The sequence below is a fragment of the Pyrus communis genome, chromosome 10 (assembly GCF_963583255.1).
Source record: "Pyrus communis chromosome 10, drPyrComm1.1, whole genome shotgun sequence".
Classification (NCBI taxonomy): Eukaryota; Viridiplantae; Streptophyta; class Magnoliopsida; order Rosales; family Rosaceae; genus Pyrus; species Pyrus communis.
Window position 1 is genome coordinate 10,239,624 of NC_084812.1, and position 125,987 is coordinate 10,365,610.

The following is a 125,987-nucleotide window of genomic DNA, read 5'->3' on the forward strand; positions in this document are numbered from 1 at the left end:
ATTAGAATCCTAGATATGCTTACTAAGTATGCATCCGTAGAAAACACAAAAAGAATTCATCAATGAGACAAGTAGTGAACCAATTTTCATCCATTCGTAAAAGTAATTCAAACGAAATGTCATAACAAACTTGCAATCATATTCGGGGCTTCAAAACAGCCCCTAACTACTAAAAATTAGTTACACATAATTCTCAAATTAAACCAAAAGAAAGACATGAGTTTGAGAAGATAAAACCGAGAGAAGAGAATGCCAAGATTTCCTCCTTCTTTTCCTTCCTTCCCTAACGCAGCAGCCTTGCCTTTTTCCCTTGATTAGCTTCTTTTCTTTCTCTCTTTTTTTTCACACTTTTTCTCCCTTTTTGTTGCTACAACCTGTAGGTCTTTTCTTCTTTTCTGCTGCCACAGTTTTTTCTCCATAACTCACCCCACCAACAGCCATTTAGTGATGACAATAAGTGGGAGGAAATGCTAAAACAATTGTAACTCTTTGGGCAGCCTTTATGCCCATTACTCTCACTTAATTTTTCATTTCCTCTTATATTTGAATAGGTGTTAGCTGGCTTGTTCTTGGCTGCATCAGTTTTGGCTGTTAGTTTTATGGGATTTATTACTTTCAATGCTTTCTTGTCAGTTACAAACTGCTCAGCCTCCTGGGAACCTTTCAGTGTTAGAACAACCATAACTTTTTCTAGAAAAATGATATTAACAATCCGCGAAATGTTCCAGAAAATAGACATCCGTAGCTTTCCAAGCATATAAGGATCATTCTCTAATTCATTCTGAGCTGTCCGTAACTTGCTTCCAAAGTCAGCTGACCTGCACAGGCAGTTTTGACGAATTTATTACTTAAAATTCCACTTGTGTTATTTTTCTTTTCTTTACTTGAAAAATCCTACAAAACACAAAAACAAAGTAAATAACTCAAAAATATAAGGAACTAACTAAGAAAAGACAAGTGAATTTGATATAAAATATATATAAATATAAGCTTATCACTTGCTTGCCTCCAGAGCAGCTTAGATGCCTTGGATAAAGAAAAGACTATGATCAAGGAGTGTTTCCTCGACCTAGGTTCATTTCCCGAGGACCAAAGAATCTCTGCTGCCACCCTCATTGACATGTGGGCGGAGTTATATGGTCTAGATGAAGAAATTCTGACCATTGCCAACCTTCACGGGCTCACCACCCGAAGTTTGGCGAATCTTGTTGTCACAAGGTATGCACGCTGCTCATAATTTTCTATTCCAAATGCATACCGAACAAATCATGAAAGAAATTAGTATTGATCATCCAGGCATGAGAAGGAGGTGGATGGCTATTACACCGAACACTTCGTCACCCAGCATGACATGCTTAGGGAGTTGGCGATCCATCAGGTGATTCAAGACCCAATAGAACAGAGGAAAAGGCTAGTTATAAACATATGTGGGGACAACCTTCCTAAGTGGTTGACAGAACAAAAGTATCAAGCGTCCAAGGCTCGACTATTATCTATCTCAACAGGTTCCATCAATCTCTATAGTAAATACGTCATCGTTATATATATAGTAAATACTTATACATGCACACAAGTATGTGCGCACGGACATGCTTGTGTGCACACACACTCGCTCATTCATATTAAGACCTCAGTAGGACTTCGGTACATTTAATTTCAACCCACACTAACATCTTAAAGCTTATGGTTTGCAGATGGAACCTTCTCAGCAAAATGGCCAAACATGCAAGTACCCGAAGCAGAGGTTCTAGTTCTGAATTTTCAAACAAAGAACTATGCCTTACCTCAGTTCGTGGAGAAAATGGATAAACTAAAGGTTCTAATAATAACAAATTACGGTCTGTCACCTGCTGGACTAGATAAATTTGAACTAATTGGTTCGTTATCAAATCTTAAAAGAATTAGATTAGAACGTATTTCAATTCCCTCCATAAGCAAGGTCCTCAAACCTTGGAAAAGTCTGCAAAAGATATCATTTTTCATGTGTGATATCGGTCAAGGTTTCAACGACTGTTCCATTTCAATCTCATCAGCATTCCCAAATCTAGAAGAAATGAACATCGACTATTGCAGTGATTTAATTGAATTGCCTGCCAGACTTTGTGATCTTAGTAAACTAAAGAAGCTCAGTATCACTAACTGTCATAAGCTATCTGCCTTGCCCGAAGGGATTGGAAAGTTGGAAAATTTAGAAATGCTGAGGCTAAGATCCTGCACAGAACTGTCGAAGCTTCCAACCTCAATGAAGAACCTTGGAAAGGTAAAATTTCTTGATATATCTGATTGCTTTGGCATAAAGGTGTTGCCCAAAGACATTGGTCAAATGAGTAGTTTAAGAAAGATCGATATGAGACAATGCTCAAGGTTGCAAGAGCTGCCTCCATCAGTCATGGATCTTGAGCAGTTAGAGGAAGTGGTCTGTGATGAACAGACAAAATATTTATGGGAATCTTTCTTGTCGTGTCTCAACAACGTAAGGATAATTGTGGCCAAAGAGAATATCAACCTAAATTGGCTCCAAAAGACTCAGTTCTGACACATGTTTCCTCAATGAACGTTGCTCTTAAACCTCTGTGTGGTTTGCGTTTTTTATGGGGCTTTTTAAACTATGATGTTTAGAGACCTTGGCTACTGTCCAGAAAAATGGTTTGGTAGGAAACAAAGAGAATGTTGTGATTCAAAATCAAGAAGGATTTCATGATTGGGGTCAGTTCCTGAACCTCCAATGTTACAGTTGGATTGGATGAGCCTTTGAGGGAGTTGAAGAAGACGGGAAAACCACATTGGCAATGAAATTATGTCAAGATGAGGAAGTCAAAGGTATGATAATACTTTCTAATTGCTTTTTATATTCTGAAATTCCTTATCCCCACTGAGGAAAGTGGCTAACCTAACCAGAAGAGTTATAGTAGAATTAATCTGCAATTTTGACATCTTTTACTCTCAATTAGTACTAGTAGTATGCTATAGATGTCGTTCATTGAGTTGAAGCCTTTTGTACACTTAACAGCTTAGGTTATATATAACATCAAAGTTAATCGACAAATGTAATATTTCAAAGGCTCAAAAATCTTCTGAGAAAGATTTATTTCTCACTATGCAATCCACAACATACATACTTATCAAGTCTTCACAACAAAGTGGGGAAAAGAAATTGTTTTGATCTTTTACAGTAAGTATGCACATACAGAAGTGAACACCCATTTTACCATAAGATTTTTCTTAAGAACTAAAACTGAAATAAGAATGAAGATGAGTAGGTAGTCATTAACCATTTTCACGAAACCCTTTAGATGTTAAAAGAAACTTGAAATTTCGGTATGCAACTCAGATGGTAAGCCTGCAGATACTAAACCTTTGTAAGGGAGTACGGCTTGCCATTACAGTGACTGGGAAATCACTTCGTGGACAAGCTGCAGAATTCTAGCGTTCAAGGCTAGCAGACTGTTGTAAAGGTTCTGTTGTTGGTTCTAAGACTGAGTTGCTTCTTTGACTTCAAAGTAGCATAGATGCCTTGGATGGCAAAGAGGCTATCATGAGGGAATGTTTCAGACCTTGTTTCATTTCCTGAAGATCAAAGAATCTCTGCTGCTGCTTTCACAGAGTGAACCTAGACTTGATAGAAGATAGAAAAAGACTGATTGTCGTAAGTGGACACAATCAACCCAAGTGGTTGATGGAGCAGAAGTCTCAACCCATCAATGCACGCCTATTATCTATCTCCTCTGGTTGTCCCATCTTTCTCTTTATAAAATGCATATAGGTGCACATATGCACATCTACCTATAACCAGCACACGTACACACACACACACGTAGATACGCATTCATGCGTGCTCACACACACACACACCTACACACAGACGCACGCTAAGATTTGAATAACACTCATTTATTTATTTTCTCCATACACTTGAACACATACACAAGCACATGTATATGTACCCACGCAAGTGCACAGACGCACACGCTAAGATTTGCACGTAAGTTTCATTTAATTTCTGTCCTACTCATATCTGGTAGCATATTGTTTGCAGATGGAATGTTCTCAACACAATGGCAGAGTGTTCATCTACCACAAGTTGAGGTTCTAGTTTTGAATTTTAAGACAAAGAACAATGCCTTACCTGAATTTGTGCAGAAAGTTGACAAACTGAAGGTTCTAATAGTCACAAACTATGGTTTAAATCGGATTAGAGCGCATTTCAATTCATTCCATAACCAAGAACTTCGTTGCATTGAAGAGTAAAGAAGATATCTTTATTCATGTGTAACATGGGTCAAGCTTTCCGCAATTGTTCCATCAAAATTTCAGATGCCTGGCCCGGTATAGAGGAAATGAATATAGACTATTGCCATGATTTGGTGGAACTGCCTGCCGAGCTCTATGATCTTGTTCATATGAAGATGCACAGTATCACCAACTGTCATAAGCTATCTGCCTTGCCTGAAGAGATCGGACAGCTGGAGAATTTTGAAGTATTGAGACTAAGGTCCTGTACAGACTTGGTAAGGCTTCTGGTCTCTATTGAGAACCTCACTAAGTTGTGCTGTCTTGACATGTATAATTTTTTCGGCATTAAGAAATTGACCGAAGGTATTGGTAATATGAGCGGTTTAAGAAAGATCAACATGGGACAATGCTCAAGATTGGAAGAGTTTCCTCTGTCAGTGTGGGATCTTCACGAGCAGTTAGAGGAAGTGATTTGTGATGAAGAGAAGAAACATTTGTGGGAATCCTTCTTAGCCAGAGACAAAATCAAGGTGGCAAAAGAAAAAACCAATCTGAATTGGCTCGAAAAGCCTTAGCTGTTAGACCTGTCTTTCCTCGATAAATGTTGGAGCAACGTTTTTCTGATTTGTGTTGCATTGTTTTCTTTAATTTGTATTTTCTTGTTGCATTTCGTTCTTAGTTCTGTCTAATTTCGAAGTTTCATCACATCAATTTGTAATACTGTTTATATCAAATTCTCTTGAGCCTTAAGAAATTATGCGTTATTTTTCCTGTGTAATTATGATGTTATGGTTTTACCCAATATAAATAATGTGTATTATATTTTCTTGGATTATACAAAAAATGTTTTTTTACTGCACCTAATATGTAAATTATGGATTTAGTTATATTGACAAGTTTTCCTTTGTTGCTCACATAGATGATTATATATTGAGATATTCTAAGTTGAGGTATATAATATTTTAATTTAATGACGTTGTTATTGTTGATATCGTCGTTAGACCATCTCCAATTCTTGGGTCAAAACTCAAAATTTTTAGCTCACAAAATTTAGGGTTTTATCCAAAAACAGTTTTTTTACTCCAACCCTTATGAGTTAAATTTTTAGCTTGAGATTAAGAATGAATTTTGGCTATTTTTTTAAAATAACTTTTGGAAAAAAAAATGAAGTAGACTATCCTAATTTAATTTTATGAACATTTTAACCTAAAAAGATTTAGATTTCGATAAGTATTAAAAAAATTACTAAATCAACACCATGAAACTCATAAATACTATCAAAGAATATGAAACACACATGATAGAGATGTATAAAACACGAAACAAATGAAACATATATAAAACACAGGAAATACATGAAACATATGAAACACATAAAACACATACAAAACACATGATAGAGATGTATGACACACGAAACACATACAAAATACATATGAAACACATGAAACACAAACCTACACACACCATATTCTTCAATCATCCTCTTTATAAGCATAGGTTGAATACCTAACCATCACATAACATATTCACCAATCATCCATCTTTCATAGTGTTTCTGTTTTCTCAAAATTATCCAACTTTCATAGTGTTTTTGTTTCTTCAAAAATATCAATGGATGATAGAATAAGGTGTAGCCTGTCATTGCAAATGGCAAGCAAATGTTGTGGTTGAGGAAGAAGAAACCAACAATGAAGAAATCAAATTTGCAAACTCACTTATGCAAAATGGGCAACATGCCGAATCTAGCTTTTATGGTTTTGTCACAGGCCATTCATTTGTGCAGCGTGACAGAGAAGAGTGCCATGATAGGATGATAAAAGACTACTTCATTAAACGTCCGAGATATCATCCTCATGATTTTTAGAGGCGATATCAGATGAGGAGAGAGTTTTTTAAAAACATTTTGAATGCAGTTGTCCACTATGACCACTACTTTGCAATGAAGATAGATGTTATAGGCCGACAGAGTCTCACCTTATCAGAAGCTCACATCTGCATTTCGAATGCTAGCCAATGGGTGCTTTGCAGACTCATTGACAAATATTGTTGATGTGTAGCGATCACTACTATTGAGAACATCAAGCACTTTTGTAAGGCAATTAAAGTCATATATGGATAGACATACCTCTGAAAGCTAAATCGTGAAGACTTGAATAGGCTTCTACGTAAGGCAGACAAAAGAGGCTTCTCTAGCATGATAGGAAGTCTCGATTGTATGCATTAGGAGTGGAAGAATTGTCAAATTTCTTGGGTAGGCCAATTTAAGGGCCGTCGCAACAAGACAACCATTGTGATCAAGGTTGTGACATCTTATGACACTTGGATTTGACATGCATTCTTCGACACCTTTGGATCAAACAACGATATCAATGTTATTTGGTTTTCTCCCTATTCGAAGATGTAGTCTATGGATGGCAACCAGAATGGAGGTACAAGGTAAATGGTAATAGACATGAGCTAGGTTGCTACTTAACTGATGATATTTATCCTAACTAGTCTACCTTTTGAAAAGTTATTATCATCCCGATGGTGCAAAGATGAAATTGTTTTCGTGGAAATAAGAGTCTTACAGGAAAGATGAGAGATCGTTTGGATCCTACAAACTCGATGGGTCATTGTTAGAGAGGTTGCAAGATTCTGGAGTATGGAAGACCTCCATTCAATCATGATGACATACATAATTTTGCATAACATGATTGTTGAAGATGAGTACGTAGAACTTGAAGAAGATTTTGATGAAGATGTGGATGGGGACCAACCAATATATACTAAAGGGGCAAGAGACACTGAATATCTTGTTGCAACCACATATGAGACTCGAAAGGATAGGGTCACACTGAGTGAGTACATGAGATGTCTTACTAGAATTCAAACTCCTCAAGTTCATGACACACTCGGAAAAGATTTGGTTGAGCATATATGGCATTGAGAAGGAGAACGGTGATTATAGACTAGCTTGTAATAAATTTAAGTATGCTAGTGTGGTTGTTTCCTTGTAATAAATTTAATTGTGCTAGTATGTTGGTATTTCCATATATTATCTTTCTTTGTTGCAAATAGATTTTTTTTTTTTAATTTCAACAATTAATAAACCATAAAATTAATAAATCTTCATAAGCTACATAAAATTAATACAATCAATAATTAATAAACTACATAAAATTAATTCAATCGATAATTAATAAACTACATATAAATTAATACAACAATTACTAATCACAATAATATTGACCATCTTGACTTGCTGGTGGATTTGGTGGTGGACTTTGGATATAGGCTTGAGATGAATTATCATCTTGAAAGATACTCGTTGTGGCATTCTTTCGCATAATTTCCTTTTGCTTATTACAGGAGAACTTCTTCATATTTGGAGTCTATCTGTTAAGGTTCTCCCTCATTATATCAAAATCGAATCTTTCTTGCTCCATTTCCGATTGCTTCTCAAAGGCCAAGCACATTTGTATCGCTTCCTCCTCCTGAAAGTCTTGGTGTCCAGACAATTTTACAACTTTGGAAGAAATCATTGCACCAATTGGATCTTGCATCTTCCCTTTTCTCTTTATTTCTTTTTGTTTATCTCTTCCCGGGAGCCTTGGAAAAGAAGAAGTTGGGATCCTTCATTGCCAACATTTGTGCTTGCGTCTTCACTAGAAAATAAATTTTCCCCTTGTTGGTCTGCATCGGTTCCTCATCTCGGACAACCCTTGAGGACGTCCCAAGCATGATGCTACTTAAAAGTTTTTGGATGAATTTTGACTCAAATATATATTTTTTAAAATTATTTTAGCTGTTGAATTTAAATTTGGACCGTTACATTTTTTTTTTTTTTTTTACTGTTGGATTTGATCATATTAAATCTTAGTTGTTGGAATCAATGAATTTATAAATATAAAACTAAAAAATAAAATAAATTTTAAACTTGGACCGCTTGATCAACCAACAATCCAATGAATCACTGTTGTTGGATGAAAGAAAGAGTCGTTGGGCTCTGCTGGGTGGACGACAGACCCACGTGCACATAATCACCTAATTGTCATTCTTTCGCGCGTCACGTCTCGCTCTACACACTCAGCCAATTTAGGGTACGTCCACGCACATATGTGGGATCCTTTAAGGGTTGAAATGAAATGAAGAGGGAAAATACAAGATAAATTTTGAGACTTACTTCAAAAATTAGAGTGAGTCTTGTTGCAAAATTAAAATTTTCAAAATATAATCGGTGATAACTTGTCAAATATAATCCTGATGGCCGACTGTAAGTGCAATTCTGCAAGTAGGAGGAATTGTTAGACATTAGTCATATGGAAAAGAATCCTCTCTGAATGCTTTCTTTCTAATCCATCAAGTTCGAAGATTCGAATCATTAAAATTTGATCTAATAGTTACAAACAAAAATTCATTTTAAAAGTTACAATAACTTTAACCATTAAATTAAAATTAAATAGTGTGAATCCCTGCATTTAATGGATTAATCCCTTTCCCATACTGCTCATCGGCTCTCTACGCTGTTGTCGCCTTTCGAAATTTGCCTTCACAATTTAATAGGATAAGAAGCAATATTTTCTGAGAAAAATACAATTCTGGTCGCCATCTACCTGCAGTATGGTTGTTGGATTCTCTCTTTCGCTCTCACCATGAAGCTTCCCAGACATGGTGATGCGGTTTCCTGGTTAATTCCCAAGTCTCCCTCCACACTCAATCAGCTATTGCCAAAGTCAACGCGCTCCAACTCCGAAATTTCTATCGAGCTTCAATGTAAGTATTTCTTTGCCAACTCCCAGATAGTTTGTTTATCCTATCTTGCTTGATCACCAACAACGCAAGAGAATATCGAACTCTGTATGGCTTGTTTTTTGAATCTCTTTATTTTGGAACCCAAGTTTAAAAGTGTCTCACTTTTCCACAGTTTCTAATCTGTTATTGTTTTGGGAAAGTGGCTCAAATGGTCCGAAATCAAATCTCAATTATCGAAGACATACTGAAAAACTGATCATTTCAGCAGCCAATTTCCCTGTTATTTTCTGTCGTCGTAAATTTTAGATTGAAACTTTTGTAAGTTTTTCTGATTTTGGTGTTGGTTTTTGTTGTTAAGAATCAAGGAATGAGTGGAGTAGGCGACCTATTCGGAGGGGCTGGTCTCGGAACACTATTGAATGTGCTGTATGATGTCCTCAAGGAGCTGATCACCAAGAATGTAATGTTTAAGCCCCTACTCAAAAACATCAAATTAAGGTTAGACTCTTTGGAACCATTGTTGAAAGATATAGAAAAATCCAACAAGAAATTGGACCTATCGGATAAGGAACTCAGAAAATTGAAAGTACATTTGGAGGAGGGCATAGATCTCGTCCAAAAGTGCAAAAAGATTCGATGGTGGAGCGTATTATTATACAAAAGGTACAAGTACGCCAACAAGCTGATTGAATGGGATGCATCTCTTCAACAACTTTTGGTCATACTAAAAGTTCAGGGAATAAGGGATGTGAAGGACAGTGCAGTTACGGTGAGGAATATAGAGAAGGCGGTCAGCAGAATTGAATCGAATATGGTGATACCAAAACAACCCGACAATGAAGCTTGGTGTGCAGTACCTGAACTTCCGCCGCTCGTGGTTGGATTGGATTTTCCTCTAAAGGAATTGAAGAGGAAGCTTCTAAAGGACGAAAATGTGTCAATGGTTGTGCTGACTGCCCCCGGAGGATGTGGAAAAACCACTTTGGCTACAAAGTTTTGTCAAGACAAGGATATCAAAGGTATCATATATTATAAGTTTGCACTCTGAATTGTATATGTTTTTTTACTTTGTACAACTATGGAAGATTTAAATGACGCCTCAATGACTGATTTGTTATGTTTTCTCTGGATAGATACATTCAAGGATAACATCTTCTTTGTCACGGTTTCGAAAAAGCCTAAATTAGAAAATATTGTTCAAGATCTATATCAACGCAAGGGTTTCCAAGTCCCTACTTTCCAAAACGAAGTTAGTACAGCGACGTGGCTGCAACGTTTTCTGAAGGAAGAAGGGCAGAATCCTTTACTGATTGTCCTGGATGATGTTTGGCCTGGATCAGAATCCCTTGTGGAGAAGTTTGATCAATTCAAAACGGAAAATTACAAGTTTTTGGTGACATCTAGGTCTGAATTTCGGGGATATGGTTCCCCTTATTATTTGCAATCATTGGATCATGACAATGCGATGAAACTTTTTAATCATTCAGCATCCCTCGGACATAAGAGCTCTCATATTCCAAAAGATCTTCCAGAAAAGGTACTTTTTAGTTGCAACGCACATGTATAGTAAAAAATTAGTTGATTTGGTTTTGGAAAATTATCAAGAAATTATGTTCACTTTGCGCAATGCATCCACAATTGAGTGAATGAACACATCCATTTACCGTATAAACCTGTGAGTAGTCATGCATCTAAGCATACTTGCTTGTGGACTAAAACTAAAATTAGAATACTGTATATCGTTATTTAGCCATTTTCTCATCTTAGTAACTTGAATTTTGGCTCTGCAAGTTAAAAGTTTGTTGATTTTGTTGTGGAAAATTATCCTGCAGATAGTTGAGCGTTGCAAGGGATTTCCGCTTGCCATTACAGTGGTGGGGAGATCGCTTTGCGGGGAGCCTATAGAGATATGGCAAAAAAGAGAACTTGAATTGTCCAAAGGTTTTTCTATTCTTGATTCAGAGACTGAATTGCTGCTCTGCCTTGAACGAAGCTTGGATGCCTTAGATAAAGAAATCATCAAGGAATGTTTCTTAGACTTAGGTTCATTTCCAGAAGACCAAAGAATCCCTGCGGCTGCCCTCATTGATATCTGGGCAGAGTTATATGATGTAGATACAGATATAGAGTGCATTGCAAACATCTACGAGCTCACCAAACGAAGTCTAGCTAATCTTGTTGTCACAAGGTGTGCATGCTTTATTTTCTCTTGTATGATATTTTCACTTGATTTTCCCCCTTATATTCATGACCGGTTGATGCTGATAACTTGTTATTGCAATATGTTGGTTGAAGAAATCTCTTCTAAGAAAATTAGTTTTGATCATCACCAGGAAGGACAAGATGGAGGGGGACGGGTATTATAGTGAGCACTTTGTTACCCAGCATGATGTTCTTAGGGAACTGGCTATCTATGACACAAAAAAAGGACCAGTAGAACATAGAAAAAGACTGATTATTGACATATGTGGAGACAAACTTCCAAAATGGTGGAGAGAACAGAAGCAGATGAAGGCCCGCTTATTGTCCATAACAACTGGTTGTTCTATCTCTCCCCTTCGCTTTAGGAATTACGTAGACATGCACAAATAAATATTCATTCCCCACGCACGTGTGTGCACATTAAGTCTTAATAATACTTTCATTTTAGTTTCTCCTCCCCACACTCACAATTGTTACTTTGCAGATGAAGGGTTTTCAACAAAATGGCACAACTTGCGAATGCCAGAAGTTGAGGTTTTAGTGTTGAATTTTCAGACAAAGAACTATGCTTTACCCGATTCTGTGGTGAACATGGGTGAATTGAAGGCTGTGATAGTCACAAATTATGGTTTCTTACCTGCTGAATTGAGTAACTTCCAACTTTTGAGTTCATTACCAAATCTTAAGAGAATAAGATTAGAACGCATCTCAATTCCTTCCATAACCAAGAATCCCATACAATTGGCGAGTCTGAAGAAGATATCCTTGTTCATGTGTAACATTGGTCAAGCTTTCAACAACTGTTCCATCTTATTCTCATCCGCATTCCCGAATCTAGAGGAAATGAACATCGACTATTGCAGTGATTTAATTGAATTGCCCGCTGAGGTTTGTGATCTGAGTAAACTCAAGAAGCTCAATGTTACTAACTGTCATAAGCTATCTGCCTTGCCTGAAGGGATTGGAAAGTTGGAAAATTTAGAACTGTTGAGGCTCAGATCCTGCACAGAACTGTCGAAGCTCCCAACCTCAATGAAGAACCTTGGAAAGGTAAATTTTCTTGACATATCTGATTGCTTCAGCATCAAGGTGTTGCCCGAAGACATTGGTGAAATGAGTAGTTTAAGAAAGATCAACATGAGACAATGCTCAAGGTTGCAAGAGCTGCCTCCATCAGTCATGGATCTTGAGCAGTTAGAGGAAGTGGTCTGTGATGAAGAGACAAAATATTTATGGGAAGCTTTCTCATCGTTTCTCAGCAACGTAAGGATAATCGTGGCCAAAGAGAATATCAACCTAAATTGGCTCCACAAGACTCGGTTCTGATACATGTGTTTCCTCAGTGAGCGCTGCTCTTCAAACTCTCTGGTGGTTTGTGTTTAAGTGTTGACTTTTTAAACTCGACTGTAACATAGTTTCAAATTCCCCCTGTACACAGTTTCTTTACTATTTAGTTTGAGAATTTGTTTGTGTTATACAACACGACAATCTGATTCATGCTTTCCCAAAATAAAAAGTTGAAAAAAAATGAACCAAAAAAAAAGGTTGAAGAATCTCCATAAGATAAGAACTTTCATGTCATGGAGTTGGGTGTTAATTTCGTTGTAAATTTCTCTGGTATCTATACTCACATCTACCGGTCAAGTTTTAAAAAATGTTCATATATAATCCAGATTGATTATATATTGCGATGAATCTGTCTCAAACTATGTTTTCCAGCAAATACAGCTCGATTAGTCTTGTTTAATGTTAATTGTTGAAACAAAGAAAGAAAGGTTCATATTTTCTCTTTTGGTTATAAGAACAAGGCCATATTTTCTCTCTTTTAAAAGTTGTTGTAATGATATATTTAAAAAAAAACAAAACAATAGGCTTTTGACATAGAAGTCGTCGAAAAAGTAGATTACGAATAACAGTATACTTTATAAGAAAATATACAAATTCAATACTTTAGAAAATGAATAACATCGATTATACTTTAAAGGAAAATACACAAATTTAGTACTTTAAATCTCAGTCATTGAATTTTTTTATAATTATTTTAACAGTTGGATTTAAATTTGGACTGTTACGGTTTATTTATTTATTTTTTACTGTTAGATTTGATCATATTAAATCTCAGTTGTTAGAATCAATGAATTTATAAACATAAAATTAAAAAATAAAATAAATTTTGAACTTGGGCCATTGGATCAGCCAACAATCCAATGAATCACTGGCTTGAATGAAAGAAAGAGTCGTTGGGCTCAGCTGGGTGGCTGACACACCCACGTGCACAGGATCCCCCGACTGTTAGTCTTTCGCGAGTTTCGTGCGTGCAGCACATCTTGCTCTACGCGCTCGGCCAATTTAGGGCACGTCCACGTGCATATGTGGGACCCTCCAAGGGTTGAAATAAAAAGGGAAAATGCAAGATAAATTTTGAGACTTACTTCAATGATTAGGGTGAGTCTTATTGCAAAATTAAAATTTTCAAAATATAATTCGTGGTGGCCGACCGTAAGTACAATTAGCTGCTAGTGGGAGGAATTGTTAAATATTAGTCATAGATGCTCTCTATGCTGTTGTCGCCTTTCGAAACTAGCCTCACACTTTAATAGGATAAGAAGCAGTACTTTCGGAGAAAACTACAATTCTGATCACCATTTACCTATGAAATTGGAATTCTATTGTAAAATCAATTGATTATATAGAGAATAGTCAAGATCATATAAGCACGTAACAAACTTGTGTCTCACAACGTGGGACAACTTTCAACACAATATGGTTGTTGGATTATCAACCATGAAGCTTCCCAGACATGGTAATGCAGTTTCCTGGTTAATTTCCAAGTCTCCCTCCACACTCAATCAGCTATTGCTTGAGTCAACGCGCTCCAACTCCGGAATTTCTATCGAGCTTCAAAGTAGGTATTTCTATGCCAACTCCCAGATGGTTTGTTTATCCTATCTTGCTTGATCACCAACAACGTAAGAGAATATCGAACTCTGTATTGCTTGTTTTCTGAATCTCCTTATTTTGGGTTCCAAGTTTAAAAGTGTCTCACTTTTCCACAGTTTCTAATCTGTTATTGTTTTGGGAAAGTGGCTCAAATGGTCCGAAATCAAATCTCAATTATCGAAGACATACTGAAAAACTGATCATTTCAGCAGCCAATTTCCCTGTTATTTTCTGTCGTCGTAAATTTTAGATTGAAACTTTTGTAAGTTTTTCTGATTTTGGTGTTGGTTTTTGTTGTTAAGAATCAAGGAATGAGTGGAGTAGGCGACCTATTCGGAGGGGCTGGTCTCGGAACACTATTCAATGCGCTGTATGATGTCCTCAAGGAGCTGATCACCAAGAATGTAATGTTTAAGCCCCTACTCAAAAACATCAAATTCAGGTTAGACTCTTTGGAACCATTGTTGAAAGATATAGAAGAATCCAACAAGAAATTGGGCCTATCGGATCAGGAACTGAGAAACTTGAAAGTACATTTGAAGGAGGGCATAGATCTCGTCCAAAGGTGCAGGAAGATTCGATGGTGGAACGTATTATTATACAAAAGGTACAAGTACGCCAACAGGCTGATTGAATGGGATGCATCTCTTCAACGACTTTTGGACATACTAAAAACTCAGGGAATAAGGGATGTGAAGGATAGCGCAGTTACGGTGAAGAATGTAGAGAAGGCGGTCAGCAGAATTGAATCGAATATGGTGATACCAAAACAACCCGACAGTGAAGCTTGGTGTGCAGTACCTGAACTTCCGCCGCTCGTGGTTGGATTGGATTTTCCTCTAAAGGAATTGAAGAGGATGCTTCTAAAGGACGAAAATGTGTCAATGGTTGTGCTGACTGCTCCTGGAGGATGTGGGAAAACCACTTTGGCTACAAAGTTTTGTCAAGACAAGGATATCAAAGGTATCATATATTATAAGTTAGCACTCTGAATTGTATATGTTTTTTCACATTGTACAACTATGGCAGATTTAAATGACGCCTCAATGACTGATTTATTATGTTTTCTCTGGATAGATACATTCAAGGATAACATCTTCTTTGTCACGGTTTCAAAGAAGCCTAAATTAGAAAATATTGTTCAAGATCTATATCAACGCAAGGGTTTCCAAGTACCTACTTTCCAAAACGAAGTTAGTACAGCAACGTGGCTGCAACGTTTTCTGAAGGAAGAAGGGCAGAATCCTTTACTGATTGTCCTGGATGATGTTTGGCCTGGATCAGAATCCCTTGTGGAGAAGTTTGATCAATTCAAAACGGAAAATTACAAGTTTTTGGTGACATCTAGGTCTGAATTTCGGGGACATGGTTCCCCTTATTATTTGCAATCATTGGATCGTGACAATGCGATGAGACTTTTTCATCATTCAGCATCCCTTGGACATAAGAGCTCTCATATTCCAAAAGATCTTCCAGAAAAGGTACTTTTTAGTTGCAACGCACATGTATAGTAAAAAATTAGTTGATTTGGTTTTGGAAAATTATCAAGAAATTATGTTCACTTTACTTAAAGCATCCACAATCGAGTGAATGAACACATCCATTTACCATATAAAACTGTGAGCAGTCATGCATCTAAGCATACTTACTTGTGGACTAAAACTAAAATTAGAATACTGTATGTAGTTATTTAGCCATTTTCTCATCTTAGTAACTTGAATTTTGGCTCTGCAAGTTAAAAGTTGGTTGATTTTGTCTTGGAAAATTATCCTGCAGATAGTTGAGCGTTGCAAGGGATTTCCACTTGCTATTAAAGTGGTGGGGAGATCGCTTAGCGGGGAGCCTATAGAGATATGGCAAAAAAGAGAACTTCAAATGTCCAAAGGTTTTTCTATTCTTGATTCAGAGACTGAATTGCTGCTCTGCCTTGAACGAAGCTTGGATGCCTTGGATAAAGAAATCATCAAGGAATGTTTCTTGGACTTAGGTTCATTTCCAGAAGACCAAAGAATCCCTGCGGCTGCCCTCATTGATATCTGGGCAGAGTTATATGATGTAGATACAGATATAGAGTGCATTGCAAACATCTACGAGCTCACCAAACGAAGTCTAGCTAATCTTGTTGTCACAAGGTGTGCATGCTTTATTTTCTCTTGTATGATATTTTCACTCGATTTTCCCCCTTATATTCATGACCGGTTGATGCTGATAACTTGTTATTGCAATATGTTGGTTGAAGAAATCTCTTCTAAGAAAATTAGTTTTGATCATCACCAGGAAGGACAAGATGGAGGGGGACGGATACTATAGTGAGCACTTTGTTACCCAGCATGATGTTCTTCGGGAGCTGGCTATCTACAACACAAAAAAAGGACCGGTAGAACATAGAAAAAGACTGATTATTGACATATGTGGAGACAAACTTCCAAAATGGTGGAGAGAACGGAAGCAGATGAAGGCCCGCTTATTGTCCATAACAACTGGTTGTTCTATCTCTCCCTTTCGCTTTAGCAATTACGTAGACATGCACAAATAAATATTCATTCCGCACGCACATGTGTGCACATTAAGTATCAATAATACTTTCATTTTAGTTTCTCCTCCCCACACTCACAGTTGTTACTTTGCAGATGAAGGGTTTTCAACAAATTGGCACAGCTTGCAAACGCCAGAAGTTGAGGTTTTCGTGTTGAATTTTCAGACAAAGAACTATGCTTTACCCGATTCCGTGGTGAACATGGGTGAATTGAAGGCTGTGATAGTCACAAATTATGGTTTCTTACCTGCTGAATTGAGTAACTTCCAACTTTTGAGTTCATTACCAAATCTTAAGAGAATCAGATTAGAACGCATCTCAATTCCTTCCATAACCAAGAATCCCATACAATTGGCGAGTCTGAAGAAGATATCCTTGTTCATGTGTAACATTGGTCAAGCTTTCAACAACTGTTCCATCTCAATCTCATCAGCATTCCCGAATCTAGAGGAAATGAACATCGACTATTGCAGTGATTTAATTGAATTGCCCGCTGAGGTTTGTGATCTTAGTAAACTCAAGAAGCTCAATGTTACTAACTGTCATAAACTATCTGCCTTGCCTGAAGGGATTGGAAAGTTGGAAAATTTAGAACTGTTGAGGCTAAGATTCTGCACAGAACTGTCGAAGCTTCCAACCTCAATGAAGAACCTTGGAAAGGTAAACTTTCTTGACATATCTGATTGCTTCAGCATCAAGGTGTTGCCCGAAGACATTGGTGAAATGCATAGTTTAAGAAAGATCAACATGAGACAATGCTCAAGGTTGCAAGAGCTGCCTCCATCAGTCAGGGATCTTGAGCTGTTAGAGGAAGTGGTCTGTGATGAAGAGACAAAATATTTATGGGAACCTTTCTCACCGTTTCTCAACAACGTAAGTATAATCGTGGCCAAAGAGAATATCAACCTAAATTGGCTCCACAAGTCTCGGTTCTGATACATGTGTTTCCTCAGTGAACGTAGTTCTGATACATGTGTTTCCTCAGTGAACGCTGCTCTTCAAACTCTGCGGTTTGTGTTTAAAGTGACTTTTTAAACTCGACTGTAACATTTTTATCTTTACCATCACAGAATGTGTTGGTTTTATATGTTTAAGATAAATAAGAAGGGTTTGGTTGGATTGGTTTACAAAAAGAGAGGGATTGTTTGTTGCGTAAAAGGAGAGCTTAACTCTTTCACTCAATTACTTGACATTAATTACACAAACCCAATTCCATATACATAGCCAGACAGAAGCTTTATCCTCGAGAGAAACCATGCCCAAATGATTATATAATCTCCAGACTGAATGTGTGTTCAGAGCATGAAGGGGAAGCGAGTTCCTTGGTTCCCACATTGGAGAGACTAGTTCTCAAAACTTTGCCAAGCATTACAGGTGGAGAGAGAAAAGCTTCTGCAAGTGAAAAAACGTATTTACATAAAACAGGCCTGTACCGTCTAAAAGAGCCTCTTGTATCCATTCCAATTATACTCATGCCTACCATATCCCTCTACAATTCCCCACCACCAATCAACCATAACTGATTTCAATATCCTTAGCTGCTTTAGTAGACCATCTAGTGACACCTAACTGCCACCAAAATAAAAGACATGATCAAGACCATACACATTACAGACTAAGATTAAAAACAAAATTATCTATTAAGCAAAACTTGAACTCCTTGACGTGGCAACCTCTCCAGGATGTAGAGTAGAAAAGCAAAATTATTGACAAACCGAAAAATAACAATTTAACTTGCATGGTAAACGAATCTTAGTAAAGTTACAGAACTCAATGGATTACATATACCAGTAAAAAAGCAAAACATCAGTGTTTGGGAAGTTACCTTATTTGAAATGTCAGGAGCATCTGGTGTACATACAGGGTTGACAGTCATTGCAAAATTCAGGGCTTCAAAATAAAATATAAAATAAATTAAAAAAAAATCAAAACTATTAATCCTAACAACAGTTTGGTAAAGGATAAAACAATCTTTCCATCAAACAAATTTGAGAAACAAAAGAAGGGAACTAAATTTTAGTTGATAGAGGTGGCAACTGCTTACCCAGAAATCCAAATGAAATACCCCAAAATTCACACCCCCAAAACCCTACAAATCACCAGAGTTGAAAACCAGCGCTACACTGGGATCATCCACACAGCAACGAACTCCGATCAATGTCACCGATCTCCATCTCCTTCCAGAGCCAAAACCCTTCTAAGAAAAAGAGGGTAATGAGTATGATAAAGCCAGTAATGAATGGAATAACCCAATTTCTATCGCCAATCACCCTTGCTGAGTGATGATTCACACACTTCCTCATACTTGTTTATGGGTTCCTATCCAACAAAATTTTGACTTAGTACCCAAAAACTGTATCAGCTCACGAACACAGAGAGGTTTATCAAATTCAAAGCAAAACCCACATATATACTGAAGATTCTAGAGTTAAAAGAGGAGCAAGGAGGTTCAGTTACGGAATCCAAAAAGTGATTTTAATGAGCAAATGAATACCTAAACTGGGGTTAACAATTTTCAGCAATAAAAAACATATCTTTCGATCAAAGTTGCATAAATTACAGAACTTTGGGATTAAGGAGGAACAAAGAGCCCAAATTCCAACCAAGAAAAATAAAATATATATATATGTAAATTTAAGCTTTACCCGTAGATTGGCAGCAGCAAAAGCATACAGCATCCAACGGGAGCCACGTGAGAGAACTGGATGCCCAACCCTTGACACGTTATCGAGTGAGTTTAGGGATCTGGGTTTTGTGTTTGCCATTGAATTTTGGATGATCTGGAGAAATTTGGGTTTTAGGGGTTGAGTGAACCGAAATTGATTTGGATGAGCAACTTTTGGTTTCAATTCACGGTGGAGCAAGGATGAAGAGGTGGAGGAGGTAGGAATGAAAGGGTGAGAAAATTTGGATAGGCAGTATTCAGTTTCGATTCGAAGTAGAGCAAGAATGAAGCTCTTGGAATTCTTTGAACCACTCTATGGGGATCCTCATGATCAAGGAGTTTGGGCCGTTGGATCATGATCAAGGAGTTTGGGCCGTTGGATAAAAATCCAACCGCTATAATTATTATAACTTTAAAAGGACCTCCTGTTTGTAGCCGTTGGATTTTTATCCAACGGCCCACACTCCTTGGTCATGAGGATCCCCATACAAGGATCAGGAGAGCATCCTAATCCGAATAGTAGGACATGTGAGTGATTGATGGTGTAACAAAAATTAGTAAAAGAGAGTGTAAGAGTATTATATATGAAACTATATCATTGGAACCATTTTATGGAAAGTTGTCGTACTATGGTATACTCACTTTGTCCTTTGGATGATTAAACTTGCATCTCATACAAATTTGCATCTTTGAGTCTTCATAAAGTACTGCAACATGCAAATGGAAAAGATCAATTAACAGTTCACGTGCTTAATGCATTATTTCTGCAAAAAGAAGAAAGAATAGGAGTGCTACTTGCAGGACAATCTGGTGCTCCAGATTTCTCGGGAAGGACTTCAGTTGAGCAAGGCCAAAGCACAAATTCAATGGAAAGAACCAATGCAATTTACTTGTGATGTTAAAGTTAAACATCCGATGCCCTGGAGAAATTATTGAGTATCATATGATAAAGCAATCAGATTATAGTAAATTACTAAATGATATTTACAAAAATAAAAAACATAAAGTTAAGAGAACAATGAAAAACTTAAGAATTTGCCTTAGCAAAGTTAAGATAACTTAATGCTTAAACAAAAAACTAGCACTTACTCAGTCGCATTACCTAGACGCTCTGCTAAAGGTACAGTGCCCACTAAACTGAAGAAGAAGACCCATCCCTAACGTATACAAAGTAACTGTCAATGGATTAGGGGTGAAGTCAATCTAAATTATTGAAAGGGTGAGCGAAAAAGAAACCATGTTGAACACATTCTTACACAGAACCAAAAAAAAAAAAAAAAAAAACACTTAAAAACATACACTTAAAAAAGTAAAAACATAAACAGGTATGAATATTAAGTGAACCAAAAGCAGAACAAACCCCTAAAAGTGCTTAAGTTCAGGTGGGTTTTCTAGTATTTTATCAATAATATCAGATCAACAAAACCCTTAATGCAAATCCAATCCGATATTGAAAACAGATGAATATAAGAGAGAAGGAAAAAAACACTTTTATTGGGCCTCATATTTACTGCACCACAGAATCCACTATTCTCCATAGCAAAAAGAAAATACCATATTCTCAGCTTCAATTTCTTGGAAATTAAATAAGGCATTCACCAGCATTCCCGCATAGAAATCACGTAAAGTGTATGACCGATTCACGAAATTTCGATTCAATCTAACTATCAATCTATATGTATGAAATGACCGATTCGTATACGTACATTATTCATTTAACCAAATCCAAATGGCTGTATTGTATATATGGCAGTTAACACACGTATACGAAAGTGAATGCGCAAACATACATAAATGAATACATTTGAACATTTGAGTAGGAGGGAATGTATATAATTTGATGCATATAAACGTATGTACCAAGTAACAAACCAATCCATAGTTCCCCTCTTCATAACAAAATCCACAGAAACCCAGCACTGAAAATTCATGGACACTCAAAAGAACTGTAAACGAAACCGAAAAGCCCAAATCTCACTGAAGAAAAAGGAAAGATTCCAAGATTACACAAAACCCAAAATAACACAAACAAATCTCAAAGCATTTCTCAAAAGGACATATTACAATCAAAGAAAGTGAAAACCCTAATAAATTACCTCGCAGAGAAGCCCCTTTTTTTGGGAGCAGTTTAGCCACATGCCTGTACCAACATTGAAAACAAACAAAAAGTTAATAAAAAAAATGAAGAAAAATCGAAAGAAAGCGAAGCAGAAAGGAGCATACCTGTACTCGTAGATATCATTGAAGTACTTCTCGGAATACTGGATGCGACCCTGCTATTTAATCCCAAACCACGATTTCAAGCAAAATCTCGAACAGAGTTTTTCAAATTTCTCAGTTCAATCTGCTAAATAAAGACAGTTTTCAAGAAATTGAACATATTATATGTGCACTGCACACACTTGTGAACCGGCTTACTTAACTAATATTTTTCTAGGTCAAATTTTAATTATTTGATTCCTTGTACCGTTAATATTAGATGTAAATACATGCATGTTTATGGAATTCGAAGAGAAAAACCATATACCTCAGTTTTTTCAGTTGATCAGTCACCCTCCCCCGAGTCCCTTGAACGTTAACAGTCTCATGAGCTTGCTTGTTCCATGTCGTGCCTTGCTCCCATTCGGATCCTTCTCTTTCTCCTACTTGGAGAGACTGATTCAAGCAAAATCAAACAATCAGACAACACATCTCTCACTTGATTGATTGGTACCAAATGAAGGCCATTGACACTTATTTGTAATTTAATTAATAAAAAAAAAAATTAAACGCTTCATAAAATTATACAAAAAATTCCAGAAATTTAACGAAAATAGAGAAAGAGGTTGTACAAATTTGAAAAAAGCTGAACTCAAAGTCTTCAACTTGAATACCTTCATCTCTAAATTTCTTCAAAAAAAAAAAAAAAATAGGACATAAGTAAATCAAAATCAAATATAAATTCAAGTTCGAAATCGAACTCAATTGGAATCAGATCGAAAGCAAAATCTAATAAACAATAGCGATTTGAGAAATCGAAATTCGAGAAATATACAGAGCACACACCTGAGAGCAACTCCACCCCTAAAGACTTTGCGCCAGCACCCAGCCCATTTATCCACTTACTTGAACAGTAATAGGCCAAAGCATCTCCACCCCAAAAAAAATGTGCTGGCACCCAGTCTAAAAATGCGCTGGCACAAACGATCTCCACCCCTACAAAATGCGCTGGCACCCAGTCCATTTAAAATATTAAATAATTTTTTTATAAAATAATAAATAAAAAAAAATAGTTTTAATTTCGGATAGGATTTTTAACCAATCTCGTCACGCCACGTGTCATTATCCGAACGTACTATTTTTTAAATAGATTTCCGCTAAGATTTTCAACCAATCCCGACAACCCACGTGTCACTTCCTGTTTACAATAATTTAGGCAAGATTTTGATAAGATTTTTAACCAATCTCATCACGCCATGTGTCATTATCCGAACGTACTATTTTCACTGAGCTTCCACGAAGTCATTTTTTTCTCTCAAAGTGTACAAAATATTCAAATGTAGAAAGTGTAGAAAGTGTAGAAAATATTGAAATGTGGTGTAAGGTGGAAGATGAAGGTTAGGTATTTATAGAAGAAAAAAAATTAAATTTTTAAAATTTTTCTGTATTTTTTTAAAATATTTCACAATTTTTAATTATTTTTTAATAAATTTTAATGTTGTAATTAATCTGGACCGTTGGATTTGAAAAATAATCAAATCCAACAGCCAATAAGCTGCCACGTGGCCAACGGTCAAAATTCTGACCGTTGGGCCTTTTTTTTTTTTTTTTTTTTTGTGAAAAAAATGTGGACCGTTGATCTGTAATCGGACGGTCCATTTTAAAAGTCAAATTTAAATTTTTTTTACCGTTGGAAATCCAACGGCCTACAAAAACTAGCCGTTGGAAATCAACGACTCTGAGCATGGCCACGTGGCTCTCACCGGATCAAACCCACTTGCGCTGACACGCGGGGCCCGCACGCTACAGTGCTGTCGGCTACTCGCGCCCAGAAGCGCGTGTTGTGCACGCGCCAGGGAAATGGACCGGCTTCTGGGTCTGTCCCAAATGGGCTGGGCTGCTGCCTGGCTTGGGCTGGGTGCCAGGCTGTTTCACGGGCTGGAGGGTGTGGACTGGGTGCCAGGCAATTTTTTTCACTTGGTGCCGGTCCATTCGGCGTGGGCTGAAACTGCTCTGAAGAAGTTATACCCTGTCTGAAAGTTCTTTCTGCAAATAGAAACCGGAAACTGCAAAGTAAAAAAAACTTACAGTACACTTGATCCTAAATTTATATTAAAAAAACTTACATCACTCAAAATTTATATTAAAAAAACTTAAACATATAAAAAGTTAAAAACTACATGTGGAGTTAGATAGAAATAGTGGCCTACCGATCCTAAAAAGCATCAACCTTTGTAAAATTCATCACCCTTTTCTCTGTTACAGAAGGTAATTTTGGAAGTGATAAAAAATTACAGTACACTTGAGTTGGGCACTATCTCAGCTCAAAGTTCTTACCTTTCTTCTTTCTCTTGTGTTATTCTTCTTTCTCTTGAACACTGTAACAAAAAATCCAATAATCAACAATTAGATATCTAACTGAACAAAGCTGCTACAGACATAGCAATTAAAAGAAGAACCGGAAGCAAAGATCGCACAGATCTCACCAAGCGGAATCAAAATCGCCGATCATGTTGCAGAGCACAGTTTTTTCCCTTTTGATTTCTGCGATTTCTGAGGAAGAAGTTCTGGGGAAAAAATGACATTTAACTGTATAAAACACAGAAAAACCTAAATTTACAGAGCAACTCGAGGGCAAAAAAGGCATAACACTGGCGAAGGAACAGTGTTTTAGGCTTTTTTCCTCTTTTATTGTATATATAATATAATTTGTTTGTGTAATCCAACACAACAATCTGATTCATGCTCTCCCAAAATAAAAAGTTGAAAAAAAATGAACCCAAAGAAAAAGGTTGAAGAGTCTTCGTGAGATAAGAACTTTTATGTCACAGAACTAGGTGTTAATTTTGCTGCTAGAACCTGGAGGGGTGCAAAAATAGAAAATGTGAGTGAGCGAAACAAAACTTTTCAAATCAACATACTAGCCAATAGCTCATCAACATACTAGCCAATAACTTAATAACATGCTAGCCAATAGCTCAATAACAGCCAATAGCTCATCAACCTACTAGCCAATAGCTCAATAACATGCTAGCCAATAGCTTATCAACATGCTAGCCAATAGCTCAATAACATGCTAGCCAATAGCTCAATAAGTATACATGCACACGAGTCGGAACCACCTTAAGTGGTCTGTACGACAAGAATGGGTGTAAATAAATACGCTCAAGTGCTACGATCACGTGAAGATTGTGCGAATAATCGCGGGTCACCTATGAGTCAGAACCACATATTGTGGTTTGTACGACAGAATTGTGCACCTACCTTGGATCCAAGGTGAGCGTAAGGTGCGGGAGGTGAACATCACGTGAAGGACTGTGCCCTGGCCATGGGCGGGAGCACTAACACCGAGGGTGCAAGTTTATGAACTCTTAATGCATCTCAACATAACATGTACAACTCATAGGCAACCTGTACGACAGTGTCGAAGTTGCCTACCATTGCAACATGTACGACAAGGTCGGAGTCGCCTAAAGTATAAATATAGTCATGCCATAACTCGATCATTTCAAATAACAACATAAATTTACCTGAACTTACTTGTGCGTCCTGCGTTCCTTTTCGCACTTCAAAGCATTCACAGTAATTCCTTACAGGTAGTATACATACGGATATGTCTTGAAGTAATCTAATACTCAACCATATCATATCATTTACCAGTATATACCTATAGCAATGTATTAAAAGCATGAGGTGTGGGCGAGGCGTCTGAGGCGAAGCCCGGCCTAGGTGTGAGGCATGAGACGTGAGGCGAAGCCTTACGAGATTTAATTTATATATATATATATATATGTTTTATATATTATACATATAATTGTATAAAAAATAATACTATGTAAAATAAACATCCATTCTCAATTTTTCATTCAAATTCATAGTCATTCAAAAGATAATATCATTTAAATTCATCATTCAAAGGTAATATCACCCAAATTCATCAATCAAAAGGTAATACAAACAAAGAAAACAATCATTCATCCAAATCATCTTCATATAAATCAAAATACAAACAAAAATATAAATCATTCATCTAAATCCTCTTCATCTAAATAAAAGGCAACATCATCCTCTTCATTGCCAACTCTAGATGAACTTGTCGGGTATGTCATCATTTCATCAAAAAAATCTTCCGAATCATATTCCACATTTCTTCTAGTTTTACTTGAGGATTCTTCATTACCCCGTTTTCTTTTGTATGTAATAGGACCCCGAGGTTGAGTAGGCTCGCGAGGAGGAGGAGAAGACTCTCTAGGCTCTCGAATGTATGAGCCACCTTCATAAACCGGGGGTGGCACATTCATTACGGCCTCAACATTATACAATAACTCATCCTCAAGCCATGTAAGATCTTCGGGAAGAACGGGATCTTCTATCTCTGTTATCCATTCATCATTGGAGGCAATTTCTTCCACAACAATAGGTTCATACTCCTCCATCCTTTTCTTACTTCTTTGTTGTAAAGCCAAATTGTACTTGACATAGGCTAAAGCATTAAGCCTTTTGTGTTCAAGCCTATTCCTTCTTTTTGTATGAATCTACAAATAAATCAATTATATTATTCAAGTCTTAACATCTTAAGCAAAAATGACACTTAAGATACTAATAATATATTTACCTACCATTGAAAATGTGCTCCAATTCCTCTGACATCCCGATGCACTACAAGTAAGTCTTAGAACTCGGATATCAAACTTCGTTAACTAGGGTGTTTTATGCCCAAAGCGCTCCCACCAAGCCGCTAAAAAAACAATATTAGTAAGGTAAGTAATTTAAAGGTTAATGATAAAAAGATATTAACAATTGACTAATTAAATCTTACTTGGTGTTCGCTTTTTCCTAGTTTGCATAGCCATAGAATCCGCAAATGGACCACGCTTATTAGTAAATAAATCCAATTGAACATTGGCCTCTTCACATTCTTTCCCTTTCCCAAGCATCCTATCCATGCAAGCAAACAACCCATTTCGCACTTCATCAGTATATGAGAAATTATCCTCGTATCGAAATTATGGGTTTAAGTAATAGCCCGCCGCATGTAGTGGTTGATGAAGTTGATCGTCCCTTCTACGATTTATCTTTCTCCAAACAGGCATATATTTTTTCTCAACTTTGTTAAGATTGCTTGCAATTTTCTCTTTTGCAGCATCCATCAACTCATATATAAAACCCATGGGGGGGTCTCTCTTCCGAATCAACCTCTCTCAAAACAAAAACAAGAGGAAGAACACCGTTAATGCAAAAGAAAACTCGACCCCAAAACTCACGATCATATAACACATGATGCTTAGCCAACTTTGCTTCACGGGATTTTGCATAGGTACTTTCCGACCATTCTTGAGAGGTAAACAAAGCAACAAGATTTTCCTTTTGCTTTTGTAAGCTTTGTAGTGTAAGGAAAGAAATGGCAAACCTAGTGACCGCCGAACGAAGAATTTCCGAATTGTTAGTGTACTTTCTCATCAAAGGTAGTACCCATTGATGCCCATATAGATACTTTGAAATACACCTAGCATGTTTGAGTGTGTCATCAAACCATGCCATCTTAGAAATATCTTCTAGCATCAAATCAATGCAACGAGCCGCACATGGAGTCCACCACACCTTCTCTTTCCTCTCCATAAGTTTTGCCCCGGCATTCTTGTAGTTCGAAGCATTATCAGATATAACTTGAACCACATTCTCCTCCCCAATTTCTTGAATAACGTCATCCAAATAGCCATACAACAAATCTCCATTCTTAATAGAGGCCGATGCATCAACCGATTTCAAGAACCAAGTACCTTGCGGGCTATTGACAAGAAAGTTGATTAAACATCTACTTTTGCCATCCGACCATCCATCTGACATAATAGTGCATCCATATCTCTTCCAAGTGTAGAACCATCGGGCAAGTGCTCGGGATGCTTGTCTTCTTTCCTCTTTTTTGAAAAATGTATTCAATGTGGTTTGATGAGCTTCCGATGTAACATACCTATCAAGTGGTCCCCTTGACCTAGGTGGTAGAAAAGAACCGATTTGTTGTGAATGTGTGGCACTCGCACTCCCACTCCCACTACTTAAATATGTTGTCCTTGTTGTGCCCATATCGACACTTTCACTTTCTTCTCCACCACCACGACACAACTCATGACTAGCTTTCCTCTTTTCTTTAGTTCCCATAACATTAGCAAAGCATTCTTCCTTCGCATTGGGTGGGACTTTTTTACAACTTATCATTCCTCCCGAACTTACACTACCCAAGTGATGTTTGAATCTAGAAATTAAACCCGTGCATTTGTGGTTACAAAAAACACAATAGAAGTGCTTAGTGACAGGATCCAAATCTTTTGTCCATTGCCAAGCAAAATCTTTCTTAGAAGAAGAAGCCATATTCTTCAATACCCTAAACAATAAACAATAGATGCATGCATACAATTAATGAACCAACAATTTATTAATTAATTTATATACCAACAATTTCCAACAATTTCCAACAATTTATTAATTAATTTATATACCTCTTTAGTCCCGACTAATTAGGCCTAGCATTTAGAAATGTTTGGGTTCAACCAATTGTATCTAAGTGCCAATTTATGGTACACGGTGTAGCAGTAGCATTAAATTGTTGATGTATAAGTGCCAGGCAGTACAAAACAGTTTATGGCACACATACACAGAAGAAAATCGTGGGTCTGTTACTCTGTTTTCTACTCTAATTCTTTCTTTCTCTCTCTCTCTCTCTCTCTCTCTCTCTCTCAATCGTAGAAAGCTTTTGACAAGCCTTCCCTAGAAAACTTCTTCACTACATGCAAATTTTCAGTCAATCTTAGTTAGGCAGCATGCAGAGGTAGATAAAACTTTTCTGTCTAACTATTAACCCCTCTATTATAGTAAAACCTTCCCCAGAAAACTAAATCCCTAATTTTAGAAACCCTAACCTTTGGGATCTTCTGACAGCGCTGGGGCTAGGTTGATGGTGATGAGGTGACGGCGGGGGGGGGGGGGGGGGGGGGGGGGGGGGGGTGATGGCGGCGCCACGCCGCCATGGCGACCAGACTGGTGTTTTGAGCTTCTGGGCTTCTAGCGCGAGGGAGAAGAAGAAGCAAGAAGGCAGAAGGCAAAAGGCAGAGGCAGAAAAACGGGATCGAATTCGAAGGTATGGTATGAAGACTGAAAATCCTTACCCAAACGACGTCGTTTTGGGTTTGGATGGTTTTTAAATAAAATTAAAAAGAAAAAAAAAAAAGGGTCTGACAAGGCGTCCAGACACCTTAAGGCGCTCATCCATCGCCTCAGCGTCTCCGGCGAAGCATTTAACCTACTCCAGCAAAACTGAGGCGTTTGCCTCTCCGCCCAGCCTCAAGGGTGCCCTAGGCGCCCCCCGAGGCGAGTTCTTTAAAACATTGACATATATATATAACATGGTGAAATATGCATAATCTGTAACACCCCACTCCCGAACTATTTATTTCGAGAATAATTATCAAGAACAAGTCCAACTAAATATTAGTTTAATTAACCATCATTATTTACGATTCTTTACTTCACTCTCTCAATGCCTCACACATTGATTTATGACCAACATTTAACCACAAAAATATAAGGTTAAATCTCACATTTCCACCAACTTCCTTCATATTGCTCAATTTCCCAAATAAGGCTTTTGCCTCAAATATATTATGGCTGCATCTAACGTCTCGTTAGACTGCCTACGTACCCTAAACAGGGATCAAGCCATTCGTAGTTCATATTAGTACTTCAAGCATTCACATTAATTATATGAATGTAATATACCTAAATCAATTTAAAAGTGTCGATGGAACTATCAATAATATGTATGATAAAAAAAAAAGATCCACTCACGTGGAGTCCACACTATGATTCTCTAGTGCACATATCGAGGCGTCCCGAATGATTAGTGCCTACCACAAAGTTCAAAAGTGGACGGAAGATGGTTGGTGACTAAAACTTCCCGGTGTCGATTCGTCTATGGTGGGCCAACGAGGTCAAGGTTGGTTGGGATTTGCTCCTGGGATGATGGGCTACAAAGCCCAAGTGGTGGCATTGGTCATCACTTTGCCGTTTTGCCGGAAAATCAAAAAGGGTGGCCGGGGCACCGTGAGAACCATCAACTTTCGTGGCCTCAAACCGCCACATACAAAGGTTAATCAAAGTGGTTCTTGGGTGGATTTTGTAGAGGGGAATGAGAGCTTCAAGATGGTGGTGGTGGCGTCGAAAAACTCCATTGGAGTTGGCCAGAATCGGCCTTGGAAGATGGGTGGTCGTGGAGGTGTACGGACGGAAAACCCACGGAAAAAGCTCTCAGCTTTTTCCCTTTTTTTTTCTTTTTTTCTTTCTAATTTCTGATTGGGTTGCTGCCCTTTTCTTCTTTTTCATCTAATTGGTCCTTCCTAATCTTTTAACTAACTCTCAATAACCAACTTCAAACGAGGATATGCTAAAATAATAAGTCATATGTCTCTGTAGACGATGGTCAACGTTAGTTGGAATCTTTGCCTCTAGGGTATTTTTGTAAATTCACACTTTTAAAATTAATAAAAACGTAAAATTTGAAATGGGTTGTCACATTAAGCCTATGAATTCACTCTCAATAAAATAGAAAACATTGTGTGATAAATGTAGACGTAGTCATATTAACTAGAACACATATACTTTTCCCTAACACCAATTTTTGTGCATATTCTACGCAAATATAAGAAAATTATATTTATCAATGAATGTATTGTACATATAAATAAGATCAATTCATAAGTTCATTGTACATGACAGCCTATATGAGTAGGGAAGCGTATAATTTTCTTATGTTTTCACAGCATGTGCACAAACAAATTTAATGTCGTTGAATAACTTTTTACTTGTATATAAAAGTATACTTTCTCATCTTCTAGTATACCAAAAGGAAACCATATAGCCAGGGGCATAAGTATTAGGATTAAGGTGGTCCCATGATTATTTGGAGTTCGAAAAATATGTGAATGTCTTATGAGGATCCTCCAAATGTTTGGTAAAGGTCTCTTTTGTGTCCACTAAGTGTTTGATATAATGTTTGCTAGCATATCTCGACATTGCATCGACATCACTCAATAGATTCTCTCAAAAAATATGTGAATGTCTTATGAGGATCCTCCAAATGTTTGGTAAGGGTCTCTTTTGTGTCCACTAAGTGTTTGATATAATGTTTGCTAGCATATCTCGACATTGCGTCGACATCACTCAACAGATTCTCTCAATATCACTCATCAGATTGCTTCAACATATATGAATATATGTTGACATCTGCTGTCACATCCCGACTCGGGCTCCACCACATCCTGGGTTCAACTCCTTCGTAGCACGATATTGTCTGTTTTGGACCCCGACCACGCCTTCACGGTTTTGTTTCTGAGAACTCACACAAGAACTTCCCAGTGGGTCACCCATCCTGGGATTGCTCTCGCACAAACTCGCTTAACTTCGGAGTTCCTATGAACTCCAAAGTCAGTGAGCTCCCAAAAGGCCTCGTGCTAGGTAGAGATGAGAATATACATATAAGGCTTAAAGGATGCACTCCCCTGGGTGATGTGGGATGTAACATTAGCGCAACACAGTCTGGCTGATAACAACCAACTCACCAAGTGTTCGACAAAATGCCTCAATGAATAAATTGAAAATTTCTTTTGCGTGCTTCCCACTCTGTTTATATCTAAACAACTTGAATTTTTAATACTGAGACTCTCCAAAGTTCAATCCTGGATTTGCCACTATATATAGTAGCATCTTCATAATAATTTCTCTAAATAACTTACACGTACTAGACCTATGAATCCACTCGCAACAAAATTTGAACTAAAAAAAAGTCATCTTGTACTACTGCTTAATAAAATAAACAAGGGACTCAGAAGGAGGGCAAAATGACTTTCTTTTAGCACTATAACAGTTCTTATAGAAGCAATATATTTGATTGTATGAACAATAAAGTCATTGCACAGTTTAAATTAAAACCTCATAAAAAAAACTGAAATATAATTTTAGCTCTTGAAACTCAAGTTTTTTTACATAAAACTGGACATAGTATTTTTACTTGAATAAAACCCAATGACTAGGCACCACATAAGCAAATTCATTAATTATGTTTGACTTTACACATTTTGCATTTTCCAGATGCCTAAAATACCCCTAATTACAATTTTAATGTATGCATTTAATTCTATGCAGATTTGAAGGGAATGATTAATGAAAAAAATGTATTAACGATTAAATTCATTGCATATTAATATATCATAACAAATTGTATGTTAACGCTTCTGGCAAAAAAAAAAATAAATAAATAAATAAACATTAATGTTATACTTTCCTTCAGATTTTGTAATTATTTTCCAAATTTGCATAAAATTAGACAATTTTAATTTAATCTTATCATTTTCTTATCAAATGGAAATTGAAAGGGGACTATGGAGTAATTTACATAAAATCATAGGTAAATTATTTGGACATATATGTTAGTAATAAAATATTCCTAGTATGCAAAATAATTTAACTACAAAATAAAAAATTGTTATTTGATTTAATATTAATTTATCTACATTTGATATAATAAAATATAATTGTACATGTATATTACTAAAATGTGCCCAATATATGTAATAATGCATGTAAAATTATTTACGTACAAAATAAAGGTATGTAAGTTGATTAAAAAATTAATATATTTACTACTTTTTGTTTATGAATTTTAATTTACCTATTCGTTTTTTTTTTTTTTTTGTACAAACATAATGTACCTACAATATATAATTCCTACTAAAACTAATATACATTTGCACATAGTAAAATGTGCCCGGTATACGTAATAATGCTTTAAAAAAAATTTACCTACAAAATAAAGGAATGTAATTTGATTGAAAAGATAATATATCTACTGCTTTTTGTTTATGAATTTCAACTTTCCTTTTTTTTTTTTTTTGAAACATAATGTACCCACAATATAATTTACCTATTGTTTAATTCTTATAAGTAAATAATGTACTTATAATTTATCTATTGTTTAATTCTTATAAAAAAATTATTTTACTTATTGTCACATCCCGGCTCGGGGGGACCACTTCCCCGGCCCGCTCCACCACCGTAGCACGATATTGTCCGCTTTGGGCCCCGACCACTCCTTCACGGTTTTGTTTTTGGGAACTCACACGAGAACTTCTCGATGGGTCACCCATCCTGGGAATGCTCTCGCACGCTACTCGCTTAACTTTGAAGTTCCTACGGAACCTAAAGCCAGTGAGCTCCCAAAAGGCCTCGTGCTAGGTAGGGATGGGAATATACATATAAGGATCACTCCCCTGGGCGATGTGGGATGTCACAATCCACTCCCCTTAGGGGCCCGACGTTCTCGTTGGCACACCACGGCCAGGGTTAGGCTCTGATACCAAATTGTCACATCCCGGCCTAGGGGGGACCACTTTCCGAGCCCACTCCACCACCGTAGCACGATATTGTCCGCTTTGGGCCCCGACCACGCCCTCACGGTTTTGTTTTTGGGAACTCACACGAGAACTTCCTGATGGGTCACCCATCCAAGGAATGATTTCGCGCGCTACTCGCTTAACTTCGGAGTTCCTACGGAACCCGAAGCCAGTGAGCTCCCAAAAGGCCTCGTGCTAGGTAGGAATGAGAATATACATATAAGGATCACTCCCCTGAGCGATGAGGGATGTCACACTTATACTTACATATAAATATAGTTAAATTATTTTCGACACACATATATAATAACAAATCAAAATGGCTAGTGTATGTAATAATCTGTGTAAAATAATTTGCCTACAAAATAAAAGAATATTAATTGATTCTTGTTTTTTTATCAATCAATATTATTTGATGCAAAATAACTGATTATACAAAGGATCCTTTTTTTCATATGAAAATTGTGCCTATAATTGTTTATGAATATGGGTAAATTAATATATATATATATATATATATATATTAATAATATTTATGAAACAAGAAAGGTAAAATTTCCATATGGGGTTAATTGCTAATCATAATTAGGGTGAGTAATAATATTTATTAATATAATTAGGGTTTTGTGGCATAAGTTGTAAATATGTTGTAATAATTGGTTATGTACTTATCTACATTGTAGTCTATTTGAAATTTGGGTTTTATTTGAATGTTTAATATTAGTTGGGTTTTTGTTTGAAAAATAGGAGTTTCAAGTGTGACATCCCACATCGCCCAGGGGAGTGATCTTTAAATGTATATTCTCATCCCTACCTAGCACGAGGCCTTTTGGGAGCTTACTGGTTTCGGGTTCCGTAGGAACTCCAAAGTTAAGTGAGAAGGGGGCTAGAGCAATCCCATGATGGGTGACCTATTGGGAAGTTGCTCGTGAGTTCCTAAAAACAAAACCGTGAAGGAATGGTAAGCCCAAAGCGGACAATATCGTGCTACGGTAAAGTCGGGCCCGGGAAGTGGTCCCGCCCGGGTCGGGATGTGACAATTTGGTATCAGAGCCTAACCCTGGTCGTGTGTGTGCCGACGAAGACGTCGGGCCCCTAAGGGGGGTGGATTGTGACATCCCACATCGCCCATGGGAGTGATCTTTAAATGTATATTCTTATCCCTACTTAGCACGAGGCTTTTTGGGAGCTCACTGGCTTCGGGTTCCGTAGGAACTCCGAAGTTAAGCGAGAAGGGGGTTAGAGCAATTCCATGATAGGTGACCCACTGGGAAGCTGCTCGTGAGTTCCCAAAAACAAAACCGTGAGGGAATGGTAAGCCCAAAGCGAACAATATCGTGCTACGGTGGTGGAGCGGGCCCGAGAAGTGATCCTTCCTGGGCCGGGATGTGACACAAAGGTCTTTCTCTAAAGAACCCTAAAATAAAAATTACACCTTTTAGGAAATAAAATTAAACTACAAGACCTACAAAATTTACTAATCAACATTGAAAACTGTTGTGCATATTCCATGAAAACATAAGGAAACAATACTATAGTTTCTCATAGAAATTCTCAACTTTGTCAATTTTTATGAAGTTGTGATACACGTTAAATGGGCGAATTCCTTTTTGTGGGCAAACTTCATGAAACAGTTCTTAGGTTTATTAAAACAATGAAGCTCATTTGAAAAGGCATGAGCATGTCAAAATAAAATTTCCTTATGTTTTCATACCATATGCACAAAAACTTTAATGTTGATAAATTTATATGTATATAAGTAGTATTTTCTCCCTTAAACATAGCACAATTTTGTCATTTATGAAAATTTAACCATAGAGCTTCTCCCATAATAATACAGACTAAGTTTTGTGCATATTTTACGAAACCAAAAAAGAATCAAAAGGTAATTTCGAAAATTTAACCATCCATATATAGACATATATATATATATATATATATATATATATATATATAGGGAATTGTTATTAGCACTTCAAAAATCTAATTAGACACTTTAAACTTTCTATAATTAAAAAGAAAAATACATTTGTGAGGAGTGTAGAATGAGATTTTTGGAATGCTAATAACAGTTCCATATATATATATATATATATATATATATATTTTTTTTTTTCCTCATATATACTTTCACCTAATACCCATATTTTCGGTTACAAAAAGTTTAGGGGGGACAAGGCTCCATTCGGGCAGGTATACCACAAGTTTCCTTTAGGACTTTTTAGTTATTATAGATTGTTCACCAAGAGGGATTACCAGTAACGCAGAATTTAAACTTAAATTTTAGTCTTAAAAAGAATGATCTTTATCAACTTTATAAAATTAAAACACCGCCTCTATAATAGTTAATTGAAACTTATTGAATTAGTTAAGGTAGTTGCATGAGGGTTCAACTTTTTCTTTTCTCTACCTTTGCTTCGAAGTTAGGAAACGGAATCATGAACAGAATAACATTTAGGACTTTTTAGTTATTATAGATTGTTCACCAAGAGGAATTATCAGTAACGCAGAATTTAAACTTAAATTTTAGTCTTAAAGAGAATGATCTTTATCAACTTTATAAAATTAGAACACCGCCTCTATAATAATTAATTGAAATTTATTGAATTAGTTAAGGTAGTTGCATGAGAGTTCCACTTTTTCTTTTCTCTACCTTTGCTTCGAAGTTAGGAAACGGAATCATAAACAGAATAAAGGCCAAGTCTTCTATAACTTTTGTTGAGGTCGCCCGCCACCCCTTTCAATGCGCCTTCATTATTATTATTATTTGTCCTCGTCGCCGTCGTGCTCGTTTGGTTACCGTTCAATACGCTTTCATTTATTTACTCCGCCGTGCGCGTAGGCTCAGACTGCTAGACGTTTCCAAGAAACGATGCTGTAGAATAATTGAACGGTAGGTTAGCGGTTTGCAACCATTTCACACAATTTACTCGAGTGCGATGCATCACCAGCTTTTTCAACGCATCATTTTTGAAAAATGCTACGAAGATTACATTTTTAGACTATAGTTTGTAGACCAAATAATGTAGCGGTTGATAGTTGAATATTTTTTTTGATGATTAACATAATATATTCAATCATCAACTGCTACATCATGTTGTCTACAAAATATTATTCAAAAAGTAATGTCCAATATCAGACTTTTAACAGAACTCATAAAATTTACCTTTTTTTTTAAACGAGCTACCATTTTTAAGAAAAGTATTTTTATTCACCATCAGGAAGCGGTGATAATCTATTAGGAAAGTTGGAATAAAAATGGTGTGTATGCCTGTCGGCTTTTCTTAAGGGACAAGGATCCTCTTAAAGGGAATCAGGGATTAATCAATCGTGTATGTTCATTGTACATCGTGCAGTCAGTTTTCATTAGATATTATTTATATTCAATTTTAAATTTTAAATTTAAATCATTTCTAACCGTACGATATATGATGAACGGACACGATTAATTGATCTCTCATACCGTCACAAAGAACATCTGGTGAGGATCTTATTCCTTTCTTATACATGCTGCATTAAACCCAAAGTCCTATCAAATGACACGATAACTTTAACAAACATGCAAAAGAAATATTAAAATACGTTTGATAACTTTTAATTTTTTAATTCTAGATTTTTATTTAATTTAAAAGGTAAAAAAATTATTTAATAACTAATTTTAATTCCCTCAAAATAAAAATTGATAAGTCAAAATTTTTAAAACTTAAAAACTAGCTTTAAGAAACTGTAAAAATTGAAAATAGGATAAATTAGATTCTCATTCTTCATTTTTTTTCTCACTAATTGAAACTTTATTTATTTTTCATTGTTGATCAATGTCTCTTAACTTGTTGGCGTGTTATTATTTGATTATTTAAATTATTTACAAGTCATTGTATGCCAATTTTAAAAATGAAAAACTTATAAACCATTTTCAAATATATATTTTTAATAATTTTTTCATATATTTCTATTTATAATTTGTACCTTTTTTCTAATTTATACAAATATTCTTTTTAGTTTTAATTTGTACCCGTAATTTTAAATTTTAATATGTACCCACATTTTTTATGAATGTAGCCATTCTAATTATATGTATTTATTTTATGTTTTAAAATATCAATAATTATTTCTTAGATAATTGTTATTAGGCACTCCAAAAATCTCATTTTGCACTCCAAACTTTCTATAATTAGAAAGAAAAAAAAACATTTATGAGGAGTGTAGATGAGATTTTTGGAGTGCTAATAACAGTTCTCATTAAACTATATTAATAATTACATGGTTACATTATTCTTTTGCTAAAACTATGTGAATAACAATATTTGTGACATCCCACATCGCCCAGGGGAGTGATCCTTATATGTATATTCTCATCCTTACCTAGCATGAGGCCTTTTGGGAGCTCACTGGCTTCGGGTTCCATCGGAACTCTGAAGTTAAGCGAGAAGGGGCTCGAGCAATCCCATGATGGGTGACCCACTGGGAAGTTGCTCGTGAGTTCCCAAAAACAAAACCGTGAGGGAATGGTAAGCCCAAAGCGGACAATATCGTGCTACGGTGGTGGAGTGGGCCCAGGAAGTGATCCGCCCCGGGTCGGGATGTGACAATTTGGTATCAGAGCCTAACCCTGGCAGTGTGTGTGTCGACGAGGACGTCGGGCCCCTAAGGGGGGTGGATTGTGACATCCCACATCGCTCAAGGGAGTGATCCTTATATGTATATTCTCATCCTTACCTAGCACGAGGCTTTTTGGGAGCTCACTGGCTTCGAGTTCCATCGGAACTCCGAAGTTAAGCGAGAAGGGGCTAGAGCAATCCTATGATGGGTGACCCACTGGGAAGTTGCTCGTGAGTTCCCAAAAACAAAACCGTGAGGGAATGGTAAGCCCAAAGCGGACAATATCGTGTTACGGTGGTGGAGCGGGCCCAAGAAGTGATCCGCTCCGGGTCAGGATGTGACAATATTACTCTATTATTGATTTTTAAATCATTGTTAATTGTAAAAATATATTTGAATTTGTTTAAATTTCATAATTTTTGGGATATTAAATTCAGAAATGCATGAGTTAAATCCCTTAAATGATGCTTGGGACCTCGATCAAACTATTTAAACAGATAAGGTTTCATTCTATCATTTTAAACTAAAAATAAAATGATAATCAATCGGCCTTGTAGCTTTCAGTTTTCATTTTTTTTTAAACAAAAAAACTAAAAGTAGTTACCAAATAATTTTCAGTTTTCAAAATAACTGCAAACAAAAACTGAAAATGAAATGAGTATAAAACAGTCCCTAAATTTTCTAAAAGCCAACTTAGCTAAACTAGTTGCCGCCATTGGTGGATTTGAGAGTGAAATAGGCATGAAAATAAGTAAAGGAATGCATCCAATTGTTAAAGTCATCCATTACGCAAATGGAATTACTCTCCAAAGCCAAAGAAACTTCATTCATGATGAAAAGGTCACACACTTTGCATATTATACACACAAAAATTGCAATATAACGAACATGAAGACACTATTTGACAACGAGTTGTGCCGACCTGAAGAGGAACTAACAATGAACCAATTACCTTACCAATAAGCATCTTATCGACGAAAATATTAAAACGAAAGATAAATTTATGACAATCCATGAGAAGAGAAAATACCAAGGCTAGGAGAAGGGAGAGAGGGGTTGTCACCAGCCACAAGCAAGAGCAAAGAGTCATTTAATTGGTAGGAGAAAGGAGAGAGAAGCTAGCAGTAGTTTCTAATATTAATATTCTATGAGTCCAAGCTCATTGTGAGGCTAAGCTCATCTTCTCTCCTCAGTGTAGATAATATTGTTTGTTCGAAGAAAAAAAAATATTCAAGAGTCCATGCTTTCGAGTTATAGTAACAAAAGATAAAGCAAAAATAGTTGTAATTTCAACAACGCCTTTGTAATGCATTTGTAGTATTTTTAGTAATAATTTTGTAATTTTTGAGTAGTTCATCAACGCTGTTTGTTTAATATATTTTTAATTAAGAGCATAATCGGGAGGTGTAAATATGAGTTTACTACATTGAGAGAGAGAAATTTGAGATCTTATTTATTTTTTCTCTCTAGTCCACCTCCCAAATATGTAAGTATACATTTTATTTATATATTATGGCGTTTATAGATAATTTACATTAATCATTAGAGAGATTTACGACCGAAAAAATATAAATTATTCACTTCAAAACATTTCTGCTATTAGATTGAGTCTAATTAAAGTTATTTGTTCGCCAAAACATATGGCTAGAAAATTCCGTGTCTAATCCTAGCTAACTCGTTCGTTGTTTTTTTTTTTTTTTTTTTTGAACAATGTTCTTTCAGTTGTGTATATATGTGTTACATTCTCTCCATAAATCCATTGGAATTTCTGTTGTTCTTTTATCAGCCAAGAACAGATTACGTAAGAGAAATAATTAAGTTTAGGTTTTGAGTATCTTTGTTTTCGTAAATATGTCTGTGGCTTCTGTCGGAATGGGTGCTCTGAGAACGGCATTTCAAATACTGTTTGATGCTGTAAAATCAGCGCAGGAGGAAACCACAATGTTCGAGCACCTCCTCGGTGACATCAAATCTACTCTGGACTTTCTACAGCCACTCATCAAAGACATCGAAAATTATAAGTCGAAAGAAGGACTGGAATATTTTGCAATACAAATGGAGGAGGCAGCAAATCTTGTCCAAAAGTGCAGCAAAGTTGGCATGTGGAGAAAATACAAATACACCAACAAGCTTCATCAACTGAACAAATATCTTCGAAGAGTGTTTGATATGCTCAAAGTGCAGGGCATAAAGGATATGAGGGAGACGTTGGTTTCTTTGAGGAATATCGAGGCGGCGCTCTCTGGAATAGAAGAGAAGTTGGTGATGACAAGTAATCACCCTGAAAGGTTAAATGTTCGTCTGCGGTGCCTGAACCGCCATGCATTACGGTCGGGTTGGATTGGCCGTTGAAGGAGTTGAAGATGAAGCTACTCAAGGATGAAAAGGTGTCGATGCTTGTGCTTACTGCAGCTGGAGGATGTGGGAAAACCACCTTAGCTAAAATGTTTTGTCAAGATCAAGAAGTCAAAGGTATGCTATCTATGATTTTAACTTTTTTATTTTGTGAAGTGTTATCCTAGCTAGTTAAGAAGTATACTATGCACTAGCGCAATGACCCCTGTAAAACGCCCGCCAGTCCCACCAAAAACTTGTTAAAGAGAATACAAGGTACAACAAAGGTACAACAAAGGGGACATGAAACTAAACCGTGCGAAAATTAAGAACGTTCACAAATTCTTCTACATATAGATGTTGCTTGACCACTTAATTACCTGATCTGAGAATTGCAGATATATCTAATCAAAACCTTTATATTAACACCTTTCTTACATTTTGTTTGGATAGATACATTCAAGAACAACATCTTCTTTGTCAATGTCTCGAAAAATCCCAACTTGGACCTTATTGTACATGAACTATATCAACAGAAGGGGTCTGAGCTGCCTGCTTTCCAAAACGAATTCATGGCAGTTAAATGGTTGCAAATTTTTTTGAAGGAATCAAGACACAACCCTCTGTTGTTTGTCCTGGACGATGTTTGTAAGATTTTACCATGTGTGTGAGTTTGCCACATCATTTTATCTGTATTATATTAAATAAGAAATAGAATTATACATGTATTAGGAGATAAATAATATAATTATTTATATCAAAATTGATTGGGAATAGAACTCTGAGGGAGTGGTTTACGCCACTCACATAATGGGATGACAGTTTTCCTTAATAGGAGGAAACTGTCAACAGTTGGATATATATGGATTTGGTCTCTCCTCTCAGTCTTATGTTCATTAAGAAGTTTTCCCTATTGAAACTGAACACCAATTGCCAGAGAGGAGAAGGCTAATTCAAGAACCATTTACTATGAATTCATCAAGTAAGTTTTACAGATTGTTTCTATAGAGTCAATGCTGTATTTGATTGTGATGTTAATTGTAGTTCCTTGTATTTAATTGGTTTAGATTCTTTATTTGAAAAACACCAACATGTGGTATCAGAGCCACCAGTTAAATCATGAACTCAATTATTTTGACTTAAAGAATATAAAGCTGAAACGGTGCCGTTGGTCTTTTGGGTATAAAACTTCACTTTTCTTCCGCTATTCTGGGTACAACGATGAACTTCTTCTCTTCAATTCTTATATGGCGGCTGTTCAAATTTTCTTTTCTGATCTTGATATTTGAGATTGATCTCAATTTTATCAACTCTACTTTTCGTCTTATATTAAAGGTATGGACCTTAATTTAGTTTTCTGCCATTTCGATCATTATTTCATCAAAATTCTATAATCTTGTCTAATTAAATCAGATAAAGTTTACATTTTGTTTAAAATTATTACTGTAATCGTTTATTTTGAGTTCGTTTTCGATTATGGTTATAGTTGTGAACCTTGTCTAAATCATATTAGAATTCATTGGAAATCAAATTTAGTTGAATTGATTTGTCTGATGGCCTTCTGTAAATTTTTGTTTTTTATCAATATCTTGGATCGACAAAATATGAATTCTGGGTTGGTTTTATTAAGATGTTCAATTTGCTACCAAAGTGGTTTATTTGAAATTTTGCTCTTAAGAAATCAAGTTTCGTTTAACCAGATTATGGTTTATGAACTGTAACAAGTAAAATTAGCCTCCAAAGGGGTTGTTTTTGCTGGGATTAGTCATAAGCTAATGTATAGTGAGCAATGGAAAACTTGGATTATGTATTGTTCTTCTTGCCTAAAGGTGTGGATTGACATAATTTCTGGTGCTTTATTCTTGGCTATGCAAATGTTTGAATGTTCATCTTAATATATAGAATGGTTTCTTGCCCAAAGGTGTAACCAGTTTCTATAGTTGAATATGGAGAAAGCTTGTTCAACTTTCTTGTCATAGATATTATGAAATTCAAACACTTATGAAATTCTGAACAACTTTCAAGTCTCAATATTCTGAATCTCATCAATATTGAGAAATTAAATGGGAACAACTTCAAAACATGGAAGCAGCAAATTGACATGAATTTGGGACTTTTGGAGTTTGCGATTGCTTTCAAGCAGCCTAAGCCACATGCCTTGACTACCGAGAGTACAAAAGAACAGAAAGATGCATTTGAAAAATGGGAAAGAGCAAATGAAATGTCCCTACTTATTATGCAGAGTGCTATGAAGGAACATATTAGAGGAGGCATGCCTTCATGTGATTTGGCTAAGGATTATTTGACAGCTATTGAGGAAAAATACAAGAGGTCAGATAAAGAGGAGGCAGGGTCTTATTTATCCTCTCTCACTTCTGCCAAGTTTGATGGGATTGGGAGCATCAGAGAACACCTACTCAAGCTTGTTAATATTGCCAACAAGCTGAACAACTTAGATGTGCCGATTTCTGAGCAATTTCTAGTGCACATAGCACTTGGTTCTCTATCAACTGAATATGAACAGGTCAAAATCAACTACAACACACAAAAGGAATCCTGGAGTGTTAATGAACTGATTGCAATCTGTTGTCAAGAAGAAGAAAGGCTCAAGAAAGGCAAGGAAGAAGCTGTCAACCTTGTGAATATGGGAAAAGGGAAGAAGGCTGCTGCATTCAACAAATTTGGAAATGCTGGGAACTTTCCAATCAAATCTGTAAAATTCAAAGCAGGTTCTTCTTCTAGAACTAAAAAGGGTGCTCAAAACCTTGGTGTCTTTGCAAAAAATGTTCCTTCCTCTAATTTGAAAGTGAGTAAAGATTGTGTCAAAAAATGTCATTTTTGTCAGTCAACTAAACATCTTAGAAGAGATTGTGCTGGTTTTAAGGCTTGGTTGATTAAGAAAGGTATCAAAATTGTTGATGTTTTTGTTACTGTTGAATCAAATTTAGTTTTTGTACCTCAAAATTCATGGTGGTTTGATACTGGTTGCACTGTCCATATCACTAATTCATTGCAGGGATTCAAAAGCCAAAGGGAACCAAGTAGAGAGGCCTACAGAGTGTTTGTTGGAAATGGGACAAAAGTAGATGTCGAGTCTGTTGGAAGTATCAAATTAGAGTTATCTTCTGGTTTTATTTTAACTTTGAACAATGTTTTATATGTACCTTCTATGAGAAGGAATTTATTTTCAGTTTCTAAGTTTGTAATGGATGGTTTTTCTTTTATCGGAGATAATGAAAGCATCAGACTTTTTCATAAGAACCAATTTGATAATTTACTTGGTTATGCTTTTTCAAATGGGGATTTATGGCAGCTTCAATGTACTTATGTTCAAGAATGTTTCAATATTGAAAATTCTGCTCCTAAGAGAGTGCTCTCTAATGATAAGTCATCTATGCTTTGGCATAGGAGATTGGGGCATATCTCTAAGGATAGAATGAAACGTTTGATGAAATCTAGTATGCTGCCAGAATTGGATTTTACTGATTTAGAGTCATGCATTGATTGTTTTAAAGGCAAAACCACAAGTACTAAGAAGCTAGGTTCAACTAGAAGCAGTAACTTATTAGAAATAATACACACAGATGTTTGTGGCCCATTTCCAACAAAGACTATCTGTGGTAATCTCTATTTTGTTCTATTTATTGATGATTTTTCACGGTTCACTTATCTTTATTTAATTTCTGAAAAGTCTCAAGTTTTCAATTGTTTTAAAGTCTTTAAATTGGAAGTTGAAAAACAATTAGAAAAGTCTATTAAAGTTGTTAGGTCAGATAGAGGAGGGGAATTTTTTGGCAGGTACACAGAAAGTGGGCAACAAAAGGGACCTTTTGCCTTGTTTCTCCAACAACAGGGGATAGTGGCACAATATACAACTCCGGGAACCCCACATCAAAATGGAGTAGCTGAGAGAAGAAATAGAACATTGAAAGACATGGTAAGAAGCATGCTATCTCATTCTCAATTGCCAGAATTCTTATGGGGAGAAGCTATAAAGACTGCCAACTATATTCTTAATCATGTGCCTAGCAAATCTTTTCACTCTACTCCATTTGAAATCTGGACAAGCAGGAAACCAAGCTTAGCTCATTTTCACACTTGGGGTTGTAGAGCAAAAGCACGACTTTATAATCCTAATGAAAGGAAGCTTGATCCAAGAACGACCAGTTGTTATTTTGTGGGTTATTCAGAGAAGTCAAAGGGATTTAAATTCTATTATCCTCATTCTCATACTTGAATTTCTGAGACAAATAATGCAAAGTTCATTGAGGATTTCAATACACTCCACTGTCAATCCAAGAATTCATATGTTTTTGAGGAAATTGATGAAACACAAGGGCCATCTTCCAGCAATACTGTATCTCTGCCTATTCCCATGCAAAGTGTAGCTTTTGAGAATTAGGTTACATCCACTCAACAACCTGAAATCAATGTAGTTCCACCTCAGATTGTTGATATGCAACCATTACAGCCACAAGAAGAAAACATAGTAACTGCACCAGTTCTGAGAAAGTCTCAAAGACCAAGAAAGTCAGCATTTCTGATGACTATTTGGTTTACTTACAGGAAGTCGAATATGATTTGGCAGATGATGATGATCCTACTTCTTTTCAATAAGCTATGCAAAGTGATAAAGCTGCCTTTTGGCTTACAACTATGGAAGATGAATTGGCATCTATGCAGAAAAACAAAGTGTGGTCCTTAGAAACTCCTAATCCTACAATTAAGCCTATAGGATGTAAATGGGTTTTTAAGACCAAACGTGACTCACAAGGAAGAATTGAGAGGCACAAGGCCAGACATGTAGCCAAGGGGTTTACTCAGAAAGAGGGTTTGGATTATAATGAGACTTTTTCACCAGTTTCTACAAAAGATTCTTTAAGAATAATTATGGCTCTTACAGCTCATTTTGATCTTCACTTGCATCAAATGGACGTGAAAACTGCTTTTCTCAATGGCAGCTTGGATGAAGATATTTATATGGTTCAACCACCTGGATTTGTTGAAAGAGGGAAAGAAAATCTGGTATGTAAACTGAACAAATCTATTTACGGTCTCAAGCAGGCTTCGAGACAGTGGTATCTCAAATTTGATAACGTGGTTTCTTCTTCTGGTTTTGTTGAAAATAAAATTGATAATTGTATCTACATGAAGATGGTGAAATTCAATTTCATTTTTCTTGTTCTTTATGTGGATGACATATTGCTTGCTAGCTCAGATTTTCAGTTATTGCAAGAGACAAAAAGCATGTTAGCCAACAATTTTGATATGAAAGATTTGGGAGAGGCTAATTATGTTTTGGGTATCGAGATAGTCAGAGATAGAGCTAAAAGAGTATTGGGATTGTCTCAACAAAACAATATAAACAAAGTTCTAAGGAGATTCAATATGGAAGCATGTTCTGGTGGTGATGTTCCTATTGGCAAGGGAGACCAATTTTCGGTTGATCAGTGTCCCAAAACAGATTATGAAATAGAAACCATGAAGGATAAGCCTTATGCCTCATTGGTTGGAAGTGTCATGTATGCTCAGGTATGTACTTGACCAAATTTGGCCTTTGCAGTAAGTGTGTTGGGAAGATTTCAACAAAATCCAGGTATCTGTTATTGGAATTCAGCCGAAAAGGTTTTGAGGTATCTGCAGAAAACCAAGTCTTACATGCTGATATATAATCATGTAGATTCCCTTGATTTAGTGTGTTATAGTGATGCTGATTTGGGTGGAGATATTAACGATCGTATGTCAACAAGTGGATACATTTTTCTCTTGGCAAATGGTGCTGTTTCATGGAAGAGCCAGAAACAAAAGACTCGAGCAGTATCAACCATGGAGTCTGAGTATATTGGATGCTTTGAAGCTGTTAGACATTCTAACTGGCTTAGGAATATGATTTTGGATATGAAAATTGTCAAAAACATAGAACGACCATTGAAGCTATATTGTGACAATAGCTCAACTGTTTTCTTTGCTAAGAACAACAAGCGTTCTGAAGCTTCAAGGCTTATTAACATCAAGTATTTGGTGGTTCAAGACAAGGTCAGAGATAAGGTCATTGACATAGAGCACATTAGTACTCATAATATGATTGCAGACCCTTTGACGAAGGCAGTGAACGTTACAACCTTCCAGAGGTTGGTGCCAAAGATGGGCCTACATGCATCTCTTGATCTGGTTTGAATGTGGGAGAAAGGTACTGTTTTCTCTTTTTGTTTCAACTCTTCATGTTGTTAACTAGACAGTGGACTTATCTGTGTTATAGATGAGTTTTATTTCTTGTAAGCAAATTACATTATGTTGGTAATTTCTTATGGAGTAATTTTCACTTGGATCTAGTATTATTGATTGTGTTTTGCAAAACTATTAAGAAATTTTGGAATGTCTATGACATTAAAAGGACCAAAATGTGGGAGCTTTATTGGTACCAAAGTTTTCACACATCGATTCCCTAATTACAATGATGACACTTGATATGATTACTAAGTGATTGTAGAGTGCTGGTACAAGAATGGTTGTGTCAAGTTTTCTATAGTCCTGTAATTGTATTGATGTGGAGAGTTATTGAAAATTCTGGTATACATGAGTATGATTCCGTGATCACTATTGCCTTATTGGATGTAATATTATTTCGGAAATGATGAGGCTGCACTCATATGGGAGAATGTAAGATTTTACCATGTGTGTGAGTTTGCCACATCATTTTATCTGTATTATATTAAATAAGAAATAGAATTATACATGTATTAGGACATAAATAATATAATTATTTATATCAAAATTGATTGGGAATAGAACTCTGAGGGAGTGGTTTACGCCACTCACATAATGGGATGACAGTTTTCCTTAATAGGAGGAAACTGTCAACAGTTGGATATATATGGATTTGGTCTCTTCTCTCACTCTTATGTTCATTAAGAAGTTTTCCCTATTGAAACTGAACACCAATTGCCAGAGAGGAGAAGGCTAATTCAAGAACCATTTACTATGAATTCATCAAGTAAGTTTTACAGATTGTTTCTATAGAGTCAATGTTGTATTTGATTGTGATGTTAATTGTAGTTCCTTGTATTTAATTGGTTTAGATTCTTTATTTGAAAAACACCAACAGTTTGGTCAGGATCAGAGTCCCTTCTTGATAAGTTTGATCAATTCAAGTTTTCAAATTACAAGATTTTGGTCACATCAAGATTTTCATTTCCGAGATTTGGTTCTCCATACCATTTGGCATTATTGAATGATGAGGATGCAATGGCTCTTTTTCACTATTCAGCATCCTTGGAGGATAAGAGCTCTTATACTTCCGAAGATCTTTCGAGAAATGTGACTTCTTAGTCTGCAGCGCATAACATTCGAGGATCCACACACGTTAACACTTCCATTTACCGTCTTATAATTAGAATGAGAGTAGACATTTAACAATTTTATCATCTTTATTAAACCATTTAGATGATTCACAACAATTTAACCAAATAGTAACTGAATTCATTCGGGATAATTAAATTGCAGATTATCAAGGGCTCTAAGGGATGCCCACTTGCCATTGCATTGATTGGGAGGTCACTTCATGGCCAGCCTATAGAAATCTGGCAGAAAAGAGTACTGGATTGGTGCAAAGGTTCATCTATTCTTGATTCTGACAAGGATTTGCTTGCTTGCCTCCAAAGCAGCTTAGATGCCTTGGATAAAGAAAAGACAATCATCAAGGAATGTTTCCTCGATCTAGGTTCATTTCCCGATGACCAAAGAATCGTTGCTGCTGTCCTCATTGACATGTGGGCGGAGTTATATGGGCTAGATGAAGAAATTCTGACCATTGCCAACCTTCATGAACTCACCACCCGAAGTTTGGCAAATCTTGTTGTCACAAGGTATGCACCCTGCTCATAGTTTTCTATTCCAATATGTATACCGAACGAATCATGAAAGAAATTAGTATTGATCATCCAGGCATGAGAGGGAGGCAGACGGCTATTACACTGAACACTTTGTCACCCAGCATGGCATGCTTAGAGAATTGGCGATCCATCAGGTGAGTCAAGACCCAATAGACCAGAAGGAAGGTCTAGTTATAAACATATGTGGGGACAATCTTCCTAAGTGGTTGACAGAACAAAAGTATCAAGCGTTCAAGGCTCGACTATTATCTATCTGAACAGGTTCCATCAATCTCTATAGTAAATACTTATACATGCACACACGTATGTGTGCATGGACCACCCTTGTGTGCATACACAGACGGTCATTCATACTAAGACTTCAATAGACTTGGGCACATTTAATTCAATCCACACTAACATCTTAAAGCGTGTTGTTTGCAGATGGAGCCTTCTCATCAAAATGGCCAAACATGCAAGTACCCGAAGCAGAGGTTCTAGTTCAGAATTTTCAAGCAAACAACTATGCCTTACCTGATTTTGTGGAGAAAATGGATAAACTAAAGGTTCTAATAATCACAAATTACAGTTTGTCACCTGCTGAAGTAGATAATTTTGAACTACTTGGTTCGTTATCAAATCTTAAGAGAATTAGATTAGAACGTATTTCAATTCCCTCCATAAGCAAGGTCCTCAAACAGTTGAAATGTTTGCAAAAGATGCGCTTTTCATGTGCGATATCAGTCAAGGTTTCGTCCAAATTTTAGATGCACTGCCAAATCTAGTGGAATTGAACATAGATTATTGCCACGACCTGGTGGAACTTCCTGCCAACCTTGGTGACCTTATTCACCTTACGAAGCTTAGCATCACCAACTGTCATAAGCTATCCACGTTGCCTGAGGACATCGGAAAGTTAGTCAATTTAGAAGTGTTGAGGCTTAGGTCATGTGCAGACTTGTTAAAGTTGCCACGCTCAATTAGGAACCTTAATAATGTAAAAATTTTCGACATATCCGATTGCTTTAGCGTAAAGGAGTTACCCAAGGATATTGGTGCAATGCGCAGTTTGGAAAAGATAAACGTTAGCCAGTGCTCAGGATTGAAAGAGCTGTCTGCTTCTGTTTTGGATCTTGAGCAGTTGAATGAAGTGATATGTGACAAGGAGACGGAATTTTTATGGGAAACCTTCTTACCATATTTGACAGACGTACACATAAAGGTGACCAAAGAAGATATGAACCTAAATTGGCTCAACAAGCTTCCTGGAGGCCATGGTCCTTGATCAATGAATGTTGGTGCAATGTATGCAAGGTGATTGTGTTTAATGTTTTTTTTATGCAGTGTGATTGTGTTTAATTATTTTTTCTTTCATAATTTACTTCTGTTTTATGTTTTAGATGTTTTTCAATACCATTGCAGCACTGTGGAAAAATTATAATAATTCACAATGGGTAGCGACTTTCACACCCCGTTTTCTCTTCTACACTCCTCACCACTCAACTCTTCCTTGATTCTCCTTCGATTTCTTCAATTGCACGGCTAGAATAACAGAGGGAAGTGCATGGATAGAAAATGAGAGTGCGAAAATCACTACCCATTACAAAAAAGAAAGTATTAATCTATGTATGTGTGACCTTTCCTGCCTTTCCACTGTTTTCTGGTGATTTTCCTCACAAAACAAGTTTCCTGCAAAATGGCAAATTATGGGGTTTTGTTGCTGTCTATTTCCTTCTTTTCCTTTGATGCTTTTGCTTCTTTATGTCAACCAATATTATGTACTAAATTCCTCGATGTGGTCCTACCGGGTAGTGTCTACTTATACTTAAAAAATACATAATTTTTTTGGGATATATAAACTATAAAATAGAATAAATATAGATTATAAAGTATTAGAACATAATGATTAATGAAAACTTGGGGATCAAACATATAATGTGTGGACATAGGTATTTAACAAGTCTCTTCAATTTATTGAAAAAATAAAAATAAAAATACAAAATAAAAGATATTTATTTTCTGTCTAAGTGGGAATTGCGACCTAGATGGGTTTGGGCGGGCTAGGCAGGTCTAAGCATCATTTTTTTAATTTTCAAACGCTTAAGGATTAATTGGAGAAGTGGCCAGTCGCTTAGCGCCTAGGCGGAGCCAATGCAGTGCTAGGCAGGAATTTTTAGAACAACGTGAGTCATTGACCTACAAAGTTTTGCAAATGACATATTGTTTTTTTCATTGAATATGAATATACATTGTGTTTAGTTTGACTTTATTGATATATTGTTCTCTTCTCGGCTTCCAAACTTATCTTATGACTTAAAGAGTAGTCTCTCCCAATGCACCCAAGTTTCAATTTCTCCCCGTAGTTTAAATTAGTTCAAAGGCAAATTATTGTTGTGAGTTATATATTAGTTAAAGTGTAAATAGTAGTATGTTGTCCCACATTGATGAAGTGCATATGTAATACCAATTGTAACTCCTATATATACTCCACTTTGGAGATTAATGAATATACAAGAAATTTCCAAATGTTGTCATATATATTTTTGGTATTTACCATGTTTAATTTAACTTGGCATCAGAGCAATTCGCTCTTGGTGACCTATGTGCTTTAATTTTGTGCCCACTCTCGTCGTGATTTCCTTCGTTCAAAAAAAAAAAAAAAAAAATTGATCTGCCACAATGTTTTGGTAAATTGTGTTAATTCCGCTGCACATCTTTTGTGCCTTTATTGTTCATCATTTAGCTAAATGATTCAATATAATCATAGTGTTGTTATGCATCTTGGTGGAACAAATATATGGATAATTGATACTGGGGCCGATCATGTGACCGGTGACCCTAGAGTGTTTGATGAGTTACGTGACTATATTCGTGATCCGTATATTACTAGTGTAAATGGAGCACCTTCCCCTATGAAGGGTGAAGGCATTATCTCTCTTTCTCCAACCTTATCACTGGTCCATGCTTTACTTGTTTCTGATGTTAAGTGAAATCTTTTGTCGGTAGGAAAACTACTTGATACCTTATATTATTCCGCTCACTTCTACTCCACGTATTGTTATTTTCAAGACATTCAAACTCAGAAGATAATTGGTCATGGTAAAAGAATTGGGGGTTTGTACATCTTGACTAAGAAGGATACTATTGTTTCAGGTTTAAATAATCATCAAGTTCTAAGTGCTAAAGTGGATGATAGACATCAAATTTGGTTGTGGCAAATCTTTTGAGACATCCATCATTCAGTTTTATGAAGCATCTATTTCCTTCTTTGTTTCACACTTGTAGTGATTCAGAGTTCAAGTGTGAAACATGTGTCATGGCTAAGAGTCATTGTGCTTCCTTTCCCATATGTGATTCTAAAGCTACTTTGCCATTTGATTTGATATATTTTGATTTATGGGATCCAGCGAAGGTTACTTCTAATGGATTCTGTTGGTTTGTTACTTTTATTAATGATTGTACTTGATTAAGTTAGGTGTTCTTGATGAAGATCGAATAAGAGTGATGTCTCTTTGCTTCTTCAAGAATTTTGTGCAATGGTGTCTACTCAGTTGCAGACCAAAGTTAAGGTCTTCATGTCTGATAACGGAGGAGAATATGTGAATTACACTTTGGCATGCTTTTTTCGTGATCAGGATATTATTCACCAGACGATTACTCTGTTTACACGCCAACAAAATGGTGTGTTTGAACTGAAGAATTGTCAAATACTAGAGGTTGCTCGTTCCTTGATATTGGATAAATGTGTTCCTAATCATTTGTGGGGACATGCAGTTTTGGCTGTTGTGTATTTGATAAATCGTGTTCCAAGTAGGGTTCTTGATTTTCAAACACCACTTGATGTGCTACAAAAACATGTTTCTCCTGGTTCTATATCCAAACTTCCTCTGAAGGTGTTTGATAAATACGTTATCGTTATCTATATGGTAAATACTTAAACATGCACACAAGTATGTGCGCACGGACATGCTTGTGTGCACACACACTCGCTCATTCATACTAAGACCTCAATAGGACTTCAGTACATTTAATTTCAACCCACACTAACATCTTAAAGCTTATGGTTTGTAGATGGAGCCTTCTCAGCAAAATGGCAAAACATGCAAGTACCCGAAGCAGAGGTTCTAATTTTGAATTTTCAAACAAAGAATTATGCCTTACCTCAGTTCGTGGAGAAAATGGATAAGGGTTCTAATAATCTGGTTTGTCACCGGACTAGATAATTTTGAACTAATTGGTTCGTTATCCAATCTTAAGAGAATTAGATTAGAATGTATTTCAATTCCCTCCATAAGCAAGGTCCTCAAACCTTTGAAAAGTTTGCAAAAGATATCATTTTTCATGTGTGATATCGATCAAGGTTTCAACGACTGTTCCATTTCAATCTCATCAGCATTCCCAAATCTAGAAGAAATGAACATCGACTATTGCAGTCATTTAATTGAATTGCCTGCCAAGCTTTGTGATCTTAGTAAACTAAAGAAGCTCAGTATCACCAACTGTCATAAGCTATCTGCCTTGCCTGAAGGGATTAGAAAGTTGGAAAATTTAGAAATGTTGAGGCTAAGATCCTGCACAGAACTGTCAAAGCTTCCAACCTTGATGAAGAACCTTGGAAAGGCAAAATTTCTTGATATATGTGATTGCTTCGGCATCAAGGTGTTGCCCAAAGACATTGGTGAAATGAGTAGTTTAAGAAAGATCAATATGAGACAATGCTCAAAGTTGCAAGAGCTGCCTCCATCAGTCATGGATCTTCACGAGCAGTTAGAGGAAGTGATTTGTGATGAAGAGAAGAAACATTTGTCGGAATCCTTCTTAGCCAGAGACAAAATCAAGGTGGCAAAAGAAAAAACCAATCTGAAATGGCTCGAAAAGCCTTAGCTGTTAGAGCAACGTTTTTCTGATTTGTGTTGCATTGTTTTCTTTAATTTGTATTTTCTTGTTTGATTTCATTCTTAGTTTTGTCTAATTTCGAAGTTTCATCACATCAATTTGTAATACTGTTTATATCAAATTCTCTTGAGTCTTAAGAAATTATGCGTTATATTTCCTGTGTAATTATGATGTTATGGTTTTACACAATATAAATAATGTGTATTATATTTTCTTGGATTATACAAAAAATGTTTTTTTACTGCACCTAATATGTAAATTATGCATTTAGTTATATTGACAAGTTTTCCTTTGTTGCTCACATAGATGATTATATATTGAGATATTCTAAGTTGAGGTATATAATATTTTGATTTAATGACGTTGTTATGTTGATATCGTCGTTAGACCATCTCCAACTCTTGGGTCAAAACCCAAAATTTTTAGTCCACAAAATTTAGGTTTTAATCCAAAAACAGTTTTTTTACTCCAACCCTTATGAGTTAAATTTTTAGCTTGAGATTAAGAATGAATTTGGGCTATTTTTTTTAAATAACTTTTGGAAAAAAAATTAAGTAGACTATCCTTATTTAATTTTATGAACATTTTAACCTAAAAAGATTTAGATTTCGATAAGTATTGAAAAAATTACTAAATCGACACCATGAAACTCATGAATACTATCAAAGAATATGAAACACACATGATAGAGATGTATAAAACACGAAACACATGAAACATATATAAAACACAGGAAATACATGAAACATACGAAACACATAAAACACATACAAAACACATGATAGAGATGTATGACACACGAAGCACATACAAAATACATATGAAACACATGAAACACAAACCTACACACACCATATTCTTCAATCATCCTCTTTATAAGCATAGGTTGAATACCTAACCATCACATAACATATTCACCAATCATCCATCTTTCATAAAGTTTCTGTTTTCTCAAAATTATCCAACTTTCATAGTGTTTTTGTTTCCTCAAAAATATCAATGGGTGATAGAAGAAGGTGTAGCCTGTCATTGCAAATGGCAAGCCAATGTTGCGGTTGAGGAAGAAGAAGTCAACAATGAAGAAATCGAATTTGCAAACTCACTTATGCAAAATGGGCAACATGCCGAATCTAGCTTTCATGGTTCTGTCGCGGGCCATTCATTTGTGCAGCGTGATAGAGAAGAGTGCCATGACAGGATGATTAAAGACTACTTCATCAAATGTTCGAGATATCATCCTCATGATTTTCGACGGCGATATCGGATGAGGAGAGAGCTTTTTAAAAGCATTTTGAATGCAGTTGTCCACTATGACCACTACTTTGCAATGAAGATAGATATTATAGGCCAACAAAGTCTCACCTCATAAGAAGCTCACATCTGCATTTCGAATGCTAGCTAATGGGTGCTTTGCAGACTCATTGAAAAATATTGTTGATGTGTAGCGATCACTGCTATTGAGAACATCAACCACTTCTATAAGGCAATTAAAGTCATATATGGACAGACAAACCTCTGAAAGCCAAATCGTGAAGACTTGAAGAGGCTTCTACGTAAGGCAGACACAAGAGGCTTCTCTGGCATGATAGGAAGTCTCGATTGTATGCATTAGGAGTGGAAGAATTGTCAAATTTCTTGAGTAGGCCAATTTAAGGGCCGTCGCAACAAGACAACCATTGTGATTAAGGTTGTGACATCTTACGACACTTGGATTTGACATGCATTCTTCGACACCTTTGGATCAAACAACGATATTAATGTTATTTGGTTTTCTCCCTATTCGAAGATGTTGTCTATGGATGGCAACCAAAATAGAGGTACAAGGTAAATGGTAATAGATATGAGCTAGGTTGCTACTTAACTGATGATATTTATCCTAGCTGGTCTACCTTTTGAAAAGTTATTATCATCTCGATGGTGCAAAGATGAAATTGTTTTCGTGGAAATAAGAGTCTTACAGGAAAGATGAAAGATCGTTCGGATCTTACAAACTCGATGGGTCATTGTTAGAGAGGTTGCAAGATTCTGGAGTATGGAAAACCTCCATTCAATCATGATGACATACAAAATTTTGCATAACATGATTGTTGAAGATGAGTACGTAGAAATTGAAGAAGATTTTGATGAAGATGTCGATGGCGACCAACCAATATATGCTAGAACTATGGCAAGAGACGCTGAATATCTCGTTGCAACCACATATGAGACTCAAGAGGATAAGGTCACACTGAGTGAATACATGACATGTCTTGCTAGAATTCAAGCTCCTCAAGTTCATGACACACTTGGAAAAGATTTGGTTGAGCATATATGGCATTGAGAAGGAGAACGGTGATTATAGACTAGCTTGTAATAAATTTAAGTATGCTGGTGTGGTTGTTTCCTTATAATAAATTTAAGTGTGCTAGTATGTTGGTATTTCCATATATTATCTTTCTTTGTTGCAAATAGATTTTTTTTTTTAAATTTCAACAATTAATAAACCATAAAATTAATAAATCTTCATTAATAAGCTACATAAAATTAATACAAACAATAATTAATAAACTATATAAAATTAATTCAAACAATAATTAATAAACTACATATAAATTAATACAACAATTACTAATCACAATAATATTGACCATCTTGACTTGCTGGTGGATTTGGTGGTGGACTTGGGATATAGGCTTAAAATGAATTATCATCTTGAAAGATACTCGTTGTGGCATTCTTTCCAATAATTTCCTTTTGCTTATCACAGGAGAACTTCTTCATATTTGGAGTCTATTTGTTGAGGTTCTCCCTAATCATATCAAAATCGAATCTTTCTTGCTCCATTTCCGATTGCTTCTTAAAGGCCAAGCACATTTGTATCGCTTCCTCCTCTTGAAAGTCTTGGTCTCCAGACAATTTTACAACTCTGGAAGAAATCGTTGCACCAATTGGATCTTGCATCTTCCCCTTTATCTTTACTTCTTTTTGTTTATCTCTTCCCGGGAACCTTGGAAAAGAAGAAGTTGGGATCCTTCATTGCCAACATTTGTGCTCGCGTCTTCACTAGAAAATAAATTTTCCCCTTGTTGGTCCGCATCGGTTCCTCATCTTGGACAACTCTTGAGGACGTCCCAAGCATGATGCTACTTAAAAGTTTTTGGATGAATTTTGACTCAAATATATATTTTGTAAATTATTTTAGCTGTTGAATTTAAATTTGGACTGTTACATTTTTTTTTTTTTTTTTACTGTTGGATTTGATCATATTAAATCTTAGATGTTGGAATCAATGAATTTATAAATATAAAACAAAAAAATAAAATAAATTTTAAACTTGGATCGTTGGATCAAGCAACAATCTAATGAATCACTGTCGTAGGATGAAAGAAAGAGTCGTTGGGCTCAATTGGATGGACGATAGACCCACGTGCACAGAATCACCTAACTGTTAGTCTTTCGCACCTCACGTCTTGCTCTACGCGCTCAGCCAATTTAGGGTGCGTCCACGGGCATATGTGGGACCCTTTAAGGGTTGAAATGAAATTAAAAGAGAAAATACAAGATAAATTTTGAGACTTACTTCAAAAATTAGAGTGAGTCTTGTTGCAAAATTAAAATTTTCAAAATATAATCGGTGATAACTTGTCAAATATAATCCTGGTGGCCGACCGTAACTGCAATTCTGCAAGTAGGAGGAATTGTTAAACATTAGTCATATGGACAGGCTTCCTCTCAAGATCCTTTCTTTCTAATCCATCAAGTTCAGAGATTCGAATCATTAAAATTTGATCTAATAATTATAATAATAGTCTACTTTAAAAGTTATAATAACTTTAACAATTGGATTAAATTTTAATAATTCAAATCTCCGAATTTAATGGATTAATCCTTTCCCATACTGCTCATCGGCTCTCTATGCTGTTGTCGCCTTTCGAAATTTGCCTTCACAATTTATTAGGATAAGAAGCAATATTTTCTGAGAAAAATACAATTCTGGTCGCCATCTACCTGCAATATGGTTGTTGGATTCTCTCTTTCGCTCTCACCATGAAGCTTCCCAGACATGGTGATGCGGTTTCCTGATTAATTTCCAAGTCTCCCTCCACACTCAATCAGCTATTGCTTAAGTCAACGCGCTCCAACTCCGAAATTTCTATCGAGCTTCAAAGTAAGTATTTCTTTGCCAACTCCCAGATGGTTTGTTTATCCTATCTTGCTTGATCACCAACAACGTAAGAGAATATCGAACTCTGTATTGCTTGTTTTCTGAATCTCTTTATTTTGGGTTCCAAGTTTAAAAGTGTCTCATTTTTCCACAGTTTCTAATCTGTTATTGTTTTGGGAAAGTGGGTAAAATCAAATCTCAAATATCGAAGACATACTGAAAAACTGATGATTTCAGCAGCCGGGTGAAAAATGATCGTTGTCGTAAATTTTAGATTGAAACTTTGTAAGTTTTTCTGATTTTGGTGTTGGTTTTTGCTGTTAAGAATCAAGGAATGAGTGGAGTAGGCGACCTTTTCGGAGGGGCTGGTTCCACCAAGAATGTAATGTTTAAGCCCCTACTCAAAAACCTCAAATTCAGGTTAGACTCTTTGGAACCATTGTTGAAAGCTATAGAAGAATCCAACAAGAAATTGGACCTATCGGATCAGGAACTCATAAATTTGAAAGTACATTTGGAGGAGGGCATAGATCTCGTCCAAAAGTGCAAAAAGATTCGACGGTGGAGCGTATTATTATACAAAAGGTACAAGTACGCCAACAAGCTGATTGAATGGGATGCATCTCTTCAACGACTTTTGGACATACTAAAAGCTCAGGGACTAAGGGATGTGAAGGACAGTGTGGTTACGTTGAGGAATATAGAGAACGTGATCAGCAGAATTGAATCGAATATGGTGATACTGAAACAACCCGACAGTGATGCTTGGTGTGCAGTACCTGAACTTCCGCCGCTCGTGGTTGGATTGGATTTTCCTCTAAAGGAATTGAAGAGGATGCTTCTAAAGGACGAAAATGTGTCAATGGTTGTGCTAACTGCTCCTGGAGGATGTGGGAAAACCACTTTGGCTACAAAGTTTTGTCAAGACAAGGATATCAAAGGTATCATATATTATAAGTTAGCACTCTGAATTGTATATGTTTTTTCACTTTGTACGTCTATGGCAGATTTAAATGACGCCTCAATGACTGATTTATTATGTTTTCTCTGGATAGATACATTCAAGGATAACATCTTCTTTGTCACGGTTTCAAAAAAGCCTAAATTAGAAAATATTGTTCAAGATCTATATCAACGCAAGGGTTTCCAAGTACCTACTTTCCAAAACGAAGTTAGTACAGTGACGTGGCTGCAACGTTTTCTGAAGGAAGAAGGGCAGAATCCTTTACTGATTGTCCTGGATGATGTTTGGCCTGGATCAGAATCCCTTTTGGAGAAGTTTGATCAATTCAAAACGGAAAATTACAAGTTTTTGGTGACATCTAGGTCTGAATTTCGGGGATATGGTTCCCCTTATTATTTGCAGTCATTGGATCATGGCAATGCAATGAAACTTTTTCATCATTCAGCATCCCTTGGACATAAGAGCTCTCATATTCCAAAAGATCTTCCAGAAAAGGTACATTTTAGTTGCAATGCACATGAAATTAGTTGATTTGGTTTTGGAAAATTATCAAGAAATTATGTTCACTTTACTTAAAGCATCCACATTCGAGTGAATGAACACATCCATTTACCATATAAAACTGTGAGGAGTCATGCATCTAAGCATACTTGTGGACTAAAACTAAAATTAGAATACTGTACGTAGTTATTTAGCCATTTTCTCATCTTAGTAACTTGAATTTTGGCTCTGCAAGTTAAAAGTTAGTTGATTTTGTTTTGGAAAATTATCCTGCAGATAGTTGAGCGTTGCAAGGGATTTCCACTTGCTATTAAAGTGGTGGGGAGATCGCTTAGCGGGGAGCCTATAGAGATATGGCAAAAAAGAGAACTTAAAATGTCCAAAGGTTTTTCTATTCTTGATTCAGAGTGCATTGCAAACATCTACGAGCTTTCCAAACGAAGTCTATCTAATCTTGTTGTCACAAGGTGTGCATGCTTTATTTTCTCTTGTATGATATTTTCACTCGATTTTCCCCCTTATATTCATGACCGGTTGATGCTGATAACTTGTTATTGCAATATGTTGGTTGAAGAAATCTCTTCTAAGAAAATTAGTTTTGATCATGACCAGGAAGGACAAGATGGAGGGGGACGGAGACTATAGTGAGCACTTTGTTACCCAGCATGATGTTCTTCGGGAGCTGGCTATCTACAACACAAAAAAAGGACCGGTAGAACATAGAAAAAGACTGATCATTTCAGCAGCCAATTTCCCTGTTATTTTCTGTTGTCGTAAATTTTAGATTGAAACTTCGTAAGTTTTTCTGATTTTGGTGTTGGTTTTTGCTGTTAAGAATCAAGGAATGAGTGGAGTAGGCGACCTTTTCGGAGGGGCTGGTCTCGGAACACTATTCAATGCGCTGTATGATGTCCTCAAGGAGCTGATCACCAAGAATGTAATGTTTAAGCCCCTACTCAAAAACATCAAATTCAGGTTAGACTCTTTGGAACCATTGTTGAAGGCTATAGAAGAATCCAACAAGAAATTGGACCTATCGGATCAGGAACTCATAAAATTGAAAGTACATTTGGAGGAGGGCATAGATCTCGTCCAAAAGTGCAAAAAGATTCGACGGTGGAGCGTATTATTATACAAAAGGTACAAGTACGCCAACAAGCTGATTGAATGGGCTGCATCTCTTCAACGACTTTTGGACATACTAAATCTTCAGGGAATAAGGGATGTGAAGGACGGTGCAGTTAGGGTGAAGAATCTAGAGAAGCTGCTCAGCAGAATTGAATCGAATATGGTGATACCAAAACAACCCGACAGTGAAGCTTGGTGTGCAGTACCTGAACTTCCGCCGCTCGTGGTTGGATTGGATTTTCCTCTAAAGGAATTGAAGAGGATGCTTCTAAAGGACGAAAATGTGTCAATGGTTGTGCTGACTGCCCCCGGAGGATGTGGAAAAACCACTTTGGCTACAAAGTTTTGTCAAGATGAGGATATCAAAGGTATATCATGTATTATAAGTTAGCACTCTGAATTGTATATGTTTTTTTACTTTCTACAACTATGGCAGATTTAAATGACGCCTCAATGACTGATTTATTATGTTTTCTTTGGATAGATACATTCAAGGATAATATCTTCTTTGTCACGGTTTCAAAAAAGCCTAAATTGGAAAATATTGTTCAAGATCTATATCAACGCAAGGGTTTCCAAGTACCTACTTTCCAAAACGAAGTTAGTACAGCGACGTGGCTGCAACGTTTTCTGAAGGAAGAAGGGCAGAATCCTTTACTGATTGTCCTGGATGATGTTTGGCCTGGATCAGAATCCCTTTTGGAGAAGTTTGATCAATTCAAAACGGAAAATTACAAGTTTTTGGTGACATCTAGGTCTGAATTTCGGGGATATGGTTCCCCTTATTATTTGCAGACATTGGATCATGACAATGCGATGAAACTTTTTCATCATTCAGCATCCATTGAACATAAGAGCTCTCATATTCCAAAAGATCTTCCAGAAAAGGTACTTTTTAGTTGCAACGCACATGTATAGTAAAAAATTAGCTGATTTGGTTTTGGAAAATTATCAAGAAATTATGTTCACTTTACGCAAAGCATCCACAATCGAGTGAATGAACACATCCATTTACCATATAAACCTGTGAGTAGTCATGCATCTAAGCATACTTGTGGACTAAAACTAAAATTAGAATACTGTACGTAGTTATTTAGCCATTTTCTCATCTTAGTAACTTGAATTTTGGCTCTGCAAGTTAAAAGTTAGTTGATTTTTGTTGTGGAAAATTATCCTGCAGATAGTTGAGCGTTGCAAGGGATTTCCACGTGCCATTACTGTGGTGGGGAGATCGCTTAGCAGGGAGCCTATAGAGATATGGCAAAAAAGAGAACTTGAATTGTCCAAAGGTTTTTCTATTCTTGATTCAGAGACTGAATTGCTGCTCTGCCTTGAACGAAGCTTGGATGCCTTAGATAAAGAAATCATCAAGGAATGTTTCTTAGACTTAGGTTCATTTCCAGAAGACCAAAGAATCCCTGCAGCTGCCCTCATTGATATCTGGGCAGAGTTATATGATTTAGATACAGATATAGAGTGTATTGCAAACATCTACGAGCTCACCAAACGAAGTCTAGCTAATCTTGTTGTCACAAGGTGTGCATGCTTTATTTTCTCTTGTATGATATTTTCACTTGATTTTCCCCCTTTTATTCATGACCGGTTGATGCTGATAACTTGTTATTGCAATATGTTTGTTGATGAAATCTCTTCTAAGAAAATTAGTTTTGATCATGACCAGGAAGGACAAGATGGAGGGGGACGGGTATTATAGTGAGCACTTTGTTACCCAGCATGATGTTCTTAGGGAACTGGCTATATATGACACAAAAAAAGGACCGGTAGAACATAGAAAAAGACTGATTATTGACATATGTGGAGACAAACTTCCAAAATGGTGGAGAGAACAGAAGCAGATGAAGGCCCGCTTATTGTCCCTAACAACTGGTTGTTCTATCTCTCCCTTTCGCTTTAGCAATTACATAGACATGCACAAATAAATATTCATTCCCCACGCACGTGTGTGCACATTAAGTCGTAATAATACTTTCATTTTAGTTTCTCCTCCCCACACTCACAGTTGTTACTTTGCAGATGAAGGGTTTTCAACAAAATTGCACAACTTGCAAATGCCAGAAGCTGAGGTTTTAGTGTTGAATTTTCAGACAACGAACTATGCTTTACCCGATTCCGTGGTGAACATGGGTGAATTGAAGGCTCTGATAGTCACAAATTATGGTTTCTTACCTGCTGAATTGAGTAACTTCCAACTTTTGAGTTCATTAGCAAATCTTAAGAGAATAAGATTAGAACGCATCTCAATTCCTTCCATAACCAAGAGTCCCATACAATTGGCAAGTCTGAAGAAGATATCCTTGTTCATGTGTAACATTGGTCAACCTTTCAACAATTATTCCTTCTCAATCTCATCAGCATTTCCGAATCTAGAGGAAATGAACATCGACTATTGCAGTGATTTAATTGAATTGCCCGCTGAGGTTTGTGATCTTAGTAAACTCAAGAAGCTCAATGTTACTAACTGTCATAAGCTATCTGCCTTGCCTGAAGGGATTGGAAAGTTGGAAAATTTAGAACTGTTGAGGCTAAGATCCTGCACAGATCTGTCGAAGCTTCCAACCTCAATGAAGAACCTTGGAAAGGCAAATTTTCTTGACATATCTGATTGCTTCAGCATCAAGGTGTTGCCCGAAGACATTGGTGAAATGAGTAGTTTAACAAAGATCAACATGAGACAATGCTCAAGGTTGCAAGAGCTGCCTTCATCAGTCATGGATCTTGAGCAGTTAGAGGAAGTGGTCTGTGACGAAGTGACAAAATATTTATGGGAAGCTTTCTCATCGTTTCTCAGCAACGTAAGGATAATCGTGGCCAAAGAGAATATCAACCTAAATTGGCTCCACAAGACTCGGTTCTGATACATGTGTTTCCTCAGTGAGTGCTGCTCTTCAAACTCTCTGTGGTCCGTGTTTAAGTGTGACTTTTTAAACTCGACTGTAACATAGTTTCAAATTCCCCTGTACACAGTTTCTTGACTCTTTTGGTTATAAGAACAAGGCCATATTTTCTTTCTTCTAAAAGTTGTTGAAATGATATATTTAAAAAAAAAAAAAACAATAGGCTTTTGACATAGAAGTCGTTGAAAAAGTAGATTATGAATAACGGTATACTTTATAAGAAAATACACAAATTCAATACTTTAGAAAATGAATAACATCGACTATACTTAAGAGGAAAATAATACTTTAGAGCATGTCAATACTTAAAAAATATGACTTGGCTTTGCAATGGGAAGGGCACTAAGGAATTTCGCATCTGGGAATCACTAGGAATTAGTTAGAGCGTGACAATTAGGTAAATGAGGAGGTTCTTTTCTCCAATTGAGCTCTTGAAGTATTTTCATATAAAACTATAGTTTTGGAACAAATAATTGTACATTAGAAAAGATAGCTAATGTTTTTAATAAAAAAAAGGGAGCTGATTTTCATTAAACAACGTTGAACCTTTTGTGTATATTCTATGAAAACATAAGGGAATTATACTATATGTAACAACCCGTCCAGGAATTTACGGAACAAAAGGGCATATTTGTAATATTACTAAATTTGGGATATTTATTTTAAAAATTGATTTTGGTCTTAATTGGTGTGCCCAAAGGGGTCCATTCTTGATTTTGTCCCCTGGCCCACTTGGCTTTCTCCTTCCTCCTTCCCGTGTGAAACTCTTTCTCACTCTCTCTTTCTTCCCATCACTTTCTCTCTTTCTCTCAAGCACTCCCCGGACCCTCTCTCTCCTCTGCAACGCATCCTCTTCCTCATCCCCTAGCTTAACAACAACAACAACCCTTCCCACTAGACATAGGGATCTCGAGAAATCCAGGTAGACCTTTGTGGAACCCCAACAGTAGTCACTGTTTAGCGTCTTCCCTATCGGACATCGACGTGTTTTGTGACTTTTTCGACGTTGGTAAGTTCCCTCAAACCCTTGGGATGTGTTTTAGGGTTAGATCGAAGCTTGTTTTGAGTTGTACATACATGTTAATAACAGAAAATAGCTCGGAGTAGCTTTTCCTAGTTTTTCGGTGAGTACCACCACTTTCGAGGCATTTTTCGGCCAAACCACGGTGCGTTAGCTGTCATGCAAGGTACCATTCTATTCATCTCGTTGAGTACTACAACTTTGGTTTTTTAATCACTTGATTTGGTTGAGTATCGAAGAAGTTATGGGCGTTTGATGTTGTGCCTAGAAACTAGCCAAACCTTGGCCTGAAAACGGGTTAAACCTGACCCACAACCCTAGTCGGCCCAAACTCATGGCCCAATCCATAATTGTGGCCCATTGAACCCAGCCCAGTTACAAGCCCAAACCCAAATGAGACCCAGCCCAACCCAGTTGCCTAGGCCCAACCTTGCGACCCAAAACCTTCCGCCCAACCTGAACTGGCCCATCCCAGAACCCTAGCCAGCGTGTGGACACGTGTGAGCCCTGTTTTGGCCGGCGCATGGAGCACACACGCCTTCACCGGAGGTATAGTGCTCCACCGCCATCCACATTGGCGTCGGCAGCTTTTCAGGCCGACTTTTTAACGATCCAAATCGGCACGTGGCAGCGCATGCGGCTGTGAGTAGGGGTACCCGAGGTCCCCCCTTATGTTTTTTGACGTCCTGAATCTGTTTATAACGTCAATTTCCCAAAGTTCAATCGTTATGGTAGAGTTTTATTAATTGGACCCTTTACGCGCTTAGGTGCAATTGTTTATGGCGTTCCATCCTCTCTTGTTTGCATGGCTCTTCGACGGCGAAGTAATTGTGAGTGGACCCCTTCTAAAATGCATATTTTACTATTATAAATGCATACATGAAAAGCATGATTTTTATGACTACGTTTTATGAAACGTTTATGAGTAGATTGTTTTCACGTTTTATGAATTATCATGCTTTATCGACCTTACATTCTTTGTGGTATATATGATTGATGACTATATACATACATACGAACGTGGTTTTACGATATGACGTTTTAGTTACTGGGCTCCGATTGAGATATATATATATATATATTAGAAATATTATGCTAATGTTTTTATGTACTTACTTAGTGGTTATTCATATGATTTGCCTATGGGCGAATGTCCTAACTACGAGCGAATTATATTGCCTACGGGCGAATGAAATCATTAATTGACTTCAGTTAGGTGATGTAGGGCCTACGGCCGAATGTCCTGCCTACGAGCAAATGATCTTCCTACAGGCGAATGTCCTGCCTATGGGTGAATGATACTGACTATGGGCGAATGATACTTTTATATCGGCTTCGATTGGGTGCTGTAGAAGCCTACGGGCGATTGTTATTTATATATGGCTTCAGTTTGGTGCTGTAGGAGCATACGAGCAAATGAAGGCCTTCGGGCAAATGAAGAGTTCTATATGCCTTTGGGTGATACTAATACCACTATTTAGCACATTATATATAATATATGTTTTATTGAAAGGATTTATGGCATGTTAGGGTTTTCGGAAAAACCTATTACTTATTATGCTATACGAGTTTTCTAAACCTAGGTGTTACTATGTTAAAGATTAACTGTTTTAGTATTATCTATATATCAACTTGGTCCACTCATGTTTTGTTTTGCGCCCCCTCAAGACTTAGAGTCAAGGCTTACAATCCCGGTGTCAAGGCACTCCCGCATCGGCATCTTTGAGTCCTCTCGGTGTAGGACCCATCCTTTTGTTCATTCAATTTTATATTATTCCTTTTTAGTGTCTCAGATTAGTTGTATGACTCTGAACACGTTCCACAATTGCATATTCATTATAATTAAATTTACAAGTTTTATTTATGTCGGTTAATTATTTTTAGTTCTCATGCATTCTAATATGGTTTCGTCACCTTCGGGTGTTGGCTTACACGTGCCTACCTTGGTGTTTGGAGAATATCAAGGTTGGGCGTGTCAATATAGTCTCCTCAAATAAAATTCTCAGTTTTGTCATTTTTCGCTAACTTATAATTCACGCAAACGAGATCAATTTACCAATGAAAAATATGAAACACATAAATGAGATCAATTCGTATGCACATTAAACATGATAGAGCTCATGTGAGTAGGAAAGCACATAATTTCCACATGTTTTCATAGCATATGCAAAACTCATAAAGAAAATTATACTGACAAGAAACAAAAAATATTTTGATTAATTAATCAAAATCAAAATTTTTGTGCATATTCTATGAAAAAAAAGAAAGAGAGGAAATTATACGATTTCCTCACATGAACTTTTAACTCTGTCATTTTTCGTGAACTTGTGATACACACTGCAATGGGATAAATTCTTCAATGAACTTTTGATACACGTAAATGAGACATATTCGTAAGTTTATTGAAAATGATACATTTTCCTTGTATTTTCATAGCATATGCACAAAATATTAATGCTGAAAAATAAAAATTTTTAATGTATATAAGTATAATATTTTCTCATCTTCTAGTACAAGTTATGTGCATATTCTACAAAACCAAAAATAAAACAAAAACTTGCATAAAGCCTATGAATTTTTTTTTTCTCAACATTAAGCCTATGAATTCACTCACAATAAAATAGAAAACATTGTGTGATAAATGTAGACGTTGTCATATTAGCTAGAACAAATATACTTTTCCCTAACACCAATTTTTGTGCATATTCTACGAAAATGCAAGAAAATTATATTTATCAACGAACGTATCGTACTATAAATGAGATCAATTCATAAGTTCATTGAGCATGACAGCCTATATGAGTAGGGAAGCGTATAATTTTCTTATGTTTCCATAGCATGTGCACAAAAAAATTTAATGTCGTTGAATAACTTTTTATTTGTATATAAGTATAGTTTCTTATCTTCTAGTATACCAAAAGGAAACCATATAGTCAGGGGCATAGGTATTAGGATTAAGGTGGCCCCAGGATTATACGGAGTTCGAAAAATATGTGAATGTCTTCTTAGGATCCTTCCAATGTTTGGCAAGGGTTTCTTTTGTACCCACTAAGTGTTTGATATAATGTTTGCTAGCATATCTCGACATTGCGTTGACATCACTCAACAGATTCTCTCAATATCATTCATCAGATTGCTTTGGCATATATCAATATATGTTGATATATACGCAACATAGTTTGGCTGATAACAACTAACTCACCAAGTGTTAAACGACATGCCTCAATGAATAAATTGAAATTTTCTTTTGCATGATTCCCACTCTGTTTATATGTAAACAACTTGAATTTTTAATATTGAGACTCTCCAAAGTTCAATCCTAGATCTACCACTATATATAATAGCATCTTCATAATAATTTCTCTAAATAACTTACACATACTAGACCTATGAATCCACTCGCAACAAAATTTGAACTAAAAAAAGTCATCTTGTAATACTCTTTAATGAAATAAACAAGGGACTTAAAAGGAGGGCAACGTGACTTTCTTTCAGCACTATAACAGTTCTTTTAGAAGCTATATATTTGATTGTATGAACAATAAAGTCGCACAGTTTAAATTAAAACCTCATAAAGAAAATTACACTTTTTAGGAATTAAAATTAAACTACAAGACCTACAAAATTTACTAATCAACATTGAAAACTGTTGTGCATATTCCATGAAAACATAATGAAACAATACTATAGTTTCTCATAGAAATTCTCAACTCTGTTAAATTTTATGAAGTTGTGAGACGCGTTAAATGGGCGAATTCTTTTTTGTGGGCAAACTTCATGAAAACAATTCTTAGGTTTATTAAAACGATGAACCTCATATGAATAGGCATGAGCATGTCAAAATAAAATTTCCTTATGTTTTCATACCATATGCACAAAACTTTAATGTTGATAAATTTATATGTATATATAAGTATAGTATTTTCTCCCTTAAACATAGCGCAATTTTGTCATTTTATGAAAACTTAACCATAAGAGCTTCTGCCTTAATAATATAGACTAAGTTTTGTACATATTTTACGAAACCAAAAAAGAACCAAATAGTAATTTCGAAAATTTAACCTTCCACACACACACACACACACACACACACACACACACACACATATATATATATATATATATATATATATATTTTATAGACGTGTTGTAACACAAGAGCCTTTCTATTTTTTCCTAAATTTGCATTTGTTGGGGTAGCAGAGCTCTTGGCTGCCCCCGGTCGTGACCTGCTTGTCTAGGCTGCTTTTCCATGTGTTTGGCTCGTCTATGCCGCGACTACGGTGCATGTAGTATGTTCCTAGTAGGCGAGCGGGTAACTCGCAAGTTGCTGGTTGAACTTAAGCCGGATTAAGTGACTGCTTATCTCTGTTCGATGTGCTACCTACTCCAGATTGAGGTTGATGATACTTCTTGCGGGCCTTCCCGCGAATAAACACTTTGCCTGGAAGGTTGCTCATGTTGATTATCAGAGTGTGGCCCCAACCGTGAGTATATGTTCGTCCGTGGGCCTAACTAAGAGTGCACGCTCCTCCGAGCGCTAAGACAAGAATATATGTTATCTAGGGGGCTCAGTCAAGAATGTACTTCGTCAGAGCACTCGATTCGTGACTGGTTAAGTGGTTGCTTGTTGGGCTGTTGCTGGAAAGGTTCATTGTCTACCCTTGTCCTACTTTGGGACACCTTGTCTAGGGCACGCTACAAGAGCTAATTCACCAAGGTTGTCTACTGCGAGAGGGCACTTATCAACTCTATGACTTGTCGAAACAAGTGTTGTTCGCCATGTTGGGATGGAAGAACGTAGACGGTATACATCTCCTTGAGTGGTGGAAGTGTAATGGACTCCGGGCGCGAGATTTGAGTTGGGATGTCAAATCTGCGGAGAAATTAAGTGAAAATACCCCCGGTTCAATCGTCGGTCCAGAAATCTAAAGTTGGGACGGTTGAACCGGTTTTGGACTGGTTGGGATTGCTTGGTAGGCCACAAAAGTGGGTTGGGCCTCAGATTGGACATTGGGAAAGGGTCGGATCGCCGGAGTGGGTTAGGCAGCTAGCGTGGATTGCCCCGCGTGCGGTGCGCGTAGGCACTAGGCTTAGGCTCTGCTTAAGAGTGCACTGGGCTTGAGTTAGCCTTGGGTCTGCGAGCGCTAGGCTGCTTCTCTTACCACACATGCTTGGGCTTGCTGCTGAGGTAATGGCTTTGGCCACCTCACGTTGGGCCTGGCTCGGCTGCCTTGCACCGTGAGTTGCAGATTAGGTCGTGTGCCAAGTGGACAAGACCTGGGCCTATGCTGCTGAGGTAGTGGCTTAGGCCGACTCGCACTGGGCCTAGCTTGACTGCCTTGCAGCGTGGGCTGCAAATTGGGCCATGTGCCAAGTAGACGAGACTTGGGCCTGTGCTGCTGGAAAGTGGCGTGGGCCTAGGCTAGTGGTTGTATCCCTGCGCCCTGCTCACTGTGGGCTTGCTGCCATGGAGCTGGCCCACTCGCCACTACCACGGTAGTTCCCGTGGCTGCCATGGTGGTGGTGCTCCTTGATGGCAAAGTTGTTCATCTCATCCACGGTCGTGGTGCTCCTTAGTGGTGCTCCTTGTGGATCGTCGTGGTAGGGCTACATCTCATCCTCCATCATTCGATCCAGATCTTTGAACAAAGGAAGATTCGTTCGTCGTGGTTTCTAAATTTCAAGGCATTACACTTTTCTTTTATGTTTATTGTAACAACCCATCCCCAAAAATTATGGTTTTTATAATTTAAAATGTGAATTTACGAAAATGCCTTTCGAGGCAAATACGTTAATCTGCGGAGAAATGAAGTGAAAATACCCCCTGTTCAATCATCGGTCCAGAAATCTGAAGTTTGGATGGTTGAACCGGTTTTGGACCGGTTGAGATTGCTTAGTAGGCCACAAAAGTGGGTTGGGCCTCAGATTAGACAGTGGGAAAGGGTCGGATCGCCGGAGCGGGTTAGGCAGCTAGCGTGGATTGCTTCGCGTGCGGTGTGCGTGGGCGCTAGGCTTAGGCTCTACTCGAGAGCGCACTGGGCTCGAGTTAGCCTTGGGCCTGCGAGCATTAGGCTGCTTCTATTACCACAACTGCTTGGGCTTGTGCTGCTGAGGTAGTGGCTTTGGCCAGCTCACGTTGGGCCTGGCTCGGCTGCCTTGCACCGTGAGTTGCAGATTGGGTCGTGTGCCAAGTGGACAAGACTTGGGCCTGTGCTGCTGAGGTAGTGGCTTGGGCCGACTCGCACTGGGCCTAGCTTGACTGCCTTGCAGCGTGGGCTGCAAATTGGGCCATGTGCCAAGTAGACGAGACTTGGGCCTGTGCTGCTGGAAAATGGCGTGGGCCTAGGCTAGTGGTTGTATCACTGCCCCCTGCTCACTGTGGGCTTGCTGCCATGGAGCTGGCCCACTCGCCACTACCATGGTAGTTCCCGTGGATGCCATGGTGGTGGTGTTCCTTGATGGCAAAGTTGTTCATCTTGCCATCGTATTAAGCCTTGTGGATCGTCGTGGTGGGGCTACATCTCATCCTCCATCATTCGATCCGGATCTTTGAACGAAGGAAGATTCGTTCGTCGTGGTTTCTAAATTTCTAGGCATTACACTTTTCTTTTATGTTTATTGTAACAACCCATCCCCAAAAATTATGGTTTTTATAATTTAAAATGTGAATTTACGAAAATGCCTTTCGAGGCAAATACGTTAACTTTTGTTAACCACCGTGTCGTGTCACGTAAGAATCATTTTCTTGGTGTATTTGGATAGCACTCGTCGCTACGAACACGTGGGCGCAAACGGAACATAATTTAGTTATAAGGAAGAAGTTATTAACGAACGAAGTCGAAGACAAAATGGTTAATTTATTATTTTCTGGAATGCTCCAGATTTTAGAAATATCTGGAAAGCCACGTGTGTGGCTGAGATTAAAGGAAATGAGAGATGAACGAATGAGAGAGAAGATAAATGAGAGAAAGAAGGGAGATGTGAGGCGAATTGGAAGAGGAAAGAGAATGGAACTGACCAATTAGAGAGGAGACGAAGGAGGGGAAAGAAGGGAATGGAGGAGCACCAGATCACCCTAACACGGTTCCTCCCCGTGCAACCCACCCGTTTCTCTTCAAGTTTTCCAACGGTTTTCCTTCGATTTTTAGATAAATTGTAGCCAACCAATACCACCAATCAACTTGGTGTCATCCCAGCTTCCATTTCCACCAAATTTTGATGGCTATTGGTTGTGATTTCACGATGAACATTCACGTCATCTCCGAGGGCACCCACGACAGTGAATCCGCCATTTCTACAATGATTTCTTCCAATTACCACCGCCATTAAACTTCCTTAGAGGCCTGGAACAAAGCCCAAACAACTATAGGGGTGGCGGAGCACCAGAGGTGACGGATCGAAGCCACCCATTTCTAGGGTTTTCGATTGGTTCTAGTGAAATTGAAGCTTTTCCCGGTCAAATTGGCCTTGGTTGCAGGTATGAAAGCTTTTCCTCTAATTGAGATCTTCATTCCTGTAAAATTTGAGAATTTTTGGAGTTGTTAGATTTTCAGGTGAGTCGGGCAGCTAACAGCCACGCGTAGCGGCGCGTGGAGGAAAAACCTGAGGTTCCTCGACATGCCGAATCCGTCATCCGTTTTCCAAAATTATAACATTTTAGTAGAGTTTTACTAAAAGGTCCCTATTGTGTTTAGGCGCGTCAGCAGGAAATGATTACATCCTCGATAGTTCGAGCGGCTTCGGGCAATGCAAAAACTAGTGAGTGGACCCCTTCATAACTTATATATTTTTATGGGTAAATTACACTTTCATACCTCAGGTTTGGGGTTTATTTCAATTCCTTACAACATCTTTAAAACATTTCACTTTCATACCTTAAGTACTATTTTATTTCAAAATAATACGTCTGTTACATTTTCCATCCATTGATCTGTTAAATGCTAACATGGCTGCCACATATATGCCACGTGGCTGCCAAATGTCTACCACGTGGCAAATAAAATAATTTTTTAATTTTTTTAAAAAAACCTGAATTTTCTCAAAAAAAGAAAAAAAATTGAAAAAAAAAGGTGAATTACGCTTTCATACCTCAGGTTTAGGGTCTATTTCAATTTCTTACAACATCTTCAAAACATTTCACTTTCATACCTTAAGTACTATTTTATTTCAAAATAATACATCCTTTACATTTTCTATCCATTGATCTGTTAAATGCTAATGTGGCTGCCAAATATCTGCCACGTGGCAAATAAATTATTTTTAAAATTTTTTAAAAAAACCTAAATTTTCTCAAAAAAAAAAAAAAAAATTAAACGCACTATCCCTCCCCCCGCCCCCCCCCCCCCAGCGACCCACATCCCTATCCCTAACCCAAAACCCGAAAAACCTATTGCAGCAGCAAGAAGAAGAAGAAGAATGAGGAAGAATAAGAAAAAAAAAAAAAAAAAAACCTGCAGCAACAGCAGCTAGAAGAAGAAGAAGAAGAAGGAAAAAAAAAACCCCAAACCTAGTTCGTCCCCCCTGGCGCCGAGCATCCTTCCCCCTTACCCACGCCCCCTCGGGTCAGGATCTCGTGATTTTCAATATAAGTGGGTTTTGAAAATACTTTGAGTTTGAGATTATTTTTAGACTGGTTTTGTGGTAGATCCACCTAATCTCAGGTGGAATTTTTGTGGGTGATGGGGGATTTTTGGGAGGGGTGATGGGGGATGGGAGGAAGGGGTGGCTCAGGTGGGACGAACTGGGGCCTTTTTTTTTTTTTTTTGTCTCCCTCTTCTTCTTCTTCTTCTTCTTCTTCGGTTTTTGGGTTCTGGGTTAGGGTCGCTGGGGGGGAGCGGGGAAGGCACTGGTTTCAAATTTTTTTTTTTTTCAATTTTTTTTCTTTTTTTTGAGAAAATTCAGGTTTTTTTAAAAAAAATTAAAAAAATATTTTATTTGCCCCGTGGCAGACATTTGGCAGCCACGTGGCATATATGTGGCAGCCACGTCAGCGTTTAACAGATCAATGGATGAAAAATATAACAGAGGTATTATATTGAAATAAAATAGTACTTAAGGTATGAAAGTGAAATGTATTAAAGATGTTTTAAGGAATTGAAATAGACCCCAAACCTGAGGTATGAAAATATAATTTACCCTTTTTTTTGTCAATTTTTTTTTTCTTTTTTTGAGAAAATTCAGGTTTTTTAAGAAAAATTAAAAAATTATTTTATTTGCCACGTGGCAGACATTTGGCAGTCACGTGGCATATATATGGCAGCCACATTAGCATTTAACAGATCAAGGGATGGAAAATGTAACAGAGGTATTATTTTGAAATAAAATAGTACTTAAGGTATGAAAGTGAAATGTTTTGAAGATGTTGTAAGAAATTGAAATAGACCTCAAACATGAGGTTTGAAAGTGTAATTTAATATGTTTTATATTATGTTTTCATATTTCGTATTTCGTGCATTTAATATGTTTTGTCCTAGCATGCATTTCATATTTCGTGCATTTAATATGTTTTATATTATGTTTTCCAGATTTCTATAATTATGGTTTATATAGAATTCATGATTTAATTAAATTGCTTTATGAAATATTTATAATTTATAGAATTTACGTTTAATAATGATTATAATTATTGGAATTGCCTATATGAAACTCCTTGGATTTACGAATATGTTTTATATATACGATTTATGAAATAAGATTTCGAACCCTTGAGCTTTGATGATTTGGCTTGAGATTTCAAGATATGTTCTTAGTGCTTATCTAGTGGGTTATCATACGGCGCATCCGCACACCACAGGTATTATGTCTATGGCCATAGGACACATGATGGAGGAGTGAGATATGATATATTATATACCCCCAGCTTCACCGCCGAAAGCGATGTCGAACAGCTTTACCAACCACGGCTAGTGTCGGTGTGGATGTTTTGCTATTTAATTCAGCTTCACCTGCGGGTGATGGACATGTTATTCAACTTCTCCTTCGGGTGATGGACAGGTATTGGCCTTCGGGCGACTATGATACCCCTAGTTGAGTACATCATGGATATGATTTACAATGTTTCACATATGTTTTTCATGGCATGCTAGGATTTTTATAAAACTTATTATGTAGTATTATATATGTTTTCAAAAAAAAGGGGTTAGTATGTTTAGAAAGAAAATGGTTTTCCTATTATTAGTATTATTATATTAAACTTTTGTCCACTCACCTTTTCAGTTTTGCGCCCCCCTCAAGAGTTAGGATTCAAGGCACATGATCCCGGTGTCAGAGTATAGGTATCATTCCTTTGTTCGTATCTACTCTTAGTAATTCTTCTGTATTATTCTTAGTAGTTGTATGCTCTGAACATGTTTCTGTTATGGTACTCTACGTTCTTATTGCATATCTTTCAATTGTATGCATGTTTAAAATGGCTTTGTCACTCTCGAGTGTCGGCCAGCACGTGCCTTCCTAGATATTTGGGAGTATCGGGGTTGGGGTGTGTCATTTATTCAAAGAATTTTATAAAATATAAATAAATAAATAAATAAATAAAACTCTAAGAACAAGAATGTACAAAAAATCTATTAATGAACAAGAAATGAGAAACTTTGAATGTGAAAGTCTTCTTCGAGCATATGAATCAAACTCTCAATGAAAGCACCAATTTGTGGATGCAAATTTCCGCCTTCTTCTTGTTGGACAAAATTGCACCTACAAAACAATTAACACCTTAGGTCAAAGCCACGAGCCTCACGGGCCCACGATGAATAGGTGGGGGCTTTGGCCGAAGAACCTCCGATGCCAAAGTTAGAATTTTAAGGGAAAAGTGTTTGGAGAATTTAGAGAATTTTGCAAGAGAATTCAACTTAGGTTTTTGAAGAAAATGGGGTGGTATTTATAGGGCTATGGTCGGCCCTATTAGGAGAATGGGGACCGGCCATATGTGGTATTTTTTGTGTTAATTTCAATCAATTAGCTAATTAATAAATTAATTGAGTAATAAATCAATTAATTAGCTAATTAATATAATTTGAAAGGAATGATTTGGGGGTTATCCTGTGGAAAAGATTTGATGAGGATGGATGAAATAGGTCTTGAATAATTACCTATTTTGAGCACTTTTGACCTTGATTGAATCATGATTGTCCACTGCTCGCGTGTGGGAGTTCTGGTATTCCTTAAGGATAATTTTGTCTTTTTCACCCTAGAATTCACGTGTTGCCTCCATATTTTTCTTGATTATTTTTGGCTCCACAAACATGAGCTAGGTCACTACTTAACAGATGATATTTATCCTAGTTGGTCTACCTTTTGAAAGTTATTCTCATCCTGATAGTGCAAAGATGAAATTGTTTTCGTGGAAATAAGAGTCTTACAGGAAAGATGAGAGCGCGTTCGGCTCTTACAAGCTCGATGGCTCATTGTTAGAGGGGTTACACAATTCTGGAGTATGGAAGACCTCCATTCAATCATGATGACATGCATAACTTTGCATAATATGATTGTTGAAGATAAGTACGTAGAAATTGAAGAAGATTCTGATGAAGATGTGGATGGCGACCAACCAACATATGCTAGAGTTATGGCAAGAGACGCTGAATATCTCGCTGCAACCACATACAAGACCCAAGAGGATGGGGTCACATTGAGTGAGTACATGAGACGTCTTACTAGAATTCAAGCTCCTTAAGTTCATGACACACTTGGAAAAGATTTGGTTGAGCATATATGGCATTGAGAAGGAGAACGGTGATTATAGACTAGCTTGTAATAAATTTAAGTATGCTAGTGTGGTTGTTTCCTTGTAATAAATTTAAGTGTGCAAATATGTTGGTATTTCCATATATTATCTTTCTTTGTTGCAAATAGATTTTTTTTTTAAATTACAACAATTAATAAATCTTCATTAATAAGCTACATAAAATTAATACAAACAATAATTAATAAACTACGTAAAATTAATACAAACGATAATAATAAACTACATATAAATTAATACAACAATTACTAATCACAATAATATTGACCATCTTGACTTGCTGGTGGATTTGGTGGTGGACTTGGAATATAGGCTTGAGATGAATTGTCATCTTGAAAGATATTCATTGTGGCATTCTTTTGCATAATTTCCTTTTGCTTATCACAGGAGAACTTCTTCATATTTGGAGTCTATTTGATGAGGTTATCCCTCATCATATCAAAATTAAACCTTTCTTGCTTCATTTCTTATTCCTTCTCAAAGGCCAAGCACATTTGTATCGCTTCCTCCTCCCGAGAGTCTTGGTGTCCAAACAATTTTGCAAATTCAGAAGAAATCGTTGCTCCAATTGGATATTGCATCTTCCCTTTTCTCTTTGCTTCTTTTTGCTTATCTCTTCCTGGGGGCCTCGGAAAAGAAGTTGGGATCCTTCATCGTCAACATTTGTGCTTGCGTCTTCACTAGCAAATAATTTTTCTAATTGTTGGACATCATCGGTTCCTCATCCCGGATAATCATTGAGGACGTCCCAAGCGTGATGCAACTTAAAAGTTTGGTTTTAATGCATGGTTCTTGTCTTGTAAATCGCAATTGCTTTGTCACCCTATGCAAGGAATACATAAATACACTTAGTTGCAAAATAAGATTATGTACATGACAAATAAACTATCAATGGGGACATTTACCACTTTTACAGTGTTCCTTCCACTAGCCATGTCAACCACAACTGTCTCTAAGCTTCCCTTCCATAAAGTGCATGCTTTGTTGATAACCTTCCACCGATCGTAAACACTCCCAACTTCCCTTCTGTTGGTATTGGAGTTTTCATTTAACTTGTCAACGACTTTAGCCCACAAAATCTTTTTAATTTGATTTGTGTCAACGACACCATCTTTGCTAATACAAACTCATGTCAAGCACAAAACAACTTCTTCCTCATTTTACCAACACTACTAGAAATTTGGCTATAAGCCACTCTTTTCATTCGGTGGCTATTGTCAAGTGTTGCCACTCATATTGGTGGCAAACCTGTATGGCCACCAAGCACCCACTAAACTAGAGAGTGTGGCCTATGTAGAGGACTCTATTGTTACAATGGCTACCAATATTACATTGGTGGGTATGTGAATAATACAACATTTTTATATTTTATAATTATTTCTAAATTTCAAAGCATGTCATTGTCTCTCTTATTAGTGGCTAGGTTTGAGACTAACATTGGTGGCTTTTATACTCATACACCCACCAATCCTATGTGTCTCTATTAGGATCAGTGGCTTTTAAAGTTAGGCACCAACAGTGGTGTGAATCTATAGCATTCCAAATGTCCGGTAGGTTGGAATTGTATTACATGCATTTTAGTAATAGCTATGTACTCTATTAAAACTCAGCTTCTTAATATAGAATTGGCAAGAAATTTAAATTTTCAAAAGGATTCACATTGACAACCAACCACACTTTATATCCCCATACATTTATCAATAACAAGGTTTGTCTCTATTAAAGACACCATATTACATTCAAGTCTGTTGTCCAACACATCCAAGTACCCAAGGATGATGACGTTACATTTTGTTTCACCTATGTACCTATGCACATCCACCAACAACAAACTGAACAAACAACTCCACCCACTTGGATCTATGCCTTCCCTATGGCATTTGTATATATACATGAAGCAAAATTCACAAAAACGTATCACAGTTAGCTTATCACTTACTCAAGCCAGTGACATTCACCATGCATGGACGATACCCAAGCTCATCATCTGTGCCATTATTTTGTACCACAACAAAACCCTCATCTTCAACTTCTCCACTTGCTTGGATCTCCGTACCATTCCCTTGTTCAATTCTATTGACACAAACTTGAGGCACATCAATGTGATTTGGTTCCACCATGCCTCTATCAGCAGCCCTCTTCAGCGCGAACATAATTTCAGCCCTCATTTCACACTTCATATTCTCCACTTCCAATTCCACCTGTCTATTGTGTGCCACCATTGACTCGGCATATTCTTTCCTCAATTGTGCAACCACATTTGCTGCCTCAATCCTTTGCCTTTCTTCTCTCTCACTTGCCTCCATCTTAAGTTTCTCAATTTCAAAGTTAGCAGCTTTTCTTTGCTCCTCATACGATGTTTTAATTGCTTCAACCTCTCTACAAATTCCCCTTTTCTCAGTTATAATACCTGGCACATCAGACCACACAACCCCTGTCCCAAACCCTCTTACACGGTTGTCTCTCTCAGGCCCCAATACATTAGCGTACACAATATGCCGAACCTCATCAGTTATGATCTCATTCCTATACTCGTACAACTTCAGGTTTGTATTGAATTCATCCTGCAAGTTGTTTCCAAAATTAATTACCAATGTATTTGCACTGTATATACATTTGAAAGCCTTCTAAATCAAAGATATTCCAACCATGTTTCTCAAAAAAACTAGTACTATTAGTTATTGTTCTGTTCTTCAGACTACAGTGCCTACCAATAAACTCATATGCATCAGAATCTTTCATTACTTCACTGTATTCACTAATGCAAGCTGCTGTTGCCTTATGCTCTTTGTTTCACTGACATTAAATAGAACATAATCTAATACACCTGATTGTTCACAATCCACAAACCTTTTATATATCTCACCTACAGATAAATTGTAGCAGCCGGTAATTGATGGCATACTTACAATTATTGCAGCTGATCGAGCATCCACTGGTTCCCCATTCTTCCGAGTATGTGTTAGCGGAAAGAATGTAATGCGGTCTGGTTTGCTTCCATTCGCTTGTTCCTGTTAACAGAAATTGTCAAACAACTAATTGACGAGTAATTTCATAACATTGTTTTCGACCGGCACCTTCATTCCATATGCACTAACATGTAGTTAAGTTACCATAACACAGAACTCAAGGCAGAGCCTTACATGTTCGTGTCTGATTTGCGCAAAAGACTTGGTTCCAGTCATGTGATTTATTTGTAGCGCTTTCCTGTTCTTTCTACATGATGTAGCACGCTTCTACAGATGCCAAGTTTAGCATGCATTATTAGGGCTATGTGAAAGGAAATTCATCCTAATTTCCAATACATACAATCCATACATTTATCATCCACATTATGTTATAACTAAATAAAGCATATATGGTGCATAAAAAAGGAAGAACTTTGATCATTGTGTGTGCTACCTGAGCATCTACAGTGTCCCATAGCTGTACTAACAATTTCCATTGGCCTTGGTTGACACGGCCATCATGACAATGGAACCTCTCCGCTAACGGTGAGTGCAGGCATGGAGTATAGTATGCCTTCTTCAGGTTTGCCTTGTAATCCTTTCATCTATCATTCAACTTCTTCTCACAAACCCGCCGAATTTTGGGCTCCAATTCGAGTGTTATAGCATCTGTCCAATCAAGAGTCCCCTACCCATATACATATACATGATGTTGTTAATTATGCACCATCATTTAATACATGAATTATGAATTTGTATAGTGAACCCGTAATACCCATCCAGTAGGTTTCAAATATTTGTGTAATCGTACAAATTAAATTTACAGCAGACAAAGTTAAAAGAAGCCTCATTGCGCATCACCAATCTGCATAGATGCTGCCTTTTAGTGGTGTATAATGTGCTATGGACCGTATTGTAATTGTCTATGGAGCCTCTTACGACATAATTGGTGCATCTCATTTCAAATATATCACAATGAACCCCAATTTATTCTACTGCTACTTTCTAAGTCACCAACTGCAAAATAATTGACATGGCCAATGAAAAGTTAAACTTGTGTATGGATAACAGCAGTTAAGGTCAAAGTAGGTTTGGAATGCATTAATCATAATTAAAAGCCTAAGGCTTCAACCCTGCTTGTTGAGTAAGTCAATAATAGGCCATGTGATGGCATTATGTGGTTTTTTTTTATTCCAGGGTTAAAACTAAAAAGCAATGAAATAACTAGCTATATATATAGGAAAACCAACCAACCATTAATGCCTTTACTGTTGATTTACCTTAATCCTCTGCCAAACACGATCCATGTTTGAAGCCCTGTAGAAATGCCTCCAATCAACTACATTAATTGGAAAATATGATGCTTCTTGAGCTAGCATTCCTAAGAACCTAGAAAATCTAGCAACGGTATGAGGAGGCTCTACCGGCTGCCCTTGCTCATTAAATTTCATCAGCTCCTTTGTACCATTTGGTGCCCATCGTGGCCTATTTATTCCCCTACTCGCCTGCACTGAACGGGTTATACGTTGACGTTCATCCACGATGCCTTCGACATTATTTGGAATTGTGAATTGCTGTATGTGGTCATGTTCCATCAGGTTGAATGCCAGTGGTTGAGTTTCGATGCCTTCGTCAATCGACATTGATGCAACTGAGTTATTCTTGCTGACCCATAGCACCTTCGTAATATCTTTTCATGTAAACACAACACAAGAGTGTTTAATTAACATTTGTAAACAAAAGCATTTCAATTTAACACCTCAATTAATTTCCTAGTAAGAAGAGAAGAGTGGTAGATACCTGCTGCAATGGCTTTAATGTAACCTCTCTGCCTGAAGATAATTTCTTCTTTGAGTTGATAGCTTGATGCATCTAAACAGCTAAAGTGAATAAAGTTAATTAAATGAATCCACACACGTTTCCTATTTGAGAGCAGCAAATTGAAAATTTGGCAGATACTTAACTTGAGCGGGAAATCCTCCCACCCAGTAATCCCTAGGAAAACAATTATTTAATTCATACACACTTATGGAGGTCAGCAGGTAGCCACACAAAATGGCCAGGTGTTGCCATTACCAAATAAAATAATTGGCAACCCATTAAATAATTGATCAGTCTGTGAGGTGGCAGATGGTTGATGAGATTGGCATATGCATTGTGTGGTCAAATTTGAGTGCTTTTGTAAGAAGAATCCCGGAACTATTAATTGTTCACACCCTAATTAAATGTTAATCCACTAATTGGGTGTGAACTTACAATTAAGTGCCCTGCTCTCCATTCTAATCTCAATTATAAATATCAACCTTGAAGAGGTTTTTGGACGTACAGCAGTTTCAACTTCGTTTGAAATTTACACCTAATCACCAATGTCGCCTTTATTCCCAAATGCTCGTAGACAGTTATTTTGTAATAGAAGTGAAGACCTTTTGCCTACAGTGGATCATGAAGTGCTTAGTCCCACGATGCGTGCCCCAACCAATAACATTGCAACCCCAGTTCCCACCCAAGAAAACCTTGTCCCTGTGCTCACTGCCAATCATGAAGATCCTGATTTTTGGCGTTACTAGAAGCTAACTTTCACATTGAATTCGAGTACGAGCAAAACCCCACACTGGATTCAGGTGCTAACCAGCAGTTCAAATCCTCTGCAAAGACAACTACTGCTTCGGGTGAATGGAACGACTTCTCGCATGGCTCTAACATGCCTGTTTACCCTCCTCAATCACCCAATCCCTTGATCAATATTTATTGTCCTCGTTATGATGAGGCAGCGAAAAATGTGATCTTGAAAGATGAGCACTTTCCATCTGATCTTCCAGGTTTCGGTGTGAATGTGATTCCTCCCTGGTCCAACGAAATCGGCTACATAAAGCATGGTAGCAGTGGAAAACATCCTTGCATCAATGGTGATACTGACAAATTAATGAGTAGTGGAAAGCAACATTCCATCAGTGGTGACACAGTGAAAATAATATCATCTTTTTTCCCGGGTGATTCATACCGCTTTGATCCTATTGAGATTTGCAATGCTGTACACTTCGATTCTGATTCTGATTGTACCAGTACTGCGAGGACTCGTCATCCTCAAAAAAGGTACAAGGCAGTTAAGGAGTGTGCTGCGTGCGAATATGTGGGTGGTCAAGAACATTGTGATTGGATGAATCGTGCTACAGGTCAAGCAAAACAGGAAGTCATCCCCAAAGATATGCAGAATGCAAAATCACCATCCGATGATGCTTATGGTAAAAAGAGTTGAACCTATTTGGGAATGGATGTTATATTATGCTATTAGTATTCACGTATGTCTAGTGCAATGCAAGATATCAACCTTTACAAAACAAATCTCTAGTCTTTTGCTCTATGTAAACATTCATACTCAGATTGTACCTCCGTACAAGATATGGATGTTTATCTTATGAACCTATGTAGTTGGTAACTATATAGACCGCCATGTTATTTTTGTTTCTGTATGGATGGTTTCTGGAATCAATATCATGTATGACTACTCTATGTATTTTGCAATTATAATAATGTGTACTAGTTTGATTTATACGTATTCAGCTACAGTTGCGCTAATTAAATAGCATGACAGAAAAACAAAGAAATCTGAAGACAAAATATATAGTGAAGTAATGCTTACATCTTCCAGAGCAGATGAATGGTTAGAAACTTCAAAGTTTAGAGGAGAAAACGTTGGTTGCGAATTTCCTTCAAGATCCCCAGCTATACCATGTAGAGCTTTAATAGTAGAACCAAACATGTTTTTAAGCTTTCCTAATCTTCCTCGTAGTTCTTCAATAGCTTTCAAAATTAAGCCAAATAATGAAGTTGTATATAGACTGACAATTCAATCTCAGGAATGCATGCAAAGACAATCATCTTCTTATCTAGACCTTACCTCCGCCATCGTTGATACAAAGGACTGCATGTCCTCTTCCATATATTTTAATTGCTGCTCCTATTGTGTCACTGCAAATGCCACAATGTTATGCAAGACTTCAAGGTGTTGAGTTAATGTGGACTAAAATTTCTTGACTAGTATCCGGTTTCCATCTTCAATTTTTTCATTCCACTCTACAAAACCATCCATCGTCATAATCATAAATAACCCGAAGTTGTGAGGGAGATCTGATGCAGCATTCTCTAGCTCTGCTCTAATTAGCTCAAATGCACGCCCAACGAGTGATTTCTCTGAAAGTTAACAATGGAATAATAGTAAGAAAAGGGCATTTAAATGTACCTTCCAGCTTTAAATTAATATATGCATAAATATAAACATGAACTAGTGTAGAATAATCCCGAATGTCGACTGTATAACTTTAAAGTAAGATGAAATGGAGAGAATCTATCTATGGTCTAAAAATGCAGATGGTGGCACGACAATTTGTTTTAGCAGCCAACTTTGCTTACCCAATTGGAGGAGATTCACTATCAGAAATTCCTTCTCTTTCATGGTCGCATTTGCTTGTCAACGCTTGTCCTCAAGATTATATAGTGCATGTCCAGTTTCCTCAAGCATTATCTGAATATAAAGTGTTTAATTATCTCAGAACAAGAGCAGAAAGAACAAAATAAGACTCTGTAAGTCCATATTACAAATGTATTACCTCAGTTTTTCCAAGTTTATCGTTCAATTGTACAGCCAAAAGTTGTTGACAACTGTAAAGTTCCTGAAGCTCCAGCAATTGCTGCTGTTAGGCCAATGTAACGTTTATATTAGTTCCCACCTTGTAGTCAATATTATTCAAAACGAAAGGAATGAAATCTTGACGGAGATACCTTGTCTTTTCAATCATAATAAAGTTCAATCCGCTCTATCTTTTCAGCCATTGCATACAGTAAATAAAGAGTTAATGAAGTTAATAACCAGTCAATTGTGAATGTAGGAAAAGCAGTCCATAATTCATTTAAATGACAAGAATAAGACCTTCTTCTCTGCTTCTTCACTAACATAACGATCTCATGGTATATATATATATTTCATTCTTCTCTCTGGCAGCATATACCTCTGCATGAACATAAGAAACATGTCATACAATTTAGCTTGCAGCAAAGTAACACTAAAGAATCATTAAATAACCTGTCAAACAAAAAAAAACAAATCTCTGGACAGAGAGATTGAGAGCACATCAACGCTGGAATCAGTTAACAACCTTGCTTGAACATACGATCAATCTCAGAATACAAATCGTTGATCAAAGCAGACTTCATCATTTTTTGATTAACCTGAAACATTAACCAACAACAAACCATAACAAGGGTTAGAATGAAAGACATTTGAACTATATAATTTGTGAGAACAGGGATGGTGCAAACTTTTCACCTCTGGTTTGTTCTTTATATTTTTGGCACGGTGTGCATAGTCGAACGTGTTGAGTGTTTCTTCCAAACACTACATGAAGCTGCCACTTAAAGACACCAATTAAATATATTGCATATAATACGAAATCAAAAAGCTAATAGTCAGGGCAATGCTTGGTTCAGGAATGAATGTCAAAATGTACAAATATTTCCATATCCTACAACACTGTCAACGAATCAATACTTCGTATAACTAGTACGTTCATCAAAAGTGAGATACTTTTACAAGCAATCTTCAAAGTCTTGGGTGTCTACATCGATTCTAACTCGAACCTCATCATTATCACCAGTTGCATGTTCGATATCTTGTCCATCGCACGAATCATCATCATGTGTTGAGGACATATCAAAGAAATCACGTGGTCTTGTTTTGATTGCAACATGCCATTCTATATCTGTTGGGTCTTGTACATAGAACACTTGTAGTGCTTGTGATGCGAGAATGAATGGGTCACTTGTAGACGAAATCTTATTGAAGTTAACTAATCTAAAGCCATATATGTCTGATTTTACTCCCTCACCTGTATTTCTGGAAGTGCCATCAAACCAGTTGCACTTGAATAATACCACTGTCCATTCCATATGGTACTTGATTTCAAATACATCTGTTAGAACCCCATAGTAGTCTACCAAACCGGTAACAGGGTTCCGGTCACGTGGGCCAGTATAACTTGGAACATTAGACTGTAGGAAAACACCATAGTTTTGGTAATTCCCATTGGATTGTGTGCCTATTACTTTGAACCTGAACCCATTACATACAAAAATCTTATATCTCCGACACCATTTACTAGGTCCATTAGCAAGCGCTACTAAGTCGTCAGTTGCCATTGGGTCACTTGATTGTTGCAATTGATTAACCTACACAATTTACACCCACGTTCATATGCATAGTTAAGAATAGGAAGCTAAATAGGAAACCAGTATACGCAGAATCAACTTATTCCGTACTAACATGTTTTTCAAACCAATATGGGAAGGATTTAATAGCTTCTTTCTCTGCTTGTAGCATGGTTACACGCCTCCCTCGAGTTTTTTGAGCATTCTCCACGTAACTTATGTATGTGAAAATAAAGTCATTCTCACTCTGTATAACCAAAAGGAGAGATTCAGAAGTTGGTGCCATTTAACTGCAATATATAAGATTTAAGTGTAATCACCTCCTATATGCCATTGACTTATCACAATTGGCTAAAACATACGATCGTGCAATCTCCCAATCGTGGTTGTCAAGATGATAATCTTCCCGCATACCAAGTGAATGCCCGGTGGCACAAAATATGTCAAAGTCACCCTCATAGTCAGGACGTATTCTATCTGCATTTCGGCTTGGACGGTTCAAACGTGTCTCCACGCCTTCCAAATACATCGCACAAAAAGACAAGCACTCCTCAGCCAGATATCCTTGGGTCATGCTTCCCTCTGGTCGATTTTTATTTCGAACATACTTCTTCAACGTCAGCAGGAACCTAATTTAAATAGGACAACATCAAATTTGTTGTTCTAAATTGTATGATGCACAGATGTAATAACCATACAAATATATTAAAAGTTAAGGGATACCTCTCAATTGGGTACATCCATCTGTAGTGCACCGGACCTGCAAGTGCAGCTTCCTCGGCAAGATGTATTGTGAGGTGAAGACTGACGACAAAGAATGCAGGCGGTAATATCCTTTCCAATTGGCATAGGATCATAACTATTTTGGGTGTGAGTTTGCGAAAGCATTCCACTGACCCTTTTTTAGTACACAAATGTCTGAAGAATGCACTTAGTTCCAATAATATATGTGCAGTCGCAGTTGGGAGGCATTTACGTATGGCAATTGGAAGGAATTGCTGCATTAAAACATGCCAATCATGACTTTTAAGTCCCCTTACGATCTTTTCCTTTGTATGCACAAGTCATGAAATATTGGACGAGTAATTGTCAGGCACTTGTATTGAGGCTAAAACCTTGCAAAACAATTCATTCTCTAATGGTTTCATAGTATATACACCAGGAGGCATCTTTGGCTTTCCATTGACAAATTTTCTGTGCAACTCCGGTTTCATGCCCATCAATTCCAGATCCAACCTTGCATTCAAGTTATCCTTGCTTTTCCCAACAATACCCAGCAGAGTTGCAACCAAACTTTCAGTGACATTTTTTTCAATGTGCATGACATCAAGGCAATGTCGAAGCACAAGATGTTCCCAATACAGCAACTTGAAGAAAATACTATGTTTCTTCCATGGCCCAACTGTTGCTCTAGGTAGTGGTCTTTTTTCTCCAACCACTTTCCGTGGGGTCTTACCATATTTGAACCGTAAAATGGACAACTGTCGACGACATTCACATCCGGTCAAGGGGGCAGGTGCTTGCTCTCTCTCGTCAGAAAGATTAAAGGCTTTCCTCTGTCGACGAAAAACATGTGACATGGGCAAGAAACGACGGTGACCCATATAACAATATTTCCTACCCTTTTTTAGATATGTCGACTCACTCTTGTAGTTGCAACAAGGACATGCTAATTTCTCATGTGTGCTCCAACCGGACAAGTTCCCATAGGCGGGGAAGTCGCTAATAGTCCATAAAACAGCTGCTCGTAAGGTGAAGGTCTCTTGCCTAAATGTATCATAAGTGGGAACCCCTGAGGTCCACAATACTTTCAGCTCGTATATTAATGGTTCAAGGTATACGTCAATATCATTTCCCGGAGATTCTTTTCCTGGTATTAACAAAGCCATCAATATGAACGGTGCTTTCATACACAACCAAGGTGGTAAATTGTAGACAATCAACAATACTGGCCAGATGCTATAGTCGGAGCTGCATTTTCCGAAGGGGTTGAATCCGTCACTTGCCAACCCAAGACGTACATTGCGCATTTCATCACCAAATGTTGGAAATTTCAAATCTAATTGCTTCCATGCAAAGGAATCAGCTGGATCTCTTAAGAAGCCATCCTCGGGGCGAGAAAGCCCATGCCAACACATATCTTCACTGGTGTGTCGAGACATGTAAAGCCTTTGTAAGCAAGGTGTAATAGGAAAATATCTTAGCACCTTCCGAGGTATTCTCTTTTTACTGCTTCATGCTGTCTCATCAACCTCGGTTGTATATCTGGACACACCACATGTTTGACAAGCATCTAAACCACTGTTATGTTTCCAATACAACATGCAGTCATTTTCACATGCATGGATCTTTTGGTGAGGCAACATGAAATTTTTCAGCAATCCCTTTGTACTCATCATGTTATTTGGTAAAGAATGACCATTTGGGAGTATATGTTTCAAAAGCTGAAGATTAGCTTGCACTGCACTTTCGCTGCACCCATATAAGCACTTGTTTTGAAATACTCGTATTAGGAAGTCCATTTTCTTCATACCACAACCCGGATATAATTCTGCGTTGCCGTCTTGCACCATGGCTTCAAACTTACGTGCATATGCAGGTATCACAGTTTCCTGCCCGCTGTGATTATTAATAGGCATGCCACCCATTACACTGGGACCAGAGAAAATATCTTCAAGCAAGGGGCCTAGTTCACAATAAGGATTAGTAACAGTAGCACTTTGTTGTGCAGCTTGGCTACTTGGAATAGGGTCACCAAATGTCTCTCCATGCCATACCCACGAGCCTTCCAAGTATGAACGGTCCATACCTTCAACAATTAGATGTGCTTCAACTTCATTCTTACTCAACCAGAACCTATTCAAGCATTTAGCACATGGACATTTGATGTTGCCATCAAGAGAAGAAACTTGCAATGAGTTTGAGATAAATTTTGCTAGCCCTGTTCTGTAATCCTCTGTAAACGGATTCAAACTGGCCCAACTTTTGTCCATCATTACTGAATATAATCAATAGTTTGCAGAATTGGAACAATAAGGTGCCTAAAAATGAATGCACCCACCCTCTCTCTCTGTGTCTCTTTCCTTGTAATTGCGCACCCAAACCCTATGGAAAATCCAACAGTCAGAAAAGGAATTGAATGGGAAATCCAACAGTGAGATAAGGAATTCTAACCTATATTCATATTAGAGATAAGCATAAATGTAGGAAAAGATTTATAACATATTCGAAAAGTGTAGAGAAATGAGTACCTATGCATGTATAGCACATTTTATCAAAATGGTTGAAGAACCATTTTAATGAAAACAGAAAGGAATATGCAATTTTTAACACCCCAACCACCATTATCACTTTTACACCCTGTTGTGGTTTCATAAGCTTCTCATTTTCTTAGTATGAAGCTCTCTTTGTGGGCCAAAATTATAATAATAATAACAATACTAATTCAAACAGTAATGGAGATTACCAAGGAAATGAGTTTTAGGTTCTGAATGGTTTACTAATTCGCATCCATTTGGTGTGAAGACTTTCTTTGTTTCATGTTAGGTGACGCACAAAATCTCACAAATGGTGGTTCGACAACTGACTTTGCTCCTAACAAACTGCAAGAACAGAAATTAAATCATATGAAAATAGTAAAAAATTATTCTTTCATCGTAAGTCATAAGGCTCGAAATTTTCTATCAAACTAATTCAGAACCTCAAACAAAAAACAAAACTTCAACATTCACAGTAACAACCCTGAACAATGAACGAAACATTAAACTGAAATCAAATCATGTCATACCTTTTCAGGTGATGCCCCTATCAGGACATCAGATAATGTACCTCAAAATGGACTGAAAAGTGGCAATGAGAAGAAAACCAAGCAATAAATAGAAGCAAATACTTCATGATAAAAACTGGGTTCCAATGTACGACAAAAAATTGTAGTGCTTAGACAACTGGCTCAGGTGAGAGCACCAAAAGGGAGACCCCAACAGTCATTGATAAAGAGAATGTGTTTGTGCCAATAAAAGCCTCCTTGAAGTTAGAGAGAGATATGAAGTACTACTCTACCGCTCTTTGATTATAACTTCTAGATTTGATTAGATCATCTATGTCATCTAAGGAGGAATAGACCATATGGGTTTGCTCACCCCCCGCAAGTGGTTAAAAAAAACAATGCAGGCTCAAGCTAAAGATGTCTGCATCTGCTAAACAAAGAAGTCAATGCCTACAAGCAGTTAGTAGGCAAACCTGGAATATGAAGACTCAGACTGTCAAACAGAACCATTACAGATGCTTACTTTGACCTTAAGCTGGTTCTTTACATATAAGATGGTAGTAATACCTTTTCATGGAACACGAACACACTGAAAAAAATATATCCAAAATTAGAGTGTGTTGTTTTTAGCAGGTGCTTCTAAAATTTTACAGTATGATTGTCGGACGGCCATGTGATATTATGTTTATATTTCATATAAATAATACATATCTAATTAATGTATATCAACTGTTATTCACTCATAATTTAGCTAATGAACATGCGTAACTATGTGACTGAAGAAAGACACAGCTCTTTAGTAAAGGTGTGTCCAGCAACCCATGGGATTATGGAATGTTAATCCATCACTCTTGGAGAGCGGTGGAAAAGCTCTAATAAGGGAAAATCGCATAGTTATATCTATTGACGAGACAAAATGAATGCACGTAGGTAAACAGCAGGGAGTTGTCCAACAGAGGTAATGTCGTTTCCTCGTCCACTAATAATAACATTGTTTTGAAGGTGTAGACCACATAACGAAGCATGGAATGTAGCTTAACTATTAGTTCTCATGCAGTGGTAGTAGGTATCAGCTAAAAAGCATACAAAAACTTAAAAACAGACAAATTATCATATGCAAGTTCGTTCATAGCCATGTTTCAATAAGCCACTTTCTCTACCAAAGTCTTTTTTTGTGTTTATGATGTTTACAGAACATACACAGAAAATGCGATATCCGTATAGCATAAGCTTAACCAACAGTGGAACTTTACATTGACATTTCTACTTATATCCCTTTTCTTTTAGTTTGTACAAGCTGTAAGGATAGTAGTTTGTAAAAAAAAACGTAGTTGCGATTGCCTAACTCGTCCTTTCGTTGAAACAGTAAACGAATTCATATATTTATATAACAAGAAATGAACACCTAGCTTATATCTCCAAGAACAATAATAAGCTTAAACCCTATATGGTTTGCAGTTTGATCCAACTTGAACAGATAGAAGAAGCACTTCAGACCCAACCTTTAAAAACTCCAAAGATTCGAAGACTTAATAAACAAATTGAAAAGTTAGATCTTAAAAATGCTGAAATTAAATATAAGAAACACAAAATTTCCTGTTTTTACTCCCTAAAAGCAATTCAAGGTGATGCAGCCCCAAATTAATTGTAAGAAACCCAAGCGAACATAAATAATGAACCGAGCAGCTTAATCTGATGAGAAATTGAAAGGGCGATGTATGAGAAGCAGATAACCAGCATCGCGGGAGTGGAGCTTCCGCTGCCCACGCCCGTCGCCAACTAAACGAGGCTGCTCACAGTCTTGACAGCTACGCCCTGTCCGCATCGTGGGAGTGCAACTGGTTCACGGAACTACCCGACTTCATCATCGATGCAATAATGGCCGAGAGATGCGATTAGGGTCCAACGCTCTGTCCTTCTATGGGTTTTGGCCTCTCTATCTCCCTTTAGTAAGTCATCATAGGTTTTGAGAACCAATCAATATATATCCCTGCTTTGAAAACCAAAAAATTAACCAGCACCAGGTCCGAACAAAATAATAATGAAATAAAAAAGTAGAAGAAAAGTAAATTTAAGAAATAAAGTTAGCTAACTGACACCAATATTGGTGGCTGATTTTTTAAGGCCACTGATATCAGTGGAATCTCACTGTTAAGCCACCAAAAAATAGTAAGAGTAGCAACTTTATATCCATGGCCACCAATTGCAAAGGGTGGGCAAAAAATGGTGTGTAATGAGCATATTTCTAGTAGTGCAATTATGACCTCTAATATGATTTTTTGTTATCTTGAAAAATTTGAAAATGATTTCGGAGGATGATAAAAAGAAAAACTAGAAGAATTGTAGGAGAAAAGTAAATTTTGTATGGATGTTTAAACAAATACATAGGTATTTATAAAGTTTTTGGATGAATTTTGACTCAAAGAATTTTTTTTTTAATTATTTTAGCTATTGGATTTAAATTTAGACCGTTATGGTTTATTTATTTATTTATTTATTTTTTTTACTGTTGAATTTGATCATATTGGGCTGGTTTGGTATTGCTGTGCTTTGAAAAAAAGCTGCTTCTGCTGTGCTGTGAGAATAAGCAGCTGTGAAATAAAGCAGTAGAGTGTTTGGTAAACTTTTTTGTAAAAGTGCTTTTGAAAAAAAAAAGCAGTATTAGAGTGTTTGGTCAACTTTTATGTAAAACAGATGTGAAAAAAAGCCGGTTTTTCAAAGCTAGGTTTTGCAGCTTCTTGTTTTTGGCTTTTTTTCATCCAAAACTGTGAAAAAAAGCTGCAGCTGAGTGTTTACCAAACACAAAAGCAGCTCCCAGCTTTTTTTGATAGCAGTTTTTTTCAAAATCACCTCAGTACCAAACCAGGTCTAAATCTCAATCGTTGGAATCAATGAATTTATAAATATAAAACTAAAAAATAAAATAAATTTTGAACTTGGACCATTGGATCAGCCAACAATCCAATGAATCACTGTCTTGGATGAAAGAAGGAGTCGTTGGGTTCAGCTGGGTGGCTGACAGACCCACGTGCATAGGATCCCTCGACTGTCAGTCTTTCGTGAGTTTCGTGCATGCAGCACGTCTTGCTCTACGCGCTCGGCCAACTTAGGGCACGTCCACGCGCATATGTGGAACCCTCCAAGGGTTGAAATGAAATGAAAAGGGAAAATACAAGCTAAATTTTGAGACTTACTCATGCAAGCTAAATTTTGAGACTTCAATGATTAGGGTGAGTCTTATTGCAAAATTAAAATTTTCAAAATATAATCCGTGGTGGCCGACCGTAAGTGCAATTAGCTGCAAGTAGGAGGAATTGTTAAATATTAGTCATATATGCTCTCTACGCTGTTGTCGCCTTTCGAAACTTGCCTCACACTTCAATAGGTCCGAAATCAAATCTCAATTATCGAAGACATACTGAAAAACTGATCATTTCAGCAGCCAATTTCCCTGTTATTTTCTGTTGTCGTAAATTTTAGATTGAAACTTTGTAAGTTTTTCTGATTTTGGTGTTGGTTTTTGCTGTTAAGAATCAAGGAATGAGTGGAGTAGGCGACCTTTTCGGAGGGGCTGGTCTCGGAACACTATTCAATGCGCTGTATGATGTCCTCAAGGAGCTGATCACCAAGAATGTAATGTTTAAGCCCCTACTCAAAAACATCAAATTCAGGTTGGACTCTTTGGAACCATTGTTGAAAGATATAGAAGAATCCAACAAGAAATTGGGCCTATCGGATCATGAACTGAGAAACTTGAAAGTACACTTGAAGGAGGGCATAGATCTCGTCCAAAGGTGCAGGAAGATTCGATGGTGGAACGTATTATTATACAAAAGGTACAAGTACGCCAACAGGTTGATTGAATGGGATGCATGTCTTCAACGACTTTTGGACATACTAAAAGCTCAGGGAATAAGGGATGTGAAGGACAGCGCAGTTACGGTGAAGAATGTAGAGAAGGCGGTCAGCAGAATTGAATCGAATATGGTGATACCAAAACAACCCGCCAGTGAAGCTTGGTGTGCAGTACCTGAACTTCCGCCGCTCGTGGTTGGATTGGATTTTTCTCTAAAGGAATTGAAGAGGAAGCTTCTAAAGGACGAAAATGTGTCAATGGTTGTGCTGACTGCCCCCGGAGGATGTGGAAAAACCACTTTGGCTACAAAGTTTTGTCAAGACAAGGATATCAAAGGTATCATATATTATAAGTTTGCACTCTGAATTGTATATGTTTTTTTACTTTGTACAACTATGGAAGATTTAAATGACGCCTCAATGACTGATTTGTTATGTTTTCTCTGGATAGATACATTCAAGGATAACATCTTCTTTGTCACGGTTTCAAAGAAGCCTAAATTAGAAAATATTGTTCAAGATCTATATCAACGCAAGGGTTTCCAAGTACCTACTTTCCAAAACGAAGTTAGTACAGCGACGTGGCTGCAACGTTTTCTGAAGGAAGAAGGGCAGAATCCTTTACTGATTGTCCTGGATGATGTTTGGCCTGGATCAGAATCCCTTGTGGAGAAGTTTGATCAATTCAAAACGGAAAATTACAAGTTTTTGGTGACATCTAGGTCTGAATTTCGGGGATATGGTTCCCCTTATTATTTGCAATCATTGGATCGTGACAATGCGATGAGACTTTTTCATCATTCAGCATCCCTTGGACATAAGAGCTCTCATATTCCAAAAGATCTTCCAGAAAAGGTACTTTTTAGTCGCAACGCACAAGTATAGTAAAAAATTAGTTGATTTGGTTTTGGAAAATTATCAAGAAATTATGTTCACTTTACTTAAAGCATCCACAATCGAGTGAATGAACACATCCATTTACCGTATAAATCTGTGAGTAGTCATGCATCTAAGCATACTTACTTGTGGACTAAAACTAAAATTAGAATACTGTATGTAGTTATTTAGTCATTTTCTCATCTTAGTAACTTGAATTTTGGCTTTGCAAGTTAAAAGTTAGTTGATTTTGTCATGGAAAATTATCCTGCAGATAGTTGAGCGTTGCAAGGGATTTCCACTTGCTATTAAAGTGGTGGGGAGATCGCTTAGCGGGGAGCCTATAGAGATATGGCAAAAAAGAGAACTTCAAATGTCCAAAGGTTTTTCTATTCTTGATTCAGAGACTGAATTGCTGCTCTGCCTTGAACGAAGCTTGGATGCCTTAGATAAAGAAATCATCAAGGAATGTTTCTTAGACTTAGGTTCATTTCCAGAAGACCAAAGAATCCCTGCGGCTGCCCTCATTGATATCTGGGCAGAGTTATATGATGTAGATACGGATATAGAGTGCATTGCAAACATCTACGAGCTCACCAAACGAAGTCTAGCTAATCTTGTTGTCACAAGGTGTGCATGCTTTATTTTCTCTTGTATGATATTTTCACTCGATTTTCCCCCTTATATTCATGACCGGTTGATGCTGATAACTTGTTATTGCAATATGTTGGTTGAAGAAATCTCTTCTAAGAAAATTAGTTTTGATCATCACCAGGAAGGACAAGATGGAGGGGGACGGATACTATAGTGAGCACTTTGTTACCCAGCATGATGTTCTTCGGGAGCTGGCTATCTACAACACAAAAAAAGGACCGGTAGAACATAGAAAAAGACTGATTATTGACATATGTGGAGACAAACTTCCAAAATGGTGGAGAGAACAGAAGCAGATGAAGGCCCGCTTATTGTCCATAACAACTGGTTGTTCTATCTCTCCCTTTCGCTTTAGCAATTACGTAGACATGCACAAATAAATATTCATTCCGCACGCACATGTGTGCACATTAAGTCTTAATAATACTTTCATTTTAGTTTCTCCTCCCCACACTCACAGTTGTTACTTTGCAGATGAAGGGTTTTCAACAAATTGGCACAGCTTGCAAACGCCAGAAGTTGAGGTTTTAGTGTTGAATTTTCAGACAAAGAACTATGCTTTACCCGATTCCGTGGTGAACATGGGTGAATTGAAGGCTGTGATAGTCACAAATTATGGTTTCTTACCTGCTGAATTGAGTAACTTCCAACTTTTGAGTTCATTACCAAATCTTAAGAGAATCAGATTAGAACGCATCTCAATTCCTTCCATAACCAAGAATCCCATACAATTGGCGAGTCTGAAGAAGATATCCTTGTTCATGTGTAACATTGGTCAAGCTTTCAACAACTGTTCCATCTCAATCTCATCAGCATTCCCGAATCTAGAGGAAATGAACATCGACTATTGCAGTGATTTAATTGAATTGCCCGCTGAGGTTTGTGATCTTAGTAAACTAAAGAAGCTCAATATTACTAACTGTCATAAACTATCTGCCTTGCCTGAAGGGATTGGAAAGTTGGAAAATTTAGAACTGTTGAGGCTAAGATTCTGCACAGAACTCTCGAAGCTTCCAACCTCAATGAAGAACCTTGGAAAGGTAAACTTTCTTGACATATCTGATTGCTTCAGCATCAAGGTGTTGCCCGAAGACATTGGTGAAATGAATAGTTTAAGAAAGATCAACATGAGACAATGCTCAAGGTTGCAGGAGCTGCCACCATCAGTCAGGGATCTTGAGCTGTTAGAGGAAGTGGTCTGTGATGAAGAGACAAAATATTTATGGGAACCTTTCTCACCGTTTCTCAGCAACGTAAGTATAATCGTGGCCAAAGAGAATATCAACCTAAATTGGCTCCACAAGTCTCGGTTCTGTGGTTTGTGTTCTAAGTGTGACTTTTTAAACTCGACTGTAACATAGTTTCAAATTCCCCTGTACGCAGTTTCTTGACTATTTAGTTTGAGAGCTAGCAAAGAAGCCCGCGCTCTGCTACGGGTTTGAAGCCGTAATCAAAATTTAGCACTCATTTGTAAATTGTTTAAAAATAAATGAAAGCAACTGTAAATTATTTAAAAATAAATGAGAGCAACTAAATCCACATAATATTTATTATTCATCTATAACATAATCCGACAACAAAATCTTATATATAACTTGACTAACCCATATCATTTCATTAAAAAAATAAAGCATTTTTATCTTTACCATCACCAAATGTGTTGGTTTTATATGTTTAACATAAATAAGAAAGGTTTGGTTGGATTGGTTTACAAAAAGAGAGGGATTGTTTGTTGCGTAAAAGAAGAGCTTAACTCTTTCACTCAATTATTTGACATTAATTACACAAACCCAATTCCATATACATAGCCAGACAGAAGCTTTATCCTAGAGAGAAACCATGCCCAAATGATTATATAATCTCCAGACTAAATGTGAATTCAGAGCATGAAGGGGAAGCGAGTTCCTTGGTTCCCACATTGGAGAGACTAGTTCTCAAAACTTTGCCAAGCATTACAGGAAACCATGGAAAGAATAAAAATGACCACAAAGAATGCAAAACAATTAACCACAGGTGGTGTTTATATGCCAGGCCTGTACCATCTGAAAGAGGCCTGTGAAACAATTAACCACAGGTGGAGAGAGAAAAGCTTCTGCAAGTGAAAAAACGTATTTACATAAAACAGGCCTGTACCGTCTAAAAGAGCCTCCTGTATCCATTCCGATTATACTCATGCCTACCATATCCCTCTACAATTCCTCACCACCAATCAACCATAACTGATTTCAATATCCTTAGCTGCTTTAGTAGACCATCTAGTGACACCTAACAGCCACCAAAATAAAAGACATGATCAAGACCATACATATTACAGACTAAGATTAAAAACAACTGTTATCTATTAAGCAAAACTTGGAACTCCTTGACATGGCAACCTCTCCAGGATGTAGAGTAGAAAAGCGAAATTATTGACAAACCGAAAAATAACAATTTAACTTGCATAGTAAACGAATCTTAGTAAAGTTACAGAACTCAATGGATTACATATACCAGTAAAAAAGCGAAACATCAGTGTTTGGGAAGTTACCTTATTTGAAATGTCAGGAGCATCTGGTGTACATACAGGGTAGACAGTCATTGCAAAATTCAGGGCTTCAAAATAAAATATAAAATAAATTAAAAAAAAATCAAAACTATTAATCCTAACAACAGTTTGGTAAAGGATAAAACAATCTTTCCATCAAACAAATTTGAGAAACAAAAGAAGGGAACTAAATTTTAGTTGATATAGGTGGCAACTGCTTACCCAGAAATCCAAATGAAATACCCCAAAATTCACACCCCCAAAACCCTACAAATCACCAGAGTTGAAAACCAGCGCTACACTGGGATCATCCACACAGCAACGAACTCCGATCATTGTCACTGATCTCCATCTCCTTCCAGAGCCAAAACCCTTTTAAGAAAAAGAGGGTAATGAGTATGATAAAGCCAGTAATGAATGGAATAACCCAATTTCTATCGCCAATCACCCTTGCTGAGTGATGATTCACACACTTCCTCATACTTGTTTATGGGTTCCTATCCAACAAAATTTTGACTTAGTACCCAAAAACTGTATCAGCTCACGAACACAGAGAGGTTTATCAAATTCAAAGCAAAACCCACATATATACTGAAGATTCTAGAGTTAAAAGAGGAGCAAGGAGGTTCAGTTACGGAATCCAAAAAGTGATTTTAATGAGCAAATGAATACCTAAACTGGGGTTAACAATTTTCAGCAATAAAAAACATGTCTTTCGATCAAAGTTGCATAAATTACAGAACTTTGGGATTAAGGAGGAACAAAAAGCCCAAATTCCAATCAAGAAAAAAAAATAAATATATATATATATATATATAAATTTAAGCTTTACCTGTAGATTGGCAGCAGCAAAAGCATACTGCATCCAACGGGAGCCACGTGAGAGAACTGGATGCCCAGCCTTTGACACGTTATCGAGTGAGTTTAGGGATCTGGGTTTTGTGTTTGCCATTGAATTTTGGAATGATCTGGAGAAATTTGGGTTTTAGGGGTTGAGTGAACCGAAATTGATTTGGATGAGCAACTTTTGGTTTCAATTCACGGTGGAGCAAGGATGAAGAGGTGGAGGAGGTTGGAATGAAAGGGTGAGAAAATTTGGATAGGCAGTATTCAGTTTCGATTCCAAGTAGAGCAAGAATGAAGCTCTTGGAATTCTTTGAACCACTCTATTAGTATGACATGTGAGTGATCGATGGTGTAACAAAAATTAGTAAAAGAGAGTGTAAGAGTATTATATATGAAACTATATCATTGGAACCACGTTATGGAAAGTTGTAGTACTATGGTATACTCACTTTGTGCTTTGGATGATTAAACTTGCATCTCATACAAATTTGCATCTTTGAGTCTTCATAAAGTACTGCAACATGCAAATGGAAAAGGATCAATTAACAGTTCAAGTGCTTAATGCATTATTTCTGCAAAAAGAAGAAAGAATAGAAGTGCTACTTGCAGGACAATCTGGTGCTCCAGATTTCTCGGGAAGGACTTCAGTTGAGCAAGGCCAAAGCACAAATTCAATGGAAAGAACCAATGCAATTTACTTGTGATGTTAAAGTTAAACATCCGATGCCCAGGAGAAATTATTGAGTATCAAATGATAAAGCAATCAGATTATAGTAAATTACTAAATGATATTTACAAAAATAAAAAACATAAAGTTAAGAGAACAATGAAAAACTTAAGAATTAGCCTTAGCAAAGTTAAGATAACTTAATGCTTAAACAAAAAACTAGCACTTACTCAGTCGCATTACCTAGATGCTCTGCTAAAGGTACAGTGCCCACAAAGCTGAAGAAGACGACCCATCCCTAACGTATACAAAGTAACTGTCAATGGATTAGGGGTGAAGTCAATCTAAATTATTGAAAGGATGTGCGACAAAGAAACCATGTTGAACACATTCTTACACAGAACAAAAAAAAAACTTAAAAACATACACTTAAAAAGGTAAAAACATAAACAGGTATGAATATTAAGTGAACCAAAAGCAGAACAAACCCCTAAAAGTGCTTAAGTTCAGGTGGGTTTTCTAGTATTTTATCAATAATATCAGATTTTTCCTTTTTGATTTCTGCAATTTCTGGGAACAAGTCCAGGGGCAAAAATGCCATTTAACTGTATAAAACACACAAAAACCTAAATTTACAGAGCAACTCGAGGGCAAAAAAGGCATAACACTGGTGAAGGAACAGTGTTTTAGGCTTTTTTTTCCTCTTTTATTGATATATAATATAATTTGTTTGTGTAATCCAACACGACAATCTGATTCATTCACTCCCAAAATAAAAAGTTGAAAAAAATGAACCCAAAAAAAAAAGGTTGAAGAGTCTTCATGAGATAAGAACTTTCATGTCATAGAATTAGGTGTTAATTTCGTTGTAAATTTCTTTGGTATCTATACTCACATCTATCGGCCAAGTTTTCAAAACTGTTCATATATAATCTAGATTGATTATATATTGCGATGAATCTGTTTCAAACTATATTTTCCAACAAATACAGCTCGATTAGTCTCGTCTAATGTTAATTGTTGAAACAAAGAAAGAAAGGCTCATATTTTCTCTTTTGGTTATAAGAACAAGGCCATATTTTCTTACTTTTAAAAGTTGTTGTGATGATATATTTAAAAAAACAAAACAACAGGCTTTTGACAGAAGTCGTTGAAAAAGTAGATTATGAATAATATTATACTTTATAAGAAAATAAACAAATTCAATACTTTAGAAAATGAATACCACCGCTTATACTTTAGAGGAAAATACACAAATTTAATACTTTGTAGTGGAAGAATGGCACATTCTGCAACTAATAATCAATTAGAACATATCAATACTTAAAAAAATATGACTTGGCTTTGTAATGGGAAGGGCACTAAGGAATTTCACATCTGGGAATCACTAGGAATTAGTTAGAGCATGACAAGTAGGTAAATGAGGAGGTTCTTTTCTCCAATTGAGCTTTTGAAGTATTTTTATATAAAACTTATAGTTTTGGAACAAATCATTGTGCATTAGAAAAGATAGCTGATATTTTCAATAAAAAAAGAAGAAAAACAAAAGAGCTAATTTTCATTAAACAACGTTGAACCTTTTGCGTATATTCTATGAAAACATAAGAGAATTATACTATAGTCTCCTCAAATAAAATTCTCAATTTTTTCATTTTTCTTTAATTTATAATTCACGCAAACGAGATCAATTTACCAATGAAAAATATGAAACACATAAATGAGATCAATTTGTATGCACATTAAACATGACAGAGCTCATGTGAGTAGGAAAGCATATAATTTCCCCATGTTTTCATAGCATATGCAAAACTCATAAAGAAAATTATATTTTCTTAAGAAAGAAAATGATACTTACAAGAAACAAAAAGTATATTAATCAACATCGAAATTTTTGTGCATATTCTATGAAAAAAAAGAGAGGAAATTATACTATTTCCTCACATGAAATTTCAACTCTGTCATTTTTCGTGAACTTGTGATACACACTCCAATGGGATAAATTCTTCAATGAACTTTTGATACACGTAAATGAGACATATTCGTAAGTTTATCGAAAATGATGAAGCTCATGTGAGTAGGGCCAGAATACAATTTCTTGGTATTTTCATAGCATATGCACAAAATATTAATGTTGAAAAATAATTTTTTTTAATGTATATAAGTATAATATTTTCTCATCTTCTAGTACAAGTTATGTGCATATTCTACAAAACCAAAACTAAAAACTTGCATGAAGCCTATGAATTTTTTTTTTCTCAACATTAAGTGACACACCCCGACCTGGAATGTCCACTAGGACCCCGAATCGAGCTATGCTGGTCGACACCAGGAAGGTGACGAAGCCATAAAGTGTGGTAGTGTATAAAATGTGAATAAATTAAAACCTAAAAGTGCTTAAGTACATGAGTGCACGATGAGCGGGTTTGGACTCATTTCATGCGTGATACAGAGCATAGGTAAAGTACAATAAGGTAAGATAATGATTATACCATCACATGAAGACATATGTACTGAAAAGTGTCACGAATCCTTGTCGATACGAAATTTTGCTGCTAGAACCTGGAGGGGTGCAAAAATAGAAAATGTGAGTGAGCGAAACAAAGCTTTTCAAATCAACATACTAGCCAATAGCTCATCAACATATTAGCCAATATCTCAATAACATGCTAGCCAATAGCTCAATAACAGCCAATAGCTCATCAACCTGCTAGCCAATAGCTCAATAACATGCTAGCCAATAGCTCATCAACATATTAGCCAATATCTCAATAACATGCTAGCCAATAGCTCAATAACAGCCAATAGCTCATCAACCTGCTAGCCAATAGCTCAATAACATGCTAGCCAATAGCTCAATAAGTATACATGCACGCGAGTCGAAACCACCTAAAGTGGTCTGTACGACAAGACTGGGTGTAAATAAATACACTCAAGTGCTACAATCACGTGAAGACTGTGCGAATAATCGCGGGTCACCTACGAGTCAAAACCACCTATTGTGGTCTGTACGACAAGATTGTGCACCTACCTTGGATCCAAAGTGAGCGTAAGGTGCGGGAGGTGAACATCACGTGAAGGACTGTGCCCTGGCCATGGGCGAGAGCACTAACACCGGGGTGCAAGTTTATGAGCTCTCAATGCATCTCAACATAACATGTACAACTCATAGGCAACCTGTACGACAGTGTCGGAGTTGCCTACCATTGCAACATGTACGACAAGGTCGGAGTCGCCTAAAGTATAAATATAGTCATGCCATAACTCGATCATTTCAAATAACACCATAAATTTACCTGAACTTACTTGTGCGTCCTGCGTTCCTCTTCGCACTTCAAAGCATTCACAGTAATTCCTTACATGTAGTATACATATAGATATGTCTTGAAGCAATCTAATACTCAACCATATCATAGCATTTACCAGTATATACCTATATCAATGTATTAAAAGCGTGAGGCGTGGGCGAGACGTCTGAGGCGAAGCCCGGCCTAGGTGTGAGGCATGAGGCGTGAGGCGAAGCCTTACAGGATTTAATTATACATATAATTGTATAAAAAATAATACTATGTAAAATAAACATCCATTCTCAAATTTTCATTCAAATTCATAGTCATTCAAAAGATAATATCATTTAAATTCATCATTCAAAGGTAATATCACCCAAATTCATCATTCAAAAGGTAATACAAACAAAGAAAACAATCATTCATCCAAATCATCTTCATATAAATCAAAATACAAACAAAGATATAAATCATTCATCTAAATCCTCTTCATCTAAATAAAAGGCAACATCATCCTCTTCATTGCCAACTCTAGATGAACTTGTCGGGTATGTCATCATTTCATCAAAAAAATCTTCCGAATCATATTCCACATTTCTTCTAGTTCTACTTGAGGATTCTTCATTACCCCGTTTTCTTTTGTATGTAATAGGACCCCGAGGTTGAGTAGGCTCGCGAGGAAGAGGAGAAGACTCTCTAGGCTCTCGAATGTATGAGCCACCTTCATAAACTGGGGGGTGGCACATTCATTACGGCCTCAACATTATACAATAACTCATCCTCAAGCCATGTAGGATCTTTGGGAAGAACGGGATCTTCTATCTCTGTTATCCATTCATCATCGGAGGCAATTTCTTCCACAACAATAGGATCATACTTCTCCATCCTTTTCTTACTTCTTTGTTGTAAAGCCAAATTGTACTTGACATAGGCTAAAGCATTAAGCCTTTTGTGTTCAAGCCTATTCCTTCTTTTTGTATGAATCTACAAATAAATCAATTATATTATTCAAGTCTAAACATCTTAAGCAAAAATGACACTTAAGATACTAATAATATATTTACTTACCATTGAAAATGTGCTCCAATTCCTCTCACATCCCGATGCACTACAAGTAAGGCTTAGAACTCGAATAGCAAACTTCGTTAACTCGGGTGTTTTATGCCCAAAGCGCTCCCACCAAGCCGCTAAAAAAACAATATTAGTAAGGTAAGTAATTTAAAGGTTAATGATAAAAAGATATTAACAATTGACTAATTAAATCTTACTTGGTGTTCGCTTTTTCCTAGTTTGCATAGCCATAGAATCCGCAAATGGACCACGCTTATTAGTAAATAAATCCAATTGAACATCGGCCTCTTCACATTCTTTTCCTTTCCCAAGCATCCTATCCATGCAAGCAAACAACCCATTTCGCACTTCATCAGTATCTGAGAAATTATCCTCATATCGAAATTGTGGGTTTAAGTAATAGCTCACCGCATGTAGTGGTTGATGAAGTTGATCGTCCCATCTACGATTTATCTTTCTCCAAACATGCATATATTTTTTCTCCACTTTGTTAAGATTGCTTGCAATTTTCTCTTTTGCAGCATCCATTAACTCATATATAAAACCCATGGGGGGTCTCTCCTCTGAATCAACCTCTCTCAAAACACAAACAAGAGGAAGAACACCCTTAATGCAAAAAGAAACTCAACCCCAAAACTCACGATCATATAACACATGATGCTTAGCCAACTTTGCTTCACAGGATTTTGCATAGGTACTTTCCGACCATTCTTGAGAGGTAAACAAAGCAACAAGATTTTCCTTTTGCTTTTGTAAACTTTGTAGTGTAAAGAAAGAAGTGGCAAACCTAGCCGGACGAAGAATTTCCGAATTGTTAGTGTACTTTCTCATCAAAGCTAGTACCCATTGATGCCCATATAGATACTTTGAAATACACCTAGCACGTTTGAGTGTGTCATCAAACCATGCCATCTTAGAAATATCTTCTAGCATCAAATCAATGCAACGAGCCGCACATGGAGTCCACCACACCTTCTCTTTCCTCTCCATAAGTTTTGCCCCGGCATTCTTGTAGTTCGAAGCATTGTCAGATATAACTTGAACCACATTCTTCTCCCCAATTTCTTGAATAACGTCATCCAAATAGCCATACAACAAATCTCCATTCTTAATAGAGGCCGATGCATCAACCAATTTCAAGAACCAAGTACCTTGCGGGCTATTGACAAGAAAGTTGATTAAACATCTACTTTTGCCATCCGAACATCTACTTTTGCCATCTGACAAGAAAGTTGATTAAATATCTCTTCCAAGCCTTTTGATGTTCTTTCATCATACTTTGTACATCATCAACTTCTTCTTTGAGCATCCAAGTTCTATATTCATAGCTTGTAGGAGCATCAAAGCCGGGACCAAAATTGGATACCAATTTCATTGCATTAACATAATATTCGTTGTTTGCCGCATTGAATAGAATGGCACTAGTGTAGAACCATCGGGCAAGTGCTCGAGATGCTTGTCTTCTTTCCTCTTTTTTGAAAAGTGTATTCAACGTGGTTTGATGAGCTTCCGATGTAACATACCTATCAAGTGGTCCCCTTGACCTGGGTGGTAGAAAAGAACCGGTTTGTTGTGAATGTGTGGCACTCGCACTCCCATTCCCACTACTTACATATGCTGTCCTTTTTGTGCCCATATCGACACTTTCACTTCTCCACCACCACGACACAACTCATGACTAGCTTTCCTCTTTTCTTTAGTTCCCATAACATTAGCAAAGCATTCTTCCTTCACATTGGGTGTGACTTTTTTACAACTTATCATTCCTCCCGAACTTACACCACCCAAGTGATGTTTGAATCTAGAAATTAAACCGGTGCATTTGTGGTTACAAAAAACACAATAGAAGTGCTTAGTGACAGGATCCAAATCTTTTGTCCATTGCCAAGCAAAATCTTTCTTAGAAGAAGAAGCCATATTCTTCAATACCCTAAACAATAAACAATAGATGAATGCATACAATTAATGAACCAACAATTTATTAATTAATTTATATACCAACAATTTCCAACAATTTATTAATTAATTTGTATACCTCTTTAGTCCCGACTAATTAGGCCTAGCATTTAGAAATGTTTGGGTTCAACCAATTGTATCTAAGTGCCAATTTATGGCACACGGTGTAGCAGTATCATTAAATTGTTAATGTATAAGTGCCAGGCAGTACAAAACAGTTTATGGCACACATACACAGAAGAAAACCATGGGTCTGTTACTCTGTTTTCTACTCTAATTCTCTCTCTCTCTCTCTCTCTCTCTCTCTTTCTCAATCGCAGAAAGCTTTTGACAAGCCTTCCCTAGAAAACTTCTTCACTACATGCAAATTTTCAGTCAATCTTAGTTAGGCAACATGCAGAGGCAGATAAAACTTTTTTGTCTAACTATTAACCCCTCTATTATAGCAAAACCTTTCCCAGAAAACTAAATCCCTAATTTTAGAAACCCTAACCTTTGGGATCTTGCTGACAGCGCTGGGGCTAGGTTGATGGTGCTGAGGTAACGGCGGCAGGGTGATGGCGGCGTGGTGGCGTGGCGACCGGACTGGTGTTTTGAGCTTCTGGGCTTCTGGCACGCCGGAGAAAATAAGCAAGAAGGCAGAAGGCAAAAGGCAGAGGCAGAAAAACAGGATCGAATTCGAAGGTATGGTATGAAGACTGAAAATCCTTACCCAAACGACGTCGTTTTGGGTTTGGATGGTTTTTAAATAAAATTAAAAAATTAAAAAAAAAAAAAAAAAAAAAAAAGGGGTCTGACAAGGCGTCCAGACGCCTTGAGGCATTCATCCGTCGCCTCGGCGTCTCCGGCGAAGCATTTCGCCTACTCCAGCAAAACTGAGGCATTTGCCTCTCCGCCCAGCCTCAAGGGTGCCCTAGGCGCGCCCCGAGGCGAGTTCTTTAAAACATTAACATATATATATAACATGGTGAAATATGCATAATCTGTAACACCCCACCCCTGAACTATTTATTTCGAGAATAATTATTGAGAACAAGTCCAACTAAATATTAGTTTAATTAACCATCATTATTTACGATTCTTTACTTTACTCTCTCAATGCCTCACACATTGATTTATGACCAACATTTAACCACAAAAAACATAAGGTTAAATCTCACATTTCCACCAACTTCCTTCATATTGCTCAATTTCCCAAATAAGGCTTTTGTCTCAAATATATTATGGCTGCATCTAACGTCTCGTTAGACTGCCTACGTACCCTAAACAGGGATCAAGCCATTCGTAGTTCATATTAGTACTTCAAGCATTCACATTAATTATATGAAGGTAATATACCTAAATCAATTTAAAAGTGTCGATGGAACTATCAATAATATGTACGATAAAAAGAAAAATATCCACTCACTTGGAGTCCACACTATGATTCTCTAGTGCACATATCAAGGCGTCCCGAATGATTAGTGCCTACCACGAAGTCCAAAAGTGGACGGAAGATGGTCGGTGACTAAAACTTCCCGGTGTCGATTCGTCTACGGTGGACCAACAAGGTCAAGGTTGGTTGGGATTTGCTCCTGGGATGATGGGCTACAAAGCCCAAGTGGTGGCATTGGTCATCACTTTGCCGTTTTGCCGGAAAATCAAAAAGGGTGGCCGGGGCACCGTGAGAACCATCAACTTTCGTGGCCTCAAACCGCCACATACAAAGGTTAATCAAAGTGGTTCTTGGGTGGATTTTGTAGAGGGGAATGAGAGCTTCAAGATGGTGGTGGTGGCGTCGAAAAACTCCATTGGAGTTGGCCAGAATCGCCCTTGGAAGATGGGTGGTCGTGGAGGTGTACGGACGGAAAACCCATGGAAAAAGCTCTCAGCTTTTTCCCTTTTTTTTTTCTTTTTTTCTTTCTAATTTCTGATTGGGTTGCTGCCCTTTTCTTCTTTTTCATCTAATTGGTCCTTCTTAATCTTTTAACTAACTCTCAATAACCAACTTCAAACGTCTATAACTATACTGTTATAATCCGGACTCGTAAACGGTTTTCACCTATGCGTTCACACCAACGAGTACTACGAGGATATGCTAAAAGAATAAGTCATACGTCTCTCTAGACGATGGTCAACGTTAGTTGAAATCTTTGCCTTTAGGGTATTTTTGTAAATTCACGCTTTTAAAATTAATAAAAACGTAAAATTTGAAACGGGTTGTCACATTAAGCCTATGAATTCACTCACAATAAAATAGAAAACATTGTGTGATAAATGTAGACGTAGTCATATTAACTAGAACACATATAATTTTCCCTAACACCAATTTTTGTGCATATTCTACACAAATATAAGAAAATTATATTTATCAATGAATGTATTGTACATATAAATAAGATCAATTCATAAGTTCATTGTACATGACAGCCTATATGAGTAGGGAAGCGTATAATTTCTTATGTTTTCACGGCATGTGCACAAACAAATTTAATGTCGTTGAACAACTTTTTACTTGTATATAAAAGTATAGTTTCTCATCTTCTAGTATACCAAAAGGAAACCATATAGTCAGGGGCATAAGTATTAGGATTAAGGTGGTCCCATGATTATTTGGAGTTCGAAAAATATGTGAATGTCTTATGAGGATCCTCCAAATGTTTGGTAAGGGTCTCTTTTGTGTTCACTAAGTGTTTGACATAATGTTTGCTAGCATATCTCGACATTGCGTCGACATCACTCAACAGATTCTCTCAATATCACCCATCAGACATCACTCAACAGATTCTCTCAATATCACTCATCAGATTGCTTCAACATATATCAATATATGTTGACATCTGCTGTCACATCCCTACTCGGGCTCCACCACATCCCGGGCTCAACTCCTTCGTAGCACAATGTTGTCTGCTTTGGACCCCGACCACGCCTTCACAGTTTTGTTTCTGAGAACTCACACAAGAACTTCTCAGTGGGTCACCCATTCTGGGATTGCTCTTGCACGAACTCGCTTAACTTCGGAGTTCCTATGAACTCCAAAGCCAGTGAGCTCCCAAAAGACCTTGTGCTAGGTAGAGATGGGAATATACATATAAGGCTTAAAGGATGCACTCCCCTGGGTGATGTGGGATCTAACATCGGCGCAACATAGTCTGGCTGATAACAACCAACTCACCAAGTGTTCGACGAAATGCCTCAATGAATAAATTGAAAATTTCTTTTCCGTGCTTCCCACTCTGTTTATATCTAAACAACTTGAATTTTTAATACTGAGACTCTCCAAAGTTCAATCCTGGATTTGCCACTATATATAGTAGCATCTTCATAATAATTTCTCTAAATAACTTACACGTACTAGACCTATGAATCCACTCGCAACAAAATTTGAACTAAAAAAAAGTCATCTTGTACTACTGCTTAATAAAATAAACAAGGGACTCAGAAGGAGGGCAAAGTGACTTTCTTTTAGCACTATAACAGTTCTTATAGAAGCTATATATTTGATTGTACGAACAATAAAGTCATTGCACAGTTTAAATTAAAACCTCATAAAAAAAAACTGAAATATAATTTTAGCTCTTGAAACTCAAGTTTTTTTACATAAAACCGGACATAGTCTTTTTACTTGAATAAAACCCAATGACTAGGCACCACATAAGTAAATTCATTAATTATGTTTGACTTTACACATTTTGCATTTTCCAGATGCCTAAAATACCCCTAATTACAATTTTAATGTATGCATTTAATTCTATGCAGATTTGAAGGGAATGATTAATGAAAAAAAATGTATTAACGATTAAATTCATTGCATATTAATATATCATAACAAATTGTATGTTAACGCTTCTGGCAAAAAAAAAAATTAAATAAATAAACATTAATGTTATACTTTCCTTCAGATTTTGTAATTATTTTCCAAATTTGCATAAAATTAGACAATATTAATTTAATCTTATCATTTTCTTACCAAATGGAAATTGAAAGGGAACTATGGAGTAATTTACATAAAATCATAGGTAAATTATTTGGACATATGTGTTAGTAATAAAATATTCCTAGTATGCAAAATAATTTAACTACAAAATAAAAAATTGTTATTTGATTTAATATTAATTTATCTACATTTGATATAATAAAATATAATTGTACATATATATTACTAAAATGTGCCCAATATATGTAATAATGCATGTAAAATTATTTACGTACAAAATAAAGGTATGTAAGTTGATTAAAAAAATAATATATCTACTACTTTTTGTTTATGAATTTTAATTTACCTATTGGTTTTTTTTTTTTTTGTACAAACATAATGTACCTACAATATATAATTCCTACTAAAACTAATATACATTTGCACATAGTAAAATGTGACATCCCGTCCCGGAAATATCGAAACGCATGTGTGAAATTACAAGTTTGCCCCTAGTGCGTTTTCGTCACGTTGTGGGATGTTTTGTGTGGTGTGGCATGTGTTGGACCACACACACACACACTCACACACACAGTCATTTTCCCTTTCCCTCTGTCTCTCTCCCCCGTGTCTCTTTCCCTTCCCGTTATCACCTTATACGTACGGACAAACTCACAAACCACCAAACCATCACAGATCGAGGAAACCAAGGACACCATTGAACTCGTGAGGTCGAGGCGAGCACAGCCATACCATTTTCAGGTGAGAAATCCTTCGTTTTCACGTCGATTCGAAGTGGTCCGAATTGTGTACTAGTCATGCAAAGTTTATTCATTGAGTTTTTGGGATTTCTAAGCTCGTAGGTGTCTTAGTGAGGTCCTAAGGAGCGTCGGAGTAGCTCGTTGGACGAAATTGGACGTCGGGAAGGCCTGGTTCGAAGTTGGCCGAGTTTTGAGTTTTGAGACAGGTATGATCGCGTGGGTTTTAGCTTTTAAAAGTTGTATAACGTGATTCTACTAGTCTAGGGCTTTAATTTGGTTCAAGAATCTTGGAAAATGGTTGAGAAATGAACGAAAAAACAAGGTTCGAAGTTTTTCCAGTTTTCCGGCGCCGGCGACGGCACCGGAGACTGAACGGAGAAGGTGACGGAATATTCCGTCAATTCTGACGGAATATTCCTGACGCCGTTAACGGAATCTGTCAGTTTTGACGGAATATTCCTAACGGCGTCAGTTGACGCCGTCAGTGTGCGCCACACGTGCCTGCGCGTGGCCGGCGCGTGTGGCCGTGCCTTGGCCGGCGCGTGGGGGCGCGTGCGGCGGAGGAAATTTTTTCTAAGAATATGGTTGTGATCCTGAGGTTGTGTAGAGCACGTTGGTATATTCATTTGTCCATTTTGAGCAATGTATGAGAAGTTATTACGAGAAGTTGGTTATGTGCTTTAAAGTTAACGTTTTTATAGTTATTTCGCATATAGGTGACACGTACCCCGAGGACGAGCGTTCGCACTCGAGGCAGGGGGGCTACGACCCTTCCACTTACCAGTGAGTGGGCTTTTGTTTTCCGTATATACCTATATACATTTATATTCCCAGAAATAAATTAAAAAGGGTTATTGTTTTATGTCATGCACCATATTCCTATCATTTATGCATCATCACATGCATTAGTAGTGGTATACATTTATATATGTGTATTGAGTGCCATGAACGCACAGGTAAGTGCCAGGTAAGAGGTATGCATGTTTACATTTCAGTAGTGGTTGAGATGATTAGAGAGCTCATAACCTGCACCCCCGGTGTTAGTGCTCCCGCCCAGAGTAGGGCACAGTCCTTCACGTGATGTTCACCTCCCGCACCACACGCTCAGCTTGGATCCAAGTTAGGTGCACAGTCTTGTCGTACAGACCACATTAGGTGGTTCCGACTCGTAGGTGACCCGCGATTATTTGCACAGTCTTCACGTGATCGTAGCACTAGAGCATACATATATATTACACCCAGGCCTGTCGTACAGACCACTTTAGGTGGTTCCGACTCGTGGGCAGGTTCAGTTATTGAGTTGAGATTTGAGCTCTATATGCAGCCGTACAGGTCACGTTAGGTGACTCCGGCTGCCAGATGTTATATTATTGATATGATTCATACCTGAGCACATACATTTTATTATGAGGTTTTGACATGGCATATTCGTGAGCATGTTTGGCATACCCTTGAGCATGATTGGCATTTTTATACGTACGTATATATGTTTATTTTCTGGGAAGTATACAGGTTTTACGGCGAGGGGTTAGAATGTATTTTGCTAAATGGTTTTCAAAGAGCTTTGTTTTTGCCCACTCACGCTTTTGTTTTGCGCCCCTCCAGGTTCTAGTTGATTAGCAGTTTCGGTGGTATTCCCAGAGGATTCTCCCGGCTTTTCTGACAGATACTCACCAGCGTAAGGTCACCTTTGGGTGTACTTATGTCGCAACTTTCTTTTGGACTGCTGTAGACCTGCTCTGAAATTGTCTTTCACTTACGCTAGCACTTGTTTAGTACTTTGTATGCTAGTTTTTAAATTATTCGTACTTTATATTATTACCTTATTAGCTTCCGCACGTGCACATGGCTACGTCACCTTCGAGTGACGGCCAGCACGCCCTGATCTCGGTTGAGGTGTGTCAAAAATGTGCCCGGTATATGTAATAATGCTTTAAAAAAAATTTACCTACAAAATAAAGGAATGTAATTTGATTGAAAAGATAATATATCTACTACTTTTTGTTTATGAATTTCAACTTTCCTTTTTTTTTTTTTGAAATATAATGTACCTACAATATAATTTACCTATTGTTTAATTCTTATAAGTAAATAATGTACTTATAATTTACCTATTGTTTAATTCTTATAAAAAAATTATTTTACTTATTGTCACATCCCGGCTCGAGGGGGACCACTTCCAGGGCCCGCTCCACCACCATAGCACGATATTGTCCGCTTTGGGTCCCAACCACTCCCTCACGGTTTTATTTTTGGGAACTCACACGAGAACTTCTCGATGGGTCACCTATCCTGGGAATGCTCTCGCGCATTACTCGCTTAACTTCGAAGTTCCTACGAAACCTGAAGCCAGTGAGCTCCCAAAAGGCCTTGTGCTAGGTAGGGATGGGAATATACATATAAGGATCACTCCCCTGGGCGATGTGGGATGTCACAATCCACCCCCCTTAGGGGCCCGACGTTCTCGTCGGCACACCACGGCCAGGGTTAGGCTCTGATACCAAATTGTCACATCCCAGCCTAGGGGGGACCACTTTCCGGGCTCGCTCCACCACCGTAGCACGATATTGTCTGCTTTGGGCCCCGACCACGCCCTCACGGTTTTGTTTTTGGGAACTCACACGAGAACTTCCCGATGGGTCACCCATCCTAGGAATGCTTTCGCGCGCTACTCGCTTAACTTCGGAGTTCCTACGAAACCCAAAGCCAGTGAGCTCCCAAAAGGCCTCGTGCCAGGTAGGAATGAGAATATACATATAAGGATCACTCCCCTGAACGATGAGGGATGTCACACTTATACTTGCATATAAATATAGTTAAATTATTTTTGACACACATATATAATAACAAATCAAAATGGCTAGTGTATGTAATAATCTGTGTAAAATAATTTATCTACAAAATAAAAGAATATTAATTGATTCTTTTTTTTTTATCAATCAATATTATTTGATGCAAAATAACTGATTATACAAAGGATCCTTTTTTCATATGAAAAATGTGCCTATAATTGTTTATGAATATGGGTAAATTAATATATATATATATATATATATATATATTAATAATATTTATGAAACAAAAAAGGTAAAATTTCCATATGGGGTTAATTGCTAATCATAATTAGGGTGAGTAATAATATTTATTAATATAATTAGGGTTTTGTGGCATAAGTTGTAAATATGTTGTAATAATTGGTTATGTACTTATCTACATGGTAGTCTATTTGAAGTTTGGGTTTTATTTGAATGTTTAATATTAGTTGGGTTTTTGTTTGAAAAATAGGAGTTTCAAGTGTGACATCCCACATTGCCCAGGGGAGTGATCTTTAAATGTATATTCTCATCCCTACCTAGCACGAGGCATTTTGGGAGCTCACTGGCTTCGGGTTCCGTAGGAACTCCAAAGTTAAGCGAGAAGGGGGCTAGAGCAATCCCATGATGGGTGACCCACTGGGAAGTTGCTCGTGAGTTCCCAAAAACAAAACCGTGAAGGAATGGTAAGCCCAAAGCGAACAATATCGTGCTACGGTAAAGTCGGGCCCCAGAAGTGGTCCCGCCCGGGTCGGGATGTGACAATTTGGTATTAGAGCCTAACCCTGGTCATGTGTGTGTTGACGAGGACGTCGGGCCCCTAAGGGGGGTGGATTGTGACATCTCACATCGCCCAGGGGAGTGATCTTTAAATGTATATTCTCATCCCTACCTAGCACTAGGCCTTTTGGGAGCTCACTGGCTTTGGGTTCCGTAGGAACTCCGAAGTTAAGCGAGAAGGGGGCTAGAGCAATCCCATGATGGGTGACCCACTGGGAAGTTGCTTGTGAGTTCCCAAAAACAAAACCGTGAGGAAATGGTAAGCCCCACAATCCCACATCACCCAGGGGAGTGATCTTCAAATGTATATTTCCATCCTTACCTAGCACGAGGCCTTTTGGGAGCTCACTGGCTTCGGGTTCCGTAGGAACTCCGAAGTTAAGCCAGAAGGGGGCTAAAGCAATCCCCATGATGGGTGACCCACTGGGAAGTTGCTCGTGAGTTCCCAAAAATAAAACCGTGAGGGAATGGTAAGCCCAAAGCGGACAATATCGTGTTACGGTGGTGGAGCGGGTCTGGGAAGTGATCCGCCTCGGGCCGGGATGTGACAATTGGTATCAGAGCCTAACCCTGGTCGCGTGTGTGCCGACGAGGACGTCGGGTCCCTAAGGGGGGTGGATTGTGACATCCCACATCGCCCAAGGGAGTGATCTTTAAATGTATATTCCCATCCCTACCTAGCACGAGACCTTTTGGGAGCTCACTGGCTTCGGGTTCCGTAGGAACTCCGAAGTTAAGCGAGAAGGGGGTTAGAGCAACTCCATGATGGGTGACCCACTGGGAAGTTGCTCATGAGTTCCCAAAAACAAAACCGCGAGGGAATGGCAAGCCCAAAACGGACAATATCGTGCTCCGGTGGTGGAGCGGGCCCGGGAAGTGATCCTCCCTGGACTGGGATGTGACACAAGGGTCTTTCTCTAAAGAACCCTAAAAAAAAATTACACTTTTAAGGAAATAAAATTAAACTACAAGACCTTCAAAATTTACTAATCAACATTGAAAACTGTTGTGCATATTCCATGAAAACATAATGAAACAATACTATAGTTTCTCATAGAAATTCTCAACTTTGTCAATTTTTATGAAGTTGTGATACACGTTAAATGGGCGAATTCCTTTTTGTGGGCAAACTTCATGAAACAATTCTTAGGTTTATTAAAACAATGAAGCTCATATGAAAAGGCATGAGCATGTCAAAATAAAATTCCTTATGTTTTCATACCATATGCACAAAAACTTTAATGTTGATAAATTTATATGTATATAAGTAGTATTTTCTCCCTTAAACGTAGCACAATTTTGTCATTTATGAAAATTTAACCATAGAGCTTCTCCCATAATAATATAGACTAAGTTTTGTGCATATTTTACGAAACCAAAAAATAATCAAAAGGTAATTTCGAAAATTTAACCATCCATATATAGACAGATATATATATATATATAGGGAATTGTTATTAGCACTTCAAAAATCTAATTAGACACTTTAAACTTTCTATAATTAGAAAGAAAAATACATTTGTGAGGAGTGTAGAATGAGATTTTTGAAATGCTAATAACAGTTCCATATATATATATATATATATATATATATATATATATATTCCTCATATATACTTTCACCTAATACCCATATTTTCGGTTACAAAAAGTTTAGTGGGGACAAGGCTCCATTCGGCCAGTAATACCACAAGTTTCCTTTAGGACTTTTTAGTTATTGTAGATTGTTCACCAAGAGAGATTACAAGTAACGCAGAATTTAAACTTAAATTTTAGTCTTAAAAAGAATGATCTTTATCAACTTTATAAAATTAGAACACCGCCTCTATAATAGTTAATTGAAATTTATTGAATTAGTTAAGGTAGTTGCATGAGGGTTCAACTTTTTCTTTTCTCTACCTTTGCTTCGAAGTTAGGAAACGGAATCATGAACAGAATAACATTTAGGACTTTTTAGTTATTATAGATTGTTCACCAAGAGGAATTATCAGTAACGCAGAATATAAACTTAAATTTTAGTCTTAAAGAGAATGATCTTTATCAACTTTATAAAATTAGAACACCGCATCTATAATAATTAATTGAAATTTATTGAATTAGTTAAGGTAGTTGCATGAGAGTTCCACTTTTTCTGTTCTACCTTCGCTTCGAAGTTAGGAAACGGAATCATAAACAGAATAAAGGCCAAGTCTTCTATAACTTTTGTTGAGGTCGCCCGCTACCCCTTTCTATGCGCCTTCATTATTATTATTATTTGTCCTCGTCGTCGCCGTGCTCGTTAGGTTACCGTTCAATACGCTTTCATTTATTTACTCCGCCGTGCGCGTTGGCTCAGACTGCTGGACGTTTCCATGAAACGATGCTGTAGAATAATTGAACGGTAGGTTAGCGGTTTGCAACCATTTCATACAATTTACTCGAGTGCGATGCATCACCAGCTTTTTCAACGCATCATTTTTGAAAAATGCTACGAAGATTACGTTTTTAGACTATAGTTTGTTGACCAAATAATGTAGCGGTTGATAGTTGAATATTTTCTTTGATGATTAACATAATATATTCAATCATCAATTGCTACATCATATTGTCTACAAAATATTATTCAAAAAGTAATGTCCAATATCAGACTTTTAACAGAACTCATAAAATTTACCTATTTTTTTAAACGAGCTACCATTTTTAAGAAAAGTATTTTTGCTCACCATCCGGAAGCGGTGATAATCTATTAGGAAAGTTGGAATAAAAATGGTGCGTATGCCTGTCGGCTTTTCTTAACAGACAAGGATCCTCTTAAAGGGAACCGGAGATTAATCAATCGTGTATGTTCATTGTACATCGTGCAGTCAGTTTTCGTTAGGTACTATTTATATTCAATTTTAAATTTTAAATTTTAAATTTAAATCATTTCTAACCGTACGTTGAATGAACACGATTAATTGATCTTTCATATCCTCACAAAGAATAATCTAGTGAGGATCTTATTCCTTTCTTATACATGCTGCATTAAACCCAAAGTCCTATCAAATGACACGATAACTTTAACAAACATGCAATAGAAATATTAAAATACGTTTGATAACTTTTAATTTTTTAATTCTAGATTTTTATTTAATTTAAAAGGTAAAAAAATTATTTAATAACTAATTTTAATTCCCTCAAAATAAAATTTGATAAGTCAAAATTTTTAAAACTTAAAAACTAGCTTTAAGAAACTGCAAAAATTGAAAATAGAATAAATTGATTCTCATTCTTCATTTTTTTTCTCACTAATTGAAACTTTATTTATTTTTCATTGTTGATCAATGTCTCTTAACTTGTTTGCGTGTTATTATTTGATTATTTAAATTATTTACAAGTTATTGTATGCCAATTTTAAAAATGAAAAACTTATAAATCATTTTCAAATATATCTTTTTAATAATTTTTTCATATATTTCTATTTATAATTTGTACCTTTTTTTTAATTTATACAAATATTCTTTTTAGTTTTAATTTGTACCCATAATTTTAAATTTTAATATGTACCCACATTTTTTATGAATGTACCCATTCTAATTATATGTATTTATTTTATGTTTTAAAATATCAATAATTATTTCTTAGATAATTGTTATTGGGCACTCCAAAAATCTCATTTTGCACTCCAAACTTTCTATAATTAGAAAGAAAAAAAATACCTTTATGAGGAGTGTAGATGAGATTTTTGGAGTGCTAATAACATTTCCCATTAAACTATATTAATAATTACATGGGTACATTATTCTTTTGCTAAAACTATGTGAATAACAATATTACTCTATTATTGATTTTTAAATCATTGTTAATTGTAAAAATATATTTGAATTTGTTTAAATTTCATAATTTGTGGGATATTAAATGCATAAATGCATGAGTTAAATCCCTTAAATGATGCTTGGGACCTCGATCAAACTATATAAACAGATAAGGTTTCATTCTATCATTTTAACTAAAAATAAAATGATAATCAATCGGCCTTGTAGCTTTCAGCTTTCATTTTTTTTTTAAACAAAAAAACTAAAAGTAGTTACCAAATAATTTTCAGTTTTCAAAATAACTACAAACAAAAACTGAAAATGAAATGAGTATAAAACAGTCCCTAAATTTTCTAAAGGCCAACTTAGCTAAACTAGTTGCCGCCATTGGTGGATTTGAAAGTGAAATAGGCACGAAAATAAGTAAAGGAATGCATCCAATTGTTAAAGTCATCCATTACGCAAATGGAATTACTCTCCGAAGCCAAAGAAACTTCATTCATGATGAAAAGGTCACACACTTTGCATATTATACACACAAAAATTGCAATATAACGAACATGAAGACACTATTTGACAACAAGTTGTGCCGACCTGAAGAGGAACTAACAATGAACCAATTAGTGTCTATCCATCTCAATTTTGTTCCCAACACCATCAACAAAGCTATCAAGAACAGTGAAGTAAACAGAAGAAAAGTGAATAACACACCAACACAAAACTAAAGTAGTCACTGGGGGATATTCAAAAATTACCTTACCAAGAAGCCTCTTATCGACGAAAATATTAAAACGAAAGATAAATTTATGACAATCCATGAGAAGAGAAAATACCAAGGCTAGGAGAAGGGAAGACGGGCTGTCACCAGCCGCAAGCTAGAGCAAAGAGTCATTTAATTGGTAGGGGAAAGGAGAGAGAAGCTAGCAGTAGTTTCTAATATTAATATTCTAAGAGTCCAAGCTCATTGTGAGGCTAAGCTCATCCCCTTTCCTCAATGTAGATAATATTGTTTGTTCGAAGAAAAAAAATATTCCAGAGTCCATGCTTTCGAGTTATAGTAACAAAAGATAAAGCAAAAATAGTTGTAATTTCAACAACGCCTTTGTAATGCATTTGTAGTATTTTTAGTAATAATTTTGTAATTTTTGAGTAGTTCATCAACGCTGTTTGTTTAGTATATTTTTAATTAAGAGCATAATCGGGAGGTGTAAATATGAGTTTACTACATTGAGTGAGAGAAATTTGAAATCTTATTTATTTTTTTTCTCTAGTCCACCTCCCAAATATGTAAGTATACATTTTTATTTATATATTGTGGCGAATATAGATAATTTACATTAATCATTAGAGAGATTTACGATCGAAAAAATATAAATTATTCACTTCAAAACAGTTTGCATCTTCTATTAGATTGAGTCTAATTAAAGTTATTTGTTCGCCAAAACATATGGCTAGAAAATTCCGTGTCTATTCCTAGCTAACTCGTTCGTTCTTTTTTTTTTTTTTTTTCTTTGAACAAAGTTCTTTCAGTTGTGTATATATGTGTTACATTCTCTCCATAAATCCATTGGAATTCTGTTGTTCTTTTATCAGCCAAGAACAGATTACGTAAGAGAAATAATTAAGTTTAGGTTTTGAGTATCTTTGTTTTTGTAAATATGTCTGTGGCTTCTGTCGGAATGGGTGCTCTGAGAACGGCATTTCAAATACTGTTTGATGCTGTAAAATCAGCGCAGGAGGAAACCACAATGTTCGAGCACCTCCTCGGTGACATCAAATCTACTCTGGACTTTCTACAGCCACTCATCAAAGACATCGAAAATTATAAGTCGAAAGAGGGACTGGAATATTTTGCAATACAAATGGAGGAGGCAGCAAATCTTGTCCAAAAGTGCAGCAAAGTTGGCGTGTGGAGAAAATACAAATACACCAACAAACTTCATCAACTGAGCAAATATCTTCGAAGAGAGTTTGATATGATCAAAGTGCAGGGCATAAAGGATGTGAGGGAGACGTTGGTTTCTTTGAGGAATATCGAGGCGGCGCTCTCTGGAATAGAAGAGAAGTTGGTGATGACAAGTAATCACCCTGAAAAGGTTAAATGTTCGTCTGCGGTGCCTGAACCGCCATTCATTACGGTCGGGTTGGATTGGCCGTTGAAGGAGTTGAAGATGAAGCTTCTCAAGGATGAAAAGGTGTCGATGCTTGTGCTTACTGCTGCTGGAGGATGTGGGAAAACCACCTTAGCTAAAATGTTTTGTCAAGATCAAGAAGTCAAAGGTATGCTATCTATGATTTTAACTTTTTTATTTTGTGAAGTGTTACTTCCTAGCTAGTTAAGAAGTATACTATGCACCAGGGCAAAGACCCCTGTAAAACGCCGGCCAGTCCCACCAAAAACTTGTTAAAGAGAATACAAGGTACAACAAAGGGGACATGAAACTAAACCGTGCGAAAATTAAGAAAGTTCACAAATTCTTCTACATATAGATGTTGCTTGACCACTTAATTACCTGATCTGAGAATTGCAGATATATCTAGTCAACCTTTATATTAACACCTTTCTTACATTTTGTTTGGATAGATACATTCAAGAACAACATCTTCTTTGTCAATGTCTCGAAAAATCCCAACTTGGACCTTATTGTACATGAACTATATCAACAGAAGGGGTCCGAGCTGCCTGCTTTCCAAAACGAATTCATGGCAGTTAAATGGTTGCAAATTTTTTTGAAGGAATCAAGACACAACCCTCTGTTGTTTGTCCTGGACGATGTTTGGTCAGGATCAGAGTCCCTTCTTGATAAGTTTGATCAATTCAAGTTTTCAAATTACAAGATTTTGGTCACATCAAGATTTTCATTTCCGAGATTTGGTTCTCCCTACCATTTGGCATTATTGAATGATGAGGATGCAATGGCTCTTTTTCACTATTCAGCATCCTTGGAGGATAAGAGCTCTTATACTTCCAAAGATCTTTCGAGAAAGGTGACTTCTTAGTCTGCAGCGCATAACATTTGAGCATCCACACACGTTAACACTTCCATTTACCGTCTTACAATTAGAATGAGAGTAGACATTTAACAATTTTATCATCTTTATGAAACCATTTAGATGATTCACAACAATTTAACCAAATAGTAACTGAATTCATTCGGGATAATTAAATTGCAGATTATCAAGCGCTGTAAGGGATGCCCACTTGCCATTGCATTGGTTGGGAGGTCACTTCGCGGCCAGCCTATAGAAATCTGGCAGAAAAGAGTACTGGATTGGTGCAAAGGTTCATCTATTCTTGATTCTGACAAGGATTTGCTTGCTTGCCTCCAAAGCAGCTTAGATGCCTTGGATAAAGAAAAGACAATCATCAAGGAATGTTTCCTCGATCTAGGTTCATTTCCCGAGGACCAAAGAATCGCTGCTGCTGTCCTCATTGACATGTGGGCGGAGTTATATGGGCTAGATGAAGAAATTCTGACCATTGCCAACCTTCATGAACTCACCACCCGAAGTTTGGCAAATCTTGTTGTCACAAGGTATGCACCCTGCTCATAGTTTTCTATTCCAATATGTATATCGAACGAATCATGAAAGAAATTAGTATTGAGCATCCAGGCATGAGAGGGAGGCAGACGGCTATTACACTGAACACTTTGTCACCCAGCACAGCATGCTTAGAGAATTGGCGATCCATCAGGCGAGTCAAGACCCAATAGACCAGAGGGAAAGACTAGTTATAAACATATGTGGGGACAATCTTCCTAAGTGGTTGACAGAACAAAAGTATCAAGCGTTCAAGGCTCGACTATTATCTATCTCAATAGGTTCCATCAATCTCTATAGTAAATACTTATACATGCAAACACATATGTGTGCATGGACCACGCTTGTGTGCACACACAGACGGTCATTCATACTAAGACTTCAATAGACTTGGGCACATTTAATTCAATCCACACTAACATCTTAAAGCGTGTTGTTTGCAGATGGAGCCTTCTCAGCAAAATGGCCAAACATGCAAGTACCCGAAGCAGAGGTTCTAGTTCTGAATTTTCAAACAAACAACTATGCCTTACCTGATTTTGTGGAGAAAATGGATAAACTAAAGGTTCTAATAATCACAAATTACGGTTTGTCACCTGCTGAAGTAAATAATTTTGAACTACTTGGTTCGTTATCAAATCTTAAGAGAATTAGATTAGAACGTATTTCAATTCCCTCCATAAGCAAGTTCCTCAAACAGTTGAAAAGTTTGCAAAAGATGTCTCTTTTCATGTGTGATATCAGTCAAGGTTTCGTTCAAATTTTGGATGCACTGCCAAATCTAGTGGAATTGAACATAGATTATTGCCACGACCTGGTGGAACTTCCTGCCAACCTTGGTGACCTTATTCACCTTACGAAGCTTAGCATCACCAACTGTCATAAGCTATCCACGTTGCCTGAGGACATCGGAAAGTTAGTCAATTTAGAAGTGTTGAGGCTTAGGTCATGTGCAGACTTGTTAGAGTTGCCACGCTCGATTAGGAACCTTAATAAAGTAAAAAATTTCGACATATCCGATTGCTTTAGCGTAAAGGAGTTACCCGAGGATATTGGTGCAATGCGCAGTTTGGAAAAGATCAACGTTAGCCAGTGCTCAGGATTGAAAGAGTTGCCTGCTTCTGTTTTGGATCTTGAGCAGTTGAATGAAGTGATATGCGACGAGGAGACGGAAACTTTATGGGAACCCTTCTTACCATATTTGACAGACGTACACATAAAGATGATCAAAGAAGATATGAACCTAAATTGGCTCAACAAGCTTCCAGGAGGCCATGGTCCTTGATCAATGAATGTTGGTGCAATGTATGCAATGTGATTGTGTTTAATGTTTTTTTTATGCAGTGTGATTTTGTTTAATTTTTTTTTCTTTCATAATTTACTTCTGTTTTATGTTTTAGATGTTTGTCAATACCATTGCAGCACTGTAGAAAAATTGTAATAATTCACAATGGGTAGTGACTTTCACACCCCGTTTTCTCTTCTACACTCCTCATTATTCAACTCTTCCTTGATTCTCCTTCGATTTATTCAATTGAACGGCTAGAATAACAAAGGAAAGTGCATGGAAAGAAAAGGAGAGTGGAAATCACTATCCGTTATGAAAAAGAATGTATTGTTCTATGTATGTGTGGGCTTTCCTGCCTTTCCACTGTTTTGTGGGTGGTTTTCCTCACAAAGCAAGTTTCGTGTAAATGGCAAATTATTGGTTTTAGTTGCTGTCTGTTTCCTTCTTTTCTTTTGATGCTTTTGCTTCTTTATGTCAGGTAATATTATGTACTAAATTCGTCAATGTGATATTATTGGGTAGTGTCTGCTTATACCTAAAAAATATATAATTTTATTGGGATACATAAACTATAAAATATAATGAAATATAGATTATAAAGTATTAGAACGTAATGATTAATGAAAATATGGGGATCGAACATATAATGTGTGTTCATAGGTATTTAACAAGTCTCTTCAATTTATTGAAAAAAAATAAAGATAAAAAATAAAAGTTATCTATTTTTTGTTTAAGTAGGAGTTGCGACTTGGATGAGTTTGGGTGGGCTAGGCAAGCGCCTAGGCAGGTCTAAGCGCCATTTTTTAATTTTTAAACGCCTAAAGATTAATTGGAGAAGTGACCAGTCGCTTAGCGCCTTGGCGCAGCCAAGGCAGCGCTAGGCAGGAATTTTTAGAATAGAATAGCGCGAGTCATTGACCTACAAAGTTTTGCAAATAACATAGTCTTTTTTCATTGAATATGAATATACGTTGTGCTTGGTTTGAATTTATTGATATATTTTTCTCTTCTCGGCTTCCAAACTTATCTTAAGACTTAAAGAGTAGTCTCTCCCAATGCACCCGAGTTTCAATTTCTCTCCGCGGTTTAAATTAGTTCAAAGGCAAATTATTGTTGCGAGTTATATATAAGTTAAATTGTAAATAGTAGTATGTTGTCTCACATTGACGAAGTGCATATGTAATACCAATTGTAACTCCTAGATATACTCCACTTTGGAGATTAATGTATATACAAGAAATTCCCAAATATTGTCATATATATTTTTAGTATTTACCATGTTTAATTTAACTTGGCATCATAGCAGTTTGCTCTTGGTGACTTGTGTTCTTTAATTTTGTGCCCACTTTTGTAGTGATTTCCTTCGTTCAAAAAATAAATAAATAAAAAAAAATCGAACAGTGATGTGCTACAATGTCGTGAATAGTGCAGGGCTACAATGTGTTTTGGTAGATTGTTTTAATTCCGCTACGTATCTTTTGTGTCTTTATTGTTCGTGGTTTAGCTAAATGGTTCAATATAATCATAGTGTTGTTATGCATCTTGGTGGAACAAATATATAGATAATTGATACGGGGGCCACTGATCATGTGACTGATGACCCTAGAGTGGTTAATGAGTTACGTGACTATCAGGAGACTTTTGCCCATGTTGTCAAACTAAATATTATGTGTGTTTTTCTATACTTAGCAGCAAATCATGATTGGCCCCTATTGCAGTTTAATGTGAAGAATGTTTTCCTTCATGGTGATCTCAAGGAGGAAGTTTATATGGATCTCCCACCTGGTATCAGAATATCTCCTAGAAAAGGTGTTATGTGCAGGTTACGAAAAGCTTTGTATGGTTTGAAACAATCTCCTAGAGCATGGTTTGGGAGGTTTACAAGTTCAATGAAGAAGTGTGGGTATTTCCAGAGTCATTCATATCATACTTTGTTTCTAAGGCGACAAAATGGTAAGCTAACTGCATTGATTATTTATGTTGATGACATGATAGTGATTGATCATGATCAGAAGGATATATATAACGCCTTCAAAAGTATCTAGCTAATGAATTTGAGATGAAAGAATATGGTGAATTGAAGTATTTTCTTGGAATTGAGGTTGCACAATCCAAGCATGATATTTTTCTATCTCAACGAAAGTATGTTCTTGATTTGTTAGATGAAACAGATATGTTAGATTGCAAACTTGTTGATACTCCGATTGAGCAGAATCATAGTCTGGGCTTATTTCCGGATCAAGTTCCTACTCATAAGGAATGGTATCAGTGGCTTGTGGGGAGATTAATTTATTTGTCTCACACTCGCTCTGACATTGCTTATGAAGTTAGTGTGATAAGTCAGTTTATGCACATGCCCAGTGAAGCTCATATCGATGCAGTAATCCATATTTTGAGGTACTTGAAGATGGCTCCTGGCAGAGGCTTGGATTTCTCCAAGAATGGTCATTTGAATGTCGAAGGGTATACAGATGCAAATTGGGTAAGTTCTATCACTGACCGGCAATCTACATCTGGATATTTTACGTTTGTGGGTGGTAATCTAGTTACTTGGAGAAGCAAGAAACAAAAAGTGGTGGCTAGGTCAAGTGTTGAAGCTGAGTTCCGTGGTATGTCTCATGGTGTATGTGAGTTGTTGTGGTTGAAAAAATTGTTGAGAGATCTTGGATTTAAACCCAAGGGTGCTATGAAACTCTACTGTGATAACAAGGCTGCTATTGAGATTTATTCATAAACCAGTGCAACATGATCGAACAAAACATGTGGAGATTGATCGACATTTCATCAAGGAAAAATTGAATTCTGAAATTATTATGTTTCTGTTTGTGGGATCTGAAGATCAACTCGCTGATGTGTTTACTAAGGTTGTGTCTAATAGTGTGTTTTCCAACTCGCTTGACAAGTTGGACATGCGTGACATCTTTGCTCCAACTTGAGGGGGGAGTGTTGCAAATTATATATTAGTTAAAGCGTAAACAGTAGTATCTTGTCCCACATTGATGAAGTGCATATGTAATACCAATTGTAACTCCTATATATACTCCACTTTGGAGATTAATGAATATACAAGAAATTTCCAAATATTGTCATATGTACTTTTGGTATTTACCATGTTTAATTTAACTATTATCTCTAGTATCTAGAAAGTTCTTCGTTATTTCAAATGCATTTGTGATCCAAAACTATTGCTCTCTTGTTTTAGAAGTTCAGATTTTCAGAGCTGGGTGATGGTTGTAATTGTGGAAGTAGCTACGGTATTTGTTTGTTCAGCCATTTGAATTGATGTTTGATGCCGCCATAAAAGCGCAGAAGACGGCTGAGATGTTTCCAACTCTCCACAGTGATCTCAGTTCCATGCTAGAGTCTTTGAGGCCACTGATCTCACAGATAAACCAAACTTGGAACCATTTTGGTTTCTGAAAGGTTTATAAGAACAACGGAGGATGGCAAGCAGCTTGTCGAAAGGTTCTGCAAGGTTTCTCCCGGGATGCTGAACCTGTTGGAAACGCATAAATATGAGAAAAAATTGTTAAATTGGATAAATCTCTTCAAAGACTCTTGTGTCTGCAGAATCTGCGGTTAGGAGTTAATTCTGCGGTGGTGCTCAACCGAATTGAAGCAAATCTTTTGGCGCAAAATCAAAACCAAAACCTGATTACAACATGATGTGCAGTTCCTGACCTTCCATCCAATACATTATACACTTGCTACTATGAGGATTTGGATGGCTACTATGGTGAACACTTTGCTATCCAACATGATATGCTTAAATTGCTATCAATTCATGAGATTCGTGAAGACCCGATAGGACATAGACTGATTATAGACATACGTGGAGATAAGCTTCCACCGTGGTGGACGGAGAAGCAGCAGAAAACAAAGAAGCTCGCTTAGTATCTGTCTCAGGTTGGTATCTGTGATCTTTCTTTAAAAAATAGATACATACACATGTACAATCACGTACGTAGAAGCTCACATACGCACTTCCGCATTAATTTCTCCCCACACTCGCATCATATAGCACATTGTTTTCAGACAAATCGTTCTCAACAAACTAGTACCTCGACCATTGTAACGATTTGCTGAAATTGCCTGTGAAGCAGTGTGATCTTATCTGCCAGCATCAACAACTGTCATTAGTGTTGAGGCTAAGGTCCTGCAGAGACCTGGTAAAGCTTCAGGTCTCGATTGAAAAACTCACTAACTTGTGTTTTCTTGACATATAGAATTGTTTCGGCATTAAGGAGTTGCCTGAAGGCATCGGTAACATGAGTGGTTGAAGAAAGATCAATGCACAATCCTCCATCAGTGTTTGATCTTGATCTGCGGTTAGAGAAAGTGATATGTGACGAAGACAAAAGAAATATACGGGAACCTGTCTTGTAAAATCTCGACAAAATAACGGTGGCTACAGAAGAAACCAACCTGAATTGGCTCCACAAACTTCAAATTTGAGAGCTGTGTTTACTCACTACATGAGATGTTGCATAGCAAAGACAATAAACTAGGATGAGACGATTTCAATATACAACATCAGTCCATGGATTAGTGTTTTCTGATTTTCTTCTTTTACCTTTTGGGGAATCATTTCGCACGTTGCCTTTCACCTTCTATTGTGTAACTAAATTCTCTTTTGATTTATTCAATCTAAAAGTATATGTAGAATGCTAATAACTTGGAGCCAAAGGCAAAGCTTTTTTTTTATTTTTCATTTTTCAAGTATCCTAACCAACTAGACAAGCCAAAGACACAGCTTTATCGAATGGTGAAAAGGAATATGTTAGGTCTTGTTTGATATGTCGGATTGTACTTATTATTTCAGTTGGATTGATTAATTTGGCATCGGATAGTATTGATTATATAACCAAAGTGTTTGGCGCTGAGTCGGATTGATTAAGTCATTTATTACTCAATTGATTAGGCAATTGATTCCCGCTATTGAACTTGGGATATTTGTGTAATTTGCCAAGATAGTTTTTTTTTTTTTTTTCTCTTTTTTTGAACAAACGATATTGTCTATACTAAAGAGGAGGGGTAGTAGGCTTAGCCTCACGATGAACTAGTAATAATATGTTTCAAATTCGTCTTTGGCGAGAATCGAACCTAAGACCTTTGTGAAGAGAAATTCAACTACAGCGTAGTAATAGGTTGTCATGCTCACATGTAATAGATGAAATTCTCTAATGAGAATTCTCTCATTTTTCTCTCAAACTATTTTCCTCTGCAAACTTTTGCTCTTAACGGAATCAAAATCACAAGAAAATATTCACCCAAAGCCCTAGAACTTTTTTTCAGCCACATTAGCTGCAAGGAGAAAAAAATCATTTCAGATTGTCGCAAAACCCCTATGGGAGGAGAGATTTTTCAGTGTGACCGTCACATGGGGTAGTACACCACGTGTCGCTATATAAATGATG

The 125,987-nt window shown here is 36.9% G+C and overlaps 8 protein-coding genes, 2 long non-coding RNA genes and 1 pseudogene across 17 annotated transcripts; 8 read left to right on the forward strand and 3 right to left on the reverse strand.

Annotated features, from left to right (window-relative positions):
- The first annotated feature begins 1,003 nt into the window (after positions 1-1,003).
- LOC137746583 (uncharacterized) lies at positions 1,004-4,897 on the forward strand. Its single transcript, XR_011069873.1, has 3 exons — positions 1,004-1,218; positions 1,297-3,728; positions 4,037-4,897. It is a non-coding gene; the product is annotated as an uncharacterized lncRNA (long non-coding RNA).
- Positions 4,898-8,746: 3,849 nt separating this feature from the next.
- LOC137746579 (probable disease resistance protein At5g66900) lies at positions 8,747-12,748 on the forward strand. 3 transcript variants are annotated; one of them, XM_068486595.1, is made up of 6 exons: positions 8,747-8,991; positions 9,329-9,989; positions 10,104-10,507; positions 10,803-11,158; positions 11,304-11,509; positions 11,657-12,748. In XM_068486595.1, exons 2-6 carry the CDS (start codon positions 9,338-9,340, stop codon positions 12,496-12,498), a joined length of 2,460 nt encoding a protein of 819 aa, XP_068342696.1. In that variant the 5' UTR covers positions 8,747-8,991; positions 9,329-9,337; the 3' UTR covers positions 12,499-12,748. The 3 variants fall into 3 exon arrangements, with proteins under 3 accessions (XP_068342696.1, XP_068342697.1, XP_068342698.1); XM_068486596.1 differs by lacking the exon at positions 8,747-8,991 and adding an exon at positions 9,027-9,075; XM_068486597.1 differs by lacking the exon at positions 8,747-8,991 and having other exon boundaries at positions 9,332-9,468; positions 9,569-9,989.
- A 1,206-nt stretch (positions 12,749-13,954) lies between these two features.
- Positions 13,955-17,781, forward strand: LOC137746580 (probable disease resistance protein At5g66900). Of its 2 annotated transcripts, none has more exons than XM_068486599.1 (6): positions 13,955-14,077; positions 14,415-15,075; positions 15,190-15,593; positions 15,889-16,244; positions 16,390-16,595; positions 16,743-17,781. In XM_068486599.1, exons 2-6 carry the CDS (start codon positions 14,424-14,426, stop codon positions 17,582-17,584), a joined length of 2,460 nt encoding a protein of 819 aa, XP_068342700.1. In that variant the 5' UTR covers positions 13,955-14,077; positions 14,415-14,423; the 3' UTR covers positions 17,585-17,781. The 2 variants fall into 2 exon arrangements, with proteins under 2 accessions (XP_068342700.1, XP_068342701.1); XM_068486600.1 differs by lacking the exon at positions 13,955-14,077 and adding an exon at positions 14,083-14,141.
- A 21,570-nt stretch (positions 17,782-39,351) lies between these two features.
- On the forward strand, positions 39,352-49,042 carry LOC137746581 (probable disease resistance protein At5g66900; annotated as a pseudogene).
- A 7,530-nt stretch (positions 49,043-56,572) lies between these two features.
- Positions 56,573-62,547, forward strand: LOC137746578 (probable disease resistance protein At5g66900). The gene is made up of 10 exons (XM_068486594.1): positions 56,573-56,800; positions 57,123-57,738; positions 57,853-58,256; positions 58,539-58,729; positions 58,875-58,974; positions 59,098-59,758; positions 59,875-60,278; positions 60,571-60,926; positions 61,072-61,277; positions 61,425-62,547. Exons 2-10 carry the CDS (start codon positions 57,132-57,134, stop codon positions 62,264-62,266), a joined length of 3,771 nt encoding a protein of 1,256 aa, XP_068342695.1. The 5' UTR covers positions 56,573-56,800; positions 57,123-57,131; the 3' UTR covers positions 62,267-62,547.
- A 21,053-nt stretch (positions 62,548-83,600) lies between these two features.
- LOC137747837 (uncharacterized) lies at positions 83,601-86,356 on the reverse strand. Its single transcript, XM_068487978.1, has 5 exons — positions 85,334-86,356; positions 85,116-85,216; positions 84,942-85,022; positions 84,581-84,847; positions 83,601-84,123 (listed from the first exon to the last, which is right to left on the reverse strand). The coding sequence occupies exons 1-5, from the start codon at positions 86,354-86,356 to the stop codon at positions 83,601-83,603; spliced, it is 1,995 nt and encodes a 664-aa protein (XP_068344079.1).
- Positions 86,357-91,368: 5,012 nt separating this feature from the next.
- On the forward strand, positions 91,369-94,894 carry LOC137748249 (probable disease resistance protein At5g66900). 2 transcript variants are annotated; one of them, XM_068488370.1, is made up of 6 exons: positions 91,517-91,655; positions 91,756-92,176; positions 92,291-92,694; positions 92,990-93,345; positions 93,491-93,696; positions 93,844-94,894. In XM_068488370.1, the coding sequence occupies exons 2-6, from the start codon at positions 91,969-91,971 to the stop codon at positions 94,728-94,730; spliced, it is 2,061 nt and encodes a 686-aa protein (XP_068344471.1). In that variant the 5' UTR covers positions 91,517-91,655; positions 91,756-91,968; the 3' UTR covers positions 94,731-94,894. The 2 variants fall into 2 exon arrangements, with proteins under 2 accessions (XP_068344470.1, XP_068344471.1); XM_068488369.1 differs by having other exon boundaries at positions 91,369-92,176.
- A 662-nt stretch (positions 94,895-95,556) lies between these two features.
- LOC137746636 (uncharacterized) lies at positions 95,557-97,789 on the reverse strand. Of its 4 annotated transcripts, none has more exons than XR_011069887.1 (4): positions 97,343-97,789; positions 96,726-97,253; positions 96,116-96,390; positions 95,557-95,961 (listed from the first exon to the last, which is right to left on the reverse strand). It is a non-coding gene; the product is annotated as an uncharacterized lncRNA (long non-coding RNA). The 4 variants fall into 4 exon arrangements; XR_011069889.1 differs by lacking the exon at positions 95,557-95,961 and having other exon boundaries at positions 96,001-96,390; positions 96,726-97,059; positions 97,189-97,253; positions 97,343-97,775; XR_011069886.1 differs by lacking the exon at positions 95,557-95,961 and having other exon boundaries at positions 96,001-96,390; positions 97,343-97,786.
- A 3,624-nt stretch (positions 97,790-101,413) lies between these two features.
- Positions 101,414-102,289, reverse strand: LOC137747838 (uncharacterized). Its single transcript, XM_068487980.1, has 3 exons — positions 101,959-102,289; positions 101,759-101,877; positions 101,414-101,674 (listed from the first exon to the last, which is right to left on the reverse strand). The coding sequence occupies exons 1-3, from the start codon at positions 102,287-102,289 to the stop codon at positions 101,414-101,416; spliced, it is 711 nt and encodes a 236-aa protein (XP_068344081.1).
- A 15,056-nt stretch (positions 102,290-117,345) lies between these two features.
- LOC137746637 (probable disease resistance protein At5g66900) lies at positions 117,346-120,579 on the forward strand. Its single transcript, XM_068486641.1, has 5 exons — positions 117,346-118,019; positions 118,324-118,727; positions 118,914-119,275; positions 119,355-119,563; positions 119,726-120,579. Exons 1-5 carry the CDS (start codon positions 117,398-117,400, stop codon positions 120,565-120,567), a joined length of 2,439 nt encoding a protein of 812 aa, XP_068342742.1. The 5' UTR covers positions 117,346-117,397; the 3' UTR covers positions 120,568-120,579.
- A 2,050-nt stretch (positions 120,580-122,629) lies between these two features.
- On the forward strand, positions 122,630-123,506 carry LOC137747839 (uncharacterized mitochondrial protein AtMg00810-like). Its single transcript, XM_068487981.1, has 2 exons — positions 122,630-123,179; positions 123,409-123,506. The coding sequence occupies exons 1-2, from the start codon at positions 122,630-122,632 to the stop codon at positions 123,504-123,506; spliced, it is 648 nt and encodes a 215-aa protein (XP_068344082.1).
- The last annotated feature ends 2,481 nt before the right edge of the window (positions 123,507-125,987 follow it).

Excerpts from the sequence above, each read along its gene's own strand:
- LOC137746579 (XM_068486595.1), top strand. The coding sequence starts at position 9,338 with ATGAGTGGAGTAGGCGACCTATTCGGAGGGGCTGGTCTCGGAACACTA. Across the intron at positions 9,990-10,103 it reads TCAAGACAAGGATATCAAAG|ATACATTCAAGGATAACATC; the intron begins GTATCATATATT and ends TTCTCTGGATAG. Across the intron at positions 11,510-11,656 it reads CTTATTGTCCATAACAACTG|ATGAAGGGTTTTCAACAAAA; the intron begins GTTGTTCTATCT and ends GTTACTTTGCAG.
- LOC137746580 (XM_068486599.1), top strand. The coding sequence starts at position 14,424 with ATGAGTGGAGTAGGCGACCTATTCGGAGGGGCTGGTCTCGGAACACTA. Across the intron at positions 15,594-15,888 it reads CAAAAGATCTTCCAGAAAAG|ATAGTTGAGCGTTGCAAGGG; the intron begins GTACTTTTTAGT and ends ATTATCCTGCAG. Across the intron at positions 16,596-16,742 it reads CTTATTGTCCATAACAACTG|ATGAAGGGTTTTCAACAAAT; the intron begins GTTGTTCTATCT and ends GTTACTTTGCAG.
- LOC137746578 (XM_068486594.1), top strand. The coding sequence starts at position 57,132 with ATGAGTGGAGTAGGCGACCTTTTCGGAGGGGCTGGTTCCACCAAGAAT. Across the intron at positions 59,759-59,874 it reads TCAAGATGAGGATATCAAAG|ATACATTCAAGGATAATATC; the intron begins GTATATCATGTA and ends TTCTTTGGATAG. Across the intron at positions 60,279-60,570 it reads CAAAAGATCTTCCAGAAAAG|ATAGTTGAGCGTTGCAAGGG; the intron begins GTACTTTTTAGT and ends ATTATCCTGCAG.
- LOC137747837 (XM_068487978.1), bottom strand. The coding sequence starts at position 86,356 with ATGTGTTGGCATGGGCTTTCTCGCCCCGAGGATGGCTTCTTAAGAGAT. Across the intron at positions 85,217-85,333 it reads AGAATGAATTGTTTTGCAAG|CAATTCCTTCCAATTGCCAT; the intron begins GTTTTAGCCTCA and ends GTTTTAATGCAG. Across the intron at positions 84,848-84,941 it reads TGGATGTACCCAATTGAGAG|GTTCCTGCTGACGTTGAAGA; the intron begins GTATCCCTTAAC and ends TATTTAAATTAG.
- LOC137748249 (XM_068488369.1), top strand. The coding sequence starts at position 91,525 with ATGAGTGGAGTAGGCGACCTTTTCGGAGGGGCTGGTCTCGGAACACTA. Across the intron at positions 92,695-92,989 it reads CAAAAGATCTTCCAGAAAAG|ATAGTTGAGCGTTGCAAGGG; the intron begins GTACTTTTTAGT and ends ATTATCCTGCAG. Across the intron at positions 93,346-93,490 it reads GCTAATCTTGTTGTCACAAG|GAAGGACAAGATGGAGGGGG; the intron begins GTGTGCATGCTT and ends GATCATCACCAG.
- LOC137747838 (XM_068487980.1), bottom strand. The coding sequence starts at position 102,289 with ATGGATGCTGCAAAAGAGAAAATTGCAAGCAATCTTAACAAAGTGGAG. Across the intron at positions 101,878-101,958 it reads TAGGAAAAAGCGAACACCAA|CGGCTTGGTGGGAGCGCTTT; the intron begins GTAAGATTTAAT and ends TTGTTTTTTTAG. Across the intron at positions 101,675-101,758 it reads ATTGGAGCACATTTTCAATG|ATTCATACAAAAAGAAGGAA; the intron begins GTAAGTAAATAT and ends ATTTATTTGTAG.
- LOC137746637 (XM_068486641.1), top strand. The coding sequence starts at position 117,398 with ATGTCTGTGGCTTCTGTCGGAATGGGTGCTCTGAGAACGGCATTTCAA. Across the intron at positions 118,728-118,913 it reads CCAAAGATCTTTCGAGAAAG|ATTATCAAGCGCTGTAAGGG; the intron begins GTGACTTCTTAG and ends ATTAAATTGCAG. Across the intron at positions 119,564-119,725 it reads ACTATTATCTATCTCAATAG|ATGGAGCCTTCTCAGCAAAA; the intron begins GTTCCATCAATC and ends TGTTGTTTGCAG.
- LOC137747839 (XM_068487981.1), top strand. The coding sequence starts at position 122,630 with ATGAAAGAATATGGTGAATTGAAGTATTTTCTTGGAATTGAGGTTGCA. Across the intron at positions 123,180-123,408 it reads TGTTGAAGCTGAGTTCCGTG|ATCAACTCGCTGATGTGTTT; the intron begins GTATGTCTCATG and ends TGGGATCTGAAG.